Source organism: Salmo salar, chromosome 20 (assembly GCF_965601325.2).
Source record: "Salmo salar chromosome 20, fSalSal1, whole genome shotgun sequence".
Taxonomy (NCBI): Eukaryota; Metazoa; Chordata; class Actinopteri; order Salmoniformes; family Salmonidae; genus Salmo; species Salmo salar.
The window spans coordinates 76956681-77057789 of record NC_138310.1 but is presented as its reverse complement, the minus strand read 5'-3'; the positions used below and the strand labels follow the sequence as shown (position 1 = coordinate 77057789).

At 44.0% G+C, this 101109-nt stretch overlaps 3 protein-coding genes across 9 annotated transcripts; all 3 read left to right on the top strand.

The window, feature by feature from the left end:
* The first annotated feature begins 7523 nt into the window (after window positions 1–7523).
* Window positions 7524–25393, top strand: LOC106581362 (von Willebrand factor A domain-containing protein 5A). The gene is made up of 12 exons (XM_082966114.1): window positions 7524–7656; window positions 7842–8017; window positions 8196–8284; window positions 8442–8577; window positions 9572–9660; window positions 21029–21143; window positions 21296–21454; window positions 21671–21774; window positions 22454–22674; window positions 23717–24051; window positions 24337–24460; window positions 24732–25393. Exons 1-12 carry the CDS (start codon window positions 7524–7526, stop codon window positions 24929–24931), a joined length of 1881 nt encoding a protein of 626 aa, XP_082822240.1. The 3' UTR covers window positions 24932–25393.
* Window positions 25394–25921: 528 nt separating this feature from the next.
* Window positions 25922–49948, top strand: LOC106581329 (von Willebrand factor A domain-containing protein 5A). Of its 5 annotated transcripts, XM_082966729.1 has the most exons (22): window positions 25922–26053; window positions 34365–34415; window positions 36204–36406; window positions 37117–37339; window positions 37687–37862; window positions 38057–38171; window positions 38387–38562; window positions 38741–38829; window positions 38987–39131; window positions 40220–40299; window positions 40742–40856; window positions 41009–41167; window positions 41383–41486; window positions 41965–42182; window positions 42401–42430; window positions 42604–42750; window positions 42902–42952; window positions 43092–43109; window positions 48352–48396; window positions 48617–48774; window positions 49054–49177; window positions 49456–49948. In XM_082966729.1, exons 2-22 carry the CDS (start codon window positions 34373–34375, stop codon window positions 49533–49535), a joined length of 2499 nt encoding a protein of 832 aa, XP_082822855.1. In that variant the 5' UTR covers window positions 25922–26053; window positions 34365–34372; the 3' UTR covers window positions 49536–49948. The 5 variants fall into 5 exon arrangements, 4 of the variants coding, with proteins under 4 accessions (XP_082822855.1, XP_082822857.1, XP_082822856.1 ...); XR_014381926.1 differs by lacking the exons at window positions 49054–49177; window positions 49456–49948 and adding an exon at window positions 46348–46420; XM_082966731.1 differs by lacking the exon at window positions 42604–42750.
* Window positions 49949–51077: 1129 nt separating this feature from the next.
* Window positions 51078–77499, top strand: LOC106594363 (von Willebrand factor A domain-containing protein 5A). Of its 3 annotated transcripts, none has more exons than XM_045703972.2 (19): window positions 51078–51230; window positions 58373–58423; window positions 60212–60414; window positions 61125–61347; window positions 61695–61870; window positions 62067–62181; window positions 62399–62574; window positions 62777–62865; window positions 63023–63167; window positions 68108–68187; window positions 68630–68744; window positions 68897–69055; window positions 69271–69374; window positions 71252–71469; window positions 71693–71884; window positions 72850–72897; window positions 73170–73327; window positions 74653–74776; window positions 75053–77499. In XM_045703972.2, exons 2-19 carry the CDS (start codon window positions 58381–58383, stop codon window positions 75130–75132), a joined length of 2448 nt encoding a protein of 815 aa, XP_045559928.2. In that variant the 5' UTR covers window positions 51078–51230; window positions 58373–58380; the 3' UTR covers window positions 75133–77499. The 3 variants fall into 3 exon arrangements, 2 of the variants coding, with proteins under 2 accessions (XP_045559928.2, XP_082822858.1); XM_082966732.1 differs by having other exon boundaries at window positions 71693–71920; XR_014381927.1 differs by lacking the exons at window positions 74653–74776; window positions 75053–77499 and having other exon boundaries at window positions 71252–71473; window positions 73170–73310.
* The last annotated feature ends 23610 nt before the right edge of the window (window positions 77500–101109 follow it).

Sequence of the window (101109 nt, the reverse complement as noted above, 5' to 3'; positions counted from 1 at the left end):
TGCTAGACCTGTCTATCAGCGGAGCCTTTTCTGGCAGCGAAACAGTTCATTCAGGCTTATTTACTGCCTTTTAAAAAAACATACAGTGGGGGAAAAAAGTATTTGATCCCCTGCTGATTTTGTACGTTTGCACACTGATAAAGAAAGGATCAGTCTATAATTTTAATGGTAGGTTTATTTGCACAGTGAGAGACAGAATAACAACAAAAAAATCCAGAAAAACGCATGTCAAAAATGTTATAAATTGATTTGCATTTTAATGAGGGAAATAAGTATTTGACCCCCTCTCAATCAGAAAGATTTCTGGCTCCCAGGTGTCTTTTATACAGGTAACGAGCTGAGATTAGGAGCACACTCTTAAAGGGAGAGCTCCTAACCACAGCTTGTTACCTGTAAGAAAGACACCTGTCCACAGAAGCAATCAATCAATCAGATTCCAAACTCTCCACCATGGCCAAGACCAAAGAGCTCTCCAAGGATATCAGGGACTAGATTGTAGACCTACACAAGGCTGGAATGGGCTACAAGACCATTGCCAAGCAGCTTGGTGAGAAGGTGACAACATTTGGTGCGATTATTCGCAAATGGAAGAAACACAAAAGAACTGTCAATCTCCCTCGGCCTGGGGCTCCATGCAAGATCTCACCTCGTGGAGTTGCAATGATCATGAGAACGGTGAGGAATCAGCCCAGAACTACACGGGAGGATCTTGTCAATGATCTCAAGGCAGCTGGGACCATAGTCACCAAGAAAACAATTGGTAACACACTACGCCGTGAAGGACTAAAATCCTGCAGTGCCCGCAAGGTCCCCCTGCTCAAGAATGCATATACATGCCTGTCTGAAGTTTGCCAATGAACATCTGAATGATTCAGAGGACAACTGGTGAAAGTGTTGTGGTCAGATGAGACCAAAATGGAGCTCTTTGGCATCAACTCAACTCGCCGTGTTTGGAGGAGGAGGAATGCTGCCTATGACCCCAACAACACCATCTCCACCGTCAAACATGGAGGTGGAAACATTATGCTTTTGGGGTGTTTTTCTGCTAAGGGGACAGGACAACTTCACCGCATCATTTTACGGGGCCATGTACCGTCAAATCTTGGGTGAGAACCTCCTTCCCTCAGCCAGGGCTTTGAAAATGGGTCATGGATGGGTATTCCAGCATGACAATGACCCAAAACACACGGCCAAGGAAACAAAGGAGTGGCTCAAGAAGAAGCACATTAAGGTCCTGGAGTGGCCTAGCCAGTCTCCAGACCTTAATCCCATAGAAAATCTGTGGAGGGAGCTGAAAGTTCGAGTTGCCAAACATCAGCCTCAAAACCTTAATGACTTGGAGAAGATCTGCAAAGAGGAGTGGGACAAAATCCCTCCTGAGATGTGTGCAAACCTGGTGGCCAACTACAAGAAACGTCTGACCTCTGTGATTGCCAACAAGGGTTTTGCCACCAAGTACTAAGTCATGTTTTGCAGAGGGGTCAAATACTTATTTCCCTCATTAAAATGCAAATCCTTCTATAACATTTTTGACATGTGTTTTTCTGGATTTTTTTTGTTGTTATTCTGTCTCTCACTGTTCAAATAAACCTACCTTTAAAATTATAGACTGATCATTTCTTTGTAAGTGGGCAAACGTACAAAGTCAGCAGGGGATCAAATACTTTTTTCCCCCACTGTAGCTGATATGGCTGACTTGCTTAAACAAATTTGGTTTCTACTGACAATTGAGATGTACAAACTATGGCATAAGGGGACAATCCGTAATTTCGAATAAGACATTAATGAGCGAGCTAGGACAGACGTAGTCAATATAAATAACTGTTCAGCACTTTTGAATGGTACAGCTACAGAATTCAGAACATGGGCCGTTCATACAGTGTTTTCCCTGTACACCAAGTCAGAACCGTAGGATAAATAAAGGGGACATATAAGCAGACAATGAAAGCTCTTACAATATTCAATGATTACATTTCTCTAAAATGGGTTATAGGCTACATGTGCACCACCAAGTCAGAACAGTAGGCAAAATTATTAGGGTCAGGCACATGGGCTACTAACAGCTTACTACACAACATGCACTTAGTATTACTTTCTTAGCTACAGTATACATCGTCTCCCTGGCAGATTACATAATTTATGCAGCAACATACAAGACATTTTGGCTGCCGTTTTATGATCCCGTAACCAATTGTTCTATTGTGTATGTTTTTTCGCGTTATTTGTAACTTATTTAGTACATAATGTTTCTGCACCGTGTCTTATGACCAAAAAGAGATTCTAGATATCAGGACAGCGATTACTCACCCCGTACTGGAGGAATACTTTTTTTTCAACGAGTCGGACGGGAAGGATTTACTTCAGACGCCCAACAAGGCTCTCATCAGCGTCATTCGCAGGAGAAAGAGACGGAGGTATCGAAGACGAAGGTCCGGGTGCCTTCCAAGGATCCAACGCTGAGAGGGTAATCTACCTTTACCATCGGTCCTATTAGCCAACTTACAATCAATCGATAATAAAATAGACAAACTACAATCACGTATATCCTCCCAACGGGACATTAAAAACTATAATACCTTATGTTTCACCAAGTCGTGGCTTGAACGACGACATGAATAACATACAGCTGGCAGGTTTTAAGCTTTTTCGGCAGGATAGAACAGCGGCCTCTGGTAAGAAAAGGGGTGGCGGTCTATGTATATTTGTAAACAGCAGCTGGTGCACAAAATCTAAGGAAGTCTTTAGGTTTTGCACGCCTGAGATAGAGTATCTCATGATAAGCTGTATACCACACTATTTACCAATAGAGTTTTCATTTGTATTTTTTGTAGCTGTCTATATACCACCACAAACCGATGCTGGCACTAAGACCTCACTCAATAAGCTGTATACGGCCATAAGCAAACAGGGAAACACTCATCCAGAGGAAGCGCTCCTAGTGGCCGGGGACTTTAATGCAGGGAAACTCAAATACGTTTTACTTCATTTCTACCAGCATGTTAAATGTGCAACCAGAGGGAAAAAACTAGACCACCTTTACTCCACACACAGAGACGCATACATAGCTCTCCCTCGCCCTCCATTTGGCAAATCTGACCATAATTCTATCCTCCAGATTCCTGCCTACAAGCAAAAACTAAAGTAGGAAGCACCAGTGACTCGGTCAATAAGAAAGTGGTCAGATGAAGCAGATGCTAAGCTACAGGACAGTTTTGCTAACACAGACTGGAATATGTTCCGGGATTCTCTCAATGGCATTGAGTAGTACACCACATCAGTCACTGGCTTCATCAATAAGTACGTCGATGACGTCGTCCCCACAGTGACCGTACGTACATACCCCAACCAGAAGCCATGGATTACAGGCAACATCCACACTGAGTTAAAGGGTAGAGGTGCTGCTTTCAAGGAGTGGGACTCAAACCCGGAATATTATAAGAAATCCCGCTATTCCCTCCGACGAACCATCAAACAGGCAAAGCGTCAACACAGGACTAAGACTAAATTGTACTACACCATATCCAACGCTCGTCGGATGTGGCAGGGCTTGCAAACTATTACATAGTACAAAGGGAAGCACAGCCACGAGCTGCCCAGTGACACGAGCCTACCAGACGAGCTAAATTACTTCTATGCTCGCTTCGAGGCTAGTAACACTGAAGCATGCATGAGAGCTTGAGCTGTTCCGGACGACTGTGTGATCACGCTCTCCTTAGCCGATGTGAGTAAGACCTTTAAGCAGGTCAACATTCACAAGGCCGCTGGGCCAGACGGATTACCAGGACATGTACTCGGTTTGCCTGAGGCTGATGCCGTGCAGGTGTTGGTACACATGCATATACACACACTCTCATTCAAATAAAAGCATATAAGAACACACACATACATGTAATAGTGCCAGACATGCACACAAACATATACAGTTGGCATTGCTGTTATAATTTTAGTTATCCTTGATGTCCTTTGTTTTTTTTGTTTTTTTTTTACATTGTTGTTTGCTGTTTTCCTCTGTCTTTTTCTTATTTCTCTTTAGCTCATTTTCTTGGTTGTTGGTGCATTGGGGGGTTCTTGGGGGTGGAGAACGGAATTAATTGTATTTTTATTTATTTTTAATTCTTGGGGGGGATTGTGGGAGGGGTCTCGAATGGTTGAGGGACAGCTATTGGGGAACTGTGGGGGGATCTTGGAGGGTTCGTGTTCACGTTTCTTTGGCCTGGTGGGAGATCTGTCAATGTGCCCTTGAGCAGGGCATTGACCCTGGATGCTTCTGTGTGTCGCTATGAATGGTAGTCTGTTGGATGACTGGTGTGGTGTAGTTGTTGAGCGGCTTCACTGCAAGTATATTGTATGTTCCGGATATTCAATAAAAGCATATTTTTTTTTATGAACAATAAATACCGATATGCCCTCCGACGAACCATAAAACAGGCGAAGCGTCAACACAGGACTAAGATTGAATCGTACTACTCCGGCTCCGACGCTCGTCGGATGTGGCAGGGCTTGCAAACTATTACAAACTGACTACAAAGGGAAGCACAGGCGCGAGCTGCCCAGTGACACGAGCCTACCAGACGAGCTAAAGTACTTCTATGCTCGCTTCGAAGCTAGTAACACTGAAGCATGCGTGAGAGCATGAGCTGTTCCGGACGACTGTGTGATCACGCTCTCCGTAGCCGATGTGAGTAAGACCTTTAAACAGGTCAACATTTACAAGGCCGCTGGGCCAGACGGATTACCAGGACATGTACTCTGAGCATGCGCTAACCAACTGGCAAGTGTCTTCACTGACATTTTCAACTTGTCCCTGACAGGTTGAAAAGTCTGTAATACCAACATGTTTCAAGCAGACCGCTATAGTCCCTGTGCCTAAGGACACTAAGGTAACCTGCCTAAATGACATTCCGACCCGTAGCACTCACGTCTGTAGCCATGAAGTGCTTTGAAAGGCTGGTCATGGCTTACATCAACACCATTATCCCAGAAACCCTAGATCCACAGATGATGCAATCTCTATTGCACTCAACACTGCCCTTTCCCACCTGGACAAAAGGAACACCTATGTGAGAATGCTATTCATTGACTACAGCTCAGCGTTCAACACCATAGTGCCCTCAAAGCTCATCACTAAGCTAAGGACCCTGGGACTAAACACCTCCCTCTGCAACTGGATCCTGGACTTCCTGACTGGCCACCCCCAGGTGGTAAGGGAAGGTAACAACACATCCGCCATACTGATCCTCAACCCGGGGGCCCCTCAGGGGTGCGTGCTTAGTCCCCTCCTGTACTCCCTGTTCACGCACCGAGTCTAGGTCCAAAAGGCTTCTTAACAGCTTCTACCCCCAAGCCATAAGACTCCTGAACAGCTAATCAAAGGGCCACCCAGACCCCTCTTTTACGCTGCTGCTACTTTCTGTTTATAATCTATACATAGTCACTTTAACACTACCTAGATGTACATATTACCTCAATTACCTCAACTAACCAGTGGCCCGCACATTGACTCTGTACCGGTACCCCCTGTATTTAGTCTCACTTGTTATTTTACTGCTGCTGTTTGATTACTTGCTACTTTTATTTTCAATTTTTTACTTATCTATTTTTTACTTAACACTTTTTTTCTTAAAACGGATCAAAGCATTGTTTGTTCAGGGCTTGTAAGTAAGCATTTCACTGTAAGGTCTACACCTGTTGTATTTGGCACATGTTAAATAAAGGTTAAATAAAATACAAATGTGACAAATTAAATTTGATTTGATTTGAGTATGGCGTTCTCTGGATTTATGGTGCTTTCCAGACAACTGGGGAAAAACAAGGTTGAGTCATGACGACGTCAGTGGTCTTCAGGTTGTAGCTCTAGAAAGAGGCCCGAGGTCCCGACTTACAATTCCAAGTTGGATGACCTTTCAAAATGTATTTTGCCAGTCGGAGCTCGTTTTTTCCCGAGTTCCCAGTTGTCTTGAACTCACTGAAGTCAGATTTCCCAGTTCTGAGTTAACAGTTGATTTGAGCGCGGCAGAAATCATGCTGGATTGACACCATTAGAAAATGAAGGAAAGCCGCACACTCTAAGAGCTCAGATGCAAAAATGTAATCACCAACGTTTCGACAGCGAAGCTGTCTTCATCAGGGTATCATCAAACACTGCGAGATGAGTCATTTATAAAGTGTCAAGAGACACACAGGTGTTTGTAATCATGGCCAAGTATGGCCTAATATCATTGGTTAACTCAAATATTTAAAAAAATGGCATACAAAGAACATACAAAAAGACAAACAAATGGATAACATACGATCATAGCATTTGTAGTCTAAAATGTATCTAACAAACAATTACAATGGCAAAATCACAATTATCACAAGAATGGCTTCAGATCAAAGTCTATGTTGAGACCGAAGGGAGCAAGGGTCTTTAAATTAAAGATCCAGGCAGCCTCTCGTTTCAACAATAAATTATCAAGGTCACCCCCTCTCCTCGGGAGGGATTTACCACCTCAAGATATTCCTGAACAACGTCTATTTGCGCCCATACTGGATGGAAATTACAAGTGTAATGGCTGTGCTCAATGCAATGGCACTCATAAATGTAGATCCTTCAAACACCCCCAAACAGGGAAATCTATCCCAATTAAAGGTGTTATTACGTGTTCCACTAAGGCAGTTATTTATCTTATAACTTGTCCTTGTGGTAAAAATTATGTGGGTAAAACAAAGCGTGAATTAAAAGTACGTATCTCAGAGCATCGTAGCACCATTAGGTGCAAAAACTTAACTTACCCAGTTGCGGCCCACTTTTTGGAAGCAAACCATCCGATTTCGTCTCTGCGTTATATTGGTATCGAACATGTCACCCTCCCGAGGAGAGGGGGTGACCTTGATAATTTATTGTTGAAACGAGAGGCTGCCTGGATCTTTAATTTAAAGACCCTTGCTCCCTTCGGTCTCAACATAGACTTTGATCTGAAGCCATTCTTGTGATAATTGTGATTTTGCCATTGTAATTGTTTGTTAGATACATTTTAGACTACAAATGCTATGATCGTATGTTATCCATTTGTTTGTCTTTTTGTATGTTCTTTGTATGCCATTTTTTTTAATATTTGAGTTAACCAATGATATTAGGCCATACTTGGCCATGATTACAAACACCTGTGTGTCTCTTGACACTTTATAAATGACTCATCTCGCAGTGTTTGATGATACCCTGATGAAGACAGCTTCGCTGTCGAAACGTTGGTGATTAAATTTTTGCATCTGAGCTCTTAGAGTGTGCGGCTTTCCTTCATTTTCTAGTGTTCTTCTCCGCTAGCCAGCACCTCGCCTTTAAAGGTGTGCGTTTCTTTTTTCTGGATTGACACCATTGCCAATGTTGAATGTTTATCATTTTAAGCTTGGAATAGAGACCATTCAACCCAGAATTAAAACCACAGACCCACTCCACTGAATAGCAGGCTAGATATTGCTTTGCAATGCTTGCAGTTAGCCACTGATCAAATTCCCTCTCTGACTTCTCTGCCTTCATGTGAATGTTGTTCCAACTGCAGGTCAGTCTGGCTGCAGGTCATCAGTTTGACCGGGACGTTGAGCTGTTGTTGTATTACCAAGACACCCATCAGCCTACTGCTATAGTAGAGGCAGCACAGGCTTCTTCCAAGCCAGGTGAGGGGGGGTGGGTGTACTCTGTTGTAGATTGGTGGATATGAGATCAATGAGTAGTCTAGTCTACTACCTTCATCCATGTTTACAGAGAGGGACATGGTGAGACTGAAGGAGAGAAGGAGAAAGACTGTTGGACACTTCTGTTCTCTCTCTCTGTCTCTGTCGCTCGCTCTCTCTTCTCCCAGGCTCTCTGATGGGTGACCCAGTGGTTATGTTGAGCCTGTACCCAGAGTTCCCCAAGGATGTGATGTCATCTATGACCTCACACGGGGAGTTCCTGTTCGTAGTGGATCGCTCTGGCAGCATGGAATGCCCCATGCACCTTGGGTCTGGGTCACAGGACCGTATTGGCAGTGCCAGGGTACACACACACACACAACCCTATTCTAGTGAATGAACAGCTCAATCTGCACAGGATTCACCACGAGGTAGTTTGGAGTTAAATCCAGTACACTGTGGTTACTCTGTACTAGTTCTTTAAGACTGTCCTATAAGGTTTATTGAAGAGTAAAGACACTTGTTGGACTTCTCTCTTGCAGGATACCCTGCTGCTCTTGCTGAAAAGCCTGCCCATGGGCTGCTACTTCAACATCATTGGCTTTGGGTCCAGTTATGAGTCCTTCTTTTCGTGAGTGTTTTCTCCTTCCAACCCCTGTTTAAATCATGTTTACATCGAATAATTTGCAGCAGGTAGGGGAAGGATTCAAATGTCCATGGCTTGGGTCTGTAATATGTTGTGGTGATGACCCTTTGACCTTGTGTGTGTATATCTATCTGGATGTCAGAAAGAGTGTGGAGTACAGCCAGAAGACTTTGGATGAGGCTCTGCAGAAGGTGAAAGAAATGAGGGCTGACATGGGAGGTACAGAGATCCTCCAGCCTTTAAAACACATCTACAGCCAGCCCTGCCTCCCCAACAGGTAGCTAACACAGTTTACTAATACACCTTATACATACCTCATACACAAACACACACAGACACACACACACACTGTAATTCACATAGGCTCCTCCTGTAACACCATAAACTCCTCCCACCTTTCCATGACTACAATCACATGCACCTTATGTTCACTACAACGGCATGTTTAGTTGCACAGTTACACCCAACCAATGGCATGTTTAGTTGCACAGTTACACCCAACCAATGGCATGTTTAGTTGCACAGTTACACCCAACCAATGGCATGTTTAGTTGCACAGTTACACCCAACCAATGGCATGTTTTGTTGCACAGTTACACCCAACCAACGGCATGTTTAGTTGCACAGTTACACCCAACCAATGGCATGTTTAGTTGCACAGTTACACCCAACCAATGGCATGTTTAGTTGCACAGTTACACCCAACCAATGGCATGTTTAGTTGCACAGTTACACCCAACCAACGGCATGTTTAGTTGCACAGTTACACCCAACCAATGGTATGTTTAGTTGCACAGTTACACCCAACCAATGGCATGTTTAGTTGCACAGTTACACCCAACCAACGGCATGTTTAGTTGCAGTTACACCCAACCAACGGCATGTTTAGTTGCACAGTAACACCCAACCAATGGTATGTTTAGTTACACAGAGTTACACCCAACCAAGAGCATGATTAGTGACAGTGATACACCCAACCAATGGCATGATTAGTGACAGTGTTACACCCAACCAATGGCATGGTTAGTGACAGTGTTACACCCAACCAATGGCATGCTTAGTGACAGTGTTACACCCAACCAATGGCATGCTTAGTTACAGAGTTACACCCAACCAAACTGTGTATTTTGAGTGTGTGGTGTTTAGAGTAACACGCTTGGCTTACTGTGACCGGAAACCTGTTTTTGGTTACTAAGGAAACATACTCAGTATACTTCAGTGCTGCACGTACATTTATTTAACGTTGACACATGATCAACATACCCGCTCTGTCCTCCACAGCTCTTCCTGTTCACTGACGGTGAGGTGGGGAACACCAAGGAAGTCCTGGATCTGGTGAAGACGAACGCTGGTTCTCACAGGTGGGCCCACAAGCACTGTTTCCCCTATCATTACCTAGTTGGGGCAGAGATCCCACAGCTAGCTCTGTCACCTCCCACCTGAAAGAATTCGACTAACTGGTTTTAATAGAGAGTTTGTTACAGAACCCATTGCACCTGTCTGGAAAGTAAAGCTCTAACCACTGGTCTTTTTGACTCAAAAGATGAATTGTAAAACCCAATCTAAAGTAAACCTACCCAACCTGTCTGTGAGCAGCAGTGTGGGAGAGTTCTGTAGGTTAGGGGTTTTTCACCCCTATGAGAACAAAAGCCTTCGTATTGATGATTCTTCCTGTAGGGGAGAGTGGGGTAAGTTGAGACATTTTTTACATGCAGCATCACTCTGTCAAGAGAAATACAGTATTCTTTCTAACAAAGACATCTACATATACTGTATTTCAGGATGTTCTGTATCCCTGGAAACAATCACAATTATAAACATTAGCGTAGCATGTTTGACATTTCTGTGGAAATACTACTATCAGCTTTTTGATAAGCGGCTTAACAAAATAAATACGTTCCGTATTAATCGGCATACAGTCCCCAGTTATTGGCCACCTTACTATTTTGTTCAATTACAAGATATATCCGTTTAATTTTGTTTTAAAATGAGACCTTGCCTGTCAACTTTTCATTGCGTAGCCCGGTGCGCCCTCCTGTGGACTCTTAAAAAATGGTTCTTCACCAACATATTCAGTGTTGTAAACAAATGTCTGATCATTTGTTTTACAGATTAATCTTATGTTTTGAGAAAGTAGTTTAATACTAAAATATAAATAAGTATGAATCATTTACATCAAATAAAACTTTAATTTCAGTCATGTGCATTGACATAAACAATTAAAACAGTGTTGGAGTTTGTGTTGCAGAGATGCACTTGGAAAGTAAAGGAAGAAATACACAAGGTGGGTTGAATAAATATATGTATATTATACATTAGACATGTATTTTCTTTTTTACCAATAAATAATTTCATATGAAAACAAACAAAACAAACAATTAAATCTCGACCTCCATCCCTATATTGTCACAGAAATCACAATAAAAATCCAGCTCCTCCGCCACCTCTAGATCCCACAGCACACACTTGCAGTGGAACCAGTGCTGGCAGAAGTTACAGCACACACCTGCAGTGGAACCAGTGCTGGCAGAAGTTACAGCACACACCTGCAGTAGAACCAGTGCTGGCAGAAGTCACAGCACACACCTGCAGTAGAACCAGTGCTGGCAGAAGTCACAGCACACACCTGCAGTGGAACCAGTGCTGGCAGAAGTTACAGCGCACACCTGCAGTAGAACCAGTGCTGGCAGAAGTTACAGCACACACCTGCAGTGGAACCAGTGCTGGCAGAAGTCACAGCACACACCTGTAGTGGAACCAGTGCTGGCAGAAGTTACAGCACACACCTGCAGTGGAACCAGTGCTGGCAGAAGTTACAGCACACACCTGCAGTAGAACCAGTGCTGGCAGAAGTTACAGCACACACCTGCAGTAGAACCAGTGCTGGCAGAAGTCACAGCACACACCTGTAGTGGAACCAGTGCTGGCAGAAGTCACAGCACACACCTGCAGTGGAACCAGTGCTGGCAGAAGTTACAGCACACACCTGCAGTGGAACCAGTGCTGGCAGAAGTTACAGCACACACCTGCAGTGGAACCAGTGCTGGCAGAAGTTACAGCACACACCTGCAGTAGAACCAGTGCTGGCAGAAGTTACAGCACACACCTGCAGTGGAACCAGTGCTGGCAGAAGTTACAGCACACACCTGCAGTAGAACCAGTGCTGGCAGAAGTTACAGCACACACCTGCAGTAGAACCAGTGCTGGCAGAAGTCACAGCACACACCTGCAGTAGAACCAGTGCTGGCAGAAGTCACAGCACACACCTGCAGTAGAACGAGTGCTGGCAGAAGTTACAGCACACACCTGCAGTAGAACCAGTGCTGGCAGAAGTCACAGCACACACCTGCAGTAGAACCAGTGCTGGCAGAAGTTACAGCACACACCTGCAGTGGAACCAGTGCTGGCAGAAGTCACAGCACACACCTGCAGTAGAACCAGTGCTGGCAGAAGTCACAGCACACACCTGCAGTAGAACCAGTGCTGGCAGAAGTCACAGCACACACCTGCAGTAGAACCAGTGCTGGCAGAAGTTACAGCACACACCTGCAGTGGAACCAGTGCTGGCAGAAGTCACAGCACACACCTGCAGTGGAACCAGTGCTGGCAGAAGTCACAGCACACACCTGCAGTAGAACCAGTGCTGGCAGAAGTTACAGCACACACCTGCAGTAGAACCAGTGCTGGCAGAAGTCACAGCACACACTTACAGTCAAACCAGTGCTGGCAGAAGTCACAGCACACCCATGTCACCTCAGATCTACACTCCTGCGGGGAGCTTGCAGGCCGATCACGCTCCCTGCGAGCACAGCAGGTGGTGTCTTCTTTTATTTGAAAAAGATATATAAACATATGAAATTGATTAACATGGTTTTGCTACATGTAGAAGTGCCACAGCAACAACAGTAATTGATACAACTGAGAGAGAGAGAAAAACTAACAGATTATGAAGTACCTGAGAATGATGCCATGGGTGGTGTGACAAAGGTGGCCAGTGAAGCTTTTCTCTTCCTTTTCTGTGCTGCAGTTGAGACAAAAAGTAGTGTTAGACAGAGCATGTTTCATGAAAACCCTTTTCAACTTTTTTACATCAATACCTCTGGAGGAAGCTGCAGAAGTTTTGGAGGAGGTGGACATGCTGGGCTGGTGCTATGGACTGTAGATATGTAAAGAGAGAAAAAAAAGTTTAAACATTGCAGTTTTATAAAACACATAACAAACAGTCCTTTTTTGGTAATTTAACATGTCTTTACCTGGGGAGGTGGCTGTATTCAAATTGCAGGGGGCAGGGACACCAGACGAGGCTGCTATGGTGGTGTGACTAAGCGAAGGACCTTGGGACTAAACACCTCCCTCTGCAACTGGATCCTGGATCCAGGTGGTAAGGGTAAGGAACAACACATCCACCACGCTGATCCTCAACACGGGGGCCCCTCAGGGGTGCGTGCTCACTCCCCTCCTGTACTCCCTGTTCACTCATGACTGCATGGCCAAGCACAACTCCAACACCATCATCAAGTGACACAACAGTGGTAGGCCTGATCACCGACAACGATGAGACAGTCTATAGGGAAGAGGTCAGAGACCTGGTCGTGTGGTGCCAGGACAACAATCTCTCCCTCAACGTGATCAAGACAAAGGAGATGATTGTGGACTACAGGAAAAGGAGGACTGAGCACGCCCCCGTTCTCATCGACAGGGCTGTAGTGGAGCAGGTTGAGAGCTTCAAGTTCCCTGGCGTCCACATCACCAACAAACGAACATGGTCCAAGCACACCAAGACAGTTGTGAAGAGGGCATGACAAAACCTATTACCCCTCAGGAGCCTGAAAAGATTTGGCATGGGTCCTCAGATCCTCAAAAGGTTCTACAGCTGCACCATCGAGAGCATCCTGACTGGTTGCATCACTGCCTGGTTTGGCAACTGCTCGGCCTCCGACCGCAAGGCACTACAGAGGGTAGTGCGAACGGCCCAGTACATCACTGGGGCCAAGCTTCCTGCCATCCAGGACCTCTACACCAGGCGGTGTCAGAGGAAGGCCTCTGGTCAAATACTGTTCTCTCTGCTACCGCACGGCAAGCGGTACCGGAGCGCCAAGTCTCAGTCCAAAAGGCTTCTAAACAGCTTCTACCCCCAAGCCATAAGACTCCCGAACATCTAATCAAAATGGCTACACAGACTATTTGCATTCCCCCCCCCCCCCCCCTTTTACACCGCTGCTACTCTGTTGTTATCATCTATGCATAGTCACTTTAATAACTCTACCTACATGTACATATTACCTCAACTAACCGGTGCCCCTGCACATTGACTTTTTACCAGTACCCCACATTGACTTTGTACCGAGACCCTGTATATAGTCTCGCTATTGTTATTTTACTGCTGCTCTTTAATTACTGGTTACTTTATTTCTTATTCTTATTAAAAAAAATATAAGCATTTCACTGTAAGGTCTACACCTGTTGTATTCGGCGCATGTGACTAATACAATTTGATTTGATTTGATTTGAAACCACTTCCTGAACTGGTCCCTGTCAATGTAGCCACTGTTTGACTGTTCACACAAGGCTTGGGGAGGGCCTCCAAGTGTGTAGTGGCTACCGGGGAAACACTTGGGGTAGATGATAAATGGGGGGACGTCCTCCCCAGCTGCGTTGAAGCAGGCCAGCACTGTGATGTGCTCCTTGGTCCCCGCAGCCTGCTGGTACATTTTGTGCCTGCTCTAGTCGCTACAAAACCCAGACTCATCGCAGTTATAGATTTATCTGGGTTTCTCCCTCAACCCACTCTCCTCCAAGTGCCAAACATAAGAAGTGAAGAAGGTGTCCATCATCGGACGTGTGGCACACTCAGCTCTCCCCCTGTCCAGCGTGTCCGGCCTCCTCAAGCTTAGGTTCTTGTGCCTCCTCCAAAACATTTCCCACCACCTCTTCCCCAGTGGTGAGATTGTTTCTTCTTGGTGCCGAAACCTACAATAGAATAGGATATAAAATTGTCCATCCAGGATGAAAATGTTTGTTTTGGCATCACCATCCACATTTACATCACACACATTGAGAACAGTCAGTCCAGCATTCTACATACATAAACACATAGAACACCAAATACCTGCGTATTTTGTCAGTGTATTTCATCAGCCTCTGTCTGGTGAAGGGGAACCCATGGCTGGCGCAGTAGATACAAAACTGCAAGCAACATGGGTGGTCCACTGCAACCACCATGGGTCACCCGGCCACTTAGCCTGTCCGCCAGGGTCTGCCGAGGCACCTTGGTAGATAAGAAAATAAAACTGTAACTAGGGGATAAAATTCACATACATGTGGTAATCTCCTAAAAACAAAAGATGCCTAACCTTGGCAGCCTGGAGGATAGCCATCCCTGCCCCACAGTCCTCCATGGCATGGATATTAAATGATGTGTGGTCTGTCGCGCAGGTGAATTTTACGATATACAGCGTGTCCCACAAAATGTGTATACATATACATTTTTTGAAAACTCTCAAAACCGAACTTAACTCAAATAAACTGCAATAAAAATTGGTGGTCAGCTAACTAGAAGGGTGTATTTAGTCGCAAAACGTACCGTTATTTTCCAGTCCATTTAAATGTTGAGATGGAGGTGATTTAGTCCTCCAACCGCTAGAGAGTGTCCGAAGTTAGCTACAGTTTTGAAAGCATAGCTTGTCCAAAAATTGCCACGGAAGAATGTAAGCTAAGTCGCCTACAAATGTCTGTAATAAATGAAATATTACCAGTACCTTTTTAAAACCATGTCTATCTTTTTTCCCCCAAACTCAATTCAACACAATTTTAAGCATATTTTAACACAGGCTTAACACCTAAACAAACACTTTGTAATTTGTTTGGGCACTTTTAACATTGCCAAGGCCCTGTTATCTCATCCCAGCGATAATGCATTACGCCTGGGAAGAACAAAAATTGGCTCAGTTTACCCCATGGCTATTGGCTTACTTTACCCCAAGGCAAACATTTTTACTATATTAGCCCACACAGCTACAAGGGTGCACTTTCAACCTAGGTTTAGGACCTCATATTGAAGTTTATAGAGACCTCAAATTATAGAACAATCTTAAAATGATCTACTTTGGTTTAGATACAAGCATCAATAAACCTCTATAACAGTGTTCACCAACCTTTTCTGAGTTAAGATCACTTTCGCAGTCAAAAAGCAAGCTGAGATCTACCGCTCAGATTTAAAAAAAAAAATCATGACTTCAATTTTACATTAACCTAATAAAAACAGTTCCGTAGGAATGAGGTTTGTGCCGTACGCCTAATACATTATCACAGCATATTGGCTATATGCCTGGCCTGCAAGTATTGTTCTTCTCAGACCATATTATATTTCAAAACTTTTGATAACAAAATAGATCAGTTGGTGAAGCACTTGCAAGGTATAGCTGAGCACAAAATATAAATAATTGTATTTTTATTTTATGGTCATGGTGATTTCAAGACAAATGGGAACTAAGGAAAAAAACGAGGTCAAAACAAGATGTCAGTGATCTTCAGGTCTGAAAGTCGGAGCTCTAGAAAGATGCTCAAGTTTCCGACTTTGAACTCCAAGTTGGATGACCGTTGAACGCACTGAAGTCGGAAGCTGGAGATTTCCGAATTCCCAGTTGTTTTGAACATGGCGTTAGTCTCAGCGGAGGGAGGGAGAGAACAGCAGAGGGTCCGCCTCTCATTGTCCCTGCTCCCTTCTTCTTTTCCTCCGGTGAGACTGAGTCGCACCACATCGTGCACAAATTCATGTTGTTCCTATGACCAGGGAAAGTGAAATATTCCTCAATATTAAAACAGACACGACACGCTGCTAATAATAATAGAAATGCAGGGTTATCGATACACTTGGCCACTCATTTATTGCAGCTGCAGCGCGAGTGGAAGTAGGGAGAAGTGCGTTTGATGTTTTGTAATAGTGTTGGATTGAAACAGTGTTGACAGTGCAGAATAAAAACTAGAATGAATTTACTCATGGGCTCCTGAGTGGCGCAGCAGTCTGAGGCACTGCATCTCAGTGCTAGAGGTGTCACCACAGACACGCTGGTTCAAATCCAGGCTGTATCACAACTGGACATGATTGGGAGTCCCATTAGGTGGCACACAATTGGCCCAACGTTGTCCGGGTTTGGCCGGTGTAGGCTGTCATTGTAAATAAGAATTTGTTCATTACTGACTTGCCTAGTTAAATCATAAAAACAGCAGCTCTTTGACAGTCTCTCTCTGGTCATAGTTTGAAAATCTCATGTAGGCTAGTATCAAACTTTGCTGTGGCCGGGGTCCTGATTTGAGCTATCAAATTGGTCAGCGCAGTAGGCGCACTGTTTTCGCCACAGATCTCCCGGTCCACTTGTTTGTCTTTTCAGACAAATATTAAATAGTAAAAATAAAAAAAAAGGAACAAGCTTTTATCAAAGATAACTTTGTGCTTTTATCAAAGATAACTCTGTGCTTTTATCAAAGATGTGCTTTTATCAAAGATAACTGTGCTTTAATCAAAGAGAACTCTGTGCTTTTATCAATGGATTTTCAACAGACATTTTTGGTGATCGACTAGGGATGCCTTGAAGATCGAACAGTTGATCGTGATGATCGGTTGGTGACCATTACTCTAACACAATACTCTATCACAGAAAATCCGTTTTTTAGACCTAACTTACCACTTTTTCCTTGTGGTTTCTTCCTTCACAGACACCATGAAATGATGGCCTCTTCCTAAATCTTTGGTCAAATTAATAATGTTGTGTATGGTTTCTGAGAAATAAATGTGGCTCAACTTACCCCTTCTTCCATCACAACGTCCCTCTAAGGCCCTTCTGCTAGCTTGCTAGCCCCGGCCCGCTAGCTGTCTGAATCGCCGTGTCTCCAGCCCGCCGAGCTACTCACTGGGCCCCTATGATCACTCGGCTACGCATGCCTCTCCCTAATGTCAATATGCGTTGTCCATTGCTGTTTTGGTTAGTGATTATTGCCTTATTTCACTGTAGAGCCTCTAGCCCTGCTCAATACACCTTATCTAACCCTTTAGTTCCACCTCCCACACATGTTGTGACCTCACCTGGTTTAAATGATGTTTCTAGAGACAATATCTCTCTCATCGTCACTCAATACATAGGTTTACCTCCACTGTATTCACATCCTACCATACCTTTGTCTGTACATTATGCCTTGAATCTATTCTACCGTACCCAGAAACCTGCTCCTTTTACTCTCTGTTCCGAACGTATTAGACGACCAGTTCTTATAGCCTTTAGCCGTACCCTCATCCTACTCCTCCTCTGTTCCTCTGGTGATGTAGAGGTTAATCCAGGCCCTGCAGTGCCTAGCTCCACTCCCATTCCCCAGGCTCTCTCATTTGTTGACTTCTGTAACTGTAAAAGCCTTGGTTTCATGCATGTTAACATTACAAGCCTCCTCCCTAAGTTTGTTTTATTCACTGCTTTAGCACACTCTGCCAACCCGGATGTCCTAGCCGTGTCTGAATCCTAGCTTAGGAAGACCACCAAAAAGCCTGAAATTTCCATCCCTAACTATAACATTTTCCGACAACATAGAACTGCCAAAGGGGGCGGAGTTGCAATCTTCTGCAGAGATAGCTTGCAGAGTTCTGTCTTACTATCCAGGTCTGTGCCCAAACAATTTGAGCTTCTACTTTTAAAAATCCACCTTTCCAGAAACAAGTCTCTCACCGTTGCCGCTTGCTATAGACCACCTTCTGCCCCCAGCTGTGCCCTGGACACCATATGTGAATTGATTGAGCTCGTGCTGTTAGGTGACCTAAACTGGGACATGCTTAAAACCCCGGCCATCCTACAATCTAAGCTTGATGCCCGCAATCTCACACAAATGATCAATGAACCTACCAGGTACCACCCCAAATCCGTAAACACGGGCACCCTCATAGATATCATCCTAACCAACCTGCTGTCTTCAACCAGGATCTCAGTGATCACTGCCTCATTGCCTGCGTCTGTAATGGGTCTGCGGTCAAACGACCACCCCTCATCACAGTCAAACGCTCCCTAAAACACTTCAGCCAGCAGGCCTTTCTAATCAACCTGGTATTCTGGAAGGATATTGACCTAATTCCGTCAGTAGAGGATGCCTGGTTATTCTTTAAAAGTGCTTTCCTCACCATCTTAAATAAGCATGCCCCATTCAAAAAATGTAGAACCAGGAAAAGATATAGCCCTTGGTTCACTCCAGACCTGACTGCCCTTGACCAGCACAAAAACATCCTGTGGCGTATTGCATTAGCATCAAATACCCCCCGCGATATGCAGGGGCTAGGGAAGTTAGGAACCAATATACACAGGTAGTTAGGAAAGCAAAGGCTAGCTTTTTCAAACAGAAATTTGCATCCTGTAGCACAATCTCCAAAAAGTTCTGGGACACTGTAACGTCCATGGAGAATAAGAGCACCTCCTCCCAGCTGCCCACTGCACTGAGGCTAGGAAACACTGTCACCACAGATAAATCCATGATAATTGAGAATTTCAATAAGCATTTTTATGCAGCTGGCCATGCTTTCCACCTGACTACCCCTACCCCGGTCAACAGCCCTGCACTCCCCACCACAACTTGCCCAAGCCTCCCCCATTTCTCCTTCGCCCAAATCCAGATAGCTGATGTTCTGAAAGAGCTGCAAAATCTGGACCCCTACAAATCAGACGGGCTAGATAATCTGGACCCTCTCTTTCTAAAATGATCCGCTGAAATTGTTGCATCCCCTATTACTAGCCTGTTCAACCACTCTTTTGTATAGTCTGAGATCCCCAAAGATTGGAAAGCTGCCGCGGTCATCCCCCTCTTCAAAGGGGGAGACACTCTTGACCCAAACTGCTACAGACCTATATCTATTCTACCCTGCCTTTCTAAGGTCTTCGAAAGCCAAGTTAACAAACAGATCACCGACCATTTCGAATCCCACCGTACCTTCTCCGCTATGCAATCTGGTTTCTGAGCTGGTCATGGGTGCACCTCAGCCACGCTCAAGGTCCTAAACGATATCATAACCGTCATCGATAAGAGACAATACTGTGCAGCTCTATTCATCGCCCTGGCCAAGGCTTTCGACTCTGTCAATCACCACATTCTTATCAGCAGACTCAACAGCCTTGGTTTGTCAAATGACTGCTTCGCCTGGTTCACCAACTACTTCTCAGACAGAGTTCAGTGTGTCAAATCGGAGGGCCTGTTGTCCGGACCACTAGCAGTCTCTATGGGGGTGCCACATGGTTCAATCCTCGGGCCGTCTCTTTTCTCTGCATACATCAATGATGTCGCTCTTGCTGCTGGTGATTCTCTGATCCACCTCTACGCAGACGACACCATTCTGTATACTTCTGGCCCTTCTTTGGACACTGTGTTAACTAACCTCCAGAAGAGCTTCAATGCCATACAACTCTCCTTCCGTGGCCTCTACTGCTCTTAAATGCAAGTAAAACTAAATGCATGCTCTTCAACCGATCGCTGCCCACACCTGCCCGCCCGTCCAGTATCATTACTCTGGACGGTTCTGACTTAGAATATGTGGACAACTACAAATACCTAGGTGTCTGGCTAGACAGTAAACTCTCCTTCCAGACTCACATTAAGCATCTCCAATCCAAAATTAAATCTAGAATCGGCTTCCTATTTCGCAACAAAGCATCCTTCACTCATGCTGCCAAACATACCCTCGTAAAACTGACTATCCTACCGATCCTTGACTTCGGCGATGTCATGTAAAAAATAGCCTCCAACACTCTACTCAGCAAATTGGATGCAGTCTATTACAGTGCTATCCGTTTTGTCACCAAAGCCCCATATACTACCCACCACTGTGACCTGTATGCTCTCGTCGGCTGGCCCTCGCTTCATATTCGTCGCCAAACCCACTGGCTCCAGGTCATCTATAAGTCTTTGCTAGGCAAAGCCCCGCCGTATCTCAGCTCACTGGTCACCATAGCAGCACCCACCCGTAGCATGCGCTCCAGCAGGTATATTTCACTGGTCACCCCCAAAGCCAATTCCTCCTTTGGCCGCCATTCATTCCTGTTCTCTGCTGCCAATGACTTGAACGAATTGCAAAAATCACTGAAGCTGGAGACTCATATCTTTAAGCACCAGCTGTCAGAGCAGCTCACAGATCACTGCACCTGTACATTACCCATCTGTAAATAGCCCATCCAACTACCTCATCCCCATATTGTTATTTATTTTATTTATTTTGCTCCTTTGCACCCCAGTATCTCTACTTGCACACTCATCTTCTGCACATCTATCACTCCAGTGTTTAATTCCTATATTGTAATTATTTCGCCACTATGGCCTATTTCTTGCCTTACCTCCCTTATCCTACCTCATTTGCACACACTGTATATACACTTTTTTCTATTTTATTATTGACTGTCTGTTTGTTTATTCCATGTATAACTCTGTGTTGTTTGTGTCGCACTGCTTTGCTTTATCTTGGCCAGGTCGCAGTTGTAAATGAGAACTTGTTCTCAACTAGCCTACCTGGTTAAATAAAGGTGAAATAAAATAAATACAAATGTAGCTCAGTTTACCCAACACTCCCCGACAGTTATGTGTTTTAATTCAGTCAGCCCACAAGCACAGGAAAATGGTAGAAGTGATCGGGATTTGGTTGATAACCTAATTTTGGTGTTTGATAACAACAATAACAACAATAATAGTGTTTCCTGGGTGTGTCCCTGTCAGGTGTTTCTCCTTTGGGATCGGGGAGGGGGCCAGCACTGCTCTCATTTCTGGGGTGGCCCAGCAGGCCACAGGGCACGCGCAGTTTATCACAGGACAGGACAGGATGCAGCCCAAAGTAAGAGCTTATCAATGTGTGTGCATGTGTAAAGTGACGGCTGTATTGGTTACAAACATTTTCATCACCTCCCTTACTCTCTTGCTTTTTCTCGTTCCTTTTTTAATGACATTTTTTACCACTCTCCTTCCTCCTTCACACTCCTCCCTCAGGCGATGCAGTCTCTCCGGTTTGCCCTGCAGCCAGCTGTGGTGGACATCTCAGTCAAGTGGAATGTCCCAAAGGGGGTGTCTGTCACGCCTCTGTCTCCACCAATCAGAGTGGTCTTCCAGGGTCAAAGGGCAATTCTGTATGCCCAGCTCACTGGGGAGGTGAGGGCTCTGCCTTCTACTGTTATGAATGTTAATACTGTTTAACATACAGTATGTCAATGTTGAAATGACACTGGTAAGGTCATAACTTATTTGCAAGACAACATTTTTTGGGGTCACGGTCCACGTGTTTCACTCAACCCTGTATTTCCTTTTTTTCTTTCTCTCGTTCTGTCTGTCTCTTTCTCGCTCTCTCTCATTCTCTCCCCCGCTCAGAGCTCAGGGGACACAGAGGGCTCGGTGACAGTGAAGTACAGCCTGGCCAAGCAGCCTGTTGAGAACCAGCTGAGCTTCATTCTTAAGCCTGCAGAGGACACTGGGTAAAAACAACACTGCAGGCCTTGGTCAGATGCATTAAGGGAATGTGCCACTATTTACAGGCAAGACTGCCATGATGCTCCATTAACAGAAACTGTGCCAGCACTCCTAATGCATTTCAGCTATGTAGTATGATTTGATATAAATAGTACTGTGGGTACCCCCATCTTATCATCGACCCTCATTTCCCCCACTGCACCGTCTTAATCTCTCGATCCCTCCTCTCCCCCACTCCACCGTCTTAATCTCTCGATCCCTCCTCTCCCCCACTCCACCGTCTTAATCTCTCGATCCCTCCTCTCCCCCACTCCACTGTCTTAATCTCTCTATCCCTCCTCTCCCCCACTCCACCGTCTCAATCTCCCTATCCCTCCTCTCCCCCACTCCACTGTCTTAATCTCGCTATCCCTCCTCTCCCCCACTCCACCCTCTTAATCTCTCTATCCGTCCTCTTAATCTCTCTATCCGTCCTCTCTCCCACTCCACCGTCTTAATCTCTCTATCCCTCCTCTCCCCCACTCCGTCTTAATCTCTCTATCCCTCCACTCCCCCACTCCACCATCTTAATCTCTCTCTCTCCTCTTCCCACACCCTACCCTACACTCTACCTCTCCCTTACTCAACGTTCATCTTCTCTCTCTCTCCTCTCCCTCACCATACCTCTCTATCCCTCCTTTCCAGAATGGCCATCCACAAGCTGGGCGCTCAAACCCTGATCTGCTCCATGGAGATGGAAGAGAGAGAGGGGGATAGGGGGAAAGAGGGGGGAGTGAAAGAGAAGGTGGTAGAGCTCAGTGTCCAATCAGGAGTGAGCAGTGCCTTTACTGCCTTCATCGCTGTCCACAAAGGAGATGGAGAGGCCCTGCAAGGACAGCTGCTACGCAGACAAGTCCCCACACCGAGTGAGTGAGTTTTTGTTTGTGTCCCTCTGTCTCTGTGTATGTGTGTGAGATGGAGAGGTTGTGCAAAGAAATTATTTTATGCATATATTATATTAACAGCGCAAAATAAGCGGTAACTGCGAGCTGCAGTTTTCTAGCTGTGCTGTGTGTGTATAATGTAGTCCAGTGCTTATCCATAAATGTGTTCTGTGCATGTACCTTTATGTTTGTACCCCAGCAGTGACCAATCATTTTTTTCCTTCTTTCTCACAATGTTGTATGGCAGCTCCATGCCCAGGTTGATGTATGTGTATGGGTGCCCCATCATGGGCAACTATGAGAGTCATGAGTGCTGCTCTGAACAGGAAGGGGAGGACCATCATCCTCAGTGAATTTCATAAAAATTGTAAAACATTTAAAGTTATCCTCTATTGATAAAACTAAACTATACTAAATATATTCACATGTCACCAAATAATAATTTATTAAAACACTATTTTGCAAAGAAGGTCTACATAAATGATTGACAAAAGACGAATTAGAATTTTCATGTCTTAGATGCACCTCCACCTGCAGTCAGGATGGCAGAAGGTTCGTGCTCCTTTGCCACTGTTGCTGTTGCTGATTCATTTTATTTGAACAAACAATACAAGGTGAATTGTAGGACTATTCTTTAAAGTTATACCATTGGTGGTGTGGGTGGAAATCTAACCACTTTATAATTTTGGTTGTGAATTATGTTGATATTGTGTTCATGTTTTGTGCAGTATATGGTGCTTTGCACAAGGCTGACAACTCCAACTGTATGTACTCAAGTTGTAAGTCTGAATGTTTTGATGAAACTACATGTTTTATTAATTTCAGGGTCAAATCGAATAATTTAATTTGACAAAATGCGGAATTAATATTACACGTTTCATAGCTTTATAGCTTCATATCGATTTATTGATAGACTTGTGTTAGTGGGAATATATGACAAACATTACCAATTGACAGTTTTTCAGTTGCTTGTGAAGTAAGATAATTTGGGACAACCGTTAATGTCTGTTTTAACCTGATTCCAAATACCTGCAAATTGTTACTGTGTTTGATGCTCCCTACATTGTTATTTTTATTGTGACTATTACTCAAGCACAGCACAAGGATTTAACTGCAACGGTTAGGATTATAGTTCGGGTTGAGGTATTAATGTACATTATGGAAGCATTTCGATTTCAATTATGTTGTCCAATCCCAATAGACTTTGACTCTCCAGCCCCAACCTCTAAGCCTGTGAGGGACCTTCTCCTCCAGCTGATCTCCCTTCAGAAGGCCTCTGGTTCCTGGGTCCTGGAGGCAGCGTTGTCTGAGGTGCTGGCGAAGACTGAGGAGGAGGTGTCCAAGCCAAAGCCTGCACAGGTGGGTCCACAGAAATAAACTCATATGGCGTTTCCACAGGCAGCATGATGAACCGAAAATAGATGAGCATTCTGCAAGATGATGCACTCTCACAGAGTGTCTGCACGTGTGTCCTATAGAAAGACCATCAGATCTGGACAAAGGCATGATGACCATTGAACTGAATCTCATGTCTCAGCGTCCTTATCTTCTGCCTCTTTCCTCTCTCTTTCTCATCATCTTTCTCTTTCTCTATCCCTTACTTTCTCTGTCTCTCATCTGTCTGTCTGTCTCTCCCTATCTAAGGTGGACCAGGAGGTGTGGGCCACGGTCCTAGCCCTGGTATGGCTCTATGGTTTCAAGATGGAGGCTCAGGAGGATTGGCAGTTTGTGGCCATGAAGGCTGTTTCATGGATCCAGGCTCAGAAAGGTAGCTATAGCTTCCACTCATAGTCCTGGCAACTCTTGTCCTTCATCTGCCCTGATTGGAAAGAAATTGTTTAGGTGAAAGCAATTTCCTAGTAGGGATCCACCAGATTACTTAAATGACAAATATATTTACATTTTGAGTATAATCATTCACAATACAATGTTGGTGGTATTTTGTCTTCAAACAAGTGTTGAAGATAAATTTTGCCCATTCTTGCCACCATGATGCCACAGTATAATAATGCCTGTCCTGGTGATGTTGTGTGTTTCAGTGGCCAGTGTGTCCGAGTGTGTCCAGGCTGGAAAAACCCTTCTGGGTTGCCAGGTGCAGAAGACACCCTGGGACTCTGAGAGGTTTACCCTGCCAGTCCTTTCTCTGTCCCCCACACGCCTGCTACTCTACCTGGGGTCAAAAACATGCGTAACCCTGCCTGCTCCTAGTCCCCTCCTCCAAGCAAACTGGTGGAGCTAGCAACTGTACTGGCCTGAGCAAGCCTAATTATCAACCTCTTACCTATATTAGCCCATTGGCATTTACTGTTGGGACACTTATGTATCTCAATGTATTGGTTGTTATTAACATATCAACATTAATCTACGTGTTACGTATACAGCTAAACTTGTTTAGACTTTGCTTTGGTTATCAATTCCATATAGACTACTGGATACAATGTGTATGCAGTACTTGTCATCACTAACCAAAATGATAGCCTTAATTTCTCCAAATGCTTGGTAAAAGGCCTTATTATTGTATGTATGCATTATCCACGTATATGGGGCCAAATGCATGCAGGAAGGAGTTGTGGACAATACGGAAAGCCAGATGAGTGCCTATCATAGTACCTTTACTGTTTGATCACGTAACACTGTCTCTCTGTATTCATGTAATTCCTCATATATGACTGTACTTGATTAAAATATATCTTAATCTACATCTTTATTGGTCATTGTATCTATTTTCTTAATGAGTCCACTCTGTTCCTCTGCATGGAACCTAGAATAGGAGTAGCCGAACCCTCCTGGAGAGTCACTGGGAGTGCAGGCATTTGTTCCAGCCCTGCTTGAACACACCTGATTAATAGGGTCCATGAGGAGTGTTAGGTATGATGAGTAGGCTAGAAGACCCCATTAACTTATTTTTAAGCCTAATATGGGTTGCGGAATGTGGTAACACCATACTTCACTCTGACAGTAGATAACCAATGAATTGACTAGCCATAAACACAATAACCATACAGATATGTTTTGTACTCAGTCCATTGACGAATTGCTATAGCCAATAGAAATAAATGTCTAATAATACGTTTAAAGCATTATAAGGTATTAAAAACCCGCGCAACAGACGCAAGAACAACGATTGTTTGAATAGGCCCAATGTGTCTTTTCACCAATGGTAAGGAAGATAGCAGGCGTGACTATGAACACTGGCCAATGAGTTGATTGCGCAATGTTTTCTATTGACGTTTATCTTTATAAACCAGGAAGAAGTAGCCTACTCGGATATTGACGCTACACGGAAGTAGAAATTGTGGGATTCTATCTCCAGGACCAGTAAAAGGAAATCATTGAAAACTAGCATATCACATATGTAAAGGTAATATGTTACATAACTGCGTCGTTTATAGGATGATTCGCCTATTTATGTGAAAGCATTCAGGTTCTCAAAATACTGTACATTTTATCAGACATATTTCGAAATTACGTATAACCTACTTTGCTTACGATTGTCGGTGGCAAGAAATAGCCATTCAATTCGATATCATCCACATATCACACTGTCCTTATTTTTGGGATGTTTGTTTTAGGTTTTTAGAATGGACGCAATGACTGTGCAGAACAACAAGCAAAGAGACCACGCCTCAGGGTGTGTTCAGGAGTGCGAAACGTTAGAAATGAGTCATGTTGAGGAGACCGGGGGCAATTGTGATTTTGTGTGTGTTTTTTATTTATTTATTCTAATCCGCAGAGACCACTTGAACTAGTCCTGTCATTTTTTTTGATATAAGACACTGGGGGTACTTGGCTTATCCGCAGAGGGTACTTGAGAAGACTCATGAGACCATATGCTAACTGGTAAAATGCACTTCTGGGGGTGCTTCAGTGGTACTCTGGACAGAACAAAATGTTCTTGTTGGTACATTAACCGAAAAAGGTTGGGAAACAACTGCTCTACAGGACAGCAAGGCTATTTACATGTATTATTTGTATAATTCATACCATCTTAAAGTTAAAATCACTTGTACTCATAATTTGGCTGCTTGGCTCAGGATCATTGTATTACTGTGCTACAATTGCCCCTAACCCTAACAGTCATGATGGAACCTGATGTGCCTAGCAAGAGACAGCAATAGTCACGTGTCATTCATGTCAATGATTATCCAACATATAGTTTGAATTGTTGGACGTTAATGCTCAGGGCCGTACAATAACAATACAAATGAAATACCTGACCTCCAAGTGGCAGGTAGGCCTACCTCCTGACAATATTGACTATTGCATTCCATCCTATTTCACCAGTTCAACCAGAGATTACACTGGATGGACAGATATTGACGTTATTGCATCAGGCTGCTGTGATTTAATTATTTGTTGTTCACAATAACTTCAGGCTTGGAAATGTCCATTTTTACACAAAGCATCTGTTGTATGAGGAATTACAGTCTGTTCTGGAAAGACCAGTATTGTATTACTGTACAAAGCAATGTTCTTTGTCAGCAAGCAGCAGTTATGGCGCATGATCAACCAGGGCTCGATACTGCGACCAGAACAGTTGTATTTGTGACCATTTGACTTGGCAGTGCGACACACATTTTTAATTGGTCACAATGGTGCTACTGAGAAATGTACCTGGTCACGGTAGTTTTTAGTTCACAATTAGCTTTTGAAATTTTTATTAAAATGAAATGATTTATTCAAACAGCAATGTGCAATTGACCAAAATGAAACCAACTTTCTGAAGAAGCAAAAACAGCACGGGAATACCCCTGTCCGTGTGCATCAGGGCTCCACATAGAGGGCTGCACAGTTAGGCTAAACACTCCAGTGCAACATTGACTGTCAGTGCCAGTAAAGAAAAAATGTTCTTGTGATAATGCTATTTTTAATCTAGGCTATATAATTGATTAAAATACATGGATTCCCGATTATTAATCACAAGTGCGCTGCACACATATAAATCAGAGATCATCAACTACATTCAGCCACGGCTGATATTTTTCTTGAGCAGATGGTCGTGGACCGTAACATAATTACAAATCATTTGAAGATTGCATATTGACTGCACCAATCCCAAACAGATATATTTCACTAAAACAATCATTTGAAACCTTGCATACATTTGAGTACAATCACTTGGGTTTCTCTATTATGCGTGAGAATACTTGGGATGTCCAAAATTAAAATCACTTGGAGCTCATTTCCTGCTGTTTTCAGTTTTATTTCCAACAATTAAAAATATATAAAAAAATGAAAATTGAAGTTAGGGAACCCTGCAATAGTCTCTCTTGAATAGAGAATGCACAGCTTTCAAACGTTTGGTTGTTGAGTGGCGTTGAAAGTGTTATAAAGTGTTGGTTGAATATTTGCAATGCCAAATTCAGTCAACGGAATAAGCCTACCTTAAATGATATTTTGGCCTTGAAAAGTAATTGAAGTTATGGTAGCAGATTTAGAAGTTCTACTGCTCCAATATAATTATTCTGTGATTTCATTTCAGATCAGTTTATATGATAGATGTTGCCGCTTTCATTTTGTTTCCCACTGTTTCAATTGAAGGGTGTTGCGCTAGTCTGTTGTACTTGTTGAGGTAAAACCGTGTGCGGTTATTATGAGCAAGACATCAAATGTTTGGTTCAACTTGGTTTTCCATACAAGCGCCTCGCGGTCAACTTGGTTTTCCATACAAGCGCCTCGCCGGTCTCCATGTCACCCCTGTTGATGAGGATGAAGTCTTGTCCAGTCTGGTTCCTCCTGAAGTCCACAATCAACTGCTTTATTTTGCTAATGTTGAAGGAGAGGTTGTTTACATGGCGCCACGCCATCAGAGTGCCTACCTCCTCCCTGTAGTCTGTCATGTAGTTGATTAGTAATCAGGCCTACTACTGTCGTGTTGACAATGGAATTGGAACTATTTTAGGCACGCAGTCGTGGGTACACAGGGAATATTGGAGGGGACTGAGGACGCACCCTTGTGTCCCCCGTGTTGAGAATCAATGTCAAGGAGGTAATGTTGCCTATATTCACCGCCTGGGGGGGGCGACGACCTGTCAGGAAGTCCAGGACCCAGTTCAGACCCAGGGCTGTCAGCTTTGTAATGAGCTTATAGGGCACTCTGGTATTGAAGGCCGAGCTGTAGTCGATGAACAGCATCCTCACATATGTATTCCTTTTGTCCAGGTGGGTAAGGGCAGTGTGCATTGCAATGGTGATTGTGTCAATTTTGGAGATCATGTGTCTGGTTTCTCCGTCATGTTTAATCTGTGAACGTGCGTGCTTGAGCATGTATAGATACACCTGGCCTGCGCGCCAAGATCTGGCCACACCTATTCTTTAGAAGTGCCTGTTTTGGGATGTTCACGTTCCGGGCAGCCGAGCGGAAATGGAGAAACTCGCCTCCCTGCGGACCTGGCATCCTTTCACTCCCTCCTCTCTACATTTTCCTCTTCTGTTTCTGCTGCTAAAGCCACTTTCTAAAGCCAGCATCTGCCTCTAACCCTAGGAAGCTCTTTGCCACCTTCTCCTCCCTCCTCCCTCTCTGCGGATGACTTCGTCAACCATTTTGAAAAGAAGGTCGACGACATCCGATCCTCGTTTGTTAAGTCAAACGACACCGCTGGTCCTGCTCACACTGCCCTACCCTGTGCTTTGACCTCTTTCTCCCCTCTCTCTCCAGATGAAATCTCGCGTCTTGTGACGGCCGGCCGCCCAACAACCTGCCCGCTTGACCCTATCCCCTCCTCTCTTCTCCAGACCATTTCTGGAGACCTTCTCCTTTACCTCACCTCGCTCATCAACTCATCCTTGACCGCTGGCTACGTCCCTTCCGTCTTCAAGAGAGCGAGAGTTGCACCCCTTCTGAAAAAACCTACACTTGATCCCTCCGATGTCAACGACTACAGACCAGTATACCTTCTTTCTTTTCTCTCCAACTCTTGAACGTGCCGTCCTTGGCCAGCTTTCTTGCTATCTCTCTCAGAATTACCTTCTTGATCCAAATCAGTCAGGTTTCAAGACTGGTCATTCAACTGAGACTGCTCTTCTCTGTGTCACGGAGGCTCTCCGCACTGCTAAAGCTAACTCTCTCTCCTCTGCTCTCATCCTTCTAGACCTATCTGCTGCCTTTGATACTGTGAACCACCAGATCCTCCTCTCCACCCTCTCCGAGTTGGGCATCTCCAGCGCAGCCCACGCTTAGATTGCGTCCCACCTGACAGGTCGCTCCTACCAGGTGGCGTGGCGAGAATCTGTCTCCGCACCACGTGCTCTCACCACTGGTGTCCCCCAGGGCTCTGTTCTAGGCCCTCTCCTATTCTCGCTATACACCAAGTCACTTGGCTCTGTCATATCCTCACATTGTCTCTCCTATCATTGCTATGCAGACGACACACAATTAATCTTCTCCTTTCCCCCTTCTGATAACCAGGTGGCGAATCGCATCTCTGCATGTCTGGCAGACATATCAGTGTGGATGACGGATCACCACCTCAAGCTGAACCTCGGCAAGACGGAGCTGCTTTTCCTCCCGGGGAAGGACTGCCCGTTCCATGATCTCGCCATCACGGTTGACAACTCCATTGTGTCCTCCTCCCAGAGTGCTAAGAACCTTGGCGTGACCTTGGACAACACCCTGTCGTTCTCCACCAACATCAAGGCGGTGACCCGATCCTGTAGGTTCATGCTCTACAACATTCGCAGAGTACGACCCTGCCTCACACAGGAAGCGGCGCAGGTCCTAATCCAGGCACTTGTCATCTCCCGTCTGGATTACTGCAACTCGCTGTTGGCTGGGCTCCCTGCCTGTGCCATTAAACCCCTACAACTCATCCAGAACGCCGCAGCCCGTCTGGTGTTCAACCTTCCCAAGTTCTCTCACGTCACCCCGCTCCTCCGCTCTTTCCACTGGCTTCCAGTTGAAGCTCGCATCCGCTACAAGACCATGGTGATTGCCTACGGAGCTGTGAAGGGAACGGCACCTCCATACCTTCAGGCTCTGATCAGGCCCTACACCCAAACAAGGGCACTGCGTTCATCCACCTCTGGCCTGCTGGCCCCCCTACCTCTGAGGAAGCACAGTTCCCGCTCAGCCCAGTCAAAACTGTTCGCTGTCCTGGCACCCCTATGGTGGAACAAGCTCCCTCACGACGCCAGGACAGCGGAGTCAATCACCACCTTCCGGAGACACCTGAAACCTCACCTCTTTAAGGAATACCTAGGATAGTATAAAGTAATCCTTCTAACCCCCCCCCCCCCCCTCCCCTTTAAAGATTTAGATGCACTATTGTAAAGTGGTTGTTCCACTGGATATCATAAGGTGAATGCACCAATTTGTAAGTCGCTCTGGATAAGAGCGTCTGCTAAATGACTTAAATGTAAATGTTGATAACTCAATGGGGAGGCTGCATTTGAGCCTAGGAGAACCCACATGTGCCTTGTATGGTTAGAACAGTTTTTTTATTTATTTTTTTCCTTTTGAGGCCATTTTCTTTTTGAATGCTCACATTTTAAAGTCAGTAGTTTGTAAATATAATTGAATTGTACATGTTTCACGTCATCATCAGCGCTGTGTAAATAAATCCAATATTCATTTGCACCTCTATCTGCCTGACTACTGCATAATATTTGTCCTTATGACTGCTACAAGGTCCCTATTTTACAGCCGCATGCTCTCTATTTAGTCAGTCAATGCCCACATTATTCTGACATATTTAGAATGTAAAAAGTAATCATCTGAATGTCAATTCATAATGCCATTGGGTAGGCCTGTTAAAACATGTTATCCTGTCTGTGTGTATATATATATTACTTAAAAAATATTTAGAATTCTATTGGCTATTAAAATAGTTACATTTTTAAATGTAGGTCCTTGAAAATTACAATTAAGTATTTGAAAAAGTCCTTTAAAATTGTCTTGGGAATGTCTGTGTAAACCCTTCATTGTGGCTACTTGCTCAGCCCACACATGAAAGATCAAATCACCTGCTATTGAAATGATCCACCCGTCATTCGCGTTCCTGTCACATCTTTACTCGGGCACAAGGGCATGCTAATTTAAAAGATGGCTTGTCATTATTAGTCAGGTTCTATATGGAATTCAGGCTCATTATGGGACACAGGCCAGGTCATTATCAATTTAAAAAAAGTGAGACCAAATCATGTGCTTTGTGCAACAACTGAAAAAGTTGGTGTAGAGAAATGTTCCCTCTAAAGTGCGTAGTAGTGCGCAGAAGATATAAAGTACCTGTCAAAAGTTTGGACACCTGCTCATTCAAGGGTTTGTCTTTTATTTTTACTATTTTCTACATTGTAGAATAAAAGTGAAGACCATCAAAACTATGAAATAATCGTGTAGTAACCAAAAGTGTTAAACAAATCAAACTATATTTTATATTTGAGACTCTTCAAAGTAGCCACCCTTTTCCTTGATGACAGCTTTGCACAAGCTTGGCATTCTCTCAACCAGCACCTGGAAATCAAATAAATGCTTCACAGAGTACAAGTAACAGATGCATCTCAACATCAACTGTTCAGAGGAGACTGCACGAATCAGGCCTTCATGGTCAAATTACTGCAAAGAAACCACTACTTGAGGACACCAATAAGAAGAAGAGACTTGCTTGGGCCAAGAAACACGATCAATGGACATTCGACCGGTGGGAATCTGTCTTATGGTCTGACGAATCCAAATTGGATATTTTTGGTTCCAACCGCCATGTCTTTGTGAGACGAGTAGGTGAACAGATTATCTCCGCATGTGTGGTTCCCACCGTGAATCATGGAGGAGGAGGTGTGATGGTGTGGGGGTGCTTTGCTGGTGACACTGTCTGTGATTCATTTAGAGTTGAAGGCGCACTTAACCAGCATGGCTGCCACAGCATTCTGCAGTGATATGCCATCCCATCTCGTTTGCGCTTAGTGGGAGTATAATTTGTTTTTCAACAGGACATTGACCCAACACAACTCCAGGCTGTGTAAGGGCTATTTGACCAAGAAGGAGAGCGATGAAGTGCTTCATCAGATGACCTGGCCTCCTCAATCACCTAACCTCAACCCAATTTGAGATGGTTTCGCATGAGTTGGACTGCAGAGTGAAGGAAAAGCAACCAACAAGTGCTAAGCATATGTGGGAAATCCTTTAAGACTGTTGAAAAAGCATTCCAGGTGAAGCTGGTTGAGAGAATGCCAAGAGTGTGGAAAGCTGTCAAGGCAAAGGGTGGCTACTTTAACCATCTAAAATATAAAATGTATTTTTATTTGTTGAACACTTTTTTTGTTACTACATGATTTCATGTGTGCTATATCATCGTTTTTGATGTCTTCACTATTATTCTACAATGTAGAAAATAGTAAAAATAAAGGAAAACCCTTGAATGAGTAGGTGTGTCCAAACTTTTGACTGGTACTGTACATCATCCCATGTATAGAACCACAAGACTGAACTTCACTCAACTTTCTAGAGTTTTCCCTGTTCGTTAACACTATCAACGTTTCCCTTTACTGTGTCAATTGTGATTGAATCAACACAATATTACCCACTATCATTTCAACATAACAAAACGAACTACGCAAGAGATTGTCATATGAAGAATTCATTAGAGTAGGATTTTATTGCGCACGACTGAGCCCATACTTTACACCGAACGGTGCGGCATAACTAATCAGAGCTGCAGTAGGCCTATATGCAAATAGACCATTGCCATATTTGGATCTGTGCCATTTACTTTGAACTGGACTGTGTTTACAGCTGTGGTCTTGAGTAGATGCGCTTGATTGGAGATCAAAGCGAGAGCTGCATGTAGCCACGTGTGCACATTTTGTTCATATTCTTTTCTAGTTAGTGAGTTATTAGCCCAGTTATAGATAATTTGTAGTCAGCAATAGGGAGTGATTGCTTCCTGCAAAAGCACAAACCATGTACATTGTTTGTGTTGTACTTTGAGACAGGCTTGAATACGCTAAGTAGCCAATAGGCAGCGGTTAGCATAATTTGTCTGATTCTCTGTAATAATGGTTTGTGAATAATAATGCATTTTATTTTGAAAAGTGGCTTCTTGCATCGAAACAACACAACATTTTTTTGTCACCTCCTTGTCTGAAGGACAACTGGATAAACCGGTTAATGTCAAGCTCTGCATGTTTTTTTAAAAAAGTCTCATGGAATGAAGCCTACATTGAACACCACTCATTGGCTGCTACTGTAGACCGAATGATAAAACAGCTATGTCCATGTTAAAATGTTATGGGATACATTTTCTCCATTGTTTTTGATGGTAGCCCACTCTGGTAGACCTACATAATGATCAAATAGCCACAGTAGCCTACTTGGCCACTGTTGAAACTGTATCTTAAAGCGGGTACAGCCTCAGTGTTCACAATTAAACGCCAGCTGGAAGTTACACAGAATTTTCACAATGTTCAAGTTTGCATTCAGCGGACTTGAAATTTGCTCAGTGCCCCAAAAAATTAGAGGGAACATTTGTTGTAGAGCCCTGCCAACATGGTTAGATGAACCTGCCAATTACTCTCATTCTACTGTCAGTAGTTGCATTCTGTGGCTGCCTTTATAAAACAATTTATCATAGACACTTGGCATATTACGATTAACTGTTCACTGTTGCATGGCAATTAACTTCATTAAAGTAACAGGCCGGTACCAGGACAATGATATGACACCTGACTTCTCCATGCAGGAGCCAAAATGGTGAACTGCTGTGGATTGGTAACTGTCAAGAATGAACAAGGTACGGTTTGGAAGTAGACATGATAGTTTACTTCCGTTGTCTATTTCTTTTCCTTTTTTATGAAATAAATACTTCAGAACATTTCACCACATTTACAGTTGATGTCGGAAGTTTACATACACTTAGGTTGGAGTTATTAAAACTCGTTTATCAAACAGGCCACAAATTTCTTGTTACCAAAACTATAGTTTTGGAAAGTCAGTTAGGACATCTACTTTGTGCATGACACAAGTCATTTTTCCAACAATTGTTCACAGACAGATTATTTCACTTATAATTCACTGTATCACAATTCCAGTGGGCCAGAAGTTTACATACACTAAGTTGACTGTGCCTTTAAACAGCTTGGAAAATTCCAGCAAATGATGTCATGGCTTTAGAAGCTTCTGATAGGCTAATTGACATCATTTGAGTCAATTGGAGGTGTACCTGTGGATGGATTTCAAGGCCTACCTTCAAACTCAGTGCCTCTTTGCTTGACATCATGGGAAAATCTAAAAGAAATCAGCCAAGACCTCAGAAAATAAACTGTAGACCTCCACAAGTCTGGTTCATCCTTGGGAGAAATGTCCAAATGCCTGAGGGTACCACGTTCATCCGTACAAGCAATAGTACGCAAGTATGAATACCATGGGACCACGCAGCCGTCACACCACTCAGGAAGGAGACACGTTCTGTCTCCTAGAGATGAACGTACTTTGGTGTCAAAGCGCAAATCAATCCCAGAACAACAGCAAAGGACCTTGTGAAGATGCTGGAGGAAACAGGTACAAAAGTATCTATATCCACAGTAAAATGAGTCCTATATCGACATAACCTGAAAGGCAGCTCAGCAAGGAAGAAGCCACTGCTCCAAAACCGCCATTTAAAAAAAGCCAGAATACGTTTTGCAACTGCACATGGGGACAAATATCGTACTTTGTGGAGAGATGTCCTCTGGTCTGATGAAACAAAAATAGAACTGTTTGGCCATAATGACCATCGTTATGTTTGGAGGAAAAAGGGGGATGCTTGCAAGCTGGAGAACACTATCCTAACCGTGAAGCACAGCGGTGACAGCATCATGTTGTGGGGGTGCTTTGCTGCAGGAGGGTCTGGTGCACTTCACAAAATAGATGGCATCATGAGGCAGGAAAATTATGTGGTTATATTGAAGCAACATCTCAAGACATCAGTCAGGAAGTTAAAGCTTGGTCGCAAATGGGTCTTCCAAATGGACAATGACCCCAAGCATACTTCCAAAGTTGTGGCAAGATGGCTTAAGGACAACAAAGTCAAGGTATTGGCCATCACAAAGCCCTGACCTCAATCCTATAGAAAAATTGTGGGGAGAACTGAAAAAGCATGTGCGAGCAAGGAGGCCTACAAACCTGACTCAGTTACACCAGCTCTGTCAGGAGGAATGAGCCAAAATTCACCCAACTTATTGTGGGAGCTTGTGGAAGGCTACCCGAAAAGATTGACCCAAGTTAAACAATTTAAAGGCAATGCTACCAAATACTAATTGAGTGTATGTAAACTTCTGACCCACTGGGAATGTGATGAAGGAAATAAAAGCTGAAATAAATCATTCTCTCTACTATTATTCGGACATTTCATATTCTTAAAATGAAGTGGTGATCCTAACTGACCTAAGACAGGGAATTTTTACTAGGATTAAATGTCAGGAATTGTGAAAAACTGAGTTTAAATGTATTTGGCTAAGGTGTATGTAAACTTCTGACTTCAACTGTATATTGCTTTTCACTAAATAAAATCTGTTGCTCCATCCATCCCTACCTCTCTCAGTGCCTCTGAAGAGTATTGCTGTGGAAGTGAGTGTGCAGGGGCATGTGGCCACCGTGAGCTCCACTCTGCAGTATGAGAACCAGGAGCAGAGCCCTCTGGAGGCCATCTTTGTTTTCCCTCTGCCGGGAGAGGCTGCTGTCTGCAGGTTCAGCGCAAAGATAGGACAGACTGAGGTGGTGGCTGAGGTTCAGGAGAAACAGAAGGTGAGGAGAGATGACAAGTCAATAATGAGACAAATGCAACTATAGACATTTGTTATGACATTTTCTGAGATCTACAAAAGTATAATTTATTGCAGGATTTGGGTTAATTTCACATTAATATCAATCAATAACATGTTAGTACAAGTGTTGTTACTAGTGTAGAGCGTTACTACACAGTTTTAAGAGAAACTTGGTGTAAAATGTTACCGGCCAGCTAACCTGGCCCCATTTCCATCATGGCAACCTAATAATCCCTTCATTTCTAATTGGCAAATATCACTCCTCGCCTCTCCACCATGGGATCTTGTGTGTGGTGAGCGTTCTGGTACAAAATGGTTGCTGTGCATCACCCAGGTGGGTACCACACATTGATGGTGGATGAGATGAGTTTCCCCCTTACTCTGTAAAGTGCTTTTGGTACCTCAGTTGGTAGAAAGGCTCGATATACATCCAATCCATTGCTTATAATTATCACTTTATGTTTAACCAGCAGTCTATGACCTACAGGGCTTCAAAAGTTATTCAGATGTTTGTTGACAGCTCTCTGCTCTCAGTATTCGACTTTGACCCTGTAAAACTGGTTCCCAACCTACTGCTTTGTCAAAGCGACTCTGTCAAACCCCATTGACCTGACTAGTGTCAGTCAGACACAACCTTCCCCTGGATGTATGCTACTGTACTATACTGTGTGTTCCTCTGTCCCTCCTCAGGCACAGGAGCAGTATGATGACGCATTGAGCTCTGGACAGCAGGCCTTCCTATTGGAGGAGAGTGATGAGAGCCCGGACGTGTTCAAGCTGAGTGTGGGTAGTCTGCCTCCAGGGGAGAAGGCCTCTGTCAGCCTGGACTATGTGACAGAGCTGGCTGTACAGGCTGACGACGGCCTGAGGCTCTGCCTGCCCGCCGTGCTCAACCCCCGCTACCAACCCCAGGGTAAGAACATGGGCCCCTGTATAGAGACACAAACCACTAAAACATCATAGGGCAGTGCAAAACAAAGTAAAAACGTTGTGGGCAGCAGTGTGACTAGGAACCAGTACCTGGTCCCATAGGGCAGTGGTCTTCAGTCCTGCTATTGAAGACCCACAGGGGAGGGTGCAGGCTTTATTTACAGTCCCGTTTTAATGAATTAATCATTATTGAATTTATCAAGGTCTTGGTGAGTTGTTGATGAGATGAAAGGAGTGTTAGTGCTGGGCTGGAACAAAAACATTCTAATCTGTGCGTCTCTCTCTCCCCTCTCTCTTCCTCTCTCTCTCCCTCACCCATCTCTCTCTAAGGGTCAGACAGTGGTAGTGGTGGCAGTGCCCAGGTGTCCTCGGTGCCCGCTGGTTCTGTGCCCTACAGTCTGTCCCTCAGTGCCCATGTGTCGTCCCCTCATCCCATCTCTAGAGTAGAGTCCAACTGTCCCCTGGACCCACTCAACTACCTCAACACAGAGAAAACCCAAGCCACGGTACTGTGTGTCTGTGTGTTCATATGTATGTGTAAGTGTGTTGCTTTACGTACGTATGAATGTGTACGCTGTGTGTGTGTGTATGTCTGTGTGCTTGCACTCCCACTAGCACCAATAACCATCAGAATCCTTCATAGTTGTTCAATTCCCTCTCTGACTGCTCTGCCTTCATTTGAATGTTGTTCTAACTGCAGGTCAGTCTGGCTGCAGGTCATCAGTTTGACCGGGACGTTGAGCTGTTGTTGTATTACCAAGACACCCATCAGCCTACTGCTATAGTAGAGGCAGCACAGGCTTCTGCCAAGCCAGGTGAGGGGGGGTGGGTGTACTCTGTTGTAGATTGGTGGATATGAGATCAATGAGTAGTCTAGTCTGCTACCTTCATCCATGTTTACAGAGAGGGACATGGTGAGACTGAAGGAGAGAAGGAGAAAGACTGTTGGAGACTTATTTATTTCTCTCGTTCTTTCTCTCGTTCTCTTTCTCTTGCCCTCACGCTTTCTCTCTCTCTCTCTCTCCCCCAGGCTCTCTGATGGGTGACCCAGTGGTCATGCTGAGCTTGTACCCAGAGTTCCCCAAGGATGTGATGTCATCTATGACCTCACACGGGGAGTTCCTGTTCGTAGTGGATCGCTCTGGCAGCATGGAATGCCCCATGCACCTTGGGTCTGGGTCACAGGACCGTATTGGCAGTGCCAGGGTACACACACACACACAACCCTATTCTAGTGAATGAACAGCTCAATCTGCACAGGATTCACCACGAGGTAGTTTGGAGTTAAATCCAGTACACTGTGGTTACTCTGTACTAGTTCTTTAAGACTGTCCTATAAGGTTTATTGAAGAGTAAAGACACTTGTTGGACTTCTCTCTTGCAGGATACTCTGCTGCTCTTGCTGAAAAGCCTGCCCATGGGCTGCTACTTCAACATCATTGGCTTTGGGTCCAGTTATGAGTCCTTCTTTTCGTGAGTGTTTTCTCCTTCCAACCCCTGTTTAAATCATGTTTACATCGAATAATTTGCAGCAGGTAGGGAAAGGATTCAAATGTCCATGGCTTGGGTCTGTAATATGTTGTGGTGATGACCCTTTGACCTTGTGTGTGTATATCTATCTGGATGTCAGAAAGAGTGTGGAGTACAGCCAGAAGACTTTGGATGAGGCTCTGCAGAAGGTGAAAGAAATGAGGGCTGACATGGGAGGTACAGAGATCCTCCAGCCTTTAAAACACATCTACAGCCAGCCCTGCCTCCCCGACCAGCCCAGACAGGTAGCTAATACACCTTACATACCTTACAGTGCCTTAGACCGAGTGGCGCAGCGGTCTAAGGTACTGCATCTCAGTGCTAGAGGCGTCACTACAGACCCTGGTTCAATTTGCCCAGCTTTCTCCGGATTAGTGTTTGGCCGGGGTAGGCCATCATTGTACATAAGAATTTGTTCTTATCTGACTTGCCTAGTTAAATAATAATAAAAATAATAACAATATACACACAAACACTCCCATAGAGAAATGTCTGTACTTTCTGTAACGATGCTTCCATTGAAACAGAACCTCATGCGTTGCTTTACTGTGGGTGTCACAATGACATTAGGGATGATGTTTTTCGTCAGCTGTCCAGCCAAAATGATAGTTAAAATGATCTAGATGAAAATAATAAATTGTGTGCAATGTTATCAGGTAACAATAATGTAAATGCCTCTGCTAAAGCCTGCCACCGTATCCTCCAACAGACATTTCTTTACAAGTTCCTGCATGTCCTTTTATCTACTTTACTTAGCTTTGTTTATGCATACGTGTATAGATGACGCAATGTATAACGACTGTTTCCCAAAATATAGATGATGTCATGTATGTTTGATGACGCCAAAGGAACCACTGGACCATGTTTGACTAGGTTTGTTTTTTTAGTGTGTCAACTATCTGAGTGGTCAACAAAAATCTGTCCGTTATTGAATCATCATTTTAATATTTTTTTCTAATCATCTCACTCATTGGCCTTCTATATACCTTACACACTGTGATTCATACAGGTTCCTCCTGAAACACCTGAAACTCCTCCCACCTTTCCATGTGTAACACGCAGGATATGAATCCTGGTCTCCCATGGGAGCAACCAATGTCTTAGACCATGAGGAAATTCCCTCTTGGGCTTTGGGCATGTTTAGTTACACTGTTTGCTAGGGTTTTACTCTGTATTTTGAGTGTGGTATTTACAGTAATACGCCTGGCTTACTGGGACAGCAAATAGACTTGTGTTTTTGGTTACTAAGGAAACATACTCAGTATACTTCAGTGCTGCACGTACATTATTTAACGTTGACACATGATCAACATACCCGCTCTGTCCTCCACAGCTCTTCCTGTTCACTGACGGTGAGGTGGGGAACACCAAGGAAGTCCTGGATCTGGTGAAGACGAACGCTGGTTCTCACAGGTGGGCCCACAAGCACTGTTTCCCCTATCATTACCTAGTTGGGGCAGAGATCCCACAGCTAGCTCTGTCACCTCCCACCTGAAAGAATTCGACTAACTGGTTTTAATAGAGAGTTTGTTACAGAACCCATTGCACCTGTCTGGAAAGTAAAGCTCTAACCACTGGTCTTTTTGACTCAAAAGATGAATTGTAAAACCCAATCTAAAGTAAACCTACCCAACCTGTCTGTGAGCAGCAGTGTGGGAGAGTTCTGTAGGTTAGGGGTTTTTCACCCCTGTGAGAACAAAAGCCTTCATATTGATGATTCTTCCTGTACAGTTATGTGTTTTCAGTCACCCCACGAGGACAAGAAAATTACACAAGTGATATGGATTTGGTTGATAGACTTATTTTGGTATTTGATAACAAAAATAATAGTGTTTCCTGGGTGTGTCCCTGTCAGGTGTTTCTCCTTTGGGATCGGGGAGGGGGCCAGCACTGCTCTCATTTCTGGGGTGGCCCAGCAGGCCACAGGGCACGCACAGTTTATCACAGGACAGGACAGGATGCAGCCCAAAGTAAGAGCTTATCAATGTGTGTGCATGTGTAAAGTGACGGCTGTATTGGTTACAAACATTTTCATCACCTCCCTTACTCTCTTGCTTTTTCTCGTTCCTTTTTTAATGACATTTTTTACCACTCTCCTTCCTCCTTCACACTCCTCCCTCAGGCGATGCAGTCTCTCCGGTTTGCCCTGCAGCCAGCTGTGGTGGACATCTCAGTCAAATGGAATGTCCCAAAGGAGGTGTCTGTCACCCCTCTGTCTCCACCAATCAGAGTGCTCTTCCAGGGTCAAAGGGCACTTCTGTATGCCCAGCTCACTGGGGAGGTGAGGGCTCTGCCTTCTACTGTTATGAATGTTAATACTGTTTAACATACAGTATGTCAATGTTGAAATGACACTGGTAAGGTCATAACTTATTTGCAAGACAACATTTTTTGGGTCACGGTCCACGTGTTTCACTCAACCCTGTATTTCCTTTTTTTCTTTCTCTCGTTCTGTCTGTCTCTTTCTCGCTCTCTCTCATTCTCTCCCCCGCTCAGAGCTCAGGGGACACAGAGGGCTCGGTGACAGTGAAGTACAGCCTGGCCAAGCAGCCTGTTGAGAACCAGCTGAGCTTCATTCTTAAGCCTGCAGAGGACACTGGGTAAAAACAACACTGCAGGCCTTGGTCAGATGCATTAAGGGAATGTGCCACTATTTACAGGCAAGACTGCCATGATGCTCCATTAACAGAAACTGTGCCAGCACTCCTAATGCATTTCAGCTATGTAGTATGATTTGATATAAATAGTACTGTGGGTACCCCCATCTTATCATCGACCCTCATTTCCCCCACTGCACCGTCTTAATCTCTCGATCCCTCCTCTCCCCCACTCCACCGTCTTAATCTCTCGATCCCTCCTCTCCCCCACTCCACCGTCTTAATCTCTCGATCCCTCCTCTCCCCCACTCCACTGTCTTAATCTCTCTATCCCTCCTCTCCCCCACTCCACCGTCTTAATCTCTCTATCCCTCCTCTCCCCCACTCCACTGTCTTAATCTCTCTATCCCTCCACTCCAACATCTATCGCTTATCTCTCTCTCTCTTTCCTCTACTTCTTCTCTCTATCCCTCCTCTCTAGAATGACCGTCCACAGGCTGGGGGCTCGAACCCTGATCCAATCCCTGGAGGTGGAAGAGAGAGAGCAGGATGGGGAGAAGGAGGGAGTGAAAGAGAAGGTGATAGAGCTCAGCATCCAATCAGGAGTGAGCAGTGCCTTTACTGCCTTCATCGCTGTCCACAAAGGAGATGGAGAGGCCCTGCAAGGACAGCTGCTACGCAGACAAGTCGCCACACCGAGTGAGTGAGTGTTTGTGTGACGGGGAGAGGCTGTGCAAGGAAATTATTTTATGCAGATATGTAAACAGCGCTAAATAAATGGTAACCGCGAGCTGAAGTGTCTCAAACTGTGCCCTCTGCACGTGTAAGACGGAATCCTCATTGTTTAGTCATTGTGTTCTGTGCTTGTACCTTCATGTTTGTAACCAAGTGACCTGTGTTTTTCCCTTCTTTCTCAGTGTTGAATCTAAGGGGATGTTCACTGACAGGTTTGTGCTACTTTGCCACTGTTACATTGTTACTGTTGCGGATTCATTTCATTTGAACAAACAATACAAGGTACTTATGCAAATTGAATTGACTGATTTATTCTTTAAAGTAATACCATTGTTTTTGTGGGTGGAAATCTAACCACTGGATCTTGTGTTCATGTTTTGTGCAGATTGGGATTTTAGCAGTAGTGTGGGTAAGGTACTTGAGCGCGATATGAAACTATCTGAACTCGATGACCAAGCTGATCAGCTTATGTGCTCTACGTCAGAGTTTGAGGTCGGCACAAAGAATAAGTGTAAGATGCGAAAAAGAAACAGTAAGCACCAAGTCTATTTAGTTTAGAAACAAATTTGCATGATTCGAGGACATTACCATATTTCAATTATGCATAAGTATCACTTATGAGTTTATAATAAACATACTAATTCTAAACCCTGTTAATACAATCACTGTTCATTTGTATTAAGGTATGTCTGCTAAGAAGAAGGCCAAAGGTTCGCTCGCCTCTAGGGTGAAGGGTACGTTTAAACTACCCTTGTTAAGTTTAAAAAAAGAAATACATTTTAATTTGTGTGATTCGTGTTGAATGATTGAGGAAGTTACTAATACTGCTCTTTGTCCTTTACCTCCTGGTTTCTTGTGTCCTGGTGCAAGTAGGATTCTTCTCTAAACAACGTATGTAATTTGCAAACTTTTTTATATTTTATTTTGACTGTATTATTCACAGCACAAATATTTTACCACGATAATTAGGGTCAGGGTGACCCAGTTAGCCACTGGCGATTATAATGGTGCGGTTGAGGTATTAGGTTCCAGTAAATCAAATCAAATTTTATTTGTCACATACACATGGTTAGCAGATGTTAATGCGAGTGTAGCGAAATGCTTGTGCTTCTAGTTCCGACCATGCAGTAATATCTAACAAGTAATCTAACAATTTCACAACTACCTTATACACACAAGTGTAAAGGAATGAATCAGAATATGTACATACAAATAAATGAATGAGTGATGGCCGAACGGCATAGGCAAGATGCAGTAGATGGTATAGAGTACAGTATATACATATGAGATGAGTAATGTAGGGTATGAAAACATTATATAAAGTGGCATTGTTTAAAGTGGCTAGTGATACATTTAATTACATCAAGATGGCAAGATGCAGTAGATGGTGTAGCATACAGTATATACATATGAGATGAGTAATGTAGGGTATGTAAACATTATATAAAGTGGCATTGTTTAAAGTGGCTAGTGATACATTTAATTACATCAAGATGGCAAGATGCAGTAGATGGTGTAGCATACAGTATATACATATGAGATGAGTAATGTAGGGTATGTAAACATTATATAAAGTGGCATTGTTTAAAGTGGCTAGTGATAAATGTATTACCTCAATTTTTCCATTATTAAAGTGGCTAGATTTGAGTCAGTATGTTGGCAGCAGCCACTCAATGTTAGTGATGGCTGTTTAACTGTCTGATGGCCTTGAGATAGAAGCTGTTTTTCAGTCTCTCGGTCCCAGCTTTGGTGCACCTGTACTGACCTCACCTTCTGGATGATAGCGGGGTGAACAGGCAGTGGCTCGGGTGGTTGTTGTCCTTGATGATCTTTTTGGCCTTCCTGTGACATCGGGTGGTGTAGGTGTCCTGGAGGGCAGGTAGTTTGCCCCCGGTAATGCATTGTGCAGACCTCACTACCCTCTGGAGAGCCTTACGGTTATGGGCGGAGCAGCTGCTGTACCAGGCGGTGATACAGCCCGACAGGATGCTCTCGATTGTGCATCTGTAAAAGTTTGTGAGTGTTTTTGGTGACAAGCCGAATTTCTTCATCCTCCTGAGGTTGAAGAGGAACTGCTGCGCCTTCTTCACCATGCTGTCTGTGTGGGTGGACCATTTCAGTTTGTCCGTGATGTGTACACCGAAGAACTTAAAACTTTCCACCCTCTCCACTACTGTTCCGTCGATGTGGATAGGGGGCTGCTCCCTCTGCTGTTTCCTGAAGTCCACGATCATCTCCTTTGTTTTGTTGACGTTGAGTGTGAGGTTATTTTCCTGACACCACACTCCGAGGGCCCTCACCTCCTCCCTGTAGGCTGTCTCGTCATTGTTGGTAATCAAGCCTACCACTGTAGTGTCGTCTGCAAACTTGATGATTGAGTTGGAGGCGTGCATGGCCACGCAGTCGTGGGTGAACAGGGAGTACAGGAGAGGGCTGTGAACGCACCCTTGCGGGGACCCAGTGTTGAGGATCAGCGGGGTGGAGATGTTGTTACCTACCCTCACCACCTGGGGGCGGCCCGTCAGGAAATCCAGGAACCAGTTGCACAGGGCGGGGTCAAGACCCAGGGTCTCGAGCTTAATGACGAGTTTGGAGGGTACTATGGTGTTAATTGCTGAGCTGTAATCGATGAACAGCATTCTTACATAGGTATTCCTCTTGTCCAGATGGGTTAGGGCAGTGTGATTGCGGTTGCGTCGTCTGTGGACCTATTGGGGCGGTAAGCAAATTGTTGTGGGTCTAGGGTGTCAGGTAGGGTGGAAGTGATATGGTCCTTGACTAGTCTCTCAAAGCACTTCATGATGACGGAAGTGAGTGCTACAGGGCGGTAGTCATTTAGCTCAGTTACCTTAGCTTTCTTGGGAACAGGAACAATGGTGGCCCTCTTGAAGCATGTGGGAACAGCAGACTGGGATAAGGATTGATTGAATATGTCCGTAAACACACCAGCCAGCTGGTCTGCGCATGCTCTGAGGACGCGGCCGGGGATGCCGTCTGAGCCTTCAGCCTTTCGAGGGTTAACGCGTTTAAATGTTTTACTCACGTTGGCTGCAGTGAAGGAGAGCCCACATGTTTTGGTAGCGGGCCGTGTCAGTGGTACTGTATTGTCCTCTAAGCGAGCAAAGAAGTTGTTTAGTCTGTCTGGGCACAAGACATCGTGATCCGCGACGGGGCTGGTTTGTATTTTGTAGTCCGTGATTGGCTGTAGACCCTGCCACATACCTCTCGTGTTTGAGCCGTTGAATTGCGACCCCATTTTGTCTCTATACTGACGCTTAGCTTGTTTGATTGCCTTGCGGAGGGAATAGCTACAATGTTTGTATTCAGTCATGTTTCCGGTCACCTTGCCCTGATTCAAAGCAGTGGTTCGGCATTCAGTTTTGCGCGAATGCTGCCATCAATCCACGGTTTCTGGTTGGGGAATGTTTTAATAATATGTAACCGTTTCGATCATTTGTTGTCCCATCAAACGTTGCCCATTCTGAAGGGAAGCCATTAGTGCCTGGAGATTTGTTTGCTTTCAGATGAGATATTGCATTATTCATTTCTGAAGTGGTTATTTCTGAAGTAAGTCTATCATGTTGCTCTGTCCCAATTGAGTGGAGATGAAGTAAGTAAAAAAAAAAAGCTCTTTCTCTGGTTGCTTGTACAGATTTTTATAGTATGATTCAAATGCATTCTATATTTCATCCAATTTGCATGTAATCTTCTTTGTTTTAGGGTCTTTTATTTTGAAAATGTTATTTTGTGCTCGTTGTTTTCTGAGTCTCCATCATTCAGCATGCTTGTTTTAAGCCTCTATACAGTATTTATTGGTTTGCTATCAAGGTGTAGAGTTGGGTAAACTCCATTATGATCTGATAAGTCGCTCTGACCGATCCTACAATCCTTAAGCTTGTGCCTTTCTGTACTGTACATAAAAATTTTGTCTAAACTGGAGTATTCAGTGTGGCGGGCTGAGTAAAAAGCATATTCCCTATCTGAGACATGTGGATGTCACGCCATACATGAAGGAGACCTAAATCCTGTAATATCCTATTGATCTTTTTAGCAACCAGGCTCATTTTCCTATTTTGATTTGTGCTGTCCTAATTTGAGTTTAAAATCCATGGTAAAATTCCCTCCACAGATAAGAGTGCCAGAGGTTTCTGTGGCAATTAAATCAAACACCTTCCTGTACAAGACCATGTCACTCCCCAGAGGCACGTATACATTAAATCATGTACATTCCTTGTTATCCAGTTTACATTTAACAAATATAAATCTACCCTTTTATGTCTGATATAAACTCAAAGTTAACTGAATTTGGGATCAAGATTCCAATGCCCCTTCTACCCATTTTATAAGAAGAAAAAAAGGTATTCCTATATCCCATTTTCTTGAGTTCTCGTGTTGAGGAGGGGATAAGGAAGTTTCCCACCAGAATAGTATTTCAACTCTCTCCCGTTTTCTTCTTTGCTATTACCTTACTTCTCTTGATGGCACTCCCAATCCGTTTACATTGAGACTGATGACCTTAAATTCTCGATGACGCATCGATATATACCAAAAAACCTGTGCACCATAACAGCCTGATTAATATGAACCTAAAAATGAACTAAAAAAGTAAACCAGAGTGGGAAAATACTTTGTTATTTGGACTCCCGTGTCAGTGGACTGTCTCTTGCCTCTGGAGTTTGAAAGGCCCCTCACTCAAATATCAAAATCCGTGACGCACCTGTTGGAACCGAAAATAAAAAGGGCACCCTTTTCGTCACTTAAACACATCGGTTAATTACAAGAGAAAAATATATAGGTCATACGTGCATATCATGAATCCTCCCCATGATATGCCTTTCTGTCACCCTGTTGTCACTGTGCTATTCATTGTTAGCTAATAGATATGTTATTAACTTGACCATACATAATGTGTCCATAAAGGCACGTACTTTTGGCTACTCGCCCTTGCTCAGTAGTGGGGAAAAATAGGGGAGACATTTACCTATTGCAATGTCAACCGTAACAACCCAATATGTCTAACAGCTAGCGGTAACTATTAAGTCCGTTAAATCTAATTCAGTGTCTTACATCTTCTCACTGGAAATGCCTGAGTCTCTCTCGAATGTGAGCGTCCTCTTGCCGAGGTGACTTGCTTGAGTCTTTCCGCCGGTGAAGACTACTTTCTCCAGGCGGTATACTTCACTGAGATGGCCCTCGACTTCAGGTCCTCCGCCGCCTCGTCTGCATGCTCGTATGTAATCGGGCCATTACATTTTTTTTGCCGGGAATGGTGTTTAAAAGTGAATCCCTTTCTCTTTTAGTGCCTTCTTGATAGGGGTGTATTCCTTACTTCCTTTTCAGTATCTCTCCCATGTAGTCATGATCAAAGAATACTCGTTGGCCTTGGAAGTTAACTGGTTTTTTCCAGGCTGCGCGGGAAAAAACGATGGATTTTGGTGGGACACAGCTGGGGGGTTTTAAGGCCAGAACTCGGTGTGCTCTCTCGAGTCCCAGGTCCGTGTCATCTTCAAGTATTTATTTGAATAGACCCTCCACGAATGTGGGCATCGAGTCTTTTTCTGTGCCCTCTGCCACGGAATAAAGTCTAATGTTACTACTATGTGGAAAATTGTTGTTCTGTCACGTTTGCTTGTAGTGCATGATGGCTTTTCAAAGACTGTACAAGTGCACCCTTGACTGCAGTGTTCTATGTGTCTGTTTCCCAAATACACTGATCTACATCCCACAATTAGGATACTTTTGCTGCTGCTAGCTTATTTGCGCTAGCATGCGCCATCTCTGTTTAGTCTACGATTTTAGCTTCTCCTGTCTTGTTACAAACTATTGTTGAAGCTCCACAACATTTTCCTACTTTCTCCTTTTCCATTTTAAAGTAAGTTACTATAATGCTCAGAGTAAATACTTGAATTTAGGGGGAAAATACCCAACTGATGTGCAGGACAAAAAATCAGGCAGCCATTTCCTAAGTTGTGTCACCGGAAGCCCTCGACAATACACATTTTATAGCTTTTACAGAAGTGTTGGAATCACATAATGAATATTGATTTATTTTTGATAGAAGTAAACTGTAATTAGATTATTTAATTAATCAATTATTGATAGACTTGTGTTAATGGGAATATACTTTTTTCAGGTGCTTGTGAAGTATTGGAATGTGACGAAGACAGTGATGAAGAAGGTAATTTGGGACAGGCGTTAATGTCTGTGTTAACCTAATTCCAAATACCTGCAAATTGTTACTGTGTTTGATGCTCCCTACATTGTTATTTTTATTGTGACTATTACTCAAGCACAGCACAATGATTTAACGGCAAAGGTTAGGATTAGAGTTCGGGTTGAGGTATTAATGTACATTATGGAAGCATTTCGATTTCAATTATGTTGTCCAATCCCAATAGACTTTGACTCTCCAGCCCCAACCTCTAAGCCTGTGAGGGACCCTCTCCTCCAGCTGATCTCCCTTCAGAAGGCCTCTGGTTCCTGGGTCCTGGAGGCAGCGTTGGCTGAGGTGCTGGCGAAGACTGAGGAGGAGGTGTCCAAGCCAAAGCCTGCACAGGTGGGTCCACAGAAATAAACTGATATGGCGTTTCCACAGGCAGCATGATGAACCGAAAATAGATGAGCATTCTGCAAGATGATGCACTCTCACAGAGTGTCTGCACGTGTGTCCTATAGAAAGACCATCAGATCTGGACAAAGGCATGATGACCATTGAACTGAATCTCATGTCTCAGCATCCTTATCTTCTGCCTCTTTCCTCTCTCTTTCTCATCATCTTTCTCTATCCCTTACTTTCTCTGTCTCTCATCTGTCTGTCTGTCTCTCCCTATCTAAGGTGGACCAGGAGGTGTGGGCCACGGTCCTAGCCCTGGTATGGCTCTATGGTTTCAAGATGGAGGCTCAGGAGGATTGGCAGTTTGTGGCCATGAAGGCTGTTTCATGGATCCAGGCTCAGAAAGGTAGCTATAGCTTCCACCTTCCACTCATAGTCCTGGCAACTCTTGTCCTTCATCTGCCCTGATTGGAAAGAAATTGTTTAGGTGAAAGCAATTTCCTAGTAGGGATCCACCAGATTACTTAAATGACAAATATATTTACATTTTGAGTATAATCATTCACAATACAATGTTGGTGGTATTTTGTCTTCAAACAAGTGTTGAAGATACATTTTGCCCATTCTTGCCACCATGATGCCACAGTATAATAATGCCTGTCCTGGTGATGTTGTGTGTTTCAGTGGCCAGTGTGTCCGAGTGTGTCCAGGCTGGAAACACCCTTCTGGGTTACCAGGTGCAGAAACACACCCTGGGACTCTGAGAGGTTTACCCTGCCAGTCCTTTCTCTGTCCCCCACACGCCTGCTACTCTACCTGGGGTGAGATATACACAACCCTGCCTGCTCCTAGTCCCCTCCTCCAAGCAAAATGCCTTCCCACTGAGCACAGTTGTCAATTCAACGTCTATTCCACCTTGGTTCAATGTCATTTTATTGAAATAACGTGGAAACAACATTGATGCAACCAGTGTGTGCCCGGTGGGTTATTATTGTATGTATCCATTATCCATGTATATGAGGCCAAATGCATACAGGAAGGAGTTGTGGACAATACGGAAAGGCAGATGAGTGCCTATCATAGTACCTTTACTGTTTGATCACGTAACACTGTCTCTCTGTATTCATGTAATTCCTCATATATGACTGTACTTGATTAAAATATATCTTAATCTACATCTTTATTGGTCATTGTATCTATTTTCTTAATGAGTCCACTCTGTTCCTCTGCATGGAACCTAGAATAGGAGTAGCCGAACCCTCCTGGAGAGTCACTGGGAGTGCAGGCTTTTGTTCCAGCCCTGCTTGAACACACCTGATTAATAGGGTCCATGAGGAGTGTTAGGTATGATGAGTAGGCTAGAAGACGCCATTGACGTATTTTTAAGCCTAATATGGGCAGCGGAATGTGGTAACACCATACTTCACTCTGACAGTAGATAACCAATGAATTGTCTAGCCATAAACACAATAACCATACAGATATGTTTAGTGTTCAGTCCATTGACGAATTGCTATAGCCATGTTAGGGTTTGACCAACTATTTGTTTGCATAACCTATATAATATAACAAAGAAGCTATGCTATAATATTACGTTTATACTCTATATGATAAGAGCATACTGCTGTGTGAGAGGAAGGGGCTCATGGGATGGTGAGTCATATGGAAAGAATGCAGATGCTGTAAATCAGGGATGTGGAAGAGCTTGTTAAAAGATAACGGCAGGATATGGGTGAAATGTATATGCGGAGTGGTGTCGGGGTTTTAGAAAACTGCATTGTGCAGTCACAAGATAAATCGACTGCCAAAGATAATAACTACGCCCGGCAACAGGAGGCGTCTCGAGGTTGGGACCAACCTGCACGCCAACGGTAGGATGAGTTAGTGTAAACCACGCTCATCCTCCCTCTGACAGGCCAGCAGTGAGTGGGAACTATCTCTGTCAGAGTATTTAATGAAAAGCAAAGGATGTGTAACTCAGTTCTCTGTCTGCCCTGCGTGGTGACACAGCGACCCCGTATATACGAACCACATATTTACCATTCAAGTGTTTGCATTAATTAAAGTACAAAGAAATCAGAAGTAACTATGTGCTGACTATTTTGTTCTGATACCAGATTCAAATTGACGCGACCTAACAGCCAATAAAAATACATGTCTAATAATACGTTTAAAGCTTTATAAGGTATTAAAAACCCGCGCTACAGACGCAAGAACAACGATTGGTTGAATAGGCCCAATGTGTCTTTTCACCAATGGTAAGGAAGATAGCAGGCGTGACTATGAACACTGGCCAATGAGTTGATTTCGCAATGTTTTCAATTGACGTTTATCTTTATAAACCAGGAAGAAGTAGCCTACTCGGATATTGACGCTACACGGAAGTAGAAATTGTGGGATTCTATCTCCAGGACCAGTAAAAGGAAATCATTGAAAACTAGCCTATCACATATGTAAAGGTAATATGTTACATAACTGCGTCGTTTATAGGATGATTCGCCTATTTATGTGAAAGCATTCAGGTTCTCAAAATACTGTACATTTTATCAGACATATTTCGAAATTACGTATAACCTACTTTGCTTACGATTGTCGGTGGCAAGAAATAGCCATTCAATTCGATATCATCCACATATCACACTGTCCTTATTTTTGGGATGTTTGTTTTAGGTTTTTAGAATGGACGCAATGACTGTGCAGAACAACAAGCAAAGAGACCACGCCTCAGGGTGTGTTCAGGAGTGCGAAACGTTAGAAATGAGTCATGTTGAGGAGACCGGGGGCAATTGTGATTTTGTGTGTGTTTTTTATTTATTTATTCTAATCCGCAGAGACCACTTGAACTAGTCCTGTCATTTTTTTTGATATAAGACACTGGGGGTACTTGGCTTATCCGCAGAGGGTACTTGAGAAGACTCATGAGACCATATGCTAACTGGTAAAATGCACTTCTGGGGGTGCTTCAGTGGTACTCTGGACAGAACAAAATGTTCTTGTTGGTACATTAACCGAAAAAGGTTGGGAAACAACTGCTCTACAGGACAGCAAGGCTATTTACATGTATTATTTGTATAATTCATACCATCTTAAAGTTAAAATCACTTGTACTCATAATTTGGCTGCTTGGCTCAGGATCATTGTATTACTGTGCTACAATTGCCCCTAACCCTAACAGTCATGATGGAACCTGATGTGCCTAGCAAGAGACAGCAATAGTCACGTGTCATTCATGTCAATGATTATCCAACATATAGTTTGAATTGTTGGACGTTAATGCTCAGGGCCGTACAATAACAATACAAATGAAATACCTGACCTCCAAGTGGCAGGTAGGCCTACCTCCTGACAATATTGACTATTGCATTCCATCCTATTTCACCAGTTCAACCAGAGATTACACTGGATGGACAGATATTGACGTTATTGCATCAGGCTGCTGTGATTTAATTATTTGTTGTTCACAATAACTTCAGGCTTGGAAATGTCCATTTTTACACAAAGCATCTGTTGTATGAGGAATTACAGTCTGTTCTGGAAAGACCAGTATTGTATTACTGTACAAAGCAATGTTCTTTGTCAGCAAGCAGCAGTTATGGCGCATGATCAACCAGGGCTCGATACTGCGACCAGAACAGTTGTATTTGTGACCATTTGACTTGGCAGTGCGACACACATTTTTAATTGGTCACAATGGTGCTACTGAGAAATGTACCTGGTCACGGTAGTTTTTAGTTCACAATTAGCTTTTGAAATTTTTATTAAAATGAAATGATTTATTCAAACAGCAATGTGCAATTGACCAAAATGAAACCAACTTTCTGAAGAAGCAAAAACAGCACGGGAATACCCCTGTCCGTGTGCATCAGGGCTCCACATAGAGGGCTGCACAGTTAGGCTAAACACTCCAGTGCAACATTGACTGTCAGTGCCAGTAAAGAAAAAATGTTCTTGTGATAATGCTATTTTTAATCTAGGCTATATAATTGATTAAAATACATGGATTCCCGATTATTAATCACAAGTGCGCTGCACACATATAAATCAGAGATCATCAACTACATTCAGCCACGGCTGATATTTTTCTTGAGCAGATGGTCGTGGACCGTAACATAATTACAAATCATTTGAAGATTGCATATTGACTGCACCAATCCCAAACAGATATATTTCACTAAAACAATCATTTGAAACCTTGCATACATTTGAGTACAATCACTTGGGTTTCTCTATTATGCGTGAGAATACTTGGGATGTCCAAAATTAAAATCACTTGGAGCTCATTTCCTGCTGTTTTCAGTTTTATTTCCAACAATTAAAAATATATAAAAAAATGAAAATTGAAGTTAGGGAACCCTGCAATAGTCTCTCTTGAATAGAGAATGCACAGCTTTCAAACGTTTGGTTGTTGAGTGGCGTTGAAAGTGTTATAAAGTGTTGGTTGAATATTTGCAATGCCAAATTCAGTCAACGGAATAAGCCTACCTTAAATGATATTTTGGCCTTGAAAAGTAATTGAAGTTATGGTAGCAGATTTAGAAGTTCTACTGCTCCAATATAATTATTCTGTGATTTCATTTCAGATCAGTTTATATGATAGATGTTGCCGCTTTCATTTTGTTTCCCACTGTTTCAATTGAAGGGTGTTGCGCTAGTCTGTTGTACTTGTTGAGGTAAAACCGTGTGCGGTTATTATGAGCAAGACATCAAATGTTTGGTTCAACTTGGTTTTCCATACAAGCGCCTCGCGGTCAACTTGGTTTTCCATACAAGCGCCTCGCCGGTCTCCATGTCACCCCTGTTGATGAGGATGAAGTCTTGTCCAGTCTGGTTCCTCCTGAAGTCCACAATCAACTGCTTTATTTTGCTAATGTTGAAGGAGAGGTTGTTTACATGGCGCCACGCCATCAGAGTGCCTACCTCCTCCCTGTAGTCTGTCATGTAGTTGATTAGTAATCAGGCCTACTACTGTCGTGTTGACAATGGAATTGGAACTATTTTAGGCACGCAGTCGTGGGTACACAGGGAATATTGGAGGGGACTGAGGACGCACCCTTGTGTCCCCCGTGTTGAGAATCAATGTCAAGGAGGTAATGTTGCCTATATTCACCGCCTGGGGGGGGCGACGACCTGTCAGGAAGTCCAGGACCCAGTTCAGACCCAGGGCTGTCAGCTTTGTAATGAGCTTATAGGGCACTCTGGTATTGAAGGCCGAGCTGTAGTCGATGAACAGCATCCTCACATATGTATTCCTTTTGTCCAGGTGGGTAAGGGCAGTGTGCATTGCAATGGCGATTGTGTCAATTTCTTTCTTATCTTTGTTTGGAGATCATGTGTCTGGTTTCTCCGTCATGTTTAATGTGTGAACGTGCGTGCTTGAGCATGTATAGATATACCTGGCCTGCGCCCCAAGATCTGGCCACACCTATTCTTTAGAAGTGCCTGTTTTGGGATGTTCACGTCTGTTCACGTTTGACAACTCAATGGGGAGGCTGCATTTGAGCCTAGGAGAACCCACATATGCCTTGTATGGTTAGGACAGTTTTTTTCCTGATAAGAGGCCATTTTCTTTTTGAATGCTCACATTTTAAAGTCAGAAGTTTGTAAATATAATTGAATTGTACATTTATCACGTCATCACCAGCGCTGTGTAAATAAATCCAATATTCATTTGCACCTCGATCTGCCTGACTACTGCATAATCTTTGTCCTTATGACTGCTACAAGGTCCCTATTTTACAGCAGCATGCTGACTATTTAGTCGGGCAATGCCCACATTATTCTGACATATTTAGAATGTAAAAAATAATCATCTGAATGTTAATTCATACTGCCATTGGGTAGGCCTGTTAACATGTTTTATCCTTACGGTGGTAAAAAATATTTAGAATTCTATTGGCTATTGAAACAGTTACATTTTTAAATGTAGGTCCTTGAAAATTACAATTAAGTATTTGAAAAAGTCCTTTAAAATTGTCTTGGCAATGTCTGTGTAAACCCTTCATTGTGGCTACTTGCTCAGCCCACACATGAAAGATCAAATCACCTGCTATTGAAATGATCCACCCGTCATTCGCGTTCCTGTCACATCTTTACTCGGGCACAAGGGCATGCTAATTTAAAAGATGGCTTGTCATTATTAGTCAGGTTCTATATGGAATTCAGGCTCATTATGGGACACAGGCCAGGTCATTATCAATTTAAAAAAGTGAGACCAAATCATGTGCTTTGTGCAACAACTGAAAAAGTTGGTGTAGAGAAATGTTCCCTCTAAAGTGCGTAGTAGTGCGCAGAAGATATAAAGTACCTGTCAAAAGTTTGGACACACCTGCTCATTCAAGTCTTTTATTTTTACTATTTTCTACATTGTAGAATAAAAGTGAAGACATCAAAACTATGAAATAATCGTGTGGTGTGGGAGAAAGGTAGACTTGCTGAGGGAAAGAAAAATAGAAATACATTAGCTAGCGAAAGAGGAGACTGGCAGCTGGCCCTGAGTGGAGATAACAGGTGGCCATACATCCCCAAGTAGGAACCACGCAACGGCCAGGCAAGCTGAATGTATGGCCATGACTAAATATATGCCAAGCGTAAGCATGCAATGCATGCATTATTTTCATATCCATATGAGGAGAGTCTAGCCCCTACTATGTTAGAGCTAAAAGCAGATATGGGCGTTATCCAGCCACTACAATGTTAGAGCTAAAAGCAGATGAGGGCGTTATCCATTGGGTTGAAAGAAAATGGTGGCAGAACGCATAGGGGGTTTTACTTCATTTACATAAAGGATGGACCTATGTATTGTATATGCATAAAAGCAGAGCCGGGGCCTAAGGAAGGCAGTTGTTGTCCGCGGACCGGCTCGGCTTTGTTACTCTGTATTAAAGTCTATATTGAATTTACAAGTTCTTGTAAGAAGTGTTATTCTTAAGACAATTTTCCACGACAGTGGTAACCAAAAGTGTTAAACAAATCAAACTATATTTTATATTTGAGACTCTTCAAAGTAGCCACCCTTTGCCTTGATGACAGCTTTGCACACGCTTGGCATTCTCTCAACCAGCACCTGGAAATTATTTCAATTAACAGGTCTGGGATTTCTTTCCTTCTTAATGCATTTGAGCCAATCCGTTGTGTTGTGACAAGGTACGGGTGGTATACAGAAGATGGTCCTATTGGCAAGAACAGTTCAAATAAGAAAAGGGAAACGACAGTCCATCATTACTTTAAGACATGAAGCTCAGTCAATCTGGAAACTTTCAAAAACTTTGAAAGTATCTTCAAGCGCTATGATGAAACTGGCTCTCATGAGGACCGCCACAGGAAAGGAAGACCCAGAGTTACCTCTGCTGCAGAGGATAAATTCATTAGTTACCAGCCTCAGAAATTGCAGCCCAAATAAATGCTTCACAGAGTACAAGCAACAGACTCATCTCAACATCAACTGTTCAGAGGAGACTGCACGAATCAGGCCTTCATGGTCGAATTGCTGCAAAGAAACCACTACTTGAGGACACCAATGAGAAGAAGAGACTTGCTTGGGCCAAGAAACACAATCAATGGACATACGACCGGTGGAAATCTGTCTTTTGGTCTGAAGTCCAAATTGAATATTTTTGGTTCCAACCGCCATGTCTTTGTGAGACGCAAAGTAGGTGAACAGATTATCTCCGCATGTGTGGTTCCCACCGTGAAGCATGGAGGAGGAGGTGTGGGGGTGCTTTGCTGGTGACACTGTCTGTGATTCATTTAGAGTTGAAGGCGCACTTAACCAGCATGGCTGCCACAGCATTCTGCAGTGATATGCCATCCCATCTCGTTTGCACTTAGTGGGAGTATAATTTGTTTTTCAACAGGACATTGACCCAACACAACTCCAGGCTGTGTAAGGGCTATTTGACCAAGAAGGAGAGCGATGAAGTGCTTCATCAGATGACCTGGCCTCCTCAATCACCTAACCTCAACCCAATTTGAGATGGTTTCGCATGAGTTGGACTGCAGAGTGAAGGAAAAGCAACCAACAAGTGCTAAGCATATGTGGGAAATCCTTTAAGACTGTTGAAAAAGCATTCCAGGTGAAGCTGGTTGAGAGAATGCCAAGAGTGTGGAAAGCTGTCAAGGCAAAGGGTGGCTACTTTAACCATCTAAAATATAAAATGTATTTTTATTTGTTGAACACTTTTTTTGTTACTACATGATTTCATGTGTGCTATATCATCGTTTTTGATGTCTTCACTATTATTCTACAATGTAGAAAATAGTAAAAATAAAGGAAAACCCTTGAATGAGTAGGTGTGTCCAAACTTTTGACTGGTACTGTACATCATCCCATGTATAGAACCACAAGACTGAACTTCACTCAACTTTCTAGAGTTTTCCCTGTTCGTTAACACTATCAACGTTTCCCTTTACTGTGTCAATTGTGATTGAATCAACACAATATTACCCACTATCATTTCAACATAACAAAACGAACTACGCAAGAGATTGTCATATGAAGAATTCATTAGAGTAGGATTTTATTGCGCACGACTGAGCCCATACTTTACACCGAACGGTGCGGCATAACTAATCAGAGCTGCAGTAGGCCTATATGCAAATAGACCATTGCCATATTTGGATCTGTGCCATTTACTTTGAACTGGACTGTGTTTACAGCTGTGGTCTTGAGTAGATGCGCTTGATTGGAGATCAAAGCGAGAGCTGCATGTAGCCACGTGTGCACATTTTGTTCATATTCTTTTCTAGTTAGTGAGTTATTAGCCCAGTTATAGATAATTTGTAGTCAGCAATAGGGAGTGATTGCTTCCTGCAAAAGCACAAACCATGTACATTGTTTGTGTTGTACTTTGAGACAGGCTTGAATACGCTAAGTAGCCAATAGGCAGCGGTTAGCATAATTTGTCTGATTCTCTGTAATAATGGTTTGTGAATAATAATGCATTTTATTTTGAAAAGTGGCTTCTTGCATCGAAACAACACAACATTTTTTTGTCACCTCCTTGTCTGAAGGACAACTGGATAAACCGGTTAATGTCAAGCTCTGCATGTTTTTTTAAAAAAGTCTCATGGAATGAAGCCTACATTGAACACCACTCATTGGCTGCTACTGTAGACCGAATGATAAAACAGCTATGTCCATGTTAAAATGTTATGGGATACATTTTCTCCATTGTTTTTGATGGTAGCCCACTCTGGTAGACCTACATAATGATCAAATAACCACAGTAGCCTACTTGGCCACTGTTGAAACTGTATCTTAAAGCGGGTACAGCCTCAGTGTTCACAATTAAACGCCAGCTGGAAGTTACACAGAATTTTCACAATGTTCAAGTTTGCATTCAGCGGACTTGAAATTTGCTCAGTGCCCCAAAAAATTAGAGGGAACATTTGTTGTAGAGCCCTGCCAACATGGTTAGATGAACCTGCCAATTACTCTCATTCTACTGTCAGTAGTTGCATTCTGTGGCTGCCTTTATAAAACAATTTATCATAGACACTTGGCATATTACGATTAACTGTTCACTGTTGCATGGCAATTAACTTCATTAAAGTAACAGGCCGGTACCAGGACAATGATATGACACCTGACTTCTCCATGCAGGAGCCAAAATGGTGAACTGCTGTGGATTGGTAACTGTCAAGAATGAACAAGGTACGGTTTGGAAGTAGACATGATAGTTTACTTCCGTTGTCTATTTCTTTTCCTTTTTTATGAAATAAATACTTCAGAACATTTCACCACATTTACAGTTGATGTCGGAAGTTTACATACACTTAGGTTGGAGTTATTAAAACTCGTTTATCAAACAGGCCACAAATTTCTTGTTACCAAAACTATAGTTTTGGAAAGTCAGTTAGGACATCTACTTTGTGCATGACACAAGTCATTTTTCCAACAATTGTTCACAGACAGATTATTTCACTTATAATTCACTGTATCACAATTCCAGTGGGCCAGAAGTTTACATACACTAAGTTGACTGTGCCTTTAAACAGCTTGGAAAATTCCAGCAAATGATGTCATGGCTTTAGAAGCTTCTGATAGGCTAATTGACATCATTTGAGTCAATTGGAGGTGTACCTGTGGATGGATTTCAAGGCCTACCTTCAAACTCAGTGCCTCTTTGCTTGACATCATGGGAAAATCTAAAAGAAATCAGCCAAGACCTCAGAAAATAAACTGTAGACCTCCACAAGTCTGGTTCATCCTTGGGAGAAATGTCCAAATGCCTGAGGGTACCACGTTCATCCGTACAAGCAATAGTACGCAAGTATGAACACCATGGGACCACGCAGCCGTCACACCACTCAGGAAGGAGACACGTTCTGTCTCCTAGAGATGAACGTACTTTGGTGTCAAAGCGCAAATCAATCCCAGAACAACAGCAAAGGACCTTGTGAAGATGCTGGAGGAAACAGGTACAAAAGTATCTATATCCACAGTAAAATGAGTCCTATATCGACATAACCTGAAAGGCAGCTCAGCAAGGAAGAAGCCACTGCTCCAAAACCGCCATTTAAAAAAAGCCAGAATACGTTTTGCAACTGCACATGGGGACAAATATCGTACTTTGTGGAGAGATGTCCTCTGGTCTGATGAAACAAAAATAGAACTGTTTGGCCATAATGACCATCGTTATGTTTGGAGGAAAAAGGGGGATGCTTGCAAGCTGGAGAACACTATCCTAACCGTGAAGCACAGCGGTGACAGCATCATGTTGTGGGGGTGCTTTGCTGCAGGAGGGTCTGGTGCACTTCACAAAATAGATGGCATCATGAGGCAGGAAAATTATGTGGTTATATTGAAGCAACATCTCAAGACATCAGTCAGGAAGTTAAAGCTTGGTCGCAAATGGGTCTTCCAAATGGACAATGACCCCAAGCATACTTCCAAAGTTGTGGCAAGATGGCTTAAGGACAACAAAGTCAAGGTATTGGCCATCACAAAGCCCTGACCTCAATCCTATAGAAAAATTGTGGGGAGAACTGAAAAAGCATGTGCGAGCAAGGAGGCCTACAAACCTGACTCAGTTACACCAGCTCTGTCAGGAGGAATGAGCCAAAATTCACCCAACTTATTGTGGGAGCTTGTGGAAGGCTACCCGAAAAGATTGACCCAAGTTAAACAATTTAAAGGCAATGCTACCAAATACTAATTGAGTGTATGTAAACTTCTGACCCACTGGGAATGTGATGAAGGAAATAAAAGCTGAAATAAATCATTCTCTCTACTATTATTCGGACATTTCATATTCTTAAAATGAAGTGGTGATCCTAACTGACCTAAGACAGGGAATTTTTACTAGGATTAAATGTCAGGAATTGTGAAAAACTGAGTTTAAATGTATTTGGCTAAGGTGTATGTAAACTTCTGACTTCAACTGTATATTGCTTTTCACTAAATAAAATCTGTTGCTCCATCCATCCCTACCTCTCTCAGTGCCTCTGAAGAGTATTGCTGTGGAAGTGAGTGTGCAGGGGCATGTGGCCACCGTGAGCTCCACTCTGCAGTATGAGAACCAGGAGCAGAGCCCTCTGGAGGCCATCTTTGTTTTCCCTCTGCCGGGAGAGGCTGCTGTCTGCAGGTTCAGCGCAAAGATAGGACAGACTGAGGTGGTGGCTGAGGTTCAGGAGAAACAGAAGGTGAGGAGAGATGACAAGTCAATAATGAGACAAATGCAACTATAGACATTTGTTATGACATTTTCTGAGATCTACAAAAGTATAATTTATTGCAGGATTTGGGTTAATTTCACATTAATATCAATCAATAACATGTTAGTACAAGTGTTGTTACTAGTGTAGAGCGTTACTACACAGTTTTAAGAGAAACTTGGTGTAAAATGTTACCGGCCAGCTAACCTGGCCCCATTTCCATCATGGCAACCTAATAATCCCTTCATTTCTAATTGGCAAATATCACTCCTCGCCTCTCCACCATGGGATCTTGTGTGTGGTGAGCGTTCTGGTACAAAATGGTTGCTGTGCATCACCCAGGTGGGTACCACACATTGATGGTGGATGAGATGAGTTTCCCCCTTACTCTGTAAAGTGCTTTTGGTACCTCAGTTGGTAGAAAGGCTCGATATACATCCAATCCATTGCTTATAATTATCACTTTATGTTTAACCAGCAGTCTATGACCTACAGGGCTTCAAAAGTTATTCAGATGTTTGTTGACAGCTCTCTGCTCTCAGTATTCGACTTTGACCCTGTAAAACTGGTTCCCAACCTACTGCTTTGTCAAAGCGACTCTGTCAAACCCCATTGACCTGACTAGTGTCAGTCAGACACAACCTTCCCCTGGATGTATGCTACTGTACTATACTGTGTGTTCCTCTGTCCCTCCTCAGGCACAGGAGCAGTATGATGACGCATTGAGCTCTGGACAGCAGGCCTTCCTATTGGAGGAGAGTGATGAGAGCCCGGACGTGTTCAAGCTGAGTGTGGGTAGTCTGCCTCCAGGGGAGAAGGCCTCTGTCAGCCTGGACTATGTGACAGAGCTGGCTGTACAGGCTGACGACGGCCTGAGGCTCTGCCTGCCCGCCGTGCTCAACCCCCGCTACCAACCCCAGGGTAAGAACATGGGCCCCTGTATAGAGACACAAACCACTAAAACATCATAGGGCAGTGCAAAACAAAGTAAAAACGTTGTGGGCAGCAGTGTGACTAGGAACCAGTACCTGGTCCCATAGGGCAGTGGTCTTCAGTCCTGCTATTGAAGACCCACAGGGGAGGGTGCAGGCTTTATTTACAGTCCCGTTTTAATGAATTAATCATTATTGAATTAATCAAGGTCTTGGTGAGTTGTTGATGAGATGAAAGGAGTGTTAGTGCTGGGCTGGAACAAAAACATTCTAATCTGTGCGTCTCTCTCTCCCCTCTCTCTTCCTCTCTCTCTCCCTCACCCATCTCTCTCTAAGGGTCAGACAGTGGTAGTGGTGGCAGTGCCCAGGTGTCCTCGGTGCCCGCTGGTTCTGTGCCCTACAGTCTGTCCCTCAGTGCCCATGTGTCGTCCCCTCATCCCATCTCTAGAGTAGAGTCCAACTGTCCCCTGGACCCACTCAACTACCTCAACACAGAGAAAACCCAAGCCACGGTACTGTGTGTCTGTGTGTTCATATGTATGTGTAAGTGTGTTGCTTTACGTACGTATGAATGTGTACGCTGTGTGTGTGTGTGTATGTCTGTGTGCTTGCACTCTCACTAGCACCAATAACCATCAGAATCCTTCATAGTTGTTCAATTCCCTCTCTGACTGCTCTGCCTTCATGTGAATGTTGTTCTAACTGCAGGTCAGTCTGGCTGCAGGTCATCAGTTTGACCGGGACGTTGAGCTGTTGTTGTATTACCAAGACACCCATCAGCCTACTGCTATAGTAGAGGCAGCACAGGCTTCTGCCAAGCCAGGTGAGGGGGGGTGGGTGTACTCTGTTGTAGATTGGTGGATATGAGATCAATGAGTAGTCTAGTCTGCTACCTTCATCCATGTTTACAGAGAGGGACATGGTGAGACTGAAGGAGAGAAGGAGAAAGACTGTTGGAGACTTATTTATTTCTCTCGTTCTTTCTCTCGTTCTCTTTCTCTTGCCCTCACGCTTTCTCTCTCTCTCTCTCTCTCCCCCAGGCTCTCTGATGGGTGACCCAGTGGTCATGCTGAGCTTGTACCCAGAGTTCCCCAAGGATGTGATGTCATCTATGACCTCACACGGGGAGTTCCTGTTCGTAGTGGATCGCTCTGGCAGCATGGAATGCCCCATGCACCTTGGGTCTGGGTCACAGGACCGTATTGGCAGTGCCAGGGTACACACACACACACACACACACACACACACACACACACAACCCTATTCTAGTGAATGAACAGCTCAATCTGCACAGGATTCACCACGAGGTAGTTTGGAGTTAAATCCAGTACACTGTGGTTACTCTGTACTAGTTCTTTAAGACTGTCCTATAAGGTTTATTGAAGAGTAAAGACACTTGTTGGACTTCTCTCTTGCAGGATACCCTGCTGCTCTTGCTGAAAAGCCTGCCCATGGGCTGCTACTTCAACATCATTGGCTTTGGGTCCAGTTATGAGTCCTTCTTTTCGTGAGTGTTTTCTCCTTCCAACCCCTGTTTAAATCATGTTTACATCGAATAATTTGCAGCAGGTAGGTGAAGGATTCAAATGTCCATGGCTTGGGTCTGTAATATGTTGTGGTGATGACCCTTTGACCTTGTGTGTGTATATCTATCTGGATGTCAGAAAGAGTGTGGAGTACAGCCAGAAGACTTTGGATGAGGCTCTGCAGAAGGTGAAAGAAATGAGGGCTGACATGGGAGGTACAGAGATCCTCCAGCCTTTAAAACACATCTACAGCCAGCCCTGCCTCCCCGACCAGCCCAGACAGGTAGCTAATACACCTTACATACCTTACAGTGCCTTAGACCGAGTGGCGCAGCGGTCTAAGGTACTGCATCTCAGTGCTAGAGGCGTCACTACAGACCCTGGTTCAATTTGCCCAGCTTTCTCCGGATTAGTGTTTGGCCGGGGTAGGCCGTCATTGTACATAAGAATTTGTTCTTATCTGACTTGCCTAGTTAAATAATAATAAAAATAATAACAATATACACACAAACACTCCCATAGAGAAATGTCTGTACTTTCTGTAACGATGCTTCCATTAAAACAGAACCTCATGCGTTGCTTTACTGTGGGTGTCACAACCCACAGGAAAAAACTGTCTGCTTAAGTATGGCTTCCAATCAGAGACAACGAAAGACACCTGCCTTTGATTGGAAACCATACTCGGCCACACATAGAAAATGAACATAGAAAATGAAAACTACAACAAATCCCCATGAAACAAACCAACCCCAAAACAACACCCCCTGCCCCGCCCTGACCATACTAGAATGACAAATGACCCCTTTTACTGGTCAGGACATGACAGTACCCCCCCCCCCCCCCCCCCGGTGCAGACCCCGACTGCAACTCAAAACAAAAAAAACCCCACAAAAACAACCCCAAACCTGAAGGGAGGGTGGCCACCGTCAACGACGGTTCCTGTGTTACCCTTCGACAATCCTCCCACTACGGAGGTGGCTCTGGCTCTGGGCGTAGCTCCCGTTCTGAAGACTCTTGGCTGCAGACCACCGCTGGAGGCTGTTGGCTGCAGACCACCGCTGGAGGCTGTTGGCTGCAGACCACCGCTGGAGGCTGTTGGCTGCAGACCACCGCTGGAGGCTCTGTGCCGCGGATCCTCGCTGGAGGCTCTGTGCCGCGGATCCTCACTGGAGGCTCTGTGCCGTGGATCCTCACTGGAGGCTTCCTACGGGGAGCTGGAACCGGTCTCACCAGACTGGGGAGACGCACTGAGGACCGCATGCTCAAAGCAGGCACCGGCCGTACTGGGCTATGGAGGCGTACTAGAGGAAGAGTGTGCGAAGCAGGCACAGGGTACACTGGGCCTTGGAGGCGCACTGGAGGTCTAGCGCTTAGGGCTGGCACAACCCGTCCTGGCTTGATGTTGACTATCGCCCGGCAAGGGCAGAGCACTGGTACAGGACGTACTGGGCTATGGCGGTGCACTGGAGGGAGAGTGTGGGAAGCAGACACAGGGCACACTGGGCCTTGGAGGCGCACTGGAGGTCTAGCGCTTAGGGCTGGCACAACCCGTCCTGGCTTGATGTTGACTATCGCCCGGCAAGGGCGGAGCGCTGGTACAGGACGAACTGGGCTGTGCTGGTGAATGAGGGTTACCGTGCGTAGAGCAGGTGCAGGATAACCTGGGCCGTAGAGACGCACTGGAGGCCAGATACGCTGAGCCGGCGCACTTCTTCCTGGCTGCCGGCCAACTCTAGCACGGCAACAGTGAGGAGCTTGCACCGAGCTCTGAGTACGCACTGGCAACACAGTGCGTATCACCGCATAACACGGTGCTTGCTCGGTCACTCGCTCCCCATGGTAAGCACGGTGTTACGAATCCCTTTGACCCCGCAGTCTAGGGGGGATGGCAACGAGACCGGTAACATAACTCCTGTAAATTATAATAGTGATAAAGTAACAGTGAGAACAAAAACCACAGACAACTTAAATTTACCGTCAAACACTAAAGGTTTATTGCTTAAACACACGGTAATTGGGTGTGAGAAAAGGGGCTGAGCTGGACTCAAGCAAAGAAACAATAATCCAAAACACACCTAAGCTAGACTAGCCTGCTTCAATAACCACTAGCTAACTAACCAATAAAATACAGTGGGTGGTCCGCCCAGTTCTAACTAGGGTACTTAGACAAAGTATTCCTACGGGTAATGTATGCCCATGGGCGACTTGTCTTGGTACCCCCTTTTCCCACCAACAAACAAACAGTCAACACTTTAACAAAAACAATACTCACAGGTGGGATGGACAAAGTGACATGTAGTTGCCAAAAACAAAAGAGATCAATAGAGAGATTGAGCTAAAGAGATAACAACTGGCGAAAACAACTGAACCAAGGGAAAGGGATGTGATAGGGTAAGTAAAAAGGTGAAGGTGTCTAATGATTGATGACTGATTGGGGAATGATGATTGTCACCTGTGAGGGGAGAAGGAGAGAAAATAAATACAAATACAGGATACACACTACCTGTATCCGTAACACACAGGGAGTTGGCTCAGGTCTTAAACCCGCCTTTGCCAATCTACCCGTGTGCCCCCCCAAAAAATGTTTTTGCCGCTGCCTCTCGGGCCTGTTGATCATGTCGCTGTACCTCCCTCGCTGCTTCCACCTGTTCCCATGGAAGGCGATCCCTTCCGACCTGGATCTCTTCCCACGTCCAGGATCCTTTGCCATCCAGGATGTCCTCCCATGTCCAGTCCATCGGCCCACGCTGCTTGGTCCTTTTGGTGGTAGGATCTTCATTAACGATCGTCCAAAGGATTAGACCAAGGTGCAGCGTGGTGAGTGTTCATCTTTATTTTAAATCGGAACACTTAAACAAAATAATAAACAAATACAAACGACCGTCACGTCTTGCAGGCTAAATACGAGCAGTACAAAATCAAGATCCCACAAACACAGGTGGAAAAAGGCTGCCTAAGTATGGCTTCCAATCAGAGACAACGATAGACACCTGCCTCTGATTGGAACCATACCCGGCCAAAACATAGAAAATAACACACAGAATGCCCACCCCACACCCTGACCTAACCACATAGAAACAAACCCTCTCTCTCAGGTCAGGGTGTGACAGTTCTCCCCCCCCCCCCCCCCCAAAAGTGCGGACACCCGGCCGCAAACAAGACTCCGGGCTGCGGACCGTCGCTGGAGGCTGCGGACCGTCGCTGGAGGCTGAGGAGCGTCGCTGGAGGCTCCGGGCTGAGGAGCGTCGCTGGAGGCTCCGGGCTGAGGAGCGTCGCGCGGAGGCCTCCTGCGTCGAGCTGGGACCGGTCTTCCCGACTGGGGAGACTTACAGGAGACTGGGTGCGCAGAGCACGCACGGGGCACACTGGGTCTTGGAGACGCACTGGAGGTCTGGAGCGCACGGCCTGCACAACCCGTCCTGGCTGGATGGTCACTGTAGCCCGGCACGGGCGGAGCGCTGGCACAGGGCGAACTGGGCTGTGCTGGGGAATGAGGGCTGCCGTGCGTAGAGCAGGCGCAGGATAAACTGGGCGGCCAGATGCGCTGAGCAGGCACACTCCTTCCTGGCTGAGTGCCAACTCTAGCACGGCAACGCTGCGGAGCCCGTACTGACCGCACCGGACTGTGCGTGCGGATGGGCGAGAGTGCGCATCACCTCGTAATGCATCGCTCACCCCTCTGCCCGCCTGCTCAGTCGTGCCCTCTCCGCCAATACCTCCTTCCGGAATCTCGCGTCAAGCTCCGTGCTTGACTCCATGACTGGCACCGGTTTGCTCCACAGCTCTCTCCTGTACGCCCGGTAAGTTAGGTCAGAGCTCCCCCTGACCTAGCCAAACTACCCGTATGCCTTGCCTTTCGGTGCGTATAAAGCCTCGTAGTAACGCCGTTCCGCCTTAGCTGCCTCTATCTCCTCCGGCGGGCGGCGATACTCTCCAGGTTGCCTCCATGGTCCTTTACCATCCAGGATTTCCTCCCAGGTCCAGGACTCCAGATAACTCTCCTGTTGCTCCCTTCCACGTTGCTTGGTCCTTCATCGGTGGGTGGTTCTGTCACATCTGTCGGAAGGATTGGACCAAAGTGCAGCGTGTTGAGTGCTCATCTTTGTTTATTAGAGTAAGTGAACACTTAAACAAAACATAACACAACGACATACGACAGTTCCGTAAGGTACACGGATTATACGAAGAACAACGACCCACAACCCACAGGAAAAAACAGGCTGACAAAGTATGGCTTCCAATCAGAGACAACGAAAGACACCTGCCTCTGATTGGAAACCATTCTCGGCCACACATAGAAAATGAACATAGAAAATGAAAACTACAACAAATCCCCATGAAACAAACCAACCCCAAAACACACCAAAACAACACCCCCTGCCACGCCCTGACCATACAACAATGACAAATTACTCCTTTTACTGGTCAGGACGTGACAGTGGGTTATACAATGACATTAGGGATGATGTTTTTCGTCAGCTGTCCAGCCAAAATGATAGTTAAAATGATCTAGATGAAAATAATAAATTGTGTGCAATGTTATCAGGTAACAATAATGTAAATGCCTCTGCTAAAGCCTGCCACCGTATCCTCCAACAGACATTTCTTTACAAGTTCCTGCATGTCCTTTTATCTACTTTACTTAGCTTTGTTTATGCATACGTGTATAGATGACGCAATGTATAACGACTGTTTCCCAAAATATAGATGATGTCATGTATGTTTGATGACGCCAAAGGAACCACTGGACCATGTTTGATTAGGTTTGTTTTTTTAGTGTCTCAACTATCTGAGTGGTCAACAAAAATCTGTCTGTTATTGAATCATCATTTTAATATTTTTTTCTAATCATCTCACTCATTGGCCTTCTATATACCTTACACACTGTGATTCATACAGGTTCCTCCTGAAACACCTGAAACTCCTCCCACCTTTCCATGTGTAACACGCAGGATATGAATCCTGGTCTCCCATGGGAGCAACCAATGTCTTAGACCATGAGGAAATTCCCTCTTGGGCTTTGGGCATGTTTAGTTACACTGTTTGCTAGGGTTTTACTCTGTATTTTGAGTGTGGTATTTACAGTAATACGCCTGGCTTACTGGGACAGCAAATAGACTTGTGTTTTTGGTTACTAAGGAAACATACTCAGTATACTTCAGTGCTGCACGTACATTATTTAACGTTGACACATGATCAACATACCCGCTCTGTCCTCCACAGCTCTTCCTGTTCACTGACGGTGAGGTGGGGAACACCAAGGAAGTCCTGGATCTGGTGAAGACGAACGCTGGTTCTCACAGGTGGGCCCACAAGCACTGTTTCCCCTATCATTACCTAGTTGGGGCAGAGATCCCACAGCTAGCTCTGTCACCTCCCACCTGAAAGAATTCGACTAACTGGTTTTAATAGAGAGTTTGTTACAGAACCCATTGCACCTGTCTGGAAAGTAAAGCTCTAACCACTGGTCTTTTTGACTCAAAAGATGAATTGTAAAACCCAATCTAAAGTAAACCTACCCAACCTGTCTGTGAGCAGCAGTGTGGGAGAGTTCTGTAGGTTAGGGGTTTTTCACCCCTGTGAGAACAAAAGCCTTCATATTGATGATTCTTCCTGTACAGTTATGTGTTTTCAGTCACCCCACGAGGACAAGAAAATTACACAAGTGATATGGATTTGGTTGATAGACTTATTTTGGTATTTGATAACAAAAATAATAGTGTTTCCTGGGTGTGTCCCTGTCAGGTGTTTCTCCTTTGGGATCGGGGAGGGGGCCAGCACTGCTCTCATTTCTGGGGTGGCCCAGCAGGCCACAGGGCACGCACAGTTTATCACAGGACAGGACAGGATGCAGCCCAAAGTAAGAGCTTATCAATGTGTGTGCATGTGTAAAGTGACGGCTGTATTGGTTACAAACATTTTCATCACCTCCCTTACTCTCTTGCTTTTTCTCGTTCCTTTTTTAATGACATTTTTTACCACTCTCCTTCCTCCTTCACACTCCTCCCTCAGGCGATGCAGTCTCTCCGGTTTGCCCTGCAGCCAGCTGTGGTGGACATCTCAGTCAAATGGAATGTCCCAAAGGAGGTGTCTGTCACCCCTCTGTCTCCACCAATCAGAGTGCTCTTCCAGGGTCAAAGGGCACTTCTGTATGCCCAGCTCACTGGGGAGGTGAGGGCTCTGCCTTCTACTGTTATGAATGTTAATACTGTTTAACATACAGTATGTCAATGTTGAAATGACACTGGTAAGGTCATAACTTATTTGCAAGACAACATTTTTTGGGTCACGGTCCACGTGTTTCACTCAACCCTGTATTTCCTTTTTTTCTTTCTCTCGTTCTGTCTGTCTCTTTCTCGCTCTCTCTCATTCTCTCCCCCGCTCAGAGCTCAGGGGACACAGAGGGCTCGGTGACAGTGAAGTACAGCCTGGCCAAGCAGCCTGTTGAGAACCAGCTGAGCTTCATTCTTAAGCCTGCAGAGGACACTGGGTAAAAACAACACTGCAGGCCTTGGTCAGATGCATTAAGGGAATGTGCCACTATTTACAGGCAAGACTGCCATGATGCTCCATTAACAGAAACTGTGCCAGCACTCCTAATGCATTTCAGCTATGGAGTATGATTTGATATACACTGCTCAAAAAAATAAAGGGAACACTTAAACAACACAATGTAACTCCAAGTCAATCACACTTCTGTGAAATCAAACTGTCCACTTAGGAAGCAACACTGATTGACAATAAATTTCACATGCTGTTGTGCAAATGGAATAGACAACAGGTGGAAATTATAGGCAATTAGCAAGACCCCCCCCAATAAAGGAGTGGTTCTGCAGGTGGGGACCACAGACCACTTCTCAGTTCCTATGCTTCCTGGCTGATGTTTTGGTCACTTTTGAATGCTGGCGGTGCTTTCACTCTAGTGGTAGCATGAGACGGAGTCTACAACCCACACAAGTTGCTCAGGTAGTGCAGCTCATCCAGGATGGCACATCAATGCAAGCTGTGGCAAGAAGGTTTGCTATGTCTGTCAGCGTAGTGTCCAGAGCATGGAGGCGCTACCAGGAGACAGGCCAGTACAGCAGGAGACGTGGAGGAGGCCGTAGGAGGGCAACAACCCAGCAGCAGGACCGCTACCTCCGCCTTTGTGCAAGGAGGAGCAGGAGGAGCACTGCCAGAGCCCTGCAAAATGACCTCCAGCAGGCCACAAATGTGCATGTGTCTGCTCAAACGGTCAGAAACAGACTCCATGAGGGTGGTATTAGGGCCCGACGTCCACAGGTGGGGGTTGTGCTTACAGCCCAACACCGTGCAGGACGTTTGGCATTTGCCAGAGAACACCAAGATTGGTAAATTCGCCACAAATTCGTCTTCATCTGCTCTTCACAGATGAAAGCAGGTTCACACTGAGCACATGTGACAGACGTGACAGAGTCTGGAGACGCCGTGGAGAACGTTCTGCTGCCTGCAACATCCTCCAGCATGACCGGTTTGGCGGTGGGTCAGTCATGGTGTGGGGGGGCATTTCTTTGGGGGGCCGCACAGCCCTCCATGTGCTCGCCAGAGGTAGCCTGACTGCCATTAGGTACCGAGACGAGATCCTCAGACCCCTTGTGAGACCATATGCTGGTGCGGTTGGCCCTGGGTTCCTCCTAATGCAAGACAATGCTAGACCTCATGTGGTTGGAGTGTGTCAGCAGTTCCTGCAAGAGGAAGGCATTGATGCTATGGACTGGCCCGCCCGTTCCCCAGACCTGAATCCAATTGAGCACATCTGGGACATCATGTCTCGCTCCATCCACCAACGCCACGTTGCACCACAGACTGTCCAGGAGTTGGCGGATGCTTTAGTCCAGGTCTGGGAGGAGATCCCTCAGGAGACCATCCGCCACCTCATCAGGAGCATGCCCAGGCGTTGTAGGGAGGTCATACAGGCACGTGGAGGCCACACACACTACTGAGCCTCATTTTAACTTGTTTTAAGGACATTACATCAAAGTTGGATCAGCCTGTAGTGTGGTTTTCCACTTTAATTTTGAGTGTGACTCCAAATCCAGACCTCCATGGGTTGATAAATTGGATTTCCATTGATTATTTTTGTGTGATTTTGTTGTCAGCACATTCAACTATGTAAAGAAAAATGTATTTAATAAGATTATTTCATTCATTCAGATCTAGGATGTGTTATTTTAGTCTTCCATTTATTTTTTTGAGCAGTGTATATAGTACTGTGGGGTACCCCCATCTTATCATCGACCCTCGTCTCCCCACTCCACTATCTTAATCTCTCTATCCCTCCTCTCCCACATCTATCTCTTATCTCTCTCTCTTTTTCATCTACTTCTTCTCTCTATCCCTCCTCTCTAGAATGACCGTCCACAGGCTGGGGGCTCGAACCCTGATCCAATCCCTGGAGGTGGAAGAGAGAGAGCAGGATGGGGAGAAGGAGGGAGTGAAAGAGAAGGTGATAGAGCTCAGCGTCCAATCAGGAGTGAGCAGTGCCTTTACTGCCTTCATCGCTGTCCACAAAGGAGATGGAGAGGCCCTGCAAGGACAGCTGCTACGCAGACAAGTCCCCACACCGAGTGAGTGAGTGTTTGTGTGACGGGGAGAGGCTGTGCAAGGAAATTATTTTATGCAGATATGTAAACAGCGCTAAATAAATGCTAACCGCGAGCTGAAGTGTCTCAAACTGTGCCCTCTGCACGTGTAAGATGGAATCCTCATTGTTTAGTCATTAATGTGTTCTGTGTGTGTGTACCTTCATGTTTGTAACCAAGTGACCTGTGTTTTTCCCTTCTTTCTCAGTGTTGTATCACAGCTCCATGTCCAAGATGAACTTGTGTAGTATGTCTCAATGCAGCCCCATGCCCATGATGAACTTGTGTAGTATGTCTCAGTGCAGCCCCATGCCCATGATGAACTTGTGTGATATGGCTCAGTGCAGCCCCATGCCCATGGTGAAGACATGTAGTCTGCAGATGAATATGAGTGCCCCAGGCAAGTTAAAGTTGAGAAAAAATAGTAAACGTAAAGGTCAGCACCGAGTCTATTTGTTTAAGAAACAAGTTACATGTCTCTTTCAATATGCTTACGTATCACTATTATGAGTTAATATGATCCCTGTTCATTTGTATTAAGATTGTGATCTTATGGGTTCATGTTTAAAGTCTGCATGTTTTGATGAAACTACATGTTTTATTAATTTCAGGGTTAATTCAAATAATTATATTTTACAAAATGTGTATTAACACATTTCATAACTTTTACAGAAATGTTGTAATCAACATTGTTAATGTTGAATTATACTAAACAAAAATATAAAACGCAACATGCAACAATTTTAATAGATTTTACGAAGTTACAGTTCATATGCGGAAACCAGTCAATTTAAGTTCATCCATTAGGTCCTAATATATTGATTTTACATGACTGGGAATATAGATATGCATCTGTTGGTCACAGATGCCTTAAAAAAAAATGGGCCTCAGGATATCATCACGGTATTTTTGTGCATTCAAATTGCCATCGATAAAATGCAATTGTGTTCGTTGTCCGTAGGGTATGCCTGCCCGTACTATAACCACATCTGTGGTGTTGTATGAAAAAACTGCACATTTATTGTCCCCAACACATGGTTCACCTGTGTAATGATCATGCTGTTTAATCAGCTTCTTGATATGCCACACCTGTCAAGTGGATGGATTATCTTGGCAAAGGGGAAATGCTCACTATCAGGGATGTAAACCAATTTGTGCACAACATTTTATTTGAGCTTACCGAAAATATCCGTCATCTTTTATTTCAGCTCATGAAACATGGGACCAACACTTTACATGTTGCGTTTTATATTTCTGTTCAGTGTATTTTGGGTAAAAGTACTGTAATGTTGAATTGTGATCTTTAATAGATTTTGTTAGTGGGAATGTACGACACTAACATAAACAATTTACATTGGGTTTCAGGTTTGGCTGCTTTCGAAGTATTTGACTCTGACGACAACTGTACCGAAGGTAATTTTAAGGGTTAATGTCTGTGTTAACCTAATTCCAAATACCTGTTATTCACATGGGAATTGTAACAATGTTTGATACTCCTCAGTGTTCTATTTATTGTGATTGTATTACTCAAGCACAGCACAAGGATTTTACCGCAACTGTTAGGATTCTGGTTAGGGTGACCCAGTTAGCCACTGGCGCTATAATGGAACAGTTAAGGTATTAGGTATGTAATCATTTAGATAATTTGTAACCGTTCTAACCATTATGTTGTCCAATCCCAATAGACTTTGACTCTCCAGCCCCAACCTCTAAGCCTGTGAGGGACCTTCTCCTCCAGCTGATCTCCCTTCAGAAGGCCTCTGGTTCCTGGGTCCTGGAGGCAGCGTTGTCTGAGGTGCTGGCGAAGACTGAGGAGGAGGTGTCCAAGCCAAAGCCTGCACAGGTGGGTCCACAGAAATAAACTGAGATGCCAGGGTTTTTCTTTGTTTTTACTATTTTCTACATTTTAGAATAATAGTCAAGACATAAACACTATGAAATAACACATGGAATCATGTAGTAACCATAAGTGTTAAACAAATCAAAATATATTTTTAATTCTTCAAAGTAGCCACCCTTTGCCTTGATGACAGCTTTGCACACTCTTGGCATTCTCTCAACCAGCTTCACCTGGAATGCTTTTCCAACAGCCTGTAAGGAGTTCCCACATATGCTGAGCACTTGTTGGCTGCTTTTCCTTCACTCTGCGGTCCAACTCATCCCAAACCATCTCAGTTGGGTTGACGTTGGGTGATTGTGAAGGCCAAGTCATCTGATGCGGCACTCCATCACTCTCCTTTTTGGTCAAATAGCCCTTACACAGCCTGGAGGTGTGTTGGGTCATGTTAAAAAAACAATTTATACTCCCACTAAGCGCAAACCAGATGCTGCAATTTCTGAGGCTGGTAACTCTAATGAACTTATCCTCTGCAGCATAGGTAACTCTAGCTCTTCCTTTTCTGTGGCAGTCCTCATGAGAACCAGTTTCATCATAGCGCTTGATAGTTTTTGTAACTGTACTTGAAGAAACTTTCAAAGTTCTTGAAATTTTCCAGATTGACCCTCTTTCATGTCTTAAAGTAATGACTGGCCGTCGTTTCTCTTTACTTATTTGAGCTTTTCTTGCCATAATATGGACTTGGTATTTTACCAAATAGGGCTGTCTTCTGTATACCACCCCTACCATGTCACAACACAACTGATTTGGCTCAAACTCAATAAGAAGGAAAGAAATTAAACAAATTAACTTTTAACAAGGCTCACCTGTTCATTGAAATGCATTCCAGGTGACTACCTCATGAAGCTGGTTGAGAGAATGCCAAGAGTGTGCAAAGTTGTCATCAAGGCAAAGGGTGGCTACTTTGAAGAATCTCAAACAAATCAAAATATATTTTATATAACTTTTTAGGTTACTACATGATTCCATATGTGTTATTCCATAGTTTTGATGTCTTCACTATTATTCTACAATGTAGAACACAGTAAAAAATAAAGAAAAACCCTTGAATGAATAGGTGTGTCCAAACTTTTGACTGATACTGTATATTATGAGTGTGCTGCAAGATGATGCACACAGAGTATCTGCACGTGTGCTCTATAGAAAGACCATCAGCTCTGGACAAAGGCATGATGAACATTGAATTGAATGTCCCCGTGATACCCATGTCTCAGCGTCCTTATTTTTTGTTTCTCTCCATCTGTCTGTCTCTCACTCTCTCCCTCACTCAGGTGGACCAGGAGGTGTGGGCCACGGTTCTAGCCCTGGTATGGCTCTATGGTTTCAAGATGGAGGCTCAGGAGGATTGGCAGTTTGTGGCCATGAAGGCTGTTTCATGGATCCAGGCTCAGAAAGGTAGCTATAGCTTCCACTCATAGTCCTGGCAACTCTTGTCCTTCATCTGCCCTGATTTGGAAAGAAATTGTTCAGGAGAAAGCAATTTCCTAGTAGGAATCTACCATACTGTATTACTTAAATGACAAATATATTTACATTTTGAGTATAATCATTCACAATACAATGTTGGTGGTACGTTTGTCTTCAAACAAGTGTTCCAGATACATTGTGCCAATCCTTGCCAACATGATGCTACAGTATAATGATGCCTGTCCTGGTGATATGTGTTTTCAGCGACCAGTGTTTCTGAGTGTGTTCAGGCTGGAAATAACCTTCTGGGTTGCCAAGTGCAGAAAGACACCCTGGGGCTCTGACATGTTCACCCTCCCAGTCCTCTCTCTGTCCCCCATACACCTGCTACTCTACCTGGGGTGAGATACACACAACCCTGCCTGCTCCTAGTCCCCTCCTCCAAGCAAACTGGTGGAGCTAGCAACTGTATCCGCCTAAACAAGCCTAATTATCAACCTCTTGCCTATATTAGCCTATTGTCATTTACTGTTGGGACACTTATGTATCTCAATGTATTGGTTGTTATTAACATATCAACATTAATCTACGTGTTACGTATACAGCTAAACTTGTTTAGACTTTGCTTTGGTTATCAATTCCATATAGACTACTGGATACAATGTGTATGCAGTACTTGTCATCACTAACCAAAATGATAGCCTTAATTTCTCCAAATGCTTGGTAAAAGGCCTTATTATTGTATGTATGCATTATCCACGTATATGGGGCCAAATGCATGCAGGAAGGAGTTGTGGACAATACGGAAAGCCAGATGAGTGCCTATCATAGTACCTTTACTGTTTGATCATGTAACACTGTCTCTCTGTATTCATGATATTCCTCATATACACTACTGTTCAAAGGTTTGGGGTAACTTAAATATATATATATTTTTTTTAAAGAAAAGCACATTTTTGTCCATTAAAATAACATCAAATTGATCAGAAATACAGTATAGACATTGTTAATGTTGTAAATGACTATTGTAGCTGAAAACGGCTGATTTTATATGGAATATCTACATAGGTGTACAGAGGTCCATTGTCAGCAACCATCACTCCTGTGTTCCATGGTACATTGTGTTAGCTAATCCAAGTTTATCATTTTAAAAGGATAATTGATCATTAGAAAACCCTTTTGCAATTATGTTAGCACAGCTGAAAACTGTTGTGCTGGCTGAAAACTGGCCTTCTTTAGAGTAGCTGAGTATTTAAAAAACAAGGACATTTCTAAGTGACCCCAAACTTTTGAACGGTAGTGTACACCACCGGTCAAAAGTTTGGACACACCTACTCATTCAAGGGTTTTTCTTTATTTTTACTATTTTCTACATTGTACAATAATAGTGAAGACATCAAAACTATGAATTAACACATGGAATCATCTAGTTACCATAAGTGTTAAACAAATCAAAATGTGAGATTCTTCAAAGTAGCCACCCTTTGCCTTGATGACAACTTTGCACATTCTTGGCATTCTCTCAACCAGCTTCACCTGGAATGCTTTTCCAACAGTCTTGAAGGACTTCCCACATATGCTGAGCACTTGTTGGCTGCTTTTCCTTCACTCTGCGGTCCGACTCATCCCAAACCCTCTTAATTTGGTTGAGGTCTGGGGATTTTGGAGGCCAGGTCATCTGATGCATCACTCTCCTCCTTTAATAAAATAGCCCTTACGCAGCCTGCCGGTCTGTTCGGTCATTGTCCTGTTGAAAAACAAATGATAGTCCCACTAAGCCCAAACCAGATGGGATGGCGTAACCAGCATTCTGCAGCGATAAGTGTTTCTTAAATTCTAAATAAATCACAGACAGTGTCACCAGCAAAGCACCCCCACATCATAACACCTCCTCCATGCTTTACGGTGGGAAATACACATGCGGAGATCATCCATTCACCCACACCGCGTCTCACAAAGCACAGCGGTTGGAACCAAAAATCCAGACCAAAGGACAAATTTCCACCGGTCTCATGTCCAATGCTCGTGTTTCTTGGCCCAGGCAAGTCTCTTCTTCTCATTGGTGTTCTTTAGTAGTGATTTCTTGGCAGCAATGCGACCATGAAGGCCCGATTCACACAGTATCCTCTGAACACTTAATGTTGAGATGTCTGTTACTTGAACTCTGTGAAGCATTTATTTGGGCTACAATTTCTGATAACTTTAATGAACTTATCCTCTGCAGCAGAAGTAACTCTGGGTCTTCCATTCTTGTGGTGGTCCTCATGAGAGCCAGTTTCATCATAGCCCTTGATGTTTTTTTGCGACTGCACCCCCCCCCCCCACCTTGTCACAACACAACTGATTGGCTCAAATGCATTAAGAAGGAAAGAATTTCCACAAATGAACTTTTAACAAGGCACACCTGTTCATTGAAATGCATTCCAGGTGACTACCTCATGAAGCTGGTTGAGAGAATGTGAAGAGTGCAAAGCTGTCATCAAGGCAAAGGGTGGCTACTTTGAAGAATCTCAAATATATTTTGATTTGTGTAACACTTTTTTTGGTTACTACATGATTCCATATGTGTTATTTCATAGTTTTGATGTCTTCACTATTATTCTACAATGTAGAAAATAGTCAAAATAAAGAAAAACCATGAATGAGTAGTTGTACTAAAACCTTTGACCGGTATCGTACGACTTCACTTGATAAAAATGGATCATAATCTACATCTTTATTGGTCATTGAATCTATTTTCTTAATGACTCCACTCTGTTCCTTCTGCATTGAACCTACATCAGGAGTTACCAACCCCTCCTGGGGAGCCACTTTTGAACACACCTGATTAATAGGGTCCATGAGGAGTGTTACAGTAGGTCCCTCCTGATGAGGAAGAGTAGGCTAGAAGACAACTTTTAACAAACACTATATATACACAAAAGTATTTGTGTATTTTCAAATTAGCGGATTTGGCTGTTTCAGCCACGCCCATTGCTGGCAGTTGTATAAAATCGAGCAGACAGACATGCAATCTCCACAGCAAACATTAGCAGTAGAATGGCCTTACTGAAGAGCTCAGTGACTTTCAATGTGGCACCGTCATAGGATAGAGCTGCCCCAATCAACAGTAAGTGCTGTTATTGTAAAGTGGAAATGTCTTGGAGCAGCAACAGCTCTGCCAGGAGGTGGTAGGCCACACAAGCTCACAGAACGGGACCGCCGAGTGCTGAAGCGTTTAACGTGTAAAAATGGTGTCTTCTACTGGAACAGTCGCTACCGAAATCCAAACTGCCTCTGGAAGCAATGTCAACACAAGAACTGTTCGTCGGGAGCTTCATAAAATGGGTTTCCATGGCCAAGCAGCCGCACACAAGCCTAAGATCACCATGCGCAATGCCAAGCGTTGGCTGAAGTAGTGTAAAGCTCGCCACCATTGGACTCTGGTGCAGTGGAAATGCGTTCTCTGGAGTGATGAATCACACTTCATCATCTGACAGTCCAACGGACTAATTTGGGTTTAGCGGATGCCGGGAGAACACTACCTGCCCCAATGTATAGTGCCAACTGTAAAGTTGGCTGGAGGAGGAATAATGGTCTAGGGCTGTTTTTAATGGTTTGGGCTAGACCACTTAGTTACAGTGAAGGAAAATCTTAACGCTACAGCATAAAATGACATTCTAGACCAGGTATTCCCAAACTGTAGTATGCGCAATGCTGTCGGGGGTATGCCAAATAAAAATGTGATTCACTTTTTTAAAAAATTATTATTAAAAAAATGTTTATCTTCACATTTTTCAAACGGTACATTTATATTTTCCAACGGGGCTATACATTTGGGTGAGGTTTTTTTCTTGCCTGAGTAGCCTCGTTTCACTGCCAAAAGTTGTATTAAACCATGTAGTGTTTACATTTACGTCATTTAGCAGATGCTCTTATCCAGAACGACTTACAAATTGGTGCATTCAACATATGATATCCAGTGGAACAACCACTTTACAATAGTACATCTATATCTTTTTTGGGGGGGAGGGTTAGAAGGATTACTTAATCCTATCCCAGGTATTCCTTAAAGAGGTGGGGTTTCAGGTGTCTCCGGAAGGTGGTGATTGACTCCGCTGTCCTGGCGTCGTGAGGGAGCTTGTTCCACCATTGGGGTGCCAGAGCAGCGAACAGTTTTGACTGGGCTGAGCGGGAACTGTGCTTACGCAGAGGTAGGGAGGCGAGCAGGCCAGAGGTGGATGAACGCAGTGCCCTTCTTTGGGTGTAGGGAGTGATCAGAGCCTGAAGGTACGGAGGTGCCGTTCCCCTCACAGCTCCGTAGGCAAGCACCATGGTCTTGTAGCAGATGTGAGCTTCAACTGGAAGCCAGTGGAGTGTGCGAAGGAGCGGGGTGACGTGAGAGAACTTGGGAAGGTTGAACACCAGACAGGCTGCGGCGTTCTGGATGAGTTGTAGGGGTTTAATGGCACAGGCAGGGAGCCCCGCCAACAGCGAGTTGCAGTAATCCAGACGGGAGATGACAAGTGCCTGGATTAGGACCTGCGCCGCTTCCTGTGTGAGGCAGGGTTGTACTCTGCGAATGTTGTAGAGCATGTACCTACAGGATCGTGTCACCGCCTTGATGTTAGCGGAGAACGACAGGGTGTTGTCCAGGGTCACGCCAAGGCTCTTAGCACTCTGGGAGGAGGACACAATGGAGTTGTCAACCGTGATGGCGAGATCATGGAACGAGCAGTCCTTCCCCGGGAGGAAGAGCAGCTCCGTCTTGCCGAGGTTCAGCTTGAGGTGGTGATCCGTCATCCACACTGATATGTCTGCCAGACATGCAGAGATGCGATTCGCCACCTGGTTATCAGAAGGAGGAAAGGAGAAGATTAATTGTGTGTCGTCTGCGTAGCAATGATAGGAGAGACCATGTGAGGATATGACAGAGCCAAGTGACTTGGTGTATAGTGAGAATAGGAGAGGGCCTAGAACTGAGCCCTGGGGGACACCAGTGGTGAGAGCACGTGGTGCGGAGACGGATTCTCGCCATGCCACCTGGTAGGAGCGACCTGTCAGGTAGGACACAATCCAAGAGTGAGCCGCGCCAAAGATGCCCAACTCGGAGAGGGCGGAGAGGAGGATCTGATGGTTCACAGTATCAAAGGCAGCAGATAGGTCTAGGATGAGAGCAGAGGAGAGAGCGTCAGCTGTGCGGAGAGCCTCCGTGACACAGAGAAGAGCAGTCTCAGTTGAATGACCAGTCTTGAAACCTGACTGATTTGGATCAAGAAGGTCATTCTGAGAGAGATAGCAAGAGAGCTGGCCAAGGACGGCACGCTCAAGTGTTTTGGAGAGAAAAGAAAGAAGGGATACTGGTCTGTAGTTGTTGACATCGGAGGGATCGAGTGTAGGTTTTTTGAGAAGGGGTGCAACTCTCGCTCTCTTGAAGACGGAAGGGACGTAGCCAGCGGTCAAGGATGAGTTGATGAGCGAGGTGAGGTAAGGGAGAAGGTCTCCGGAAATGGTCTGGAGAAGAGAGGAGGGGATAGGGTCAAGCGGGCAGGTTGTTGGGCGGCCGGACGTCACAAGTCGCAAGATTTCATCTGGAGAGAGAGAGGGGAGAAAGAGGTCAAAGCATAGGGTAGGGCAATGTGAGCAGGTCCAGCAGTGTCGTTTGACTTAACAAACGAGGATCGGATGTCGTCAACCTTCTTTTCAAAATGGTTGACAAAGTCATCCGCAGAGAGGGAGGTGAGGGGGGAGGGGGAGGAGGATTCACGAGGGAGGAGAAGGTGGCAAAGAGCTTCCTAGGGTTAGAGGCAGATGCTTGGAATTTAGAGTGGTAGAAAGTGGCTTTAGCAGCAGAAACGGAGGAAGAAAATGTGGAGAGGAGGGAGTGAAAAGATGCCAGGTCCGCAGGGAGGCTAGTTTTGCTCCATTTCCTCTCGGCTGCCCGGAGCCCTGTTCTGTGAGCTCGCAATGAGTCGTCAAGCCACGGAGCAGGAGGGGAGGACCGAGCCGGTTGGCCGGGAGGATAGGGGACATAGAGAGTCAAAGGATGCAGAAAGGGAGGAGAGGAGGGTTGAGGAGGCAGAATCAGGAGATTGGTTGGAGAAGGATTGAGCAGAGGGATGAGATGATAGGATGGAAGAGGAGAGAGAGAGAGAGAGAGAGAGAGCGAAGGTTGCGACGGCGCAATACCATCTGAGTAGGGGCAGAGTGAGTAGTGTTGGAGGAGAGCGAGAGGGAAAAGGATACAAGGTAGTGGTCGGAGACTTGGAGGGGAGTTGCAGTGAGATTAGTAGAAGAACAGCATCTAGTAAAGATGAGGTCAAGCGTATTGCCTGCCTTGTGAGTAAGGGGGAACGGTGAGAGGGTGAGATCAAAAGAGGAGAAGAGTGGAAAGGAGGCAGAGGGAAATGAGTCAAAGGTAGAAGTAGGGAGGTTAAAGTCACCCAGAATTGTGAGGGGTGAGCCATCCTCAGGAAAGGAACTTATCAAGGCGTCAAGCTCATTGATGAACTCTCCAAGGGAACCTGGAGGGCGATAAATCATAAGGATGTTAAGCTTGAATGGGCTAGTGACTGTGACAGCATGGAATTCAAATGAGGAGATAGACAGATGGGTCAGGGAAGAAAGAGAGAATGTCCACTTGGGAGAGATGAGGATTCCAGTGCCACCACCCCGCTGACCAGATGCTCTCGGGGTATGCGAGAACACGTGGTCAGACGAGGAGAGAGCAGTAGGAGTGGCAGTGTTATCTGTGGTAATCCATGTTTCCGTCAGCGCCAAGAAGTCGAGGGACTGGAGGGTAGCATAGGCTGAGATGAACTCTGCCTTGTTGGCCGCAGACCGGCAGTTCCAGAGGCTGCCGGAGACCTGGAACTCCACGTGGGTGTTCAGTGAAATAACAACACAATATCAAATACAGGTAGCCTAGTCAAATAATTAACATCCAATCACATTAACCGTTACTCTCTCGCGGGAAACCTTCACTCTTGCACAGACATTTAGAAACGAAACATGACCATTTTAAAATCAAGCCACCGTAGTTTTTTGAGTGAGATAAAAGACGACTTTCGAGTAGAAAGACATCTATAAAAGCAACAGATGCATTAATAAGAAGGGGCTAGAAGCGTCTTATATGGTGAGCTACAGAGTGGCTATGACAGGTAAGCCCCATAAACTATACAGACAATGACTTCATCAAACAACACTGTTTCACGATGCATCAGTGACATGGCAGGAGATGTTTTGAAACAATTACTGCTTCGCATACAAGCCAGTGAATTATATGCGTTACAGCTGGATGAGTCAACAGATGTGACGGGCCTGGCACAGGTCCTGGTATATGTCTGTTACGTTTATGGGGGGGTCAATTAAGGAAGACATCCTCTTCCTCAAACCCCTGGAAACCAGAACAACATGAGAAGATATTTTTAAAGTACTGGACAGCTTTGTGACATCAAATGGACTTTGGTGGTCAAGATGTGTTGGTATCTGTACTGATGGCGCAAAAGCCATGACAGGGAGACATAGTGGAGTGGTAATGCGCATGCAAGCAGTTACTCCCGACACCACTTGGGAATGCCTGACAGATTGAAAAACGTTTTGGACATGACAGTGAAAATGATTAACTTTGTTAAAGCAAGGCCCCAGAACTCTCGTGTATTTTCTGCATTATGCAATGATATGGGCAGCGACCATGTAACGCTTTTACAACATACAGAAGTGCGCTGGTTATCAAGGGGCAAAGTATTGAAGTGGTGGAAGTTGTATTGGAGGGCCAGTAGGAGGCACTCTTTCCTCTGGTGTAAAAAATATCCCAATGCCCCAGGGCAGTGATTGGGGATACTGCCCTGTGTAGGGTGCCGTCTTTCGAATGGGATGTTAAACAGGTGTCCTGACTCTCTCTGAGGTCATTAAAGATCCCATGGCACTTATCGTAAGAGTAGGGCTGTTAACCCCGGTGTCCTGGCTAAATTCCCAATCTGGCCCTCAAACCATCCCGGTCACCTAATAATCCCAGTTTACAATTGGCTCAATCATTCCCCCCCTCTCCCCTGTAACTATTCCCCAGGTCATTGCTGTAAATGAGAACGTGTTCTCACTCAACTTACCTGGCAAAATAATGGAAAAATAAAAGAACGTTTTTTTTTTTTTAATTGACACGTTTTTTTTTTTTATTGAAAGACGAGTTAAAAGTTTTCTTTACTGACCATAATTTTGATGATGAGTTTCTCACACGACTGACCTATCTGGGTGATGTTTTTTTCTCGCCTGAATGATCTGAATCTAGGATTACAGGGACCCCACAACTATATTCAATGTGCGGGACAAATTTGAGGGTATGATTAAGAAGTTGGAGCTCTTTTCTGTCTGCATTAACAAGTACAACATTGTATGATTTTTTTTTTTTTTGTGTGCAAATGAACTCAAGCTTACGGACAATGTCAAATGTGATATAGCGAAGCACCTGAGTGAGCTGGGTGCGCAATTACGCAGGTACTTTCCCAAAACGGACGACATAAACAACTGGATTCGTTATCCATTTACATTACATGTCCTGCCTCCAGTCCACTTACCGATATCTGAACAAGAAAGCCTCATCGAAATTGCAACAAGTGGTTCTGTGAAAATTTAATTTAATCAGAAGCCACTGCCAGATTTCTGGATAGGGCTGCGCTCAGAGTATCCTGCCTTGGCAAATTGTGCTGTTAAGACACTGATGCCCTTTGCAACCACGTACCTATGTGAGAGTGGATTTCCGGCCCTCACTAGCATGAAAACTAAATACAGGCACAGACTGTGTGTGGAAAATAACTGAAGACAGACTCTCTCCAATACAACCCAACATTGCAGAGTTATGTGCATCATTTCAAGCACACCCTTCTCATTAACCTGTGGTGAGCTATTCACAATGTTTAATGATCAAATAAGGTTTTATATGTAAGATGGCTAAATAAAGAGCAAAATAATTGATTATTATTATTTGTGCCCTGGTCCTATAAGAGCACTTGGTCACTTCCCACGAGCTGGTTGTGACAAAAACACATTCTTATGTTTAATAAATGTATCGTATAGTGTGTGTGGCAGGCTTACGGGCCTGGCACAGGTCCTGGTATATGTCTGGGAAAGGGCCTTCCCCAAACTGTTGCCACAAAGTTGGAAGCACAGAATCGTCTAGAACAGTGGTCCCCAAACTTTTTATTGTTCTATAGTTCTGTAACCCCCTCTAGCACCACGGTCAGCGCACTCTCAAACATTTGAGGGGGTTAAAGAACTATAGAGCAATAAAAAGTTTGGGAACCACTGTTCTAGACAATTCTGTGCTTACAACTTTCTGGCAACAGTTTGGGGAAGGCCCTTTCCTGTTTTGGCATGACAATGCCCCCGTGCACAAAGCAAGGTCCATACAGAAATGGTTTGTCAAGATCGCTGTGGAAGATCTTGTCTGGCCTGCACAGATCCCTGACCTCAACCCCATTAGGATTAATTAGAAAGCTGACTGCGAGCCAGTGTAACCGGTGTGAAATGGCTAGCTAGTTAGCAGGGTGTGCGCTAATAGCGTTTCAATCGGTGACGTCACACGCTCTGAGACCTTGAAGTAGTTGTTTCCCCGCGGATTTTGTGGAGCGATAAGTAACGATGCTTCGAGGGTGTCAGTTGTTGATGTGTGTAGAGGATCCCTGGTTCAAGCCCAAGTAGGGGTGAGGAGAGGGAAGGAAGGAAGAAAGACTTACACCAGGCCTAATCAGACAACATCAGTGCCCAACCTCACTAATGCTCGTGGCTGTTAGCAAGTCGCCACCTCAATGTTCCAACATCTTGTGGAAAGACTTCCCAGAAGAGTGGAGGCTTTTATAGCAGCAAAGGGGGACCAACTGATAATGCCCATGATATATATTTTTTACATTACTAGTCACTTAGCAGACACTCTTATCCAGAGTGACTTACAGGAACAATTAGGGTTAAGTGCCTTGCTCAAGGGTACATAAAAAAAAAATTACATTTTACATTTTAGTCATTTAGCAGATGCTCTTATCCAGAGCGACTTACAGTAGTGAATGCATACATTTCATTTTAAAAAAAATCCGTACTGGTCCCCCGTGGGAATCGAACCCACAACCCTGGCGTTGCAAACACCATACTCTACCAACTGAGCCACACAGGACATCAGAGAATCGAACCAGCGACCTTTCTGTTACTGGCCCAACACTCTTAACCACTAGGCCAACTGACATTTTGGAATGAGATGTTCGACGAGCAGGTGTCCACATACTTTTGGTCATGAGTATTGGTCAGTGTGTTATGATAATTGAAGACAATTATTCAGAGACATCATACTATGTAAACTTCCCAGTTCCTTTGCCGTATACCGAGCAGCTCACCAAACATCCTACTTGTTGCTTAGTAAAACTGGACCTCTTTCCCCAACTATAGGTGCAAGACAGGAAAACATCTGTACTACAGTGGCTATGTCGCTTCTGCCCTATAGGGCGAACTGGTTGATTGAGTTTATTTTGCCTCTGCCTCTGTCTCTGAGCTCCATTGCCATTTGCCACGTAATCTCCCGAGTGCAGAGCATATATGCAGAGTTCATATGCTGAGTTCATATGCTAGTCGGAACTAGAAAACGCGGAAATGTCAGACTTGCTTACTGGTTGTAGTTATATACGTGCCGCGTACATGGTTACCAAGTGGGTAAATGTCCGAGTTTCCTAGCTCCGACTAGCACGTGAAAGCGGCAATAGGCATAGATAGGTACAAGGGGCGGATTGCGTAGCAGAGCAACACGAGCCTGTCGGAATCGGAGGAGAGCAACACGGGCAAAATCTTAGAGCATACAAGTTCAAGGGGGGAGATTATTTTAGTTTCCCTTGCGAAAACAAAACATTGAAACGTGGATATTGTTAACTAGGTAAGTGAAAGTAACGCTAATTAGGTTAGCTACTGTAGTTATATTTTCGACTGGTAGAGGTGGCGCAAGTATGTGCCAACGTCAGTGTCGTTATGGCTAGCTACAGAATTCTAGCTAACATTAGGGGATTAGCTAGCTCGCAAACGTTTAGTTTTTGACGTTGAAGTTCTTAACGTAGCTAGTTCCTATATCAGGCTAATAATTAGTTAAATATACTCTGATGCCAAATGTTTATATTATCGCATATGTTAGTCGGTCACATGTTGAGCTCGTACTTCTTCGTGGCTTCATGCACTCTTTGACTGATTTGGGCTTTAGCAACACCGTCCAAATTCGTTAAACAATCAATCAACCAGATAACTACGTGAAATGACACTTGTATATGGTTGCATGATCATCGGTTTGCATTCCTGTCGACTACCTGTGGATCCTTCTCCTCGAGAAAACCGAAGATTAGGCGAACTAGTTTAATAGCGTAGTCATGAACATAAACTGTAGCTATTGGATTCAACATGCTGTTCACATATTAAACTCAGCAAAAAACAGAAACGTCCCTTTTTCAGGACCCTGTCTTTAAAAGATAATTCGTAAAAAGCCAAAACTTCACAGATCTTCATTTTAAAGGGTTTAAACACTGTTTCCCATGCTTGTTCAATGAACCATAAACAATTAATGAACATGCACCTGTGGGACGGACTTTAAGACACTAACAGCTTACAGGCAGGCAATTAAGGTCACAGTTATGAACATTTAGGACACTAAAGAGGCCTTTCTACTGACTGAAAAACACCAAAAGAAAGATTCCCAGGGTCTCTGCTCATCTGTGTGAACGTGCCTTAGGCATGCTGCAAGGAGGCATGAGGACTGCAGATGTGTCCAGGGCAATAAATTGCTATGTCTGTACTGTGAGACGCCCAGGACAGCGCTACAGGGAGACAGGACGGATAGCTGATCATCCTCGCAGTGGCAGACCACGTGTAACAACACCTGCATAGGATCGGTACATCCAAACATCACACCTGCGGGACAGGTACAGGATGGCAACAACTGTCCGAGTTACACCAGGAACGCACAATCCCTCCATCAGTGTTCAGACTGTCTGCAATAGGCTGAGAGAGGCTGGACTGAGGGCTTGTAGGCCTGTTGTAAGGCAGGTCCTCACCAGACATCACCAGCAACAACATTGCCTATGGGCACAAACCCACCGCCACTGGACCAGACAGGACTGGCAAAAAGTGCTCTTCACTGACGAGTCGCGGTTTTGTCTCACCAGGGGTGATGGTCGGATTCGCATTTATCATTGAGCACGTCTGGGACCTGTTGGATCGGAGGGTGAGGGCTAGGGCCGTTCCCCACAAAAATGTCCGGGAACTTGCAGGTGGAAGAGTGGGGATACATCTCACAGCAAGAACTGGCAAATCTGGTGCAGTCCATGAGGAGGAGATGCACTGCAGTACTTTAATACAGCTGGTGGCCACACCAGATACTGTTACTTTTGATTTTGACCCCCCCCCCTTTGTTCAGGGACACATTATTCAATTTCTGTTAGTCACATGTCTGTGGAACTTGTTCAGTTTGTCTCAGTTGTTTAATCTGATGTTCATACAAATATTTACACATGTATAGTTTGCTGAAAATAAACGCAGTTGACAGTGAGAGGACATTTTCTTTTTTTGCTGAGTTTATTTACCTGTGTAGACAACCTCTGTAAATGAAGCTTATCTTGCTGAGCACCAGGTGGTTCGGTATCCTACCTGTTACATTTACCTAGCCTCTTGCACTCTATATCTAGCCTGTTACTGTGGCTATATCTGTCTGTTGTACTGGTATTCTGGTGTAGGTGAGTTTGGATGCATGAATAGGCCTAATATCCTACTGCAATGTGACAGACCTCTATGTAAGATGACGAACAAGGCAGAAGTGTCATTTGCCTGGTGAGAGGGAGAGTCGGGTTATTGGCACCTGTCATCTTTCCTGCGTGTTTATCTGTCATCTATCCATATAGGGTAGATATCATATCAACAGACACACAGTATATTAGAATCGATACTGAAAGACCACTGGGTCTTGGGCTGAGACCTGTAGGATGTCATCTCAGTGAACCCTTTCCATTCCTGGGGGGCCACAGGCTAATATTCAGTGCATGAATAAAACCCACAACCCTGGTCTTTTAACCAATCTGCTCAAACCAACATCTCAAATCATCACTTCTCAATCGGTCTCGTGCAGGTTCTTTATTCTCTATGAGAGGCAGTGTCAGTACAGTCTGAGTGTCAACATGTGAGGTTTGAGGCTGAGCACTACCTGTACTGGCTTTTTAGGGTCACTTGTATAAATCAGGGCTGGTTAGTGACTTGCCTCCAGACACCCATTATACAAGATCCAACTTCCCTTTTCCAAGAGAAGGGAAGGAGCCAGGCTACTTGTATATGAGAGAGATATATCTCCTGCTGTGATAAGGAAGGGTAGAGCTGTTTAGAATTCTTCAGGAAAGATCTGACTGAGGTGATTTGTGTTCTGTAGCCCAGTAGGCTTTATTTATCCGATATAAAAAAAAAATGTTTTACACTGTTTACAATTGATAAAAAATGCAGTAATATCAATTGGCACAATATAGAACAATAACCTAATGTATTTGCATCACAACATGGCCAATGTTGGGCCAATCCATATGAAATCCTGGGTCTGATGCATGTCCATAATGCCAAAAAAGCCTGTCCACTTTAAAGACTTTCACCAGCCCATTTATATTCTGACAGAGGGATGGATGTTAGACGTTTTGACTGTTCAGTACTCCCCGAGTACTCAAAAAAAAGATGGTATTTTTAGAACAGAAGGCCAGCACAGATAAAATGATGCATTTATCTATACAAAAAATATAAATGCAACAATTGTATTGAGTTACAGTTCATATAAGGAAATCAGTCAATTTTAAATGAATTCCTTAGGCCATAATCTATGGATTTCACATGACTGGGCAGGGGCGCAGCCATGGGTGGGCTTGGGAGGGCATAGGCCCACCCACTTGGGAGCCAGGCCCAGCCAATCAGAATTAGTTTGCCCCCACAAAAGGGCTTTATTACAGACAGAAACACTCCTCAGTTTCATCAGCTGGTGAAGAAGCCGGATGTGGAGGTCCTGGGTTGGCGTGGTTACAAGTGGTCTGCGGTTGTGAGGCCGGTTGGACGCACCGCCAAATTCTCTAAAATGACTGAGGCGGCTTATGGTAGAGAAATTAACATTAAATTCTCTGGCAACAGCTCTGGTGGATATTCCTGCAGTCAGCATGCCAATTGCACACTCTCTCAAACATGAGACATCTTTGGCATTGTGTTGTGTGACAAAACTGCACATTTTAGTGGCCTATTATTGTCCCCAACACAAGGTGCACCTATAATGATCATGCTGTTTAATCAGCATATTGATATGCCACACCTGTCAAATGGATGGATTATCTTGGCAAAGGAGAAATGCTTACTAACAGGGATGTAAACACATTTGTGCACAATCTGAGAGAAATAAGCTTTTTGTGCATATGGAACATTTCTGGGATCTTTTATTTCAGCTCATGAAACATGGGACCAACACTTAACAAAAATATAGAAATGCAACATGTAAAGTATATATGCCAACAGTGTGCAACAATGCCTAATTTATCATAACCATTACAGATAATGAATCCTAATTGCTAAATTGCCAATTATATAGTCAATAAAGTGCCATTTTCAGATTAATTTATTGAAACAGTAATATCAACTGGTTATATTAGTGCATTTGGAAAGTATTCAGGCCCCTTCACTTTTTCCACCTTTTTGTTACGTTACGGCCTTACTTTAAAATTGATTAAATTATTTTTTTTACCTCAATCTACACACAACTCCCCATAATTTCAAAGCAAAAACTGGTTTTAGAAAATATTTGCAAATGTATTAAAAATAAATAAAAAACTAATCACATACAAAAGTATTCGAACCCTTTACTCAGTACTTTGTTGAAGCACCTTTTGGCAGCGATTACAGCCTCAAGTCTTCTTGGGTATGACGCTACAAGCTAGAGGTTGACCGACTAATCGGAATGGCCGATTTAATTAGGGCCGATTTCAAGTTTTCATAACAATCGGTAATCAGTATTTTTGGCCACCGATTTGCCGATTTACACCTTTATTTAACTAGGTAAGTCGGATTAAGAGCACATTCTTATTTTCAATGACGGCCTAGGAACGGGGGTTAACTGTCTTGTTCAGGGGGGATTCGTTTTTGCAACCTTACGGTTACGTGTCCAACGCTCTAACCACCTGCCTTACATTGCACTCCACGAGGAGCCTGCATGGCAGACTGACTACCTGTTACACGAGGGCAGCAAGAAGCCAAGGTAAGTTGCTAGCTAGCATTAAACTTATTTTATAAAAAACTTTCAATCTTAACAATCACTAGTTAACTACACATGGTGGATGATATTACTAGTTTATCTAACGTGTCCTGCGTTGCATATAATCGATGCGGTGCCTGTTAATTTCTCATCGAATCACAGCCTACTTCTACAAACGGGTGATGATTTAACAAGCGCATTTGCGAAAAAAAGCACTGTCGTTGCACCAATGTACCTAACCATAAACATCAATGCCTTTCTTTAAAATCAATACACAAGTATATATTTTTAAACCTGCATATTTAGTTAATATTGCCTGCTAACATGAACTTGTGTCACTGCTCTTGCGTTCATTGCCTGGCTCATTGCGAACTAATTTGCCTGAATTTTACATAATTATGACGTACCATTGAAGGTTGTGCAATGTAACAGGAATATTTAGACTTAGGGATGCCACCCGTTAGATAAAATAGGGAACTGTTCCGTATTTCACTGAAAAAAAAAAAAAACGTTTTGTTTTCGAGATGATAGTTTCCGGATTCGACCATATTAATGACCTAAGGCTCGTATTTCTGTGTGTTTATTATATTATAATTAAGTCTATGATTTGATACAGTCTGAGCGGTGGTAGGCACCAGCAGGCTCGTAAGCATTCATTCAAACAGCACTTTTGTGCGTTTTGCCAGCAGCTCTTTGCAATGCATTGCGCTGTTTATGACTTTAAGCCTGTCAACTCCCAAGATTAGGCTGGTGTAACCGATGTGAAATGGCTAGCTAGTTAGCCGGGTGCGCGCTAATAGCGTTTCAAACGTCACTCGCTCTGAGACTTGGAGTAGTTTTTCCCCTTCCTCTGCATGGGTAACGCTGCTTCGAGGGTGGCTGTTGTCGATGTGTTCCTGGTTCGAGCCCAGGTAGGAGCGAGGAGAGGGACAGACTGTTACACTGGCAATACTAAAGTGCCTATAAGAACATCCAATAGTCAAAGGTATATGAAATACAAATGGTATAGAGAGAAATAGTCCTATAATTCCTATAACTACAACCTAAAACTTCTTACCTGGGAATATTGAAGACTCGTGTTAAAAGGAACCGCCAGCTTTCATATGTTCCCATGTTCTGAGCAAGGCACTTAAACGTTAGCTTTCTTACATGGCACATATTGCACTTTTACTTTCTTCTCCAAAACTTAGTTTTTGCATTATTTAAACCAAATTGAACATGTTTCATTATTTATTTGCGACAAAATTTATTTGAAGTTAAAATAAGTGTTAATTAAGTATTGTTGTAATTGTCATTATTACAAATGTAAAAACATTTCTTTTTTTGGCTGGTTAATCGGTATCGGCTTTTTTGGGTCCTCCAATAATCGGTATCGGCGTCGAAAAATCATAATCGGTCGACCTCTACTACAAGCTTGGCACACCTGTATTTGGGAAGTTTCATTCTTCTCTGCAGATCCTCTCAAGCTCTGTCAGGTTGGATGGGGAGCGTCGCTACACAGCTATTTTCATGTCTCTCCAGTGATGTTCGATCGGGTTCAAGTCCAGGCTCTGGCGGGGCCACTCAAGGACTTTCAGAGACTTGTGCCAAAGCCACTCCTGTGTTGTCTTGGCTGTGTGCTTAGGGTCCTTGTCCTGTTGGGAGATGAACCTTCGCCCCCAGTCTGAGGTCCTGAGCGCTCTGGAGCAGGTTTTCATCAAGGATCTCTCTGTACTTTGCTCTGTTCATCTTTACCTTGATCCTGACTAGTCTCCCAGTCCCTGCCGCTGAAAAACATCCCCACAGCATGATTCTGCCACCACCATGCTTCACCATAGGGATAGTATTGGTGATGAGAGGTGCCTGGTTTCCTCCAGATGTGACACTTGGCATTCAGGCCAAAGAGTTCAATCTTGAGAGTAATTTAGGTGCCTTTTGGCAAACTCCAATCGGGTTGTCATGTGCCTTTTTACTGAGGAGTGGCTTCCATCTGGTCACTCTACCATAAAGGCCTGATTGGTGGAGTACTACAGAGATGGTTGTCCTTCTGGAAGGTTCTCGCATCTACACAGAGGAGCTCTGTCAGAGTGACCATCGGGTTCTTGGTCACCTTCCTGACCAAGACCCTTCTCTCCTAATTGCTTAGTTTGGCCGGGCGGCCAGCTTTAGGAAGAGTCTTGGTGGTTCCAAACTTCTATTTAAGAAAGATGGAGGCTACTGTATTCTTTGGAACCTTCAATTCTGCATACATTCTTTTGGTACCCTTTCCCGCATCTGTGCCTCGACACAATCCTGTCTCGGAGCTGTACGGACTATTCCTCCTTATCACAGTCAAGACACCTAATTTATAGTTTATATGACTGTGTGTGTGTGTGTGTGTGTGTGTGTGTATGTATGTGTATATATATATATATATATATATATTATATATATATTATATAACAGAATTATGGGAAGTGATGGGCATCTCAGGTCTAGAACAGTTATTCTCAGTGATATTTTGATACGGGGCTCAATTTGGTATGGGGCTAAAAAAAATATATATATATATTATATACACAGATGTTTGATTTAGTTTATTCTGCCTGTTCTTTGGAATTCTCAAAATGGATGAACAATTCCACATTGAGAACTGTGTCGTGTCTTTGGGGTACCATTAAACTGAAGACATGTTTATCAATTAACTCCCTGTAATTATTATCACGCGATTAAACTGATTAATAGTTTAACTATAATTAACTAGGAGATCGGGGCACCAAGGAAAATATTCAGATTACAAAGTTATAATTTTCCTAATATAACTTTCCTATATTATAATATTATAGTATAGGCTGATTATCTTCTGGTTTAAATGGTGTATTTTACCTCGCGTCCAGTCTCATTCCAAACGTCGTAAATTGTTGTATCTGCACGAACCCAGCCTTTACTAAGAGTCATCCATACATCAATTGTCTTAAAATCATTTATTTACTAAACTAAGTAATTCACAGAAAGCATACAAACAGTAATTATCGTCACAAAGAATTGGTAGAGTAATGTGCCCTAGTGGGCTAAACAGGCATGGCGGCCTGTTACACAAAGGGTCATAAAAGGTCAGCTGAGGAGGCACACAGAGTTCATTAATATTAACAATTGATATGCTAACCCTTTGCACATGAACGCTCACTCATTTGGGAACAATTGCAATCAATATATATTTACGCTCAGTGTGTCGTCGGGATCCTTGTTGGAGAGTCGTTCTGTTGGAGAGTTCCCTCTCTCTCTATCTCTCTCTCGCTCTCTGTCTCGGTTAGATTGGATCTTTCAAAGCGACATTCATTAATGTCGTCATAGAATGGATGTTTCGTCGGTCTTCGCGTTCAATAATATAATTTCAAGCTGCAGACTATTAATTAATATCAAAGACTTGTTCTTATTCTGTCGGTATCGATAGTCTAAAAGTTAACCACGTGGTATAGTTCACTTTCAGTAGAGGAATTGGATGGTCAAACCTATTGGCCAACTCGCAATGGAGTGGAGGCCTGGTCTGAAGAAATAACTTCTAGGTGGGCTTTTATATGTGAACGTAGAACAGGCTTGTCACATGACGCCTTGTCCTGTCTGTGTCCCTGGGGGCGTGCCGATGACTGATTTAATCTTTGAACATAAATACATTCTATCACATTAACATCAGTACACAGCATCTCAATGTATCACAAATAGCTTTATCCTTATTAATACATTCTATACAACCATTTGGATGCAAGTCCCATAGCTGAGGCTATTATATAAACAGTTTTATGGTAATATGGCTATATTGTCTCTTCTGAGTATCACAAAATTGTACCAAACGGACCAGTTCGTAGCTGGATTCTTCACCAATCTTCCATACCTTCTCCAGAACATAAATGTCGTTCGGTTCCCCAATTCTGTGAGTTGGAAGAATTTCCTGTGTCTCTCTATGGGCCATGTGGCCAGAGACTCTCCTGGAATTTTACCACCCCTTCACACAGGGCCTGGGTGGGGGGAGGTAGGTTGGGGATGGTGCAAGGGGGAGGGGGTCAACTGTCCTCCCTGTACTCAAAGAGGCCAACGTCATGACATACCCCCCCTGGTGGTTTGGATCTTGTTTATCCTGCAAGTTACAAATCAACATAAAATCATGACCACGTGATGTCCCGTTTGTAGATCATCGTTGCAGTCCCCTCTGGTGGTTGAACTTGGTAGGCTCTCTGACAGCGGAGCAGTCCACCACAAGGATGGGCAGTTGATGTCCGGTTGGTGATCGCCGTTGCGGTCCCCCCCTCTGGTGGTTTACCTTGGTAGGCTCTCTGACAGCGGGCATGCCGCCACAAGGATAGGCCGTGGGTGTCCGGATTTGAGGTCGCCGTTCCGGACCCGTCGTCCAGACTGGAAGATCTGGGCAGTAACTTAGGCAGATGTTAACAACGCACACACACTCATGAAATATATATAATTACATTCATTCCCCAATGAGTGGCGTTGTGGCACTAAGTGATGGTTGTATGGGGACTTTGTTTATGGCTCTATCACTTCCTAAGTGTCAAAGGAACTGAACCGAAAAGGAATGAAAGCATAAACAAACAAAAAAAATATACAAAATATAGTTCTCACACAAAAATCATCTAATTGGACTGCATTCTATATACGTCCAATGTTCTGGCAAAATGATTATCATGGCATTGTCTCTAATGCCATATCTAGGGTTTTCCTACTTGGTGTGTTGCTTAGGCGCTATCCTAAGTTGATAACTATATGATAAGTCTACAGCTGTAATGCACTAGTTTTGGGCAGTCTACAGGGATGACCTATGGACTTCAGGGAAGAAAACTGGTGAGTGCTGTAGAGTCAAAGGCCTAGAAGTAAATGTTCAACTTTACTAAGGCTGGTATTTTGCTTGGGCCCTTAAGTGGTCCTAGTATAAATCCTAATTGGATGTTCCGTTGTGCATGTGCGCTTATGCTTACACAAGCGCGCATGTCAAGGGAAGAAAACCAAGTATCCGGGCAGATTACAACTTGTTCAGAATGAGTCTGACGTAGTCAGGTAATTTTCAGGTCAATGCCTGGAGGTCAGTAAGAATTGGTGTCAAGGGAGTCTGTAGTAGTTTTACTACAAGTCACTGTGTCTTCCACTATTGTAGTGGCGATAGGTATGAAGTCTATTTCATAGCTATGTTATCCACGGAGGAGCTAACCTCACGACGGAAGTACTCTTTAAGTATTGGACCAGTCATACGTGGTGTGATCATGGTTTATGACTTCTAATAATTTTCCTCCTGAATGGAGGGTCCTATTTATTAGTGACATGTGTGTTAACCATTGGAAGAGTGCACTGGAGATTCCCCTCCACGTGTTGCAATCTGAGTGACTCCTATGTCGCTGTTGTCAATGGTAATTTGATTGGTTAGGTCTCTAACCTTCTTACTGATTGTAGCTGGACTGACTGTTGCTAGTATTGGTACTGGTACTCAAGGGGACCAGTTATCCTACCGATTTATTCTGAAATATTATCTACCGGAACACATGATTGGAGCATTTTACTAGTTGTATTGTAGTTGAACCTACACATGGCAAGGAATGACTATTGATGCCATTTGTTTTGGAGGTGGACAAGTCCACTGGACTTCCTTTACGACCAGTGTGGTACACCTCAGTACTATCTTAGATGTGTTCTAAGATAATCCCCGTCTAGGGGCCTGTCTGCTCCTCACTGTTCTCATAGGGGAGTTTACAACTAGATTTGATTTATGCTCTGGCGGCCTCGTACGGTGTTGTCCGTAGTCTTGACCCCCCCCACCGGCCTCGATGAGGCTCATCATGGGTCTGGGCTACTATTCCCCCCCCCTTTGTGCCTCGGGACCCCCCCCCACCAGCGGGTGGTGTTGGTGTCCGATGCGCAAACGAAAAGATCGGACCCTATGTACGAGTTGTCAGCGGCCGCGTTGTTATGAGAATGGCTGTAACCTTTCAACCAAATCTCCTGGTGTTTGTGTTTCAAAAAGCTCAGTGGCTGTCGAGGCATGTCAGTCACAACGACATCTGTTTGGTGAGCAGGTTTAGGCTTAATGACTCTGTCTTTATCAAACTGTTTTGCGTATTTTTTGTGTGGAATCTGTCTGTTTAGGGGGTTATAGCCTAGGCTAACCAATTCCAATGCCTCATGTCTACCAAATAAGTCTAACTCTTTGCGTTCTTGTGTAAGTCATTCCACAACGCTACATTGGGGATGCCGCACTTGGCTGCAGTGTGTCCTGTGAACCGCATGCCTTCAATATCTTCAACTCGTGCGTTGCTTTACTGTACGGTGGTGCAAACGGAAGTACCCACACAGACTTTAACTAGCTAGCTTTTAGCTAATTGAAAGCAAAGCATATGTATGGAAAATGTGGGTTTGTCAGTTGCCACAAAGTTATAAACCCCACCTATTTGTAAAATATATCTAATTAAAATCTGAATATAAACCTTAACCACACTGCTAACCTTATGCCTAACCTTAAACCAAAAAGCATATTTTTGTTTTCATGAATCTTTACAATATAGCCAATTCTGGCGTTGTCTGTGGTAACTAGTGATAACTGCAAAGTAGCCTAAGTGGAAAATGTATTTCAGCTTGTTGTTGGAACACCTAATTCCCTACTTCAGTCAACCAGTCCATTTGGAATTTGTGTTAAAACTTGTCATTTGGCAAGGAATGTAGCTGGTTTATCCCATCAGTAGGATATGTAATTATAGGCATTTCTGTATGACTAATTGCAGCTTGTGTGTAGAGGGAATGCAAGGGAATTTATGGTGAACTGTTTGATGTTTGACTTGGTTTCTTTTTAGTTGTGCCCCGCGAATGCACATGTACAAATGGAACACTAGAGTCAATAATAATAGTTTTGACATCCGTTTGAGTACTCAATTACCAATGGCCATCCCTACAAGGGAGGGGGCAATTCAATGCCAAACAATGAGCTAAAGACTAAACATCCTTCTGAAAATACCAGGGTTGTGTTCAATAGGGCACCCTGTCAAAATCTAGGTTGTTATTGTTGGACAAGTGCAGGAAGTAAGAAGCCTACCTCCCCGTTTAATTATTCAGATAGTAACCTACCTCCCAGTTTTTATTCACTTTGAAAAGTTTTCTTCTTATTGAACATGACCCGGGCCATCTACCTATCAATCGCTGCTGTGATATGAAAGACTACAGTAGGAGAGCCTCTCCACACAGTCACTCTGAAGGAAGTAGTCTAAAACATCTGAATGTGTGGAACTACTGCTGACTGGTTCAGACTCTCCCTGTCTGCAGCAACTGCCAAGAATGTTTCAGGCACTATGACACTGCTGAGTATTGAGATTGGGCCTCAGCCTGCACCAGTCTACCAGAATCCACGGTATATCATCTAGGAGAGATTAAAAATGACATGAAGGCCTTGCATATACAATGACAGAATTTACACCACATCACTTTATGTAGCCTGGAATGCAGCATCCAAGAGATGTCTTACTCAAAACCCATATTTACATAGTCTGAAGTGACTATGTAACTGTTGCTATACTAAAATGTCCTTGTTAGTGGATAGTGTTTTTTTTTTTTTGTATATTAAGTAACAACAGCAGTGGTTCTGCTGCCCTGTGTTCGGTTGTCATAGCGACTGGTGTCATTTCTCTTCGGTGGAAGCGTTGCCATTAGACGTGCAGGGGGGAAACCAGGGAGGATGAACTGTATAATGGTCATTTAGTAGCATTTTAGAACTGGTCATTTTTGACCACACTCTTGTGGTTTAGGATGATCCTTCATTTGGATTTGGCTAACTCTGTAATATAGATATGGTTAAGTAATGTAAAATATGGTTCTCTTGTCTCTCACTTAAGTCTTAGTCAGACATAGCCCAAAGTACCAATAAACGAATCAAAATACATAGCCATAGCCTGATTTGTATACTGTATGTTCTCTTCCTGGTCACAGGTGCGTGGTGTTGGCGAGCAAGTGGACCACCACCGACTGCACCTTCAGAACTGTAGATTCAGTAACTGTCACTGCATCTGCAGGACTTGTCTGAGAGTCTTGGCTGACCCTACGGAGTGTTGCAGTGTGCCCGCCCAGGGAGGGCGCCACCATGAGGCAGCTGAAGGGGAAGCCCAAGAAGGAGACGTCCAGGGACAAGAAGGAGCGTAAGGCGGCCATGCAGGAGGCCCGGTCACAGGTGGCCACAGTGGTTCTACCCACGCTGGCTGTGGTGGTGCTGCTCATCGTAGTCTTCGTTTACGTAGCCACCATGCCCAGGGCCATAGAGTAGTGGCTGGTTCCACATACCTCCCCTTGGCCCTAACCCCTTGATGTTAGCATGTCTGTCGGGTCTTAATAGGTATAAGCAGTGTCAGCGTTCTCCAACCCTGTTCCTCGAGAGCTACCTTCCTGTAGGTTCACTCCAAACCTACAGGACGGCAGCTGTCCAGGAACAGCGTTGGAGCGAACCTACAGGACGGCAGCTGTCCAGGAACAGCGTTGGAGAGCCCTGAGCAGTGTAGTACTAAAGCGTCCACCATATTGCTCCTATCTAATAGATCTCGGCCAAGGGGAAGGGTAGGGGTTGAATTGGGTCCTGCTCTAGGATGGCTGGGCCCCGCTGGGGATGTATGCCTCAGCCCTGCCTCCATGAACTGGGTCCCAATTTACCCAGAGACTTGCTGCACCCAAAGGATGACCCCCCCTGACTCCCAGCTTAATGTACTCATCCCTCATATAGCTGTTTTTTTTTAAAATTTTTTTATTTTTATCTTTATTTAACTAGGCAAGTTTTCAGGTCACTCATTTCATCCTCTCACCCACACTTCACTATCTCCTTGTGTCCTTGGACCTGCCATTTGTCTTAATTGAAGCTTCCTGCCAAGTGCCATTTTGCCATGAGAGAATTGAGCTGCAAAACTATCAAATTGAATGGAGAAGTATTACAGGAGTGGCTTCATAGGTGCCTTTTTGATGGATGAAGATGTGTGGCAACTAAGACAACCATGTTAGCTCAAGGGCAGAACTTTTATCCGCTACATCTCACTCATTCTGTAACGACAGTGGGATTCATGTTGGCTCTGGTGCGGTCTTACTTTCAATTTCCTGTTTACCAAAGGACTGTCAGTACACACCGTGCCAAGTTTGATCTGGGGATGTTTTATTCAGGTGAAAGGTTGAAGAAGCATTTAATTAAAGTGTGACAAAATGAATCTACTGGCATTGTTTAGCAATGTGTTTTTTAAGGTTACATGACAGAGAGCATTTGCCAGTTTTTCAGGCCAGTAGTCCAAGCTATGTCTGTAGAATGTATACATCCAAAAATGTGCGATTACAAAAAGAAATAATGTATTTTCACACGCCAGCAATTGGTCCTGTCTGTTCGAATAGTTGAAAGCAACTCAGGATTTTGTCCTGATTTGAATGTGGTATTTTTGTACTAGACAGATTGTGAATATGTCACACAGGAGAACATACTATATTCATGTACAATCCAAGCGCTACACACTTTGTACCTTTTTAAGTTATTGACAACATTGACTTTTGGGTCGCTCAGTATGACATCTGTGCAGATGCGAAAATATGTGCCTTATAACATTTGACAATTCCTCTTTTTCAGTTAATAAAGAACTGAAAACTGTTTGTTGCTTTAGTCCCCTCAAACTCGATTCTTTGATTTTTTTCCCATTGTTCCCCTCTATTCAGGGACTGGTTTAGACCTGGGGCACCTGGTGGGTGCAATTACCTCCTAGGGTAAGAATACCCCTGCTCTAGTCTATTTGGTGTAATTGTGTACCTTTGACCCATATGCAGTAATGCAGGCAGCCCAGTGGATCAGTAGGGTCACCTGGCATCCACTAGGGACACTAAAGAGCACAGTGTCCCTACTGTCCCCTAGGAGTACTGTATGTCTGTGTTGTCCCCCTGCCCCTGTTGCCCAAAGACTGACTTGCTTTGGATGAGGAATGTTTTTGAGAAACCCGAAGGTGTGCTCTGTCCCTGGTCATCACTCATTGTCTCTGTGGTGCTATGCAGAGCAGGATACATCCTTCAGTGAGGCACAAGAGATTGTATGTTTGAGATGTCTGAAGCTATCCTTAACATGTTGGGATTGAATTTGATAGTAGCTGTGACTAAACATGGAATAAGGAATAGACCTAGCCTATTTTATACATAAGAGCGGAGTTATATTGTGTGAGGACTCAGCTTTGAGGTACTTGTTATACAGCTGTAATTAACTGCATAGGGCTCATGTAAAACCAGCCTCTGGAAAAGTCTTTGAAAACATGGCCCATTCCTCATCATTAAAGACAGATTATGACAAGAGGCAAATTTAGCCTATCAGTTGGATTTTGCTTTGCCCTGTTATATAATCTGAGAGAGTGTGTAGGCAAGGATGAACAAGGGAAAGAACATGATCTAAGATTGAGTGCTCCTTAGAAGCTTCAGATGGAGCACTTGAAGCAAGGACAAAATCTGTAATATACTGAGACGGTGGTGAATCCTCTATTGTGTAGTAGATTGACGTTTTTTAATGAGTGGCTTTCTCCATAAATGTCAGCAGAGAAAAGGCTAAACTTACCAGTCTTGAGACCCCAACAAAAATCGTCTTTTCATTTATGACTTTCATTTGTCTGCATGTCCAGCCCTTATATTTAGCCTCAGTGTTTTACCATTTTATTTTCAGGACAACCAGGGCTACAAGTTAAACAATTTGACAAGTTTTGACTAATGCATATATATTTTTTAATAGTCAGCCAATGCAAAAACCTGAATGTATTTATATGAATGCTGTATGTACATAAATTGTTTGGTCAGTGGGAAATGAATATCCAACTAGTCAGTGACAACTGTGCAGTTTGGAGTTTATTATAGGCACTATGTCCTTGGATTTCCTTTGATCTTCTTTGTAGGATAACCCCTTACCTTCTAACGACTTCTAATTAGCTTGTGAGCGTCAAAAACATGATACGTGCATGTTTGTGAGTCAGATTTTTATAGATCGCTTTTAGGTAACTCTACCCAGCCCCGGGCCGCTTAGGGATCTTCCCTTGTCCCACAAACACCGCTCTAGCTCGGCCCCTGTCAATCA

Excerpts from the sequence above, each read along its gene's own strand:
- LOC106581329 (XM_082966729.1), top strand. The coding sequence starts at position 34,373 with ATGGTGAACTGCTGTGGATTGGTAACTGTCAAGAATGAACAAG. Across the intron at positions 37,340-37,686 it reads CCCCCGCTACCAACCCCAGG|GGTCAGACAGTGGTAGTGGT; the intron begins GTAAGAACATGG and ends TCTCTCTCTAAG. Across the intron at positions 48,775-49,053 it reads CCAAGCCAAAGCCTGCACAG|GTGGACCAGGAGGTGTGGGC; the intron begins GTGGGTCCACAG and ends TCCCTATCTAAG.
- LOC106594363 (XM_082966732.1), top strand. The coding sequence starts at position 58,381 with ATGGTGAACTGCTGTGGATTGGTAACTGTCAAGAATGAACAAG. Across the intron at positions 69,375-71,251 it reads AAGCCTGCAGAGGACACTGG|AATGACCGTCCACAGGCTGG; the intron begins GTAAAAACAACA and ends CCTCCTCTCTAG. Across the intron at positions 71,921-72,849 it reads AAAAAATAGTAAACGTAAAG|GTTTGGCTGCTTTCGAAGTA; the intron begins GTCAGCACCGAG and ends ATTGGGTTTCAG.
- LOC106581362 (XM_082966114.1), top strand. The coding sequence starts at position 7,524 with ATGTTGTTCCAACTGCAGGTCAGTCTGGCTGCAGGTCATCAGTTTGAC. Across the intron at positions 9,661-21,028 it reads ACGAACGCTGGTTCTCACAG|GTGTTTCTCCTTTGGGATCG; the intron begins GTGGGCCCACAA and ends TGTCCCTGTCAG. Across the intron at positions 21,455-21,670 it reads ATGCCCAGCTCACTGGGGAG|AGCTCAGGGGACACAGAGGG; the intron begins GTGAGGGCTCTG and ends TCCCCCGCTCAG.